General features: G+C 44.2%; 3 protein-coding genes across 16 annotated transcripts; all 3 read right to left on the bottom strand.

Annotated features, from left to right (window-relative positions):
* Positions 1 to 15,425: 15,425 nt before the first annotated feature.
* Positions 15,426 to 29,494, bottom strand: LOC113934171 (N-acetyllactosaminide alpha-1,3-galactosyltransferase-like 1). Its single transcript, XM_027614685.2, is given in 6 exon segments — positions 15,426 to 15,628; positions 15,631 to 16,091; positions 16,737 to 16,874; positions 24,479 to 24,526; positions 28,376 to 28,411; positions 29,421 to 29,494. Coding segments are annotated over 6 exon segments (960 nt in total).
* A 17,841-nt stretch (positions 29,495 to 47,335) lies between these two features.
* On the bottom strand, positions 47,336 to 73,988 carry LOC113934543 (N-acetyllactosaminide alpha-1,3-galactosyltransferase-like). Of its 7 annotated transcripts, XM_027615783.1 has the most exons (9): positions 73,724 to 73,988; positions 69,889 to 69,923; positions 69,732 to 69,801; positions 68,734 to 68,867; positions 67,940 to 68,025; positions 67,122 to 67,154; positions 64,715 to 64,768; positions 60,650 to 60,784; positions 47,336 to 48,694 (listed from the first exon to the last, which is right to left on the bottom strand). In XM_027615783.1, exons 5-9 carry the CDS (start codon positions 68,017 to 68,019, stop codon positions 48,001 to 48,003), a joined length of 996 nt encoding a protein of 331 aa, XP_027471584.1. In that variant the 5' UTR covers positions 68,020 to 68,025; positions 68,734 to 68,867; positions 69,732 to 69,801; positions 69,889 to 69,923; positions 73,724 to 73,988; the 3' UTR covers positions 47,336 to 48,000. The 7 variants fall into 7 exon arrangements, with proteins under 7 accessions (XP_027471584.1, XP_027471583.1, XP_035579538.1 ...); XM_027615782.1 differs by having other exon boundaries at positions 68,734 to 69,801; XM_035723645.1 differs by lacking the exon at positions 73,724 to 73,988 and having other exon boundaries at positions 68,734 to 69,797; positions 69,889 to 69,914.
* Positions 73,989 to 75,303: 1,315 nt separating this feature from the next.
* GGTA1 (glycoprotein alpha-galactosyltransferase 1 (inactive)) lies at positions 75,304 to 129,866 on the bottom strand. 8 transcript variants are annotated; one of them, XM_027615522.2, is made up of 10 exons: positions 129,722 to 129,866; positions 101,767 to 101,887; positions 95,478 to 95,566; positions 91,084 to 91,119; positions 90,805 to 90,867; positions 89,739 to 89,792; positions 89,196 to 89,261; positions 88,526 to 88,624; positions 81,880 to 82,017; positions 75,304 to 78,128 (listed from the first exon to the last, which is right to left on the bottom strand). In XM_027615522.2, exons 3-10 carry the CDS (start codon positions 95,555 to 95,557, stop codon positions 77,435 to 77,437), a joined length of 1,230 nt encoding a protein of 409 aa, XP_027471323.1. In that variant the 5' UTR covers positions 95,558 to 95,566; positions 101,767 to 101,887; positions 129,722 to 129,866; the 3' UTR covers positions 75,304 to 77,434. The 8 variants fall into 8 exon arrangements, with proteins under 8 accessions (XP_027471323.1, XP_027471324.1, XP_027471318.2 ...); XM_027615523.2 differs by lacking the exon at positions 129,722 to 129,866 and adding an exon at positions 128,743 to 128,858; XM_027615517.2 differs by lacking the exon at positions 129,722 to 129,866 and adding an exon at positions 128,621 to 128,638.
* Positions 129,867 to 130,718: the final 852 nt, after the last annotated feature.

Below are 130,718 nucleotides of genomic sequence, written 5' to 3'. Positions count from 1 at the left end.
CTCAGTTGGTTAAGCGTCCTGCGGTTGAGTCCCTCATCGGGCTCCTTGCTCAGCGGGGAGCTTGCTTCTCCTTCTGCCTGCCACTCCCCCTGCTTGTGCTCTCTCTCTCTCTCTGTCTCTCTCTGACAAATAAATAAAATCTTTAAAAAAATAGATAAAAAGTAAATACTCCCTAGACTTCTTTCCTCTAACCCTTCTTGCTTTTATGAAATGCTCAGCAGAAATTCTCCACTGCAGAAGAGCTTCTTGACACTCGGATGTTCAAAGATGGCTCACTCTGTAAATGCCAGTTCTCTTTGGTCTCCAGCCAGCCTGATGCTTGCTGAATGGAGTGGCCATGGTGTTAGTGGTAGAGGCTATGCATGGGCTTCAGCAGCACGGACTTCTCGTCTTCAAGGCTGCCCTGGTCCGTGCCATTGCTGAGGGCTCAGTTTGCTAGCAGCAGCTGCCAGTTCTGGGTTCTGGGCTTAGCGTTACACCTGTAGGCACCTCACCAGCTCTCTGTCGTCAGATAGATAATGTTACAGTGGAGCTCTTCCATTGTGGGGAAAGGGGAATAGCAATTTTAGAGCTTATATAATGATTTTCCTTACGCTAGCCGAGGATTTATCTCTCATCCTGCCATACTTTCTGCTTCCTTTCTCTATCCTCTCAACATAATTTTTGGTTGCATGAATGTTCAGTATTTACACTATACCTATGCCAATATTATGCATAGTCAAATATCGTAATGTATTATGAGCATATTTCTTTTCTTATTTTGTGCTTTTTCTGAGGTTAAAAATTGCTTATTTAAAACTTTTTTTCTTATTTTTCTTTATACCAATTACTGATTTAAATTGCTTTTCAGTATAATTTTATGTGTCCCAGGATAAATGCTAATGGAGACCCACACACCGCATGTCTAAATATTTAGAAGTTATAAATCAAACTACTAAATAAACTCCCTTTTCTTCTCTTGACTTGACATATATACCTTCACAACAAAACTGAAAATTATCTCAAGCTGTGGGTTTTATATGACTGAAAGCCTGTGAATTATTAGACAACTGAATTTTAATTTTTATTGCATATGTCTGAGTTAGTGATGTTTGGATGAATAGTAAAGGCTTGCCAAGCTAATAAGTGATTATGTTCTTTGCTATGAGTTTTGTTTTTCTTAATTTCAGCAAAGTACTACCCTGAAATTTCACATAAAATTTGATTTATTGACAATAATGTCACATTAGACCTTTCTTGAGTCATTGTACACTTTATGTATTTTTCTTTTAAAACATTCAAGATAGGGGCACCTGGGTGGCTCAGTCGTTAAGCGTCGGCTTTTGCTCGGGTCAGGTCCTGGGGTCAGGATCCCTCATCGGGCTCCCTGCTCAGCGGGAAACCTGCTTCTCCCTCTCCCACTCCCCCTGCTTGTGTTCCCTCTCTCTCTCTCTCTCTCTCTCTCTCTCTGTCAAATAAATAAATAAATCTTTAAAAAAATTCAAGATGATCTATTAAAACTAAAAGGTAAGATACTGATGATAGCCAACAAATACAAAAATTTAAAAAGTTTAAAACTGGAATTTTTAGCTATATTTTGAAAATTTAATTAAATCATATCAAATGTTTTGTAAAAGTGAAACTAACTACAGTTCTAGAATTAGTATCCATCTGTCAGTGTAAAATATGAATAGCTTGCTTCACACATATTACTTCTAGACATACACACAGATTTAAGAATAATATGAATTATTTAATACTACAAAATGTTTCTCAGCTGCCATGTGTAACAGTGTTGAACAGTATGCTAATTCGTGACTATCACTGAATTCTCCACGTGGAATCCGAAATGAGGTAAAAAAAATGGATTTTCAATACTCAGACTTTAAAGTGCAAGTATCTATTTCATTCATGCTCTCAGAGAGGAAGGATTTGTCACACTAGTTAATTTGTATTTTCTTTTACCAAAGTGCTTCTACTGTGCACATTCTCTCGGTAGCCAAATCTGTCTGACAGCAGAAGCACAGACCCACACACCTACAGAGCATTCAGGGACAGTCAGCTCTTACTTTGAGGAGAAAAGAGGACAAGAGCAGGAGAAGTGGAGAAGCATCTTCCTGGAGCCTAAATGAAGTTAGCGTCAGAGAATAAAACATCTGATGTTCTAGATTGCACTGTGCCAGCACCGAGTGCTGGGTCTTGGGCGATAATGGTACCCATGGGTTCCTTCATCAGAATGTATTCTCCCTCTCTCTTCCATCTGTAGGGCTTCTACCGTGTGGGGCCCCGATGCCCAGTTCTAAGGCTGGCCTTGGGTCTTAGCATTCGGTATGCCCAGACTTAGGTCATGCTCCCGTTTTCCAGTAGGATTCTTGTTCCCGCCGTTGTTCTGTCATTCCCCGTTCACCAGTCAATGCCATGCAGGAAGGGAATGAGAACTCTATCTCCTTTTCTCATTTTTGTATTTTAAAAATCCTTTTATTTTGAAATGATTTCAGATCTACCAAAAACATGTTGCAAAGATAGTATAGAGTTGCTGTATATTCTCCCCCAAGCTTCTCCTCATGGTAACATCTCTTATGATCAAGCTGCACATGCCAAAACTAAGAAATTAACATGAGGATGATACTGTTAACTAAATCACAGACTTTATTTGGATTTCACCAGTTTTTCCATGGATGTCCTTTTTCTGTTGCAGGATATCAAATTGCATTCAGTCATCATGTTCCCTTAGTCTCCAATCTCTGACAGACAGTTGTTTGGTCTTTCCTTGTCTCTCATGACCTTGACAGTTTCAAAGGGTACTGGTCATGTGTTTTGTAGGCTGTCCTTCCATTGGGTTTGCCTGATGTTTGGATTTGCAGTGATTACATTGGGAATACGGATTTTGGGGAAGAATACCACAGGGATGAGCTGCATCATATCAGGGGTGCACGGTATCAACATGACTTAGGACTGGTGATGTTAACCTTGAGCACTTGGCTAGGGTGGTATCTCAGGTTTCTCTACTTACTGTTTCTCTTTCCGTACACTATTCTTTAGAAGAGAGTCACTAAATCCAGCCCACACTCGAGGGGTGGGGAATGTATTTTAAAATTGCATTCTATCAATCCTTATTTAATATCTTTTTACCCCCCACTTCTCAATGTCCACTCAGTTCCTGAGCCCTTGAAGATTCTGTGATACACATCAATTCGGTTCTTGGCTTTACCCACTATATCTCAAGTACTTTTCTGCATTCCAGCTAGCAAAATTTTGTTTCTATTATCTCCCTTGTCTTCGTATTTATAGTTTTATGGGCTTTAGAAGATCCATTTTTTTGGTAGTTTTAGTGGGATTTCAGAGGAAGTGAAATTGAATTATTATGTTCAATCTGCCATCTTTATCTGGAAGCCTTGGGGGAAACATTTTTTAATCATCAAAATTGACATTTAATCTGTTTGGATTTGCCATTTTTGTTTGTTATAATTCTACCATTAATATAATCCATGGAATCACTGAATGCTTTTTTGGGTATTATTGTTGTATTTCATAAAACATTGTGATCAGTGAAAAAATTCAGTTCACAGCTAGAGAAGTAAGGCTTCTAATGTCGGTTGGTGTGATTGGCCCTCATTATCAAAGGTAAATTAGGGTTACTGCTATAAAGCCAGGCTTATGCTGGGTATGTTATTAAGTCTAACAGAAAACAAGGCAGACTTGGATACCTCAGGAATCTAAGTTTGTGTTAGTCAACCAGGCAAAGAATCGGCTATGCTAGCCAAAGACAACCAAAACTTGAATGGGTAGAGAAGGGGAGTTAAAATTTCCATATTGGTTTCTTGACCAGTTGCATAAATGAGGATTGGAGCCCTCTGAATATCTGATGCCTTTCTTTTCCCCTCCCTTGTCTCTCATCTTTATGTTTCTAGAGTAGTGTTAGGTTTACAGTACAAGGGAAAGGAAGGCAAGACACAGAGAATTCCCCCATATTCCCTGCCCCAGCACAGGCATAGCCTCTTTCATTCACCAGAATGGTACATTTTTATTTTAATAAATAAATTAATTACCAAGGATGACTCTATATTGACATATATCATAACCACCCAAAGTCTGTAGTTTACCTCAGGTGCTGTAGTTTGTATGGGTTTGGATAAATGTATGAGGACATATGTCTATATAATATCATACAGAGTATTTCCACTGCCCTAAAAATCCTCTGCGCTCTGCCTGTTTGTCCGTCTCCAATCCCTTGACAACCACTGACCTTTTTACTGTCTCTGTAGCTTTGCCTTTTCCAGAATGTCCTAGAGTTGGAATCATACAGTGTGTAGTTTTTTTTCCTCTTTTATGTTCCTACAATTTTATATCAAGTGTTTTGATATTGGTTTTGTTTATCATTTAGTGACTAGGTTGCATTTTTTTCCTATGCATTTTTATAGTTTTTGTTACTTTTTCTATTGGTAATGGGACTATATGGCTCAAAAGCCCAAACAATACAGAATATATATTGAGAATACTCCCTCTTGTCTCCGTCTACCTTGTTCTCCTTTACCTTACCCACTGTAAGTAACCACTTTTATTAGTTTTTTGTGTGTCTCTTGGTGTTTATGCAAGTATAAACAACTTCCCCTTCTCCTCCACTTCCTCCTCCTCCTTCTTCTTTTTCCATAACAGATAACTGTTCTGTGTTCTCTTCACTGAATAATTTGTATTAGTTCATAGGGGTTTTCCTTGTTCTTTTTTACAGCTCTGTCGGTGTCCCAATATGTATTCAACCAGTTCCCTTACAGAAAATGACTTCCGTTTGTTTCTTAATATACTGTTGGTTTTGCAAATAGAATAAACTCTTACGAATCTCATTTTGTAGGTGTGTAGATATATTTTTATATAAATTCCCAAAAGTGAGAAAGTTGCAGAATATTGACTTAGCATTACAGTGTACCTGGAGTGGGATCAGCTCTCATCTGTTTTAAGAGTCAGGGACAATGAGGAAAATAGCAACCATCTTTAGTATTTACAACAGAGAAAACTTAATGCAGGGAAGTTACTGCCAGATGATAGAACTAACTGAGAAAGTGAAGCAACCCAGAGATTAGTTAACAGTGGAAAAGCCACTGCATGTAACCTGGAGAGACAAAAGTAAGAAAGCTGTGTCGCTGAGTCCCAGAGCTGGGGCTCATCTGTTGCATCCTTGGACCTCTAAGGACCTGTCTAGTGAGCACTGGGGCCCCTATGGAGTTATAGTCACTGCCAGAGAAGTTCCTGAGATAGAAGGGAGAGGGAGCGAACTCTCCAGCCTTCGTCCTTCCTACCCCCATCCTTCAGTCTTTGAGAAACCAGCTGATAGTGAGCCTGGGCACCACAGTTTGGAGAAGCTGGTGGCCCCCTCATAGGTTGCAGAGCAGCAGAAGGGCAAACATGAATTTGAGGACCAATGGGCTCAACATCTATAGAGCCCACCCCTTTTACAGCCTAGCTTTTAAGCTCACTCTTCTACTCACATTTAATACTTTCCTACTTCTGCCCAACATACAAACAAAGACACTCCTTCTCTGCATACAAAAAGAGAGACTCCAAGTCCCGTTAGTCATTGTATCCTTTTCAAGTTCAGGACCTGCTGGTGATCCTCATTCCTCTCCAGCAGGTCTAGAGGTGACTTGTGGCCTGGTGACCTATGAACAAAATTGTAAATTAAGTTCCACTCACACTCCGTACATAACTATAGTGGGGAAAGAGAAAAAGTATAAATCATTGGTTAATGTGTACGTAACAAAAATACACATTAGTGATACAGTCTTTGTAAAAAAGTCATAGTCCATATTGATCGCTTCCCTATTCTACCACTTACTTCATATTTCCTTTGTTTTTAGCCAACATTGCAGGTGGTTAGGGTTCTTTACTTAGCAGGGGGTCAGGATATGTTCAGAACAATTGAAAAACACGTTGGAATTTCAACAGAGAGAATTTAATGTAGGGAATTGGTTAAGCAGTTTTGGAGAACTGTAAAGGCAGAGAAGAGGATACCGAGCTAACCCAGGGAGAGGAACTCCAGGAACTCCAGGAACTCTACTCTAGGCCTGGGGAGACAAGAGGAAGCTCAAAGGAGGGGCCCTCAGACCTTGGAGTGGGAGCCATGGCCTAACTATTGCTGATGTCTTTGATTAGGCATGATGAGCCTGGTTCTAGAAGTGCCCCCCAAAAGTTGAACCTTATCATTGCTAATCACTTGTCAGGAAAGGAGTGCTTCCGTTCTCCCGTCTTCTGCCTTGCAGAATTCAAAGGAAGTCAATTGGCAACATAGACGTAGAGTTCCCATAGTCCCAGCCCTTGCATCATAAAACAGAGCATGAAAGTAGATTTGGACTGAGAGGCAATGGTTTAATGACAGGGACAGCTCATCATATTGCCTACTGCATGTCCATACACAACTTTCTCCATATATTTCAACTTCCTGTGCAGCAATTCCAAATTCCAGCCATTTCTTTAACAAGATACAACTACCCTTTGTAGAAATAGGCGCTCTCACCTTTTCCCCCAAAAAGGGAAGGTTCCAAATGTCATAACATTCATGTCTGGATGATGTCAATTACTCAAGTTCAGTTGGAGTCCCTCTCAAATATTCTGTAATCTAAAGATGAAATTGTAAGTTAACCACTGCCATTAATTCTTAAAATTACAATAGGAAGGGAGAAGGAAAAAAATTACTTAATATGTGCAAAAATACATAAACACACACATATGTGCACAAACATTAAGCAAAGAAGAAAATAAGGTCTAGATATTAGTCCTTTTTTCTGTCTGGTTATAAGCCTGTGGTTGATGTTTCTAACTTCCTTCTTCCCCTACTCATTTCATCTTCCCTTTGCTCTGAGCCAGCATCTACCCCAGGTGATGTGATCCAACACTTCACTCCCAAAGGCTCTGAATCTTCAGTGGTGCTGTCTTTTCTTGGTTACTGTCATTTTCCACTAACTTTTACAGTGGGCATGTTGGGAAGAAAATGAATATAGGTGACACAAAGGAGAGAGAATTGACGTGCTTGGTGATGACCACATGTGGAATGAGAGAACGGTGTAATATTTGTACCACCCATGTGACAGTTCTGGTCTGAGTTTGAGTGGAGCGTGGACAGATCTGGGCTTACTATAGTATTACCAACTGTCCTAGTTTGACCCGGATGGAGGGATTTCCTGGAACCTGAGACTTCCTGTGCTAAAACTGGAGAAGTCCCTGGCAACACGGGACAAGTTGGTCACCCTGGCCTGGTAGGAACTGGTGGGGCAGATTAATGACAGCAACTTCTTGGCAGGAGGACTGAGTCCAGTCATCATCTGGGATAACAGGTCCTTAGGGAGTGAGCAGTCAAGAAGCCTTAAACTTGCAGTAAGAGAGCCTTTCGTGGTGGAGGGAAATAGTGATTCTTAGTCCTCCGTGGCGGCTGCCATTCAGATCAATCCCTAACCCATGGACCCTATGGGTCCAGTGTGGGCTCTAGGGAGAGAGGAGGTTGGAAGTAAAATCTGTGAAATCTAGCAGAGGGTAACCCAGGGGAGACAGCTTCCTTCTCATCACAGACCACCCCACTGCTCTGGAAACTTGAGGGCTTTAGTGCAGTGGTGACTTCAGTTGAGGGTGGGCTGGGGGGTATTGCAAGGGATGGGGAGTAGGAACTTGATAACATATATTGTCATGTTCTGTACTAGCGCTTATAGAAGAACTGACGTGCTTGGCCAGACAGAATAATATTCACGCAGGTGGGGCATACATCAGTGAAATTTAAGTTATTACTACAAACATGACATCAACAGGCTGGGGAGTGCGGAGGCCAGAGGAAACTTGGCAACACTGGCTTTTCTGGAAGCAGTATCAGTAGGAAAGGATGGGTTGATTATGATTACTTTCCTTATAATATTGTGCCACCTAGTGTTAACTTTAATGTACTTCTTTTGTCCTAGCTCCATGACTAAGAATTAAGAATCTGAGAAGTTTCCGAAGTCATCACTCATTTGTTATTTTTCTCATTCAACAGATACTGATTGAATACGTTCTATATGTAAATCACTTTCCTAGGTATTGAAATTACAGCTGTGAAAAAAAACGTGAATTGATGGAAGCTTACATTCTTGTGGGGATAAAGATAACGCGTAAGTAAAATGTATCCTATACTATATAGTTATAAATGTGAAGGAGAAAAAAATCAACCAAGGAAGGAAGAATTAAATTTAAGGTTTTGTGGGGAAGGGTCTATAATTTTAAATCAGGTGGTCAGCAAAGCCTCTGAGTAAAAAAGACATAGTGAGGGAGAATTTCAGGCAGAGGAAATTGTGCAAAAGCCCCAAGGTGGAAACATGCTTGGTGAGTTCAAGGAACAGTGAGGACAAACCGGCTGAACTAGGGGGAGAGCATTAGGAGATAAGAGCCTTTGGAATCACAGTAAGAACTATCACACTTATTTGGAGGTTGGAAATCCTAACAGAGTTTTGAGCAGGGACATGGTGTTGTGTATCATTGATTTATTTATTTTTTCTTAGAGAGAGAGAGAGTGAGAGAGAGCCCAAGTAGGGAGGAGGAGCAGAGGGAGAGGGAGAAGCAGACTCCCCGCTGAGCAGAGAGCCCGACATGGGGCTTGATCTTAGGACCCCAGGATCATGACCTGAGCCGAAAGCAGACGCTTAACCAGCTGAGCCACCCAGGCGCCCCTTGTGTACCATTTAATAGGTTCACTCTGACTGCTGTGTTGAGAACAGACTGAAAGACAATTGGGTCAAAAGCAGGGAGAGCAGTAAGATACTAATAATCCAGGTGAGAGATTACAACGTGAGCCAGATGAATGACAATGAAGGAGGAGTAAAGTGATAAGAAATTGTTAACGCCTATTTTGCTCTGCCCTACCTCAAGGCTTTGGGACTAAATTATTTGGGAGAGTAAGGAAAAGGAAGGAAGCGGCCACTTGTAGGTTTTTAATTCACCTGGATTTGGTTTCTGTGTATGGTGAGAGAGAATGCAATTTAATTTCTTTCATAGGAATATTCTGTTTTCCCAGCACCATTTACTAAAAGATTACCTTTTTTTTTTTTATAACCATGCATTCCCATTACTGTCGTATATGAAGTGTTCATTTATATGTGAGTCATTGCACATCTTGGTTATGTTCCACCGATTTGTCAATTTCTGTGACAGTGTTAGTGTTTTATTTATTTTTTTACTTCATAATCAGTCAATATTTGTTTTTTTCTAAGATTTTATTTATTTATTATAGAGAGGGAATGAGATAGAGAGAGAGAGCATGAGAGGGGGGAGGGTCAGGGGGAGAAGCAGACTCCCCGCTGAGCAGGGAGCCCGATGCGGTACTCGATCCCGGGACTCCAGGATCATGACCTGAACCGAAGGCAGTCGCTTAACCAACTGAACCACCCAGGCGCCCATCATCAGTCAATATTTGATATTGCAAGAACTGTCACCTCATTTTTTAAAGAGTGTTCTGGATATTCTTGGTTCTTAAAATTTCCATAAAGTTTTAAATCAGCTTGTCTAGGGGCACGCGGGTGGCTCAGTTGGTTAGGCGTTGGACTCTTGATTTCCACTCAGTCATGATCTCAAAGTCGTGGGATCAGCCCTTTGTTAGGCTCTGCATTGAGCGTGAAGCCTGCTTGGGATTCTCTCTCTCCCTCTCTCTCTGGCCCTACCACCCGCCCCACTCATGCATGTGTGTGTTCTCTCTCTCTCTAAAAAAAATTTTTTTTAATTTATCAAATTCAAACAAAAACAAAAACAAAACCCCAAACCAAAAGCAAAAAACTAAACCTGTTGGGAATTTTGATTAGGATTGAATTGAATTGATAAATTGTTTTTGAGTGAATTGACATGTTTAGCCCTATTAAATCTTCCAGTTCACCATTTATTTTAGTTTTTAGTGACTTTCAGTAGATATAGAGGTCTTGCATATCTTTTGATAGGTCTATGTCTAGATACTTGATTTTTTATGCTATTGTAAAAAGAGATCTTTAAACAATATATTTGCTAACAGTTTTTGACTAGTATTTGGAAATGCAGTTGATTTGGGTATATTGATTCTTCATCTAGCAATTTTGCTAAATGCCCTTATTAATTTTAATGGCTTATCACTTTGGGGGGTTCTACGTACATAATATTTCATCTGTAGATAATTATGCCTTTTATTTATTTTTCCTGGCCTTCATGTTTTGGCTGGAATTGCTAGCACAATATAGAACAAAAGTAGTGATACCAGCAAACCTTTAATTGCTCTTTTCAGAGGAAAAAATTCTAATATTCAACATTGAGCAAATGGTAAGTTTACTTTGGTTTTCTGTAGATATTCTTGACTAGATTAAGAAAATTCCAGTCTATTTTTTTGGGAAAGTTTTAAATAAAATCATGAATGGATGTTGAATTTTATAAAATTTTTTTTAATTTACATCTAGAAATACTATGATTTTTTCCCCCTACTTTAATTTTGTAATGTGGTAGATCTCACTGTTTGATTTCCTAATGTTAAACTGACCTTACATTCCTAGGATAAATCCACCTTGATCGTGATTGATTATCTTTTTAATAGATTTCTCAATTTGGGTTCCTAACATTTTCTTTAATATTTTTTATACTTCTGTCCATGAAGGAGATTGGCCTATAATTTTCATTGTCTTTGTCAGTTAAAGGATACCTGAGAGCACAGTCAGGTTTTGGTATCAGAGTTTGCCAGCCTCCGAAAGTGAGTTGATGAATCTCTCTTTTCCTGTCATCCTAGAGTTTGTGTAATTTTGGCATTATTTCATCTTTGAATTTGCTGGAGAACACATCAGAGCTTGGAATTATTTTTAAAATTAATAATTTGTCTTAATTTTGCTAAGATATAGTTCACAGAGAGTTTACCCATTTCTCAAGCATTCACTTCAGTGGTTTTTTGGTATAGTCACAAATATGCGCAACCATCACCATGGTCAACTCTAGAACATTTTCGTCACCACAAAGAGAGATCATGTACCCTTCAGCTGTTACCTTTCCCCCTCTGTAAACCTCCAGCCCTAAGTTACCACTGACCTACTTCCTGTCTTATGAGTTGCCTGTTCTGGGCATCTCGTGTAAATGGAACCAGACGATAGGTAGTCTTTCATAACTGGCTTCTTTCACTTGCCATAATGTTTTCAAGTTCATCCATGTGATAGCGTGTACCGGTCCTTCCTTCCTCTTTATGGCTGAATAATATTCTGCGTGTGTGTGTGTGTGTGTGTGTGTGTGTGTGTGTGTGTGTGTGGAAACCAAATTCAGTCTATTTACCCACGGATGGACATTTGGATTGTTTTCACTTCTTGGCTATTCTGAATAGTGCTGCTATGAGCATTCATGTTCAGGTTTTTGTTTGAACACCTGTTTTCAGTTCTTTTGGATCTATGCCTAGAAGTAGAATTTCTGGGTCATATGGTAATACTAGAGTTAACTTTTTGAGGAATTGCTAAAATGTTTTCCACCACAGCAGCACTATTTTATATTCTCACGGCAATGTACAAGGGTTCTAACTTCTCCACCCTCTGACAATTGTTATTTTCCATCTTTTAAAATTATAGCCCTCCTGGGGCGCCTGGGTGGCTCGGTCACTTAAGCATCTGCTTTCAGCTCAGGTCATGATCTCAGGGACCTGGGACTGAACCCCGCATTGTATCAGGCTCCCTGCTCAGCGGGGAGCCTGCTTTTCCCTGCCCTCTGCCACTCCCCCTGCTTGTGCTCTCTTGCTCTCTCTCTGTCAAATAAATAAATAAAATCTTAAAGAAAAAAATTATAGCCATCCTAGTGGGTGTGAAGTTGTATCTCAGTGTTTTGATATTCATTTCTCCAATGACTAATGATGTTAAGCATCTTTTCATATGCTTGGTGGCCATTTGTATATATAGTTTTAGAAAAATGCCCCTTTCATTTTTAAGGTGGGTTGTTCATCTTTTTTTGTTGAGTTGTAAGAACTCTTTGTATAGTAAGTCTAGATCTCTTTATATAGGTAAGTCTAGATACTAGACTTATCAGATAAATGATCTGCAATTTTTATCCCCATTCTGTGGTTGTCTTTTCACTTTCTTAATCATGTTGTTTGATGCATAAAAGTTTTGGGTGTGCCTGGGTGGCCCAGTCCATTGAGCATCTGCCTTCAGCTCAGGTCATGATCCCGGGGTCCTGGGATCGAGTGGCGAGTTGGGCTACCTGCTCAGCGGGGAGTCTGCTTCTCCCTCTCCCTCTGCCCCTCCCCCCACTTGTGCATGCTCTCTCTCTCTATCAAATAAATAAAAATAAAATAAAAATAAAAGTTTTGTACTTTCAGTTTATTTTTTCTTCTGCTCTTGTTGTTGGTGTCATATCTAAGAAACCATTGCCAAGTCCAAGGTCATGGTTTGTCCCTATGTTTTTTTCTAGGAATTTTGTAGTTTTAGCTCTTATATTTAGATTTTTGATCCATTTTGAGTTAATTTTTTTAATAGTATGAGGTAAGGGTCTATTTTTTATTTTACATATTTTTAAATGTTAATTCCAGGATAATTAACCTACAGTGTTATATTAGTTTCAGGTGTACAATACAGTGATTCAACAATTCTATATACTACTCACTGCTCGTCATAAGTGTACTACTCTTCATCCCCTCCACCTATTTCACCCAGGGCCTAGTTATTTTTGAGGGAAGAATTGTTTCCCCTCTCCGAGTCAGTTTCTTTAAGATATTTTATTTTGCTATTTCTTCCTGTGTCATTTGCAGTTTTATATTTTTCTTTAAAAATTTCCATTTCATCCATATATTCAAATTTATTGGAAATTTTTGTTTCAAAGTATCCTTTTATTATATTTGAAATATCTGTGCTATTGGTAATAATGTCTCTCCTTTTATTTATGATATTGGTTCTCTGTGTTTTCCTTTTTTTCTTGTTAAATTTTGCAAGTAGTTTGTCAATTTTATTACTCTCTTTACATAGAAACCACTACCTCATTTAATTTTTTTTAAAGATTTTATTTATTTATTTGAGAGAGAGAGAGAATGAGAGATAGAAAGCACGAGAGGGAAGAGAGTCAGAAGGAGAAGCAGACTCCCCGCCGAGCAGGAAGCCCGATGCGGGACTCGATCCCGGGACTCCAGGATCATGACCTGAGCCGAAGGCAGTCGCTTAACCAACTGAGCCACCCAGGCGCCCTAAAACAAGACTTTAAACCAACTATTTTAAATGTGCTGAAAAGACTTATAATGAACACCTTTGTACCAATAACCAAGCTTAGGAAATAAAACATTTCACATACAGATGAAATATATTGTATATAACTTTCTGATTGCATTTCCTTTCTATCACAGAGGTAACCACAATCACAAATTTGGTGATTATCCTTGCAATTTATATCTTTATATTTTTGCCTGTATGTATATATTCCTAAGCAGTATGTACTGTTACTTTGCATTCTGTAAAGTAATATATAAATGATAGTACCTGGTATGTGTTTTTCCAGAGATAGTTTTGCTAAACATTATTCCTTTAATAAACATTTTTTCCTGAAGTAATTTGTTTTGAGATAATTTAGAATTGGTTGTTGAAGCTTTTCTTTTCTTTTTAAAGCAATCTCTACACCCAATGTGGGGCTCAAACTCACGAACCTGAGATCAAGAGTCACATGCTCCACCAACTGAGCCAACCAGGTGCCCACTGAAGCATTTTTTATGGTGGCTGCTCCAATCTTTGTCAGATTTATCGCTATGTTGGCATCAGTAATTGCCTTTTCTTGTTTGGGTTGTGACTTTTCTTGTCCTTGGTATGAATGATTTTTTTATTGTATCCTGGAAATTTGGAATATTAAGTGTTGAGACCTTGGATCCTATTTATTTTATTTTATTTTATTTTATTTTATTTTATTTTATTTTATTTTATTTCATTTCATTTCATTTCATTTCATTTCATTTCATTTCATTTTATTTTGTATTTCAGCAGGCGGTCACCCTGTTTATGTTTAGGGCATCGTCCCTGACTTTCTTTTCTGGGCTGTGGTTGCAATGATAATGTATAGGATTCAGAGCCTGTATAGTGCTATTCTGGTCCATCTCACTCACCTGGCACCATCAGGGCTCCTGCTTGCTTGTGCTGATGCTGCCCGCAGGGGTGGAGTGCACTTTCCCAGGCAGGTCCTGCTAGGAGGAGTGTGGGAGATGCCAGGCTATGGGACAGTGAGTGCTTCCCTGAGACTGTTGTCTGGGCTATGCTGTGCCTACCTAATCGCGCTGGTATTGTCTGAGGGAGTGGAAGGCACTTTCCTGGGCTCTCGGTGGTGGGTGGAGGATGCTGAGCATGTGGGATGGAGTGTTTTCCAGGGCCCTCTCTCTAGGTCATCTGGTGCTGACAGGCTTCTTCCTCTATCTCTGCCAGTGCCCCTGAGGGAGAGAAGCATGTACATGGGCCTCCTTCTGCCTCTGGTGGTAGTGGTGGGGGTCTTTTACCACTGGGTAGAGGCCCAAGAGATGGGTCTCCTTCTACTGCTGAGTGGAGGGCCAGGAAACACTGAGCTTCTGGGTGGTTTGCAGGTGCTGCTGGTGTAGGCAGAGCAGGCCAGCCAGGTATGGCATGGAGATGTGTTCCCCGTTAGGTCTCTGATGAGCTGCCTCTTTCCTGGGCCTTTTCCTAGCTAGTTCTAGAGGTTTTGTTTTTTTTTCTTTTTTTTTGTCTTTGCCTTTTGGTGGTTCTGAGCTGTGTGCCTCTCCAGTGCCCAGTCTGGGATATATGGGAGACGAAAGAAATCCCAGGGAATTCCCTGCCATGTTGTTCCTCAAGTCCTAAGGTCCCTAGCCCGTCTGCTTTCCTCGTTCTACCTTTCAGAGTCCTCTTATGGTTGTCTGTAATTATTTCCAGGATTTCCCTCTCCCTCTGCCCCCTCCAAATGAAAAAAGAATGAATCCAACATCTTTGTAACAATAGAGGTAAGACATGTTTTTGGTAGAATGTCTCTAGTTCACCTAAGTTCAATCAGCTAATAGATTAAATACTAATTGAGATTAATTACAAGCAGTATACATCTCCCAACACTAAAAAGGAGTATTTGGTCAGTTAGTTGACTTGGTGAATATTTATTTTTCCCCTTACATATATTCCTTTGACATTGTGTATATGTGTATCTATCATCTATCTATCCATCGTTATTTTCTGAACTAGAGTCTAGGTGTGTTTCTTCATTTTATGCCTCAAAAAGTATTTCTACATTATTTATAATATCTAGATAATAACATCACTGTGCATTAACATTAAATTAACATCCACTTATTCTTAATCCAGTTTAGGTAGATTTAGGTGGTTCAAAATTGCAAGGAGAAAAACAATTTATTTTGGAAGATTGCACATTTTTGTAAGTTTCTAAAACACAAACTTTTAATAAATTTTATATTTGAAGACTTATTGTGATGATTCACTTATTAATTCATGAATCTAATGATACAACCATCAAATACTTTTTGACTGCCATTCTATCTTCACATGTTTAATTTGTGGGGGAGGTCTAAAATTTGGATCCCAATTGTATTCTGGTGATAACAACTTAGTGGGTTTATTGATAAACAAATATTTGTTTAGGTAATGTTCATATGCACTCTTAAATCCACTTCTGGCATCATTTTGTACTCCTTTTTTATATTCTTCAATGAAGGCAAAACTTCATAGGGTGTGCCACCAAAAATTGCACCATGGTAATAGAAATCTCCCTCTCCAAAAGGGATGAAAGCTGCTGAGTTAGGGCTTCTCTCATAAGGGAAATTTTTGGCATGTCCAAAATACCACCATGCATGGAGTTGAGCTACAGACTTGCCCAGGGCTTCTACACCAAAGTTATTCTTGAAGATCTGGTTTACAGTCATACTGAAGAGAAAGTCAACTTCGTACTGGATGTGTTCTAGGATGTATATATTCAAGTTCCTCATGTATATGTAATTCAGGTCTTTCCTCACATGTTGTCTGAGTACAATACATAGTTTAAATGTTCGAAGGGGACCTAACTCTATGGGAGGTAGTTTGGAGAAGTCCTCCATCAAGATGTAAAAGATAACATTGTAGCCACTCATGAAGTGTTTATTAGCAGACTGGATGAACTGTTGCAGGTACTGATCTACAAACCTGTGAAACAGGAAAAACAAAACACTTATTTTGAAAACCCATCAGGAGAATTCATGTCACTTAAGCATGCTAACACATGTGTCATTGTTGGTAAAGAACTACCAGGAGGTAGGAGCAGAGAAGTTGGGTCTAGAGCTTAACTATGTTGGTTAATGAAAGAGGAGGTAGTGAGCTTGGGGGCCTGAGAAGAGCCATAAAGTTGTTTGAGAAGAAAGGAAAAGAGAGCTAAATGGATATTAATAAAAAGATTCCCAAGTCATGTAAAGGACTCAGCCATGGCTGGAGAAAATAACCACTATAAATAATTGTGCAGGTCAGGGCGCCTGGGTGGCTCAGTTGGTTAAGCGACTGCCTTCAGCTCAGGTCATGATCCTGGAGTCTCGGGATCGAGTCCCACATCGGGCTCCCTGCTCAGCAGGGAGTCTGCTTCTCCCTCTGACCCTCTTCCCTCTCGTGCTCTCTATCTCTCATTCTCTCTCTCTCAAATAAGTAAATAAAATCTTTAAAAAATAATAATAATTGTGCAGGTCAGCCAGAAATCATGATTAGGGTTAATTATGAGTAACTCTTTGGATGTAGAGAGTTCATGGGTGCTTATCCATGTTTTTTCCAAAATAAAAAAGGATGAATGTTAGTAGCACCTACTTTCCAGTAGCAAACACAGCCAAGCCTATGGTAATGTTCAGCCTTTTGTAATACTTTTCCAGGACTTGTCTATTGTAAGTTCCTTCCCATATGATTGGCGCAAACCAATCAGTTGTTGTTTTTACATCAGGACGTTTTCTGTTGAACAAACATGAAACAAATTAAGCTATCATGACAACAGAAGTTGTGGTCCAAGTGATAATAGCTAATGATTACAAAGTACTTACAAAGTGCCAGGCACGGTGATTAAGTGCTTTATAGTCTTCATTTAATCCTTGCAATGTCTTACAATGTAAGTACCATTCTTATCTCTATTTTTCATATGAGGAAACGTGAGCACAGATTGGTTGAGTCAATTACTTAGTATTCCATAGCTAACAAATGGCAGAGTCAAGATTGAAGATCAACCAGTTGGCTTTCCCAATCTGTGCTTTAATCAGTACACCAAACTGCCTTTTGAGCCCAGGGATTTTTTTTTCCCTTGAGCTCTGACTGCAGCTTAAACTAGCAGCCCAGTGTCTGAACATTTCTCTGATTATCGCCTAAAGCAGACAGCACCACTGTCTGCGTTTATCTTCCCTGTCTTTCTCTTCCTCCTTTTCGTCCTAGGAGATCTAGAGTACCTTCTTCCCACTCTTCCTACTGCTCTAGGCCTGTCAGTGCAACCTGGAAGAAAATAACGTTAGTCCAAAAAAGATTAATACTAGGTTTGCTTCTAATAGTAACAAAATAACAGCAGAAGCAGCAGCATTAGCACTAATAAACAAACAAACAAAAAACAAAGCAAACAAACAGAAGTAAAAATAAACAGTTCGGCTGGAGGCAGGGCATTAAACTATTAAAGCAAATTAACACCCACATTTTGGAAGGAATTGAATACAAAGTAAGAGGCCATTTTGCTTTGGTGATTACAGGTTTTGTTTACAAATCCAGACCCAGATAAGGTAAGATTTGGCAACCCTTAATAGTACATTAATAATAAAAAAAATTCTTCAAAAGTATCCTTACTCTTGGGCGCCTGGGTGGCTCAGTTGGTTAAGCGACTGCCTTCGGCTCAGGTCATGATCCTGGAGTCCCGGGATCAAGTCCCACATTGGGCTCCCTGCGGGCCAGGGAATCTGCTTCTCCCTCTGACCTTACCCCGTCTTGTGCTCTCTCTCTCTCAAATAAATAAATACAGTCTTTAAAAAGAAAAGTACCCTTACTCTTACTATTTTAGGGATTTTTTTAAACTTCCACATTTATTTATTATACATTTATTTTTAAACCCTTCTTAGAGTTTATAGTTATACACTTCTATTTGACTCACAAGTCTCAAATTCCACCTTAATACTGGCCAGATGTACCCTTATTGCAGTGGTGATGCTTATCAATTAGGCACATCACAGATGCAAATCAGTATCTATTTGAGAAGATGAAAGTGTTTGAAGATTATCCCTCTTTCTTCATTAGATCAGATTAAAGATTTGCTGACAGAACAAAAAGAGTCTCTGAAAGCAGAAGGTGGTTAAAAACTTGTGTTTAGAAATTGTTTGATAAAACAGAAAAGGAAGAGGGAGGAGAGACTTAAGAGTCCTTAGATTTCTCTTACAGGTATGGAACTCCTTACCTGGCAGGTAAATGCTGGCCAGAGGGCATTCTGTGCAAAGGATTTGCTCAGCAATCAGGCGGACAAGATGATGTACCCTCTGGATGGCAACCAGACACCTTGCCCAGTCTCCCTTGTGGCTGACTTAGTGTCTCTGTATAAAGTGGCCCCAGTTACTTGGAGTCCAAGGGAGTTTATGCCCAGGCTCAAAGACATGGACATCTCCTTGCTAAGACTGAGCTATATCCAGCGCTGAGTACCCAACTTGTCAACAACAGGGGACAATCGGAGCCCACAGTATGACACCATTTCCCAGGGGGACCGGCCAGCCAGATGGCTGGTTGATTCTATTAGACTCCATAAAGAAAGGGACAACACTTTTCCTTCAGGGGAATATTTTATGTTATGGGTAGGGATTTGCTTTTCCTGCCTACAAATCTGTCAGCTTTGTTGACTCGCAGAATATCTTATTTTTTTTTCCCAGAATATCTTATTAATTGCCATTGTATCACACATAACATTGCCTCCATCCAAGGTACTTGTTTCATGGTGAAAGTACTGTAGCAGTTAGCCCACTTCCATAAAGTTCTCTGGTCTGACTATGTGCTTCACTGTCCAGAGGCAGCTGACCTGGTAGAAAGTGGAATAGCCAGGGAAAGTCTCAATTTCAGTGTTAGTTCCAAGATTAAGTCCCTGAAAAGGCTGAGGAACTGTTCTATAGTAGTACGCCAGTCATGCTTTGAATCAGTGAGCACTATGAGATACTGTTTCTTCCAAAGCTAACATGCACAGTTCATAAAACAAGGTGGAGGTGGAGATGTTCCTGCTCACAATTGCATCTAATAATTCACTTATGGAATGTTTACTTGCCGTTGTTGTGACCTTGGGTTCAGTGTGTGTAGTGTTCTCAGTTCCCAAGGGAGGAGTCTTTCCTAGTCTAAGAAGTAAGTCATGGTTCCGTGAACCTGATAGCAGGTCACCTGTGGTTCCTTATGCTGCTGAGCTAACAGGCAGAAAATCGAATTACTGCTGTTGAGATCTTGACAGTGGCTGCGTCCATATACAACTACAGCTTCTGGTGGGCAGCCCTTTCCTAGTTCCAGAAATCCCTGGTCTCCAGGAACACCGTCCCTTCCCGTGTCCCTTTAGGCTGAGGGTGGTCACAGCTCCTTGCCGTTGCAGGCCTCTCGATGCCTCCATATCCTTTGCTGGGTCTCTTCACCTTGTTCACATCTCTGCCAACCATCCCTTCACTGAAGTTACTTCATCTCCGTTGAGTTGTTTCTCTCATACCCTGATAGACTCAGTATCCGAGGAGCTTAGAAAATACCTCATGAGGCCTGAGCAGATGGTATTCAGCAGGATACAAAGTGACCTGCTCATGAAGTATATTGCTAACAATGAAAATTTGCAGAAGGAAAGTACACAGGTGAGAATGCTGAAGTGTCATAGTGCTATAGACTATCATAGGTGTGACATAGAAAGAAGCATGACAATGAAGGAGGGAAATCATATGTATGGCCTAAGATGTCCACATTCCTAATAAAGAGAGAATAGGTGCTAAAATGAATTCGAAATTATTTCAATGCTAGAAGGTATTACTAAGAGTTGACGAGATGTGATCATGACGATGATATGGGAGGGTATAATTTGTTCAAAAGGTAGTTCTGGAGAGAGAGGGTGGGGGCTCTTCCTGTAAGTCCAGGCTATTTTGATGTCTATCTAGTTTTAGGAAACTGAACATGAGTCTAAAAAGTGTAAGAAGCAGAAGTGATATCATAGAGATAAATATACTGTGAGCAAATAGAATCATGATAGTACTAGAGAATTTCCGGGTGTATGTTTCCTGCATCTACTCCTGCTCCACAGTTTACAGTCTTCTACCTCCCTTCTTCCTAGCCAGATTGCCATATTAGCAGGCTAATTGGCACCCTTTTCGTCCCCCTGCCATATTCATAGAATTCTATAGATAACATGTGTATAATATGCACATATACATTAAATACACACATATATCCAGGCTTTTAAAATCTTGTTTATTTTGTAATAATGAGATAATGCACACTTTCTGCAGCTTGTCTTTTTACTCAGCACAACCTTGTGGAAATCCTTGCCGGTTATCTGGACTAGTTCTCATTCACCCTTTGTAATGGCTGCATAATATTCCAAGGTGTGGACAGTTTGTTTAGCCATTTCCTTAGGAATAGGTTTTCATTTTATTTCTGGGATTTCTGTCCTTATAAAAAGTGATACAACAAACCTTAATCTCATGTCCTTAGGTATTGTTGCTGTTATTCTTACTGGCTAATCCTAGGAGTAGGATTGCTGTATACCTACGTTCATTTTTAATAGTTGTTACCCGGGGCACCTGGGTGGCACAGTTGGTTAAGCATCTGACTCTTGGTTTCAACTCAGGTCGTGATCTCATGGGTCATGAGATTGAGCCCTGCATGGGGCTGCGTGCTCTGTGAGGAGTCTGCTTGAAGATTCTCTCCCTCTGCCCTTTCCCCCACTTGCTCACACTTGGTCTCAAATAAATACATACATACGTATATACAAAAATAAATAAAAAAATAAATAAAGTTTTTTTAAAAAAATTGGTTCGTTACCTAATTACTTTTTTAAAAGGCTACAATACTTCACCTTCCCACCAGCATTTCCCCTATACTATTAGATTGTAGCTTTAAAAAGATTTCAGTTTGTTGGATATAAATAATAGCTCATTTTTACATTATTTTACATTTCTCTGATTTCTAGTGAATTTGAGTATCTTTTTGTATACTTATTGACTATCTCAATTTGCTCTAATGTAAGCAAATTATATATAAATATAAAATATATATATTTTTTAGAGAGAGAGCATCAGCAGTGGGGGAGGGGCAGAGGGAGAGGAAGGGAGAGGAAGAGAGAGAATCTCAAGCAGGCTCCACGCTCAGCACAGAGCCCAATGTGGGGCTCCATCTCATGAACCTGAGAGATCATGACCTGAGCCAAAATTAAAAGTCAGATGCTTAACTGACTGAAGCCACCCAGATGCCCCAAGTTTCATATTTCTCTATTGAATTGTTAATTTTTTTCTCACCAGTTTATAAAGTTCCTTATATTTCGATAATTGTTATCTGTATTACAAATAATTTTTCCCAGATTTTTTGCCTACTAAATTTTTGGTTTTAAACCAAATAAAAGTTAATTTTTTTAATATAGTAAAATATGTCTTTTTAAATAGCTAGTAGGTTTCCAGCATGAATTAAGATTTCCTTCTTACCGAGACTTTACATGATGTCATACTGATTTTCTAACAAAAATTTTTACTGCTTTATTTTTTACAGTTAAGTCTGTAATCTGTCAGGAACTTATTTTTATGTCATAGGAGTAAAGCCCCATTTTTCCCCATACTTAGACTGCTAGTAGTGTCAGTATAATTTATGAAATAATCTATCCTTTCCTCACTGATTTTTAAAATACCGTTTTTGTTGTATATCAACTTTAATGCAATGTGATCTAATTCTGTATTTACTACTTCTCTGATCCATTCCATGTTGATTTGATAATGATGTTTGGATATTTAAGGCAAAAACCCTCTTAACTTTCTTATTTTTCACACTTTCCTTGGATGTTTGGAGACATTTATTCTTTCATATTTACTTTAAGCTTATGGATTTTTCTGCCTAATAAGAACCAAAAATGAGCTTCTTCCCTGATATCTCAATATTGAAGAGGTCATTTCATTTTAAACTAAAAGCCAGTATGATGCTTCATAATAAAGCACAATGCCTTCTATCACTACTATTATATTGTTATGAAGGTGCTATCATTTGGATTAGACAAAAGGTCTCATGTATTTATTTATTCTACAAATATTGAACCTCTACTATAGCTAGGCTTTTTTTTTTTTCTAGGCACATTCTCATGGGAGAGGCAGATAATAAATGAATAAGCAAGCAAATATAAGGTGTGTCAAATGTTGATGAGAGCAATGGAAAAAAATAAATCTGGATAAAGGAGAGAGGGAATGGGTGTGCTGGTTTATATGGAGTGTTTAGAGAAGGCTTCACTGATAACATTTGAGTGGAGTCCAGAGGGAAGTGAAAAAATGAGTCATCTGGCTGTTTGGAGGATGAATGGTCTATGCAGAAAGAAGAGCAGGTGCAAAGACCTCCAGGTGAGAGCATCCTTGGTGGATCCAAAGAACAACAAGGTGCCAGCATGACTGGAGTGGAGTGAGGGAAACAACAGTTGAAGATGAGGTCAGAGATGGATACTGGGCAGCTACTTTATAATTTTTTTCATATTTTAAACACTTTGAACTCTTTGGAAAGGCCTCTTACAAGAGTGTTACTTCTTTTTTTTTTTTTTAAAGATTTTATTTATTTACTTGAGAGAGAGAATGAGATAGAGAGAGAGAGCATGAGGGGGGAGGGTCAGAGGGAGAGGCGGACTCCCCGCTGAGCAGGGAGCCCGATGCGGGACTCGATCCTGGGACTCCAGGATCATGACCTGAGCCGAAGGCAGTCGCCCAACCAACTGAGCCACCCAGGCGCCCACAAGAGTGTTACTTCTTAATGTTCATAATAACAAGCTAGAAACAGTTCAAGTGCCCATTACTAAGGCAATGGATGAGCAAACTGTGGTATATTTCTATGGTCAACTATTACGCAGCCATCAAAATGAAGGATAGTAACACACAATTTGGATGAATCTTAGCACTCTAATATTAAGGGTCAAACTAAGTCCCTGGAGATCACACACAGCATTATATCCTCTTTATAAAGTTACCAAAACTAAAATTTAAAAATATACTTTTTCCAGAACAGGTAGGGAAGATCTGCGCTTATATTAAAAAGAAAAGAGAAAGCAAGGAGATGATGAAGCAGGATTCAGGATGGAGGTTGTTTCAAGGCAGAGGGTGAAGAGACAGGATGAGAAAAGGCAGAGCTGGATGTTGAAGTTATTGAATGTAGAAATTCTTGTTTCATTAAATATAAGCAAGCAAGAAAACACACAAATAATAAGAGTGGATCTTGCATAACCTAATGATGAGAGTGAGTTATGAAGCAAAGATTATTATCTAATTCTGTGCACTTGAAGTTATTTTAAAAACATAAAAAAATATGAAAAAAGAATTCACAAAACATGAAATACAAATAAAGAACACACATATAAAAGATGTCCAAATTCAATAATAATCACAGAAGTGCAAACTGAATTGAGATATTTTAACTAGCAGTTTTTGCCAATAATAAAATGTTTGATACTACTAGAATAAAATGTAAATTTATAAAACAAATAAAATATCATTCACATTTATCCACTGTGGATTAGAAAAACAAATGGCATAATTATTAAAAGGCAGTTTAGCCACCAGAATAAAAATGTAAAATGTCTACATCTCTTGAACTAATGATGTTACAGTAGGCATTTATCATATGGATTAATTCACACAAGAGGGTACAAAAATATATGTACAAGGATGTTCACCAAAGCATGACTTACAACAACCCTCAAATTGCAAACGATTCAAAACCAACAGGGAATTGGCTATATAAATTATCATATACAGCCATAAAATAGAATACTCGATGGCCATTATAATGAGATTCTCCCCTGAGTGTTAATGCCAAAATCAAGAGAAGTCATTAATGGCATTTTCGGGCTGCTACTAAAAAGATTTTTTTTTCTTTCCACTAATAAAACCAGGAACGTTAAACTAGATAACAGGTTTCTCATTATGGCCCTTAATTGCCTGATTCTTGATAAAGAAACACTAGGTTTATATATAAAGCCTTAAAAATAAAAACTGCAAGGGAGTGCCTGGGTGTCTCAGTCAGTTAAGCGTCTGCCTTTGGCCCAGGTCATAATCCCAGGATCCTGGGATAGAGCCCCGTGTCAGGCTCCCTGCTCAATTGGGAGCCTGCTTCTCCCTCTCCTCCCTGCTCATGCTCTCTCTCGCAATATCTGTCTCTCTCTCAAATAAATAAATAAAATCTTTTTAAAAAGTTAAAAGAAAATAAATAAAAACTCCAATGCCTAGAAGCCTCCCAGGATAGGTATAATTTGATGATGGGGAAACAGAAATCTCCCCCATTTAAATTGAGCTTGTTACTATTATTATTATTATTATTTGTGTGTGTGTGTGCAGAATATTTTTTCTTACTCAGGATTAAACCAGTCTGAGAGCTGAGGTTCTTCTGCTTCATGATCCCTGGTACAAAGAAAAAGTCAAGTTAAGAGTAATCCACTTATTCAGCAAGTAATTATTGTGTCCCTGTAAGATGGCAGGCACTGTTTGGTGCTGGTTTATAACTATGAACATTTAGATCAGCTCCTGCTCTCTAGAAGCCAATAGACTAGCTGGGAAGACAACAGTAAATAGATAATTACAGTATAGAGTGTTAACTACTAATAGGGAAAAACAGATCTCCATGGGAGCATATAAATGAGGCATCCAACCTAAATGTGGGGTTAAGGGAAACTATTTGGAGATGAAATGTGTAAACTGGGTCTGGAAGGATAAAGGCTAGTTCAGGAAAGAGGTGTAGGGTGAAGAGGTCATGACCAAAGGTAGGAAGGCAAGGAACAGTATGGTTTCTGAATGGGGGGTATATATTTTAAATTAACAGAACAGGAAAGATAATGCATATTCAGACAAAAATACAGATTTATTTAATTTACTTATCAAGTATTAGTGGTTTACTATGTGACAGATACTTAATGACATGTTAAAATAAAGGGGTTACAGCAGGGATCTACATATTTGTCTTTGATTTTCATTTAAAGATAGGATCCACCTAAGGTTTTGGTTTACTTTTAAGTTAGTTATTTAATTAACAAGGCTATGAAGGAACTTCTCTTTCATAAACTGAGGATATTTTGTAAAATAAGAATAACTTTAAGTGACTAGTACTTTATAGTCTTAAGTTAAAGAATAACTTCAAGTGACTTCCAATTTTCCCTATTCCTAACACTAGGTATAGCTAAAAACCCAGGACATTATATTTAAAACAAAAGAAGACTCTGAAACGTGAAGAGAAGAAGGCAGGTTGGGTAGGTGCCCTGGGACTCAAGGATCGACATGGCAGTGAGTTCCCTGGGTTTTCTGCCACATATAGCCCAGATTGGGTGCCAGAGAAGCCAGCAACCCAGAGATGCCAATGGGCACAGACAGGGGGGAAAAAAAAGAGCCCTGATAAAAGGCTGCTTTTGATAGCGACAGGGCCAGGAAAAGGGCAACCCAGCAAGGCAGAGAACTTGTAGGCACTACTCACTGTTCTCCAGCCCAATACCACAGAAAAACTGTAGCCTCATATCCATCCCTCCAGCAAAGACCAAGTAGAGAGCCTAGACTTCTGCCCTCACCAGACCATAATGAGGATCTCCTCCTCCCCTCACTGATGTGCAGTTAGAGGAGGTTAATGGGGGTTAAAACTATCACCACTGCTCAGCCATTATGGCAGTCCTCCTGGGGTTGTGTCAGTGGAGACCACATGAGGACCCCAAACTCCCATCCCTGCTCATTAGCAATAAGGAGCCCCTCCCCACTGGGTTTTAAGGGAGGCAGAAAATTTCACCCCTCAACTGACAGTAATGAGGTGGTGCCACCCTATTTCCCAGCTGGAACAGTGTTAGAGGATGCCTATGAAAACATAAGATTTAAATAAGATCCAGAGTCTCATAATACCCCAAATTGTCAAAGTTTCAATTAAAAAAAAAAAATCACTCATCATACCAAGAATCAGAAAGATCTCAACTTCAATGAGAAAGGACAATCTATAGGTGCCATGATGGCACAGATACTAGATTTATCTGACAAGGACTTTAAAGCAGCCATTGTAAAAGTTCTTCCATGAGCAATTACAAACCCTTGAAACACGAAAAAATAGGAAGCCACAGCAAAGAAATAGAAAGTCTTATTAAAGATATGGAAGATATAAAGAAGAACCAAATGGAAATTTTAGAACTTAAAAATATAAAAGTGAAATAAAAACTCAAGAATTAGGCTTAACAGCAGAATGGAGAGGATGGAGGAAAGAATCAGTGAACTTAAAGACAGAATAACAAATCACTTAACCTGAACAACAGAGAGAAAAAAACTGGAAAAGAAAAAGAAAAAGCTTCAGGGACATGTAGGACCAAAACAAAAGATCTAACTTTCATGTGATTGGAATCCCAAAAGGAAAGAAAGAGGATGGGGCTGAAGAAGTATTAAAAATATGGCTGGGGCGCCTGGGTGGCTCAGTTGGTTAAGCGACTGCCTTCGGCTCAGGTCATGATCCTGGAGTCCCGGGATCGAGTCCCACATCGGGCTCCCTGCTCAGCGGGGAGTCTGCTTCTCCCTCTGACCCTCTCCCCTCTCGTGCTCTCTATCTCTCATTCTCTCTCTCAAATAAATAAATAAAATCTTTAAAAAAATACATGGCTGAACATGCCCCCCAAATTTGGCAAAAGATAAACATACAGATTCAAGAAGCTGAGTGACCCCTAAACAGGATAATCCTAAGGAAAAAAGAATCCATGCTAAGGCACATGATAGCCAAATTTCTGAAAGGTAAAGGTGAAAAGAAAGCCAGAGGTGAAAAGAATCTTGAAAACAGACAGAAAAAAATGATTCACCTATAGGGGAAAAATAATTTGAATGAACATGGATTTTTTATTAGACACTATGGATCCAAAAGAAAGTAGAACAATATTTTTCAGGTGCTGTAAGAAAAGAACTGTCATCCAAAATGTCCCCCAGTAGGGGTGCCTGGATGGAGCAGTCATTTCAGCACCTGACTCTTGGTTTAGTCTTGGGTGGTGATCTCAGGGTTGTGAGATTGAGCCCCATATCAGGCTCTGCGCTCAGTGGGGAGTAGTGTGCTTGGGATTCTCTCCCTCTCCCTCTACCACTCCCGCTCGTGCTCTCTCTCAAATAAATAAATCTTTTTTTTTTTTTAAATCCCCCACTAGGCAAATGGTTAAACAAACTTTGGTATATCCCTTCATGGAATAGTACACAGCAACAAAAAAGGAGTGATTGAGATACACAACAAGGTGGCTGGATTTCAAGAGCATTATCCTGAGTGGAAAAAAAAAGCTCATTTCAATAGATCATATACTGTATGATTCCATTTATAAAACATTCTCAAAGTGACAAAATTATAAAGATAAGAATAAATTAGTGGTACTAGGGGTTAGAAAGGGTTGAAGAGAGGAGGTTGGGCGTGAGTATAAATGGTAGCCCAGAGGAGATCTTTGTGGTGATGGACTAGTTTTGTATATTCATTGCCATGGAGGTCTATAAATCTACACAAGTGAGAAAATGTTATGTAATTATATACATACATTGTCCCAGCATCAATTTCCTGTTTTGGTATTGCGTGACAATTATGTAAGATGTAACACTGGGGGAAATTGAGTGAAGGGTACATGTGACTTCTTTACTATCTTTGCAACTTCCTATGAATCTGTAATTATTTCAGAATCAAATATTAAATAATAACTTCGAAAGTGCATCCCATTTTGACATTTCAGAAGTGTTTTTAGCCAAAAATATTTTAATATAGGATTGCTCAAGACTTGTGCTTTTTCAAAATCCAATTTGTCCATGCCTACCTTCATTAAAAATGTATAGTGACAAATGGAGAACTTTAAAAAAAAGTCAATTTTTTTGAGGGTTGATTTCACTAATTTCTCAGGTCCTACATATGGTCATTCATAGAAAATATGGTGGGCTACAGAGGGCTATCAATCTACAGAAAAATATCATCCTAGACAGAGATACTTAAACTATAGCAAATGTGAAAAATTTGTCTGGTGTAAGCAGGTAAGTGTGTTGAGAGAGCAAAATTTGGAGATGTGCACATACAAATGTCCATACAAACTCATATACGTACATACACATGTGCATCAAGTATTTCTGAAGTGATACCCAAGAAATTTGTCAGTGGTTGTCTCTAGAGAATTCAGTCCAGTTTTCTAATCCTTCTGACTGCCATCACCATTAGAACTCACTTGACTCCAACCAGTTCGCCCTCAATACAGTTTAGAATATTTATAGAGCAAGGATTCTTACCAGCAGAGATTTATCTTCTGTAGGTGGTTCTTTATTCTTTATATAAAGGAAAAAAGATATTTTAGTGTTAAATTGGAACAAATGCCTATTGCAGTTGGACTAACAAAAAATCTAGAATTCAAATCCATACATTTGAATTGTTAACCAAACAATTACTAAATACCTGCCATATGCCAGGCATAATGCTACAGTTCTGGAATACGTGGCAGCCAGTTCTGACATGGCGTTCCAGTTCTGGAATCCAGGCCGGCAGTGAACTTATGGTCTCTTATTTCCTTTTTGACTAAGCCCATTATCTTCAAAAAGATTATAATAATACTATTACAAGTGACAATGAGTCCTTTCTATTAAGGCACAACACCCTAAGAGGGCAAATAACATGTAGAACATGATACCAAAGCAACAGGGTTAATTTTAAAAGACATCAGCTCCCACAATAGAGCTGATTTTCCAGGAGCATTCAGTAACATTGCATTGTTTATTTAAAGAGGCCATAAAGAGGAAGGCAGGGAGGCGGGAAGAATTTGAATTTTTCTATGAGAGAATTCTAGCAGGTTAACAGATTCCCAGTACAGTTATGTTTGCTATACCACGTCGTTCCTTTGAGTCTAGTTCCTGTCAGGTGGAACATTGACATCGCTTTAAGCTAAAATGTACCTAAAATAGCCCCCCACATTCTTCATTCTCTATCATCTTGCCTTCTTTCTTCGTAGCACTATTGTAAAAAATACAAAGCTCCTGGCATTATATTACATATTTCTTTGTTTATCATCCATCTTTTCCACCTAGAATATAAAGCTGTGTAAGAACAGTCATTTTGTTTGGGTTATTACTGTTTTCCCAGCACCTAGAACAGGACCTGGCACCAAGAAAGTGCTCAATAAATATTTGTTGAATGTTGAAAAGTGAAAGAATGCATTTATAATTTAATTAGTTCCTCAAAGAGGAGATAATCTCTGAATAAGGTTTTTCAGACAAAACTCAGCATTTTAGATCAAGTCTGCCAGTCATTAAAGATGGTGATTCATCAGTCTTTTATATTTACCGGGAATGATGCTTAATCAACATCAGCAATAAAGCAAATGAAGTTAATAACAGTCTTTTCCATTTAGAATTCATTCTCCCCTAGAAAAAAAAAGGGGGGGGGAGAAAAGGAGTTTTTTTTTTTTTTTTTGGAAAGTAAGAAACAACTTCCTTGCCATTTTCTAATTAATTAATTAATTATGGAATCAATTTATGGAAATTTGGCCACCAAGGTGTCTGATTTCTGATTCTAGAATGCTTGGGCTTGGGAAGAAGGCAGACTTAGGGAAACCACCTATTTTGTTTGAAGTGCCTGCAAAAATCTCAGAATGCCAACTGATACTTTTTAGATCAGGTGCAGAGCGTCTGTGAGATTCCTTTTGTATTCCTTTATCAAAGCCCGCCCTGAATGCCTAAAGGAAATTTGGTAAAACTCTCATCCTTTTTCACTTGTGCTTCTGAGAAAGGAAAATGAGGTCTTTATGAAGATGTTTTTATGCACTGGAATATATTCTTCTCCCAAAGTTGATTTTTATATATTTTTTCCTCACAAAGGTATTAAGACTAATAATTTATTCAAAGACTATAGAACTGGTAACCTAAAAACATATGAGCTCTTTCAAAGGTATATTCTTGTAAACGGTGATTAAAAATCTAAATTAAAGGCATTACACTCTAAAATGAAATATTTGGCTCCAGCCAATGCACTGAGCTTGTGGTGAAAGTGTTAGATAGTATTTTTGTTTACCCATGGGCGCCTGGCTGGCTCAGTCAGTGGAACATGTAACTCTTGATCTTGGGGTCATCAGTTTGAGCCCTGCGTTGGGGGGTAGAGTTTAGGGGGGAAAAAAAGGATTTCTATTGACCAGCATAAATTGGTTTTCAGTAGACATTATCCAAGAACAGGTCCTGCTTTTGGGTTATGTGTTGGAATAAAATGGAGGTCTCTGATACTTACTTTTTGAACACTTATTTAATGAGCAAGATGCTTAGATCTGTACCTTACAACATGGTGGCCATTAGCAACCAGTGACTAGTGAATACTTGAAATGTTTTAGTCCAAACAGTGGAGTTTGAAGACTCGTTATGGAATATTTATCCTAGGTAAAGCTAATTAGCCTTTCTTAGAATGTTTTACAAGGGGTGCCTGGGTGGCTCAGATGGTTGGGCGTCTGCCTTCGGCTCAGGTCATGGTCCCGGGGTCCTGGGATCGAGTCCCACATCGGGCTCCCTGCTCAGTGGAGAGCCTTCTTCTCCCTCTGCTTCTCTCTCTCTCTCTCTCTCTCTCTCTCCCCCTCTGTCTCTCATGAATAAATAAATAAAATCTTTTAAAAAAAAGAATGTTTTACAAGTACTTATTTTTCTGATTATACAAGTAACACATTTTCATGTTATAAAATTTGTCAAGTGCATAAAAGCACAAACAAGAAAATGATAATCATATGTAATCACCCTCTCCTGAGATAATTACTCTTAATTTAAGATAGTATGTACCTTTATTATACCCTTTTAAAATAGTTTTTCTTATTGAAAAAAAAAAGACAGAGTAAAAAAATTCAAACAGAGGAAATGTTATATAATGCTTCTCCCTCAGCACCAGCTCTTTCCATTATCCTATCCCCAGTGACAGCCAATGTCACAGTTTCTTGGGTTTTATTCCCTAACTATTCGGTACCTATAAGGGCATTTATCTATTTTTAAGTATATAGTCTCCTTTTCACACATGGCAGCATACTAAAAACAGTCTTCAGTACTTTGAATATCTCACATATCAGTATATATATATATATTTTTTAAAGCTTTTATTTATTTATTTGACAGAGAGTTAGAGAGAGAGCACAAGTAGGCAGAGAGGCAGGCAGAGAGAGAGAGGGAGAAGCAGGCTCCCCGCCGAGCAGGGAACCCGACGTGGGGCTCGACCCCAGGACCCTGGCATCATGACCTGAGCTGAAGGCAGCCGTTTAACCAACTGAGCCACACAGTATATTTTGAAGATCATTCCGTTAAGAGATTCCGAATGAGATCTAATTCGTTCTTTTGCTAGTGAACCTTAGTTTATTATATTATATGTATCATAATTTATGTAACCAGTTCTCTATTACTAGACATTTTGGTTGTTTATTGTTTTTGCCATTATAAGAAATGCCACAGTGTTTCTACTTCCATTTCTCCTTGAAAGTGCAAACGTGCTCTATGAGCACAGGTTGAACTAGATTGCAGGGTATATTTCTAGAAACAGAATTGTTGCCTCAAAGGTTATACCTATTTCACGTTTAAGTAAATGTTGCCAAATTATTTTCATAGGGGTTGTTCCAGTTTAACAGGTACTATCAATGGGTAAAAGTACCCATTTTCTTACATCCTTATCATTATAAAGAGTGTTGTTAAAATCTGAGTGTCTAAATTGTATCTTAGCATAGCTTTAATTTACATTTGTTTCATTACGGCTGATGTTGAGCATGTTCTTGAATGTTTAAGAGCCGTGGTAGTTCCTTCTCGGGAACTGTCCATAGGTTTTGTTCATTTTCTATTAGGTCTCTATCTTTTTGCATTTTTTAATAAGTTTTTTATTTTGGCATAATTTTAGATTTAAAGATACAGTCATTAAGACCATATGGTTTTAAGATAGACAAACAGACCATTGGGACAGAATCGGGAGTCCAGAAATTGATCTGTACCTCTATGGACAATTGATTTTTGACAAATAAGAGAAGGCAATTCATTAGTGAAAGGATAGTCTTTAAAAAAAAAATGGGTCTCAGGGCACTTGGGTGGCTCCGTTGGTTAAGCATCTGCCTTTGGCTCAGGTCATGATCCCCAGGGTCCTGGGATTGAGCCTCACACCGGGCTCCCTGCTCAGCGGGGAGCCTGCTTCTCCCTCTCCCTCTGCCTCTCCCCCATACTTGTGCTCTCTCTCTCTCTCTCTCTCAAATAAATAAACAAAATCTTAAAAAAAAAAAAAAGGATCTAGGATAATTGGATATCCAAATGCAAAAAACCCCCAAACAAAACAAAACAAACTTTGATCGGTACTTTGCATGCCACATACAAAAATTAACTCAAAATGAAAGACCAACCTAAATGTAACGTCTAAAATAACAAAATGTATAGTAGAAAACATAGGAGAAGAAACAGTTAAGACAATGAAAAGAAAACTGCAGATTGGGAGAAATATAGTTAAAAGTGGGCAAAATATTTGAACATTTTACAAAACAAAACACATACAGAAGGCAAGTAAGTATGTGAAAAAAATCGTATTAGTCTTCAGGCAAACACAAATTAAAACCACAATAATATACCGCCACACTCCTATTAGAATGGCTAAAATTAAGAAAACCGGCCATACCAAGTGTTGGTAAGGATAGGAAAAGTAGAACTCTCATATATGGTTGGTAGGAATGTTAAATGACACAACTACTTTGGAAAAGAGTTTGATAGTTTCTTAATGATTTAAGCACACACTTACCATACAGTCCAGCAATTCCACTCCTAGATATTTACCCAAGAGAAATAGAGGCATATGTTCATAAAGGGAGCTGTTCATGACTGCTCATAGTAGCTTTCCCGGGCGTAGCCAAAAGGTGGAAACAACAAATGTTCGTCGACAAGTGAATGGATAAACAAACTGTGGTGTGTCCTTGCAGTGGAATAGTACTCGGCACTGATATGTGCCACAACATAAATGAACCTTAAAATAATGATACCGTGAAAGAAGCCAGGCAAGAAAGGGCATATACTGTGTGATTCTATTTATATAAAATTCTTAAAGATGCAAAACATTCAAACTACATAGTAAATATTTTTATGTTTTATGTGCCCAGAACACCCTTCATTTACAGGGACTCTTAAATTCAAGAAGCAACAGCATCCTTCTGTCCAGTGTAGAAGCTGAAATAGGCAGAAATTTCTTCTCCCTGCCCTTTGCAGCTAAAATGTGGGCACGTGACCTAAACTACCTGGCATGCTAATCAGATTCTCCTACCCGGGACTTTGAACCTCAAGGGGGTTCAATTTGAAATTATCTGTAATAGAGTCAAGGGCTAATGTTAGGGAAGAAGTTTTCAAGGGTATGGAGATCAGCAGGGAGATAATGGTTGACGGGATGAGGATTGGTATTCAGATTGTACCTGTGGCAGGATCTTATCTGTGTATTTCCTCCCTTTCTTCCTTTCTGTTTCTTTTTCAGCGGTTACTTGCTAAGGACTGTGAACAGCTTCCTATTCTTCTATAGTAAACATTGCTCTCACTCACCACTCTCTGGTCCCCTCTTCCTTTCCAGGGATGGCTCTACTTTCTAGCCCTTTTGCACTTGGCAGGTGCATGTGATACATCCAGGCTGAGGCACTGAAGAGCCCCTGCTTGATTCTCCAGTGTGTCTCTTCCCCTGACCCTGTGACTAGAACTATCACAGATAGTGGGTCCTCCATCATTCTGGGTCCCCAAGTGACGATATGGAGCAGAGTTCCTGACTCCAACCCTCACTGCATATGGAGGGTGAGTGAGAAACTTGTTTTTGGGTTAGGCTGCTGAGATCTGAGGGCTCAATTTTCTTACCCAACATGCCATTTGACACATTCTTTCCCTGTTTAGATGAATCAGAATCAGTATCAATGCTGTGACAAATTCAGGTTTTGGTACCAGAGAGGGGGTTTGTAGGCAACATAAATGCGGGGAAACAGGGGGAATCTAGAGTTGGTTTTCAGGCCTTATTTGGGTCTAAAGTCAATTTTTTAAAAACCGCATTTGTATTCAGAGATAGGTTTCTGGCAGCCTGTGAAATATAGTAGTAACAGTTACATTGTCTCTGGGCTCCCATGAATGAGGGGCTCATCAAAGGCAAAATACATAATGATGACTCCTATAACACTTACTTATGCGCCAGGCACTGTACTACGCACATATACTAACTTATTTAACGAAAGGAAGGACATAAAGAAATTAAGGACCAACAGGCAGGTGAAGTGGCTGTATCTCATGGCACTAGAGAGCTTAAAGAAAAAGCATCAAGCCAAAGTTAAAGTCTACTTTGTGACTCCAGCTCCCACCAGATAGCCTTGCCCTTCACAGTTGCAGTGGGTTCCAGCCCCACTGTTGGCCCTGGCTTTCCATCTTCAGTGCCACCACCTCCTTCCTGTGGCGCTCTGGCTCTCGGGATAGTCACAGCTTCTCAGTTTCCTCACTGTCCCTTCTGGCTCCTTAGCAGTTCTATCACCAGTGTAACCAGTTCTCAAATTAAAATCCCTCATTTGAAATACCCCAATTTTCCTGATTGGACCCCAATTGATAACAGTTCCTAAGACTAGGAGTGCTCTGATATCAATTAATTTTTGCTGTATAACAACCCGCCCAAACCTTCATGGCTGAAAGCAGTGATGCCTTATTTTTGCTCATGAGTCTAGGGTCATTTGCTGCTGATCTGGGCCAGGCTTAGCTGATGTCAGCTGGGGGAGCACTCAACTGGTTAGTTGGCTGGGGGCTTGCTGGTCTGTATTCACATACCTGGCTGTTGGAGAACATCAACTGGGACAATGTAAAATGGGCATGGATACAGAGAGGAGATACCAATATTCACTTTTGCCAACTATCCACCAAAGGCCCTAAGAAATAGTCTCTCAAAGTGGGATTCTGGTTTTGGGTTGCACACCTGTTTGACTACCATATAGAATCCTAACCTACTATCCTAGTGGGATACTAGAAGTCTGTGGCATATAGTGACATCACAATTATCTAAATTATTTTATCACTATTATTGCTTGATAGGTAGTGTACATCAAAAGGAAAGCTTCAGGACACTACACAGGTGCTATACTCACCATTGTGGCCATAGCAAGTACAAAGTCTTTAAGATGGGATTGCTGCTTCTGACTGTTCTGGAGAGCTTACAGAAATAAAATGATAAGTCTAAAAATTGGAAATCTCAGCTCAAGACATGGACACAGACCAAGATGCTTCCTTTGGAGCCTATGTATGTATTCGTGTACGTGTGTGTGTGTGCATATGCGTGCACGTGTACTTGTAGTCATAAGACACACATGGCTGAGGATAAGGCCTCAAATTGAATTGTGTGGTATACATACTTAGAATGTAAGTTTATATATAACGTCCAAAAGTCTCTTGTGTTGGTGGGAATGCAAACCGGTATAGCCATTTTGGAAAACAGTATGGAGGTTCCTCAAAAAGTTAAAAATAGAACTACCCTACAACCCAACAATTGCACTACTAGGTATTTACCCAAAGCATACAAAAATACTGATTCAAAGGGATACAGGCACCCCCATGTTTATAGCAGCATTATTAACAATAGCCAAATTATGGAAAAGGCCCAAATGTCTATCAACTAATGAATGGATAAAGAAGATGTATACAGCAAGATGGCGGAGGAGTAGGAGACCTAGATTTTGTCTGGTCTCAGGAATTCAGCTGAATAGGGATCAAACCATTCTGAACACCTACGAACTCAACAGGAGATCGAACAGGAGAGTAGCAACAACTCTCTGAACAGAGAAGCGACCACTTACTGGAAGGTAGGACGTGCGGAGAAGTGAATCCGAGGCGATATTCGGGAGGATAGACGGCGGGGGAGGGGCCTCCGCCGGCCGCTTCTGGCAAGTGCTAGAGCTGCGGAGCACAAAATCGGACCTTTTAAAAGTTGGCTCGGCAGAGGGACGCCGCTGCAGTGGCTAAGCGGGGGGTGGAATCCTCCCGGGACAGTGTGGTCTCAGGACCCTTGGGGTCACAGAGAGACCGGGGGTGCCTGAGTGCGGCAGAGCTCCCAGGTGTCGGGGCGGGGAAGCCGGCTGCAGATACGGAGCAGAGTCGCGGGCTCTCAGCTCGGGGTTGCCATAAACTGTGATCTGCGGCCCAGTCGGGGCACGGCTCCCCCAGCAAGGACCCAACAAGCAGCAGATCCGGGGAGACTCCCCTTCCTTCCCGGGGAGGAGCGGTGCGGGAACGCACTGCAGGGATCTGCTGGGTTTGGAGACTCCGAGCGGGGTCGGGTGCCAGAGATAGCAACGCTCGATCACAGGCCGGGTGAGCACGGAGTGCGGCCGGAGACCGGGGACACGGGAGTGACTGCTTTTCTCTGGGGGCGCACTGAGGAGTGGGGCCCCGAGTTCTCGGCTCCTCCGGGCGGAGACTGGGAGGCCGCCATTTTCGCCCTGGTCCTCCAAAGCTGTACCGAGAGCTTGCAGGGAACAAAAGCTCCTGAGAGCAAACTGGAGCAGCTTCCTTAGCCCGGACCAACAAGGGCGGGGCAATTCCGCCTCCGGCAAAGACATTTGGAAACCACAGCAACAGGCCCCTCCCCCAGAAGATCAACACAAACAGCCAGCAAGCCAAGACCAAGTTGATCGATCAAGGAGAATAGGAGAACTCCAGCGCTAGGGGAATACTGCACATAGATTCATGGCTTCTTTTTTTTTTTTTTTTTTTTACCATGATTCATTATTTCATCAAAGTTAATTTTTGTTGACTTTTTTTTATTTTTCTTTTTCCCTTTTTCAACCAACATCTTATAAATCCCTTTTTTAAAAAAAAAAAAAAAAAACATTTTTTATTTTTTTTTCATTTTTAGAGTCATATTTTATCCCTTCATAGTAGTTATCCTTGTTTTTGGCATATATATATAAGTTGTTCTCTCTTTAAAATTTTGAGGTACAGTTTCTTCTAACAGATCAAAATATACCCTAAACCACTAGTGTATGGCTTTGTTCTAGTCTCCTGCCTGATCACATTCTCTCCCTTTTTCCTTTTTTTTTTTTTCCTTAAATCTTCTTTCTTTTTTCAAACAACTTATCTTACCAAGTCCTGTTATAAAATCTTTTATAATTTTCATCTTTACAGTCATCTTCCATCCCTTCATTGTATCAACACTTATTTTGTACATATATGTCTTTCTTCCTTTAAAATTTTAGGAGGCACTTTTTTCTAACAGACCAAAATACGCCCAAAATCTAGTGTGTGGCACTGATCTATGCACTAGCCTGATCATATTTGATCATATTCTGCCTTTTTTGAATTGTTTTGTTTTTGTTTTTATCTTTTTTTTCTTTTTTTTTTTTCTTTTTCTCTTTCTTTTTTCTTTCTTTCCCTTTCTTTTCCCCTGGTTTCAGGTCTTTTCTGATTTGTATACAGTATATTTGCTGGGGACGTTGTAAACCTGTTAGCCTTTTGTTCTCTCATTCATCTATTCTCCTCTGGACAAAATGACAAGACGAAAGAAATCACCTCAGCAAAAAGAACAAGAGGTAGTACCGTCAGCCAGGGACCTACTCAATACGGACATTAGTACGATGTCGGACCTAGAGTTCAGAATCATGACTTTAAAGATACTAGCTGGGCTTGAAAAAAGCGTGGAAGTTATTAGAGAAACCCTTTTTGGAGAAATAAAAGAACTAAAATCTAACCAAATCGAAATCAAAAAGGCTATTGATGAGGTGCAATCAAAAATGGGGGCACTAAATGCTAGGATAAATGAGGCAGAAGAGAGAATCAGCGATATAGAAGACCAAATGATGGAAAATAAAGAGGCTGAGAAAAAGAGAGAGAAACAACTACAGGATCACGAGGGCAGAATTCGAGAGATAAGTGATACGATAAGACGAAACAACATTAGAATAATTGGGATCCCAGAAGAAGAAGAGAGAGAGAGAGGGGCAGAAGGTATATTGGAGCAAATTATAGCAGAGAACTTCCCTAATGTGAGGAAGGAAACAGGCATTAAAATCCAGGAGGCACAGAGAACCCCTCTCAAAATCAATAAAAATAGGTCAACACCCCGACTTCTAATAGTAAAACTTACGAGTCTCAGAGACAAAGAGAAAATCCTGAAAGCAGCTCGGGAGAAGAGATATGTAACCTACAATGGTAGAAACATTAGATTGGCAACAGACCTATCCACAGAGACCTGGCAGGCCAGAAAGGACTGGCAAGATATCTTCAGAGCACTAAACGAGAAAAATATGCAGCCAAGAATACTATATCCAGCTAGGCTATCATTGAAAATAGAAGGAGAGATAAAAAGCTTCCAGAACAAACAAAAACTAAAGGAATTTGCAAACACGAAACCAGCCCTCCAAGAAATATTGAGAGGGGTCCTCTAAGCAAAGAGAGAACCTAAAAACAGCAAAGAGCAGAAACGAACACAGAAAACAGTTAACAGTCACCTTACAGGTAATACAATGGCACTAAATTCATACCTTTCAATAGTTACCCTGAATGTAAATGGGCTAAATGCCCCAATCAAAAGACACAGGCTATCAGATTGGATTAAAAAACAAGACCCATCAATATGCTGTCTGCAAGAGACTCATTTTACACCCAAAGACACCCCCAGATTGAAAGTGAGGGGGTGGAAAACCATTTACCATGCTAATGGACACCAAAAGAAAGCTGGGGTGGCAATCCTTATATCAGACAAACTAGATTTTAAAACAAAGACTGTAATAAGAGATGAGGAAGGACACTATATCCTACTTAAAGGGTCTATCCAACAAGAAGATCTAACAATTGTAAATATCTATGCCCCGAACATGGGAGCAGCCAATTATATAAGGCAATTAATAACAAAAGCAAAGAAACACATTGACAACAATACAATAATAGTGGGGGACTTTAACACCCCCCTGACTGAAATGGACAGATCATCTAAGCAAAAGATCAACAAGGAAATAAAGACTTTAAATGACACACTGGACCAAATGGACTTCACAGACATATTCAGAACATTCCATCCCAAAGCAACGGAATACACATTCTTCTCTAGTGCCCATGGAACATTCTCCAGAATTGATCACATCCTAGGTCACAAATCAGGTCTCAATCGGTACCAAAAGATTGGGATCATTCCCTGCATATTTTCAGACCACAATGCTTTGAAACTAGAACTCAATCACAAGAGGAAAGTTGGAAAGAACTCAAATACATGGAGGCTAAAGAGCATCCTACTAAAGAATGAATGGGTCAACCAAGAAATTAAAGAAGAATTTAAAAAATTCATGGAAACCAATGAAAATGAAAACACAACTGTTCAAAATCTTTGGGATACAGCAAAGGCAGTCCTAAGAGGAAAGTATATAGCAATACAAGCCTTTCTCAAGAAACAAGAAAGGTCTCAAATACACAACCTAACCCTACACCTAAAGGAGCTGGAGAAAGAACAGCAAAGAAAGCCTAAACCCAGCAGGAGAAGAGAAATCATAAAGATCAGAGCAGAAATCAATGAACTAGAAACCAAAAGAACAGTAGAACAGATCAACGAAACTAGGAGCTGGTTCTTTGAAAGAATTAACAAGATTGATAAACCCCTGGCCAGACTGATCAAAAAGAAAAGAGAAATGACCCAAATCAACAAAATCATGAATGAAAGAGGAGAGATCACAACCAACACCAAAAAAATACAAACAATTATAAGAACATATTATGAGCAACTCTATGCCAGCAAATTAGATAACCTGGAAGAAATGGGTGCATTCCTAGAGATGTATCAACTACCAAAATTGAACCAGGAAGAAATAGAAAACCTGAACAGACCTATAACCACTAAGGAAATTGAAACAGTCATCAAAAATCTCCCAAGAAACAAAAGCCCAGGGCCAGATGGCTTCCCAGGGGAATTCTATCAGACCTTTCAAGAAGAATTAATACCTATTCTCCTGAAACTGTTCCAAAAAATAGAAATGGAAGGGAAACTTCCAAACTCATTTTATGAGGCCAGCATTACCTTGATCCCAAAACCAGACAAAGACCCCATCAAAAAAGAGAATTACAGACCAATATCCTTGATGAACATGGATGCAAAAATTCTCACCAAAATACTAGCCAATAGGATCCAACAGTACATTAAAAGGATTATTCACCACGACCAAGTGGGATTTATTCCTGGGCTGCAAGGCTGGTTCAACATACGCAAATCAATCAACGTGATACAATACATTAACAAAAGAAAGAACAAGAATCATATGATCCTCTCAATAGATGCAGAAAAAGCATTTGACAAAGTACAACATCCTTTCTTGATCAAAACTCTTCAGAGTATAGGGATAGAGGGTACATACCTCAATATCATAAAAGCCATCTATGAAAAACCTACAGCGAATATCATTCTCAATGGGGAAAGGCTGAGAGCTTTTCCCCTAAGGTCAGGAACGCGGCAGGGATGTCCACTCTCACCACTGCTATTCAACATAGTATTAGAAGTCCTAGCCACAGCAATCAGACAACAAAAAGAAATCAAAGGCATCCAAATCGGCAAAGAGGAAGTCAAACTCTCACTCTTTGCAGATGATATGATACTGTATGTGGAAAACCCAAAAGACTCCACCCCAAAACTGCTAGAACTCATACAGGAATTCAGTAAAGTAGCAGGATATAAAATCAATGCACAGAAATCAGTGGCATTCCTATACACCAACAACAAGACAGAAGAGAGACAAATCAAGGAGTCTATCCCATTTACAATTGCACCCAAAATGATTAAATACCTAGGAATAAATCTAACCAAAGAGGCAAAGGATCTGTACTCAGAAAACTATAAAATACTCCTGAAAGAAATTGAAGAAGACACAAAGAAATGGAAAAACGTTCCATGCTCATGGATTGGGAGAATCAACATTGTGAAGATGTCAATGCTACCTAGAGCAATCTACACATTCAATGCAATCCCCATCAAAATACCATCCACTTTTTTCAAAGAAATGGAACAAATAATCCTAAAATTTGTATGGAACCAGAAGAGACCCAGAATAGCCAGAGGAATACTGAAAAAGAAAAGCAAAGCTGGCGGCATCACAATTCCGGACTTCCAGCTCTATTACAAAGCTGTCATCATCAAGACAGTATGGTACTGGCACAAAAACAGACACATAGATCAATGGAACAGAATTGAGAGCCCAGAAATGGACCCTCAACTCTATGGTCAACTTATTTTTGACAAAGCAGGAAAGAATGTCCAATGGCAAAAAGACAGTCTCTTCAACAAATGGTGTTGGGAAAATTGGACAGCCACATGCAGAAGAATGAAACTGGACCATTTCCTTACACCACACACAAAAATAGACTCCAAATGGTTGAAAGACCTAAACGTGAGACAGGAGTCCATCCAAATCCTAAAGGAGAACACAGGTAGCAACCTTTTCGACCTTAGCCGCAGCAACTTCTTCCTAGAAACATCGCCAAAGGCACGGGAAGCCAGGGCAAAAATGAACTATTGGGATTTCATCAAGATAAAAAGCTTCTGCACAGCAAAAGAAACAGTCCACAAAACCAAAAGACAACCGACAGAATGGGAGAAAATATTTGCAAATGACATATCAGATAAAGGGCTAGTATCCAAAATCTATAAAGAACTTATCAAACTCAACACCCAAAGAACAAATAATCCAATCAAGAAATGGGCAGAAGACATGAACAGACATTTCTCCAAAGAAGACATCCAAATGGCCAACAGGCACATGAAAAAGTGCTCAACATCGCTTGGCATCAGGGAAATCCAAATCAAAACCTCAATGAGATACCACCTCACACCCGTCAGAATGGCTAAAATTAACAAGTCAGGGAACGACAGATGTTGGCGGGGATGTGGAGAAAGGGGAACCCTCCTACACTGTTGGTGGGAATGCAAGCTGATGCAACCCCTCTGGAAAACAGTATGGAGGTTCCTCAAACAGTTGAAATTAGAGCTACCGTTCGATCCAGCAATTGCACTACTGGGTATTTACCACAAAGATACAAATGTAGGGACCCGAAGGGGTACGTGTACCCCAATGTTTATAGCAGCAATGTCCACCATAGCCAAACTGTGGAAAGAGCCAAGATGCCCATCGACAGATGAATGGATAAAGAAGATGTGGTATATATACACAATGGAATATTATGCAGCCATCAAAAGGAATGAGATCTTGCCATTTGCAACGACGTGGATGGAACTGGAGGGTGTTATGCTGAGTGAAATAAGTCAATCAGAGAAAGACATGTATCACATGACCTCACTGATATGAGGAATTCTTAATCTCAGGAAACAAACTGAGTGTTACTGGAGTGGTTGGGGGTGGGAGGGATGGGGTGGCTGGGTGATAGATATTGGGGAGGGTATGTGCTATGGTGAGCGCTGTGAATTGTGCAAAACTGTTGAATCACAGATCTGTACTTCTGAAACAAATAATGCAACATATTTTAAGAAAAAAGAAAAAGAAGAAGATAACAGGAGAGGAAGAAAAGGGGAGTATGTCAGAGGGGGAGACGAACCATGAGAGATGATGGACTCTGAAAAACAAACTGAGGGTTCTAGAGGGGAGGGGGGTAGGGGGATGGGTTAGCCTGGTGATGGGTATTGAGGAGGGCATGTTCTGCATGGAGCACTGGGTGTTATGAACAAACAATGAATCATGGAACACTGCACCAAAAACTAATGATGTAATATATGGTGATTAACATAACAATAAAAAATTAAAAAAAAAAAAGAAGATGTATACAATGGAATATTATTCAGCCATTGAAAAGAATGAAATCTTGCCATGATGTGGATGGAAACAAAACAAGTCAGAGAAGACAAATACCATATGATTTCACTTATATGTGAAATTTAAGAAACAAAACAGATGAACATAGGGGATAAAAAGAGAGAAGAGAGAGCGAGAAAGAGAGGGAGAGGCAAACCAGAAAACAGACTCTTGACAATATGGCACAAAAAGGGTTACTGGAGGGAGGTGGTGGGGGGATGGGCTGAATGGGTGATGGGGATTAAGTAGGGCACTTGTGAGCACTGGGTGTTATATGTAAGTGATGAATCACTAGGTTCTAAACCTAAAACTAATGTTACACTGTACTTTAACTAACTGGAATTTAAATAGAAACTTGAAAAAAAGTCTCATGTTAAAATTAGAGAATTTGGAAAGACTGTCATCCCTATACTTGGAATGAGAACATTTGGGTGGATTCAGATGAATATGAGAACTTGTAATTCTAATCCTTCTGAGCTTCCCTTGTCAGTGGAAACAACTCCTCCTCTTCATCTCTCTGAGAAAACAAGTCTTTTCTTGCTTAAAGACTCCATAAAGATCTCACCCAAGATGATTTATAAGGTGATGCCTATTATCACTGCCTGAAGACCTAATACCTGGAGTCAGAAACATCATGCCTCAGGGAGGAAAATCAAGGTCAGCTCCAGTAGGAGATAGGTACATTAAAAGAATTTCAAGCTCTTGGTAATTTGTATTAGTAGGGAAACACATGTGAGAATGGATTTTAATGATATTAGAGTGAGATGAATATAATATTGGATTGAGCTGAAGTTCTGAAGTTATTGAAACAGGTACATTTACCTGATATTCTGGATTTAATATGTTGTCCTAGTCAGCTGTAAGTGGTTCTAAGAGTTTTCTTGGATGTTAACTAAAATTTGAATTCAGTGGTAGCCTACAATCAATGAGGTTAAGATGTCATAGCTTTTCTGGCATGATGTAGAAGGAATCCAAACGTTTAGGGAGACAGAAATGCTGAAGTGAGTTTATCATGTTCACACCATTTGCCTTCCCCCCAACTATGTTCCAGGGGGTGGGGGTGGGGGGGCACTCAGAGGACTCTCTCTTTTACTAAGTCACTGAGAAATGAATCAGTGCCGGGAGATACTGATATTGAAATGGACTCTCAGATTTCAATGAGAACTATGGGATTTACATTATTGGGGAAACCCTAGCCCTGGTGAGCAGAAACCTGACTTGAATTGTCACAGTAACAAGTTATGGTATCTCATCATGTTCCCATACCTAAGTCAGTTTATAGACCTGGGAGTCTCTTGACTGAAGAGGAGTCTATGTCACTTCAAGGGAAGACCTGTGGTCACTTAGTAGGATGACTGTGTCCTTGGAGGAAAGTTCAGAATGGACACTAGCTCTGAGCTGACAATTTCTAGAGGCTAGAAATAGCATCGTGATCTAGTAAACAGAGGCGTATGGAGAATAGGGGATAAATTAAATTCTACCCCGAGTTTATCTCACAGTGGTCCCATCATATAAAAGAGCCACTCTGTGGTTTCTGAATTCCTGAATTCATGGTTGAAATACATATATTCAGCAACTAGTAGAGTACTTACATCAGTCTTTGACTCATGTATAAGGATGAACGTGGTAAGAAGGGTCAAATTGAAGCCAATGGAAAAGGCTCTTCTAGTAAAGTAGTAAATCAAAAGTTATATAATAATAACAGCTCCCTGTGGCGATTGTAAAGATTAGTGCTACCATTAAAAACTCAAACACTGCAGGTTGTCGATTCCTATTACACCCTTGTTTAATATCTAATGATATCAGATTAAGATGAATGAAATATATTGGATTGAACCGAGGTTCTGAAGTTACTGAAACAGGTACGCTTCCCTGAGATTTGTTAATATCCTTGCTTGTTTGGCCAGTGTAAAAGATGGAGACATTTGCAGTATGCCTGGCAATCATCATAAAGTTTATCAAGTGGTGACTCCAACTACAGCTACTTCTCCTGGTGTTGTATCTTTGCTAGAGCAGTCCCTGGTATTTGGTCTGCAGGTGACAGATGTTTTTCCTTATACCAGTTAGTATGGATTATCCAAAGTAGTTTGCTTTTACCTGGCAGACATCAGCAAACCTCAGAGTTACACAAACTCCTGCGTTGTCGTAATGTAATCCACAGCGCCCTTGACCACCTGGACATCTTACAGACTACTGTTGTTCACACCGTGCTGAGCATTTTGAGCAGAAAGGAGCAAGAATCCCAGATGTCATGCTAATACAAATGTATGCCAGGAGGTGGAAGAAAAATTCAGGGGCCTGACACATCAGTGACATTTCTGCGGAGCATGTAGGGTTATTGGCTCTGGGCAAGTTCCTGCACCTTGCACCATTTACCAGCAAATCAGAGTATGCATAAAGCTCAGTGGGACTTTTTGGATATAGGAGACAACATATATTGTACATGAGTGCCACTCTGACCTGTGTATTGAGAAACCAATTTGAGGGAGACCCAGAGCAAGAGAAGGCTCTGTGTAAGATAGTCTGCAGAGTAAGGATCTGTGCCCCTTAGCCCGTTAAAGCGGCACATATAGATACTAAATAGAGCATTTTGCATAGCCAGGTAGAGAATGAATACTGGACACACAGGATTCTAAATTTACTTGAACTATGACTTCTCCTACACACCATGAACTTAATGCTTTCTGATCCAACAAACTAAAAGCTTGGATATATGCAGCTGTAATCCATGATCAGTGGAAGTCATTTCTATGAGACTGGACTCGCTGATTGAAAAATTGGTGCCAAGAGGGCACCGGGGTGGCTCAGTTGGTTGGGTGACTGCCTTCGGCTCGGGCCATGATCCTGGGGTCCCGGGATCAAGTCCCACATCGGGCTCCCTGCAGAGCAGGGAGGAGGGGTCTCTGTACTGGATAAGGGAACTTATCACAATTATCAAGATGAAAGCAGGCTGCTATTATACAATAGTGGAATGAGAGCTGTATTTACAATTCAAGGTGTTCCCTGGGAGCCTCTTAAACTACTTTATCCAACCGTCCTTGTTAGGGGAAAACCATGGCAATCCAATGAATAAAGACCCACTAAAGACTCAGATCCCACAAAGAAAATGTTTATGCCATCTCACTAGTAAAGGACCCTGTTCAGCTGAGCTTCTAGCAGAGGGTGAGGAACATAAAACTGGTGGTGGAAGAAAGAAGTGATCAATATGAACTTGACCTTAGAACTGGCTACAGAAATGAGGACTATAGCAGGCATGTATATTTATATTATAAACATAAGTGTGTGTGTGTATATATATAATATATATAGCTTTTTATATGCTAACCAATTATTTTCCTTTTTTCCTTCTCTTCCTACTTGTTTTTTTTTTTTTTTTTAAGGAGGAGTGTTAGTTATTCTTTTCTTTACAATTTAGATCAGAGTTCACCAAACGGAAAAGCCACATACAGTCCTGAGGGAGAGGACCTCATATCATCTTGGGTTCCTGTACATGATGAGGGAAATGATGTTGGGTGGTACTTTGTGTTTCACCCTTTTGGGAAGAAAGTGATTATACAAAAGTTGGTTGAATTCTGCAAGGTAGAAACATGAAAGTGTTTTATGGGAGTGAGGCATGGGTGGAAGGAGGAGTATGGATGCTTTGTGGCAAAATGCTTGAACTGTGGTAGCCATTTGTCTGTTTACTGTCAGATTCCTCTCTCATTTTTCCCGCCCTCTGCTCAGTATGGCAGGGACCTATGTCTCCCAGATGCCCTTGCATCTGACTAGTGGATAGCACTGGACCGTGGAAAACAGGAAGACAGGATAGGAGAAGGGGAAAAGTCTGTATGTTTCTCTCTTGTGTCTGTCTGTCTCCATTTTTAGCAGTGACTGGGACTCCTCTCTTTGTTGTCCCCACTCGTGCCTGGCTACTCATGCTAGGTTCCAGCGATTTCTGGACATCCTACAATTTTTCCTTCAGCCTTAGGAGTGCTGTTGCCTTCATTTAAAAAAGAAAAAATTATGGGTTGCTCCACTCTCTCTTTTGTACTCCTCATTTTATTTGTCCAGTTAAATCCCTACTGTTTAAAATACCGAGAATAGTAGTATCTGTTTTCCTAACTGGACCGTGACTAGTGATAAAATCTGTGTGTGTGCATGTATGTGTGCATGTGTGTGGTATAAATCAGTTTGTATAAAATATTAAATAAGCCTGTGAGTGAGTGTGTGTGTGTGTGTGTGTGTATTCATGTGGTAGGTATGTAAATGCTTATGAAAGGATTATTGAAGGGTAGTTTTTCTTTTTTTTTTTAGATTTTATTTATTTATTTGACAGAGAGAGACAAAGTGAGAGAGGGAACACAAGCAGGGGGAGTGGGAGATGGAGAAGCAGGCTTCCCGCCAAGCAGGGAGCCCGATGCGGGGCTCGATCCCAGGACCCTGGGATCATGACCTGAGCCAAAGGCAGACGCCTAATGACTGAGTCACCCAGGCACCCCGAAGGGTAGGTTTTCAAAGGGAGAGTAAAGGGGGGCTTTCAATTTTCTCTGTATCTTATTTTCTTTTCAATTAGTTTTTACAACAAACAACTTTGTAGTTTTAAAACTACAAATTCACAAATTTTTTTGAATGACTCAGTTTCCTAAGTAATTATCTGTCCATCTGGTGGCAACTTTAAACGTCTTTAATGTTTTACATAGAGAGAATATTACTATTCTTGCAGTGACTTCTTATCCACACCTCTAGACAATCCCCTTTCTTAAGCAATATGAGAAATGTGTATCCACATGGATCAATAAAAATATTTCAGGTTTCATTTTCTTGTGAGAGATTCTATTTTGTTCATTGTGATCCAAAAAATAATATTTCCTCAACACTCACACAGGATATGAAATCACTGTATTTCCATCTGATGTCAATACATTCATTCTGCAACTGCTATATCCCATCTTATACAATTCAAAATGAATATGAGGAAAAGTATGAGTATGCTGTGTTGGTGGCCTTGCCATTTTGTTAGTGATTCTTTTTTTTTAGTGGTAAAATTTATCAAGTGCTAATTTCCTAAGGAATAAGACAAAATGATGCTCTTAACTTCAGCAACCTGAAGAAAGTGCTATATAATTACACTGTCACCCTAAGATGTTCATAATCCTTTTTAGCCCAAACGAGTTTGATATTGTAAATAAAAGGAACATCTGTTTTAGTAAAATCCCAGCAATATTCCGGTGATAAGAGTTTAGTGGGTTTATGGAGAAAGAAATACTTGTTTAGGTGACTTTCATCATGCCACACTGCTTCGATGCTGTTTTTCTTGTCATTCATGATTCCTTTTAAGCACTCCCTGGCAATATCGAGAACTTGAATGGGAGTGCCACCAAATACAGCAGCGTGGTAATAAAAATCTCCCATACCAAAAGGTATATATGCTTCTGATAACTCACTTCTTTCATATGGCACCACTATAGGATCTTGCTTGTACCAATAAGCATGTAACTGAGCTACTGACTCCCCCAGAGTCTCCAATCCATATTTCCTTATGAAGATTTGATCCACGTCCATGCAGAAGAGAAAGTCAACTTCATATTGGATATGATCCATAACATGTTCACTAATAGCCTTCATGCGCATCATACTGATATCTTGCCATCTCTTCTCTCGCTTAATTTCAAACACTTTGATCGAACGGAGGGGATGCAGCTGTATCCAAGGCATCCTGGAGAAGTCATCTATCAGGACATAAATTATGACTTTATGGCCAACCATAAAAAACTCATCTGCAGATAATATAAATTTCTTCAAATAGTAGTCAATATATCTGTGAACCAAATAAGAAATGACTAAGTTCATTGCCTTACATTTTGGTGGAACACATACTACTTAAATTATCCTGGCTGTAGTTTGTTCAAACATGCTAGTGAGCAAACCAAATATTAGATATACTTCTTGAGTTGTATTTAGGTGGTGTAAAAGCAAGTGAAATCATCCGCCTTTCCTCTCCATGACGGGGTTCTGTGAATTATAGGAGAGAAGAGGACTTCCCCACGAGGGGGAATGAAACTTGTTGAGATCAGGAAACAACACAGAGCCCAGTGCAAGATGAGAACTGGAGTCTTCAGGGTTATCAGAGAAGAGGGAACTTGCTTTTCAGGTTGTAGGCAAGAAGGTCTTGGGGCATTGCAAGAACAGTGATTGATGTCTGGGGCTTGCTTTATGAGGGGTCAGTTATGCAGAAAAGGTTAGAGGTAGCATGGTCAGCTACCACTATCTGCAAGGTCTCTCTTATTTTGCCTTGTGGCCTTTAGTATAGTGCTAAGATTGTAGGATTAGAAAACAAAACTTTCTCTTTTCTGGTCTCTCAACCCAGTGAAAAGTCTCAGAATAATAAATGGCCTCAGGTAAATTCAAAAAAGGAAGGGTAATCATACATGCCTCAGCTTCAAATAATGTTTATATAATCATTAAAAATAAGTTCTGAATATTGACCTAAGTTTTAAGAAACGTAGCAGATGGAGTCAGAAGAAAACTTTCTAGTTTGGAATATCTAAAATTATGGCAATTTAAATAATTAAAGCAAGATAAATTATGAAAAATATCACTTAAAATATTCTACTGAATTGGAAACTAGCAACTCAAATCCAAAGAAATACAATTTATCCACATTTTTTATGGTTCGTGCTTTTGTATTACATTTCAGAAATCATTGCCTCCTCAAAGTAGTGAAAATATGCTCCTATGTTTTCTTCTAGTTGCTTTATTGTTTTAACTTTCACATTAAGTTGGTTATCCATTTGAATTAATTTTTGTGTATGGCATAATATAGGGCTGTTTTTGTTCTCAGGCTTTGATAGTAATCCTGTTGGCTGGGAATGCCTGGGACTCACCTGAGCCCTGCTACTTGTGGTGAGACCCCCACAGACATTTCCCCTACCAGAGCCAGTGTTGGCTCGACCAGCCCTGGTGGTTCTTATTACACTTGCAAGATGCATCTCAGCAACAACCATCAGAGAACTTTGAAAAAACAAGGTTTATTTCTCACAAGTCCTGGAGGGTACAAGATAAGCGCAGGGTCACAGAGTGAGGTCCTATGTAGGGAGAGAGAAGGGGGGACTTTGAGGGTTCTGCCCTTATCGGGGTGGGGGGCCTAGGGTTTCACAATTTAAAACCCAAGAGCAAGAATGAAAGCACAGGAAGGAAAACGCAGGGTCACTCAAGTGGTCGGTAATGTAGGTTACCCAGGCCTTTCTTTAAAAGGGAAATTTCGCGGGCGCCTGGGTGGCTCAGTCGTTAAGCATCTGCCTTGGGCTCAGGTTATGATCCCAGGGTCCTGGGATCGAGCCCCACATCGGACTCCCTGCTCAGCGGGAAGCCTGCTTCTCCCTCTCCCTCCCCTCCTGCTTGTGTTCCCTATCTCACTGTGTCTCTCTCTGTCAAAATAAATAAATAAAATCTTTAAATAAATAAATAAAAGGGGAATTTCATGGGAGGGGTGGCCTGGCTCTTTACCTAGTTGTTTAGCTAGTGACCACGTCAAGACTGGCAATAGGTTTATTTGAGTTGGATGTCTTTGACATGGAAAAAAAGTTATTGTCAGGCGCTCTCACTATAATGGAGAACTTTTTTCCTCAATTTTTAAAACACTTTCTATTTTGGAATGGTATTAGATTTACAGAACAGGTGCAAACATATTATAGAGAGTTCCCGTATATGCTCTACCCACCTTCCCCTAATGTTAATATCTTAACCGTGGTACATTTGTCAAAACTAAGAAATTATCAGTGGTTAAAGACTATAACTGGTTAAAGACTATAACTAAACCACAGATTTTATTTTGATTTCACCAGTTTTTCCCCTCATGGCCTTTTTAGTTTCCAAGCTCCAATCCAGAATACATACTGCATTTTGTCATGATGTCTCCTTAGGCTCCTCCAGTCTGTTCTCGGTTTCTCTCTAGTTTGGGTTTTTCTGATGTTTTCTTAGGTAAAGTTAATTTTAATACAGTCACATTTATCAACCTTTTCCTTTATGATCAGTATTTTCTGTATCTTGATTAAGAACTCCTTTCTTGTCTTGATTTCACGAAGATACACTATGGTTTTCCCTTTAACTTTTGGTCTTCAAACTACCTGGGAATTATGTTTGTATATGCTTGCCATACATAATATGCCACAGAGGTACAATTGCGGTGTTCTCATGTGGACGTCGACTCTTTCCGGCATCATTTATGGAAGTCTTTTCCTACAGATCCACAATGTCTTGCCATAGCCATAGTCTTTCACATTTGCGTGGGCATTTGTTTTATTATATTGGCTTATTTGTTCATCCCTGTAGCAAATATTCATGTCTAAATGCTCTATATAGATACTTTCAATCTATCCTTCTGTTTTCAGTCCCACCTACACGCCTAATTTCAGAGGCACTCGATGCCATTAATTACTGAGATTTTTAGGGGTTCTTTAACACACACAAGGGAGTTTTTATGATAAAGTTAATGAGGCTTTGGTTTCAGTGCCCCTTCACTTGCACAGGACTCTTCTAAGACTCAGTGTGTTCTACTGAAGGAGGGTGCTGGAGGAGCAGTGGCCCGACTGGGCCGCGGATCACAGTTTATGGCAACCCCGAGCTGAGAGCCCGCGCCTCGGCTCCGTCTCTGCAGCCAGCTTCCCCGCTCCGATACCTGGGAGTTCTGCCGCACTCAGGCTCCCCCGGTCTTTCTGTGACCCCAAGGGTCCTGAGACCCCACTGTCCCGCGAGGGTTCCACCCCCGCTTAGCCACTGGAGCGATGTCCCTCAGCGGAGCCGACTTCTAAAAGTTCCGATTTTGTGCTCCGCGGCTCTAGCACTTGCCAGAAGCGGCCGGCGGAGGCCCCCTCCCCCACCGTATATCTTCCTGAATATCGCCTCAGATTCCCTTCTCCGCACGTCCTACCTTCCAGAAAGTGGTCGCTTTTCTATTCAGAGAGTTGTTGCTACTCTCTTCTTCGGTCTCCTGTTGAGTTCGTAGGTGTTCAGAATGGTTTGATCCCTATTCAGCTGAATTCCTGAGACCAGAGGAAATCCAGGTCTCCTACTCCTCTGCCATCTTGCTCCTACATCATTAGTTTTTGATGTAGTGTTCAACGATTCATTAGTTGCATATAACACCCAGTGCTCATCACAACACATGCCCTCCTTAATACCCATCACTCGGTTATCCCATCCCCCCACCCCCCTCCCTTCTGTAACCCTCAGTTTGTTTCCCGGAGTCCAGAGTCTTTCCTGGTTTGTCTCCCTCTCTGATTTTTCCCAATTCAGTTTTCCCTCCCTTCCCCTATGATCCTCTGCACTATTGCTTATATTCCACATATCAGTGAAACCATATGATAATTGTCTTTCTCTGCTTGAATTATTTCCCTTAGCATAATACCCTCCAATTCCACCCATGTGGATGCAAATGGTAGGTATTCATCCTTTCTGATGGCTGAGTAATATTCCATTGTATGTATATATACCACATCTTCTTTATCCATTCGTCTGTTGAAGGGCATCTCGGCTCCTTCCACAGTTTGGCTATTGTGGACATTGCTGCTATGAACATTGGGGTGCACATGCCCCTTCTTTTCACTACATCTGTATCTTTGGGGTAAATACCTAGTAGTGCAATTGCTGGGTCATATGGTAGCTCTATTTTTAACTTCCTGAAGAATCTCTATACTGTTTTCCAAAGTGGCTGCTCCAGCTTGCATTCCCACCAACAGTGTAAGAGGGTTCCCTTTTCTCCACATCCTTGCCAACATTTGTTTTTTCCTGTCTTGTTAATTTTTTACCATTCTAACTGGTGTAAGGTGGTATCTCATTGTGGTTTTGATTTGTATTTCCCTGATGACTAGTGATATCGAACATTTTTTCATGTGTCTGTTAGCCATTTGTATGTCTTCTTTGGAGAAGTATCTGTTCATGTCTTCTGCCCATTTCTTGACCAGATTATTTGCTTTTTGGGTGTTGAGTTTGAGAAGTTCTTTATAAAAATTTATAATTTTAATGGGTAATATGTACATTGTTCAACTTAATACTTTCTTGTACTTTTTGGGGTATGATTTTTTAAAATTTTTTATTGTTATGTTAATCACCATACATTACATCATTAGCTTTTGATGTAGTGTTCCATGATTCGTTGTTTGTGCATAACACCCAGTGCTCCACACAGAATGTGCCCTCTTTAATACCCATCACCAGGCTAACCCATCCCCTCACCCCCCTCCCCTCTAGAACCCTCAGTTTGTTTTTCAGAGTCCATCGTCTCTCATGGTTTGTCTCCCCCTCCAACTTACTCCCCTTCATTCTTCCCCTCCTGCTATCTTCTTCTTCTTTTTTTTTTCTTAACATATATTGCATTATTTGTTTCAGAGGTACAGATCTGTGATTCAACAGTCTTGCACAATTCACAGCGCTCACCACAGCACATACCCTCCCCAATGTCTATCACCCAGCCACCCCATCCCTCCCACCCCCCACCACTCCAGCAACCCTCAGTTTGTTTCCTGAGATTAAGAATTCCTCATATCAGTGAGGTCATATGATACATGTCTTTCTCTGATTGACTTATTTCGCTCAGCATAACACCCTCCAGTTCCATCCACGTCGTTGCAAATGGCAAGATCTCATTCCTTTTCATGGCTGCATGATATTCCATTGTGTATATATACCACATCTTCTTTATCCATTCATCTGCTGATGGACATCTTGACTCTTTCCACAGTTTGGCTGTTGTGGACATTGCTGCTATAAACATTGGGGTGCACGTACCCCTTCGGATCCCTACATTTGTATCTTTGTGGTAAATACCCAGTAGTGCAATTGCTGGATCGTATTGTAGTTCTATTTTCAATTGTTTGAGGAACCTCCATACTGTTTTCCGGAGTGGCTGCACCAGCTTGCATTCCCACCAACAGTGGAGGAGGGTTCCCCTTTCTCCACATCCCCGCCGACATCTGTCGTTTCCTGCCTTGTTAATTTTAGCCATTCTGACGGGTGTGAGGTGGTATCTCATTGAGGTTTTGATTTGGATTTCCCTGATGCTGAGCGATGTTGAGCACTTTTTCATGTGTCTGTTGGTCATTTGGATGTCTTCGTTGGAAAAATGTCTGTTCATGTCTTCTGCCCATTTCTTCATTGGATTATTTGTTCTTTGGGTGTTGAGTTTGATAAGTTCTTTATAGATTTTGGATACTAGCCCTTTATCTGATATGTCATTTGCAAATATTTTCTCCCATTCTGTCGGTTGTCTTTTGGTTTTGTGGACTGTTTCTTTTGCTGTGCAAAAGCTTTTTATCTGATGAAATCCCAATAGTTCATTTTTGCCCTTGCTTCCCTTGCCTCTGGCGATGTTTCTAGGAAGAAGTTGCTGCGGCTGAGGTCGAAGAGGTTGCTGCCTGTGTTCTCCTTTAGGATTTTGATGGACTCCTGTCTCACGTTTAGGTCTTTCAACCATTTGGAGTCTATTTTTGTGTGTGGTGTAAGGAAATGGTCCAGTTTCATTCTTCTGCATGTGGCTGTCCGATTTTCCCAACACCATTTGTTGAAGAGACTGTCTTTTTGCCACTGGACATTCTTTCCTGTTTTGTCAAAGATGAGTTGACCATAGAGTTGAGGGTCCATTTCTGGGCGATCTATTCTGTTCCATTGATCTATGTGTCTGTTTTTGTGCCAGTACCATACTGTCTTGATGATGACAGGTTTGTAATAGAGCTGGAAGTCCAGAATTGTGATGCCACCGGCTTTGCTTTTCTTTTTCAACATTCCTCTGGCTATTCGGGGTCTCTTCTGGTTCCATACAAATTTTAGGATTATTTGTTCCATTTCTTTGAAAAAAGTGGACGGTATTTTGATGGGGATTGCATTGAATGTGTAGATTGCTCTAGGTAGCATTCACATCTTCACAATGTTTGTTCTTCCAATCCATGAGCATGGAACGTTTTTCCATTTCTTTGTGTCTTCTTCAATTTCTTTCATGAGTATTTTAGAGTTTTCTGAGTACAGATCCTTTGCCTCCTTGGTTAAATTTATTCCTAGGTATCTTATGGTTTTGGATGCAATTGTAAATGGGATCGACTCCTTGATTTGTCTCTCTTCTGTCTTGTTGCTGGTGTATAGGAATGCCACTGATTTCTGTGCATTGATTTTATATCCTGCTACTTTACTGAATTCCTGTATGAGTTCTAGCAGTTTTGGGGTGGAGTCTTTTGGGTTTTCCACATACAGTATCATATCATCTGCAAAGAGTGAGAGTTTGACTTCCTCTTGGCTGATTTGGATGCCTTTCATTTCTTTTTGTTGTCTGATTGCTGTGGCTAGGACTTCTAACACTATATTGAACAGCAGTGGTGATAGTGGACATCCCTGCCGCGTTCCTGACCTTAGGGGAAAAGCTCTCAGCTTTTCCCCATTGAGAATGATATTCGCTGTAGGTTTTTCATAGATGGCTTTTATGATATTGAGGTATGTACCCTCTATCCCTATACTCTGAAGAGTTTTGATCAAGAAAGGATGCTGTACTTTGTCAAATGCTTTTTCTGCATCTACTGAGAGGATCATATGATTCTTGTTCTTTCTTTTGTTAATGTATTGTATCACGTTGATTGATTTGCGGATGTTGAACCAACCTTGCAGCCCAGGGATAAATCCCACTTGGTCGTGGTGAATAATCCTTTTAATGTACTGTTGGATCCTATTGGCTAGTATTTTGGTGAGAATTTTTGCATCCATGTTCATCAAGGATATTGGTGTGTAATTCTCCTTTTTGATGGGGTCTTTGTCTGGTTTTGGGATCAAAGTAATGCTGGCCTCATAAAATGAGTTTGGAAGTTTTCCTTCCATTTCTATTTTTTGGAACAGTTTCAGGAGAATAGGTATTAATTCTTCTTTAAATGTTTGGTAGAATTCCCCTGGGAAGCCATCTGACCCCGGGCTTTTGTTTCTTGGGAGATTTTTGATGCCTGCTTCAATTTCCTTAGTGGTTATAGGTCTGTTCAGGTTTTCTATTTCTTCCTGGTTCAATTTTGGTAGTTGATACATTTCTAGGAATGCATCCATTTCTTCCAGGTTATCTAATTTGCTGGCAGAGAGTTGTTCATAATATGTTCTTATAATTGTTTGTATTTCTTTGGTGTTGGTTGTGATCTCTCCTCTTTCATTCATGATTTTGTTGATTTGGGTCATTTCTCTTTTCTTTTTGATGAGTCTGGCCAGGGTTTTATCAATCTTGTTAATTCTTTCAAAGAACGAGCTCCTAGTTTCGTTGATCTGTTCTACTGTTCTTTTGGTTTCTATTTCATTGATTTCTGCTCTGATCTTTATAATTTGTCTTCTCCTGCTGGGTTTAGGCTTGATTTGCTGTTTTTTCTCTAGCTCCTTTAGGTGTAGGGTTAGGTTGTGTCTTTGAGACCTTTCTTGTTTCTTCAGAAAGGCTTGTATTGCTATATACTTTCCTCTTAGGACTGCCTTTGCTGTATCCCAAAGATTTTGAAGAGTTGTGTTTTCATTTTCATTGGTTTCCATGAATTTTTTTAATTCTTCTTTAATTTCCTGGTTGACCCATTCATTCTTTAGTAGGATGCTCTTTAGCCTCCATGTATTTGAGTTCTTTCCGACTTTCCTCTTGTGATTGAGTTCTAGTTTCAAAGCATTGTGGTCTGAAAATATGCAGGGAATAATCCCAATCTTTTGGTACTGGTTGAGACCTGATTTGTGACCTAGGATGTGATCAATTCTGGAGAATGTTCCATGGGCACTAGAGAAGAATGTGTATTCCGTTGCTTTGGGATGGAATGTTTTGAATATGTCTGTGAAGCCCATTTGGTCCAGTGTTTCATTTAAGGTCTTTATTTCCTTGTTGATCTTTTGCTTTGATGATCCGTCCATTTCAGTCAGGGGGGGTGTTAAAGTCCCCCACTATTATTGTATTGTTGTCAATGTGTTTCTTTGATTTTGTTATTAATTTCCTTATAAAATTGGCTGCTCCCATGTTCGGGGCATAGATATTTACAATTGTTAGATCTTGTTGGATAGACCCTTTAAGTAGGATATAGTGTCCTTCTTCATCTCTTATTACAGTCTTTGTTTTAAAACCTAGTTTGTCTGATATAAGGATTGCCACCCCAGCTTTCTTTTGGTGTCCATTAGCATGGTAAATGGTTTTCCACCCCCTCACTTTCAATGTGGAGGTGTCTTTGGGTTTAAAATGAGTCTCTTGCAGACAGCATATTGATGGGTCTTGTTTTTTAATTCAATCTGATAGCCTGTGTCTTTTGATTGGGGCATTTAGCCCATTTACATTCAGGGTAACTATTGAAAGATATGAATTTAGTGCCATTGTATTGCCTGTAAGGTGACTGTGACTGTATATTGTCTGTGTTCCTTTCTGATCTATGCTGCTTTTAGGCTCTCTCTTTGCTTAGAGGACCCCTTTCAATATTTCTTGGAGGGCTGGTTTCGTGTTTGCAAATTCCTTTAGTTTTTGTTTGTCCTGGAAGCTTTTTATCTCTCCTTCTATTTTCAATGACAGCCTAGCTGGATATAGTATTCTTGGCTGCATATTTTTCTCGTTTAGTGCTCTGAAGATACCATGCCAGTCCTTTCTGGCCTGCCAGGTCTCTGTGGATAGGTCTGTTGCCAATCTAATGTTCCTACCATTGTAGGTTACATATCTCTTCTCCCGAGCTGCTTTCAGGGTTTTCTCTTTGTCTCTGAGACTAGTAAGTTTTACTATTAGATGTCGGGGTGTTGATCTATTTTTATTGATTTTGAGAGGGGTTCTCTGTGCCTCCTGGATTTTGATGCCTGTTTCCTTCCCCATATTAGGGAAGTTCTCTGCTATAATTTGCTCCAATATACCTTCTGCCCCTCTCTTTCTTCTTCTTCTGGGATCCCAATTATTCTAATGTTGTTTCGTCTTATCGTATCGCTTATCTCTCGAATTCTGCCCTCGTGATCCTGTAGTTGTTTCTCTCTCTCTTTCTCAGCCTCTTTATTTTCCATCATTTGGTCTTCTATATCGCTGATTCTCTCTTCTGCCTCATTTATCCTAGCAGTTAGTGCCCCCATTTTTTATTGCACCTCATTAATAGCTTTTTTGATTTCGACTTGGTTAGATTTTAGTTCTTTTATTTCTCCAGAAAGGGTTTCTCTAATAATTCCACACTTTTTTCAAGCCCAGCTAGTATCTTTAAAGTCATGATTCTGAACTCTAGGTCCAACATCGTACTAATATCCGTATTGAGTAGGTCCCTGGCTGATGGTACTACCTCTTGTTCTTTTTGCTGAGGTGATTTTTTTCATCCTGTCATTTTGTCCAGAGGAGAATAGATGAATGAGAGAATAAAATGCTAACAGGTTAACAATGTCCCCAGCAAATATACTCTATACAAATCAGAAAAGACCTGAAACCAGGGGAAAAGAAAGGGAAAGAAAAAAAAAGAAAAAGAAAAAGATAAAAACAAACAAAAACAGAACAAAACAAAAAAAAAAACAGAATATGATCAAATATGATCAGGCTAGTGCATAGATCAGTGCCACACACTGGATTTTGGGCGTATTTTGGTCTGTTAGAAGAAAGTGCCTCCTAAAATTTTAAAGGAAGAAAGACTTACATATGTACAAAATAAGGGTTGATAGAATGAAGGGATGGAAAATGACTGTAAAGATGCAAATTATAAAAGATTTTATAAAAGGAATTGATAAGATAAGAAGTTGTTTGAAAAAAGAAAGAAGATTTTAAAAAAAGGGGGGAGAGAATGTGATCAGGCAGGAGACTAGAACAAAGCCATACACCAGTGATTTAGGGTTTATTTTGATCTGTTAGAAGAAACTGTATCTCAAAATTTTAAAGAGAGAACAACTTATATATATATGCCAAAAATAAGGGTAACTACTATGAAGGGATAAAATATGACTCTAAAAAAGAAAAATAAAAAAAAATTTTTTTTAAAAAGGGATTGATAAGATGTTGTTTGAAAAAGGGAAAAAGAAAAATTCAAAAAAAAAACAGTTTAAAAAATTAACTTTGAAAAACTAATGAATCATGGTAAAAAAGCCATGAATTCTATGTGCAGTATTCCCCTAGCGCTGGAGTTCTCCCGTTCTCCTTGATCGGTAAACTTGGTCTTGGCTGGCTGTTCGTGCTGATCTTCTGGGGGAGGGGCCTGTTGCCGTGGTTCCCAAATGTCTTTGCCGGAAGCGGAATTGCCCCGCCCTAGTCAGTCCGGGCTAAGCAAGCTGCTCGGGTTTGCTCTCAGGAGCTTTTGTTCCCTGCAAGCTCTCGGTACAGCTTTGGAGGACCAGGGTGAAAATGGTGGCCTCCCAATCTCCGCCCGGAGGAGCTGAGAACTCGGGGTCCCGCTCCTCAGTGCGCCCCCAGAGAAAAGCAGTCACTCCCGTGTCCCCGGTCTCCGGCCGCACTCCGTGCTCACCCGGCCTGTGACCGAGCGTTTCTATCTCTGGCACCCGACCCCGTGTGGAGTCTCCAAACCCAGCAGATCCCTGCGGTGTGCTCCCGCGCCGCTCCTCCCGGGGGAGGAAGGGGAGTCTCCCCGGCTCTGCCGCTTGTTGGGTCCCTGCTGGAGGAGCAGTGGCCCGAGTGGGCCGCGGATCACAGTTTATGGCAACCCTGAGCTGAGAGCCCGCGCCTCGGCTCCGTCTCTGCAGCCGGCTTCCCCGCTCTGATACCTGGGAGCTCTGCCGCACTCAGGCACCCCCGGTCTTTCTTGACCCCGAGGGTCCTGAGACCACACTGTCCTGCGAGGGCTCCACCCCCGCTTAGCCACTGGAGCGACGTCCCTCAGCGGAGCCAGCTTCTAAAAGTTCCGATTTTGTGCTCCGCGGCTCTAGCACTTGCCAGAAGCGGCCGATGGAGGCCCCCTCCCCCACCGTCTATCCTCCCGAATATCGCCTCGGATTCACTTCTCCGCACGTCCTACCTTCCAGTAAGTGGTCGCTTCTCTGTTCAGAGAGTTGTTGCTACTCTCTTCTTCAATCTCCTGTTGAGTTCGTAGGTGTTGCGAATGGTTTGATCCCTATTCTGCTGAATTCCTGAGACCAGACGAAATCCAGATCTCCTACTCCTCCGCCCTCTTGCTCCGCCCCCTGGGGTATGATTTTGATATGAGGGCAGCACTTGCTTCGTAAGATGAATTGGAAAGTGTTCCTTTCTCTTTGATTTTTTGAAGATTATGTAGAACTGATGTTAATTCTTTAAATATTTGGTAGAATTTTCCAGTGAAAACATCTGGGCCTGGAGACTTTGGGAGTGTTTAAAATTATTAATTCTGTTTCCTCAACAGATATAGGGCTATTGAAATGGTCAATTTCACATTGGGTGGGTTGTGATAGTGTTTTCAAGGTCCATTTCACCTAAGTTTTCAAACGTATGTGTGTAGAGTTAGTATTCTCTAATTATCCTTTTGATGTCTGCCAGGTCTGAGGTGATATACCCTGTTTCTTTCCTAATATTTGTAATTTTTGTCAATTTTTTTTTTCTTTGCCAGACTTCCTGGATGATTGTGAATTTTATTGATTTTTTTTTTCAAGGAAAAAGCTTTTTGATTTTTTGATTTTTCTCTATGGCTTCTCTGTTTTCAGTTTCATGGATTTCTGTTCTCATCTTTACTATTTCCCTACTTCTGTTTACTTTGGCATTATTTTGTCCCACTTTTCCTAGATTCCTGAGGTGGGATTATTGATAATCTACCATTTTCTACAATAAAAAGCTTGAATGTAAAGGACATTTGGCATTACCTACCTTCCTACAGCAAATACAGTCAATCCCACAGTAATTTTATGTTTTTCATAATACTCTTCCAATACTTCTTCATTGAAAGTGCCATCCCATACAACCGGAGCTGACCAGCTGGTGGTAGACAGGTTCATGTATTCACTGTAAGAAAGACATAAGACTTATGAACAAGATATCTTTTAATAAAACTGTAGTAGTTAAAAAAAAAAAACTGCCGTAGATGTTACTAATGTATAAAGCCTGTGTCTGGTTGCAGCATTTCCTTACTCCTAATTCGAAGCTTTGATGGTTATGATAGACTGGAGAAACAGCTTCTCAGAAATGGCCAGATCATTACAAAAGTACCTTACAAATTAGTTATACTGTGATTCCAAGGTCTTTGAGGACACAGTTAAAATGTCACCCAAAGTCTAAAATAGCAATATCTCCTGTATTTGGACAAAATCTCCTGGCCTTAGGCTTTTTGACACTAATTATTTTCAGAGACCATATTTTGAAAAATGACCTTTCCAGTTTCATATTCTAAAATGCTGCCAGGCTAATGTTACTGCATACTGTCAGAAACAACTTTGTCAAAACTCTGGAAGGTAGCCAAAGTTTGGCTACCTTCCAGAGTTTTAGAGCAATCAAGCAAAAGGTAAATCAAGAAAAGGATGACAACACAATAGGAGAAGGAAAGCTTTGTGGTATTTTAACTTAGCCTTACACCAACTCCCTGCCAGTATGGCAGTGGTATTGAAAACAGCAAATCATGTTCTCAGTGTGAGTACCTGCTTCTGGAGGAGAAGAGTGGATCTAATTCCGAAGGAATTGTGTTTGTTCATTTTGACCTGAGAGTTCCTCAAAGGACTGGACTGCTAGTGCTTTCCTTTGTTTTGCTTAACTCAGAACTCTCTCAAAATGGAAAAGTGGGTAAGTGGAGGGCAGTCCTTGAAAACATTTTAAAAAGGAACAAGCCCCTGCCAACTGAGGCAAGAAATTACAGTTGGATAAACACTAGATGTGCTGAAAGCCTGGGGAAGAAAAGTTTGGAAGAGAGTTCTTTGGAAAAGTAAAGGCCCTGATAAGATCCTATGTATAACAAGGAATTAGGAAATCCATGCACATGTTCAGGGCAGGTTACGTGCTCCAAAAAGATTTTTGAAGATCCTAAGCTTTCACCTCTGGATGATATTTAGACTCAGTGCAAGCAGGAAGTGAAGGCTAAGGCAGAGTTGTAAATAGCTGGGCTGTGTTGAAGGAGAGTCCAAACACAGAACCAATCTTCAAAGACTGTAAAAGCGTTCTTTTCTTTCTTCTTCTTCTTTCCTTTTCTCTTTTCTTCTTCTTCCCCCTTCTCCTCTGCCTCCATCTCTTCATTTCTCCTTCTCCAATAACCCCCCCAACCACCACCATCAGCATCACTCTAGCTCTAGTCATTTAAAGGTATCTCTGTCAAACCACTAGCTGACCACAAGCTAAAGGAAAGAGACCTCGCAGACCAAACAAGACAAAGAATATGGTCTTTAAAAAATAGTTTGGAAAAGTCACTAAACAGACAAACAACTCTAGGAGGTAAGAGAATCTGACTTCCAAAGTGATCACACTATAATATACAAAATTCCTAATTTTCAACTAAAAATGATGAGGCATGCAAAGAAACAAGAATGTATGGTCCACTCATAGGGAAACTGTCCCTAGGGTAGCCCAGACATTAGGCTTACTAAAACAAGACTTTTTTTTTAAAGACTTTATTTATTTATTTGAGAGAGAGAGAGTGAGAGATAGAGAGCACGAGAGGGAAGAGGGTCAGAGGGAGAAGCAGACTCCCCGCTGAGCAGGGAGCCCGACGCGGGACTCGATCCCGGGACTCCAGGATCATGACCTGAGCCGAAGGCAGTCGCTTAACCAACTGAGCCACCCAGGCGCCCTAAAACAAGACTTTAAACCAACTATTTTAAATGTGCTGAAAAAGCCAAAGAAAACTATGGACAAAGAACTAAAGGAAACTGGGAGAACAATAGCTTAACAAATAGAGAATGTGAATAAAAAGATAGAAATTATAAAAAGGAACCAAATAGAAATTCTGGAGCTGAGAAGTATAATAGCTGAAAAAAACAAACAAACAAACAAACAAAAACTTGCCCTAAAAAACTTGCCCAACAGCAGATTTGAGCAGGCAGAAGAAAGAATCAGATACACATAGAACATTTTACCAACAACAGAATACATATTCTTCTCAAATACACATGGGACATTTTCCAGAATGATCATATGTTAAGCCATAAAGCAAATCTCAATAAACTTAAGATGGCTGGAAACATGCAAACTATCTTGTTCATTGACAATGGAATGAAATCAATAACAAAATTTGAAAACTTCACAAATATGTGGAAATTGAACAACACACTCTTAAACAACCAAGGGGTCAAGAAAAAAATCACAAAGGGAATTTAAAAATACATTGAGATGAATAAAAACGAAAATAAAACATACCAAAACTTATGGGATGCAGTGAAAAGCAATAGTCAGAAGGAAATGTATAGCTGTAAACATCTATATTACAAAAGAAGAAAGATATCATATAATAACCTAACCTTCCACCTTAAGGAACTAGAAAAAAATAGCAAACTAAACCCAAAGCAAGCAAAGGAACAAAGAATAAAGACTGGAGCAGAGACAACTGACATAGAGGAAGAGGAAAAAAATGCTAACATTAATGAAGCCAAAAGTTGGTTCTTTGAAAATATCAACAAAATTGACAAATCTTTTTTTTTTTTTAAAGATTTTATTTATTTATTTCAGAGAGAGAGAACGCACGAGCAGGGGGAATGGCAGGCAGAGGGAGAGGCAGGTAGAGGGAGAAGCAGGCAAGGAGCAAGGAAGCCTCGAAGCAAAAAAAAAAAAAAAGACAAAAGAAAAAGAAAAAGAAATGCAGTGGGAGTTGAATTTTATCCGTAGCTTATTTGGGTATAAATATGATTATATGGTTTTCTCCTTTGTTCAATTGTTGGGATGAATCATCACCCTGAGTTACAAGGATATGCCTTACTTGTTAGTGGGATCCTGTGCCAGTTATTAAGCTAGCATCTTTCCATAACTAAACCCACCCCACTATACTCGGCTTTATTGTGCTGAGCTGGGACTCTGCGAGCCACAGCGGGCACCCCGTGAGGCTCTGCTAATAGAGGGCACGCTGGAGGAAAATTACAAGCCTGGAGGAAAAAGGAACTTGCTCTTTCCTGTTTCCAGTGGGCTCCCTTGCCTGCCTCCTGTTCCCTCAAATGCCACACCACCATATTAGCAGTTCCTTCCCAGACCAGCAGTTGAATCCAGATTTCAGCTTTTCCAACACTTGCAAACCCAGCCTCATGGTACCCTTCCCTAGAGGGCTGGTTCTCTGTCCCAAGAGGCCTTTCAAGAGCTCGGAGATACTAGCACAGTGGAGTGCATGAGTTTAAGCTCAAGTTACCTAGTTAACAACTTTATGCTAGTTAACAATGCTTTGTATTAAATTCTCTCTTAAAATAATCTGCGTGCTTTCTGTGTCCTGATTCGATCTGATAAAAGTTAGGCTATCATGGAAGGATGAGTCACAGACCATTATCCAATCATGATCTTAACTGGACATCTCTTTGCAAAGTTTTAATTAGGACAAGTCCTGAAACCCTGCAGCACCAGGGAGAAAGACTGGTGGGTGTAGTAAGGAGAGAGAGGCAGAGAGGCCAGAGGAAAGCCACCATATTAAAGTGAGAAGTGCACAGATGGCCCATCTATCTGATTTGGGCTATGGTTCCCTCATTGGTGAAATGAGGAGAATCAACCAAAAGATCTCAGATATACCCTTCACACTTTGACCTGCTATAATTTTAGGGCCTTTGGGTTTCTGTCATCCCACACTCTTATTTATGGAGGATGTAGGCCCTAATGTCCATTCCCAATGCGTCTTGGCCACTGCTTATTTTTTAAAATGTAATCAAAGATCCACCTGCCATCCAACAGTTGGAATGCCGTTTGTGGTATTGTTGCCATCTGTTAACTTCTGAACAATCTATGGATCAATCTCACATGTGTTTGATTTGGAATTCTTACCTGGGAGAAAACCAGTCTGATAGCTCTAATTCTTTTGATTGAGTATCCACAAACCTATCAGGAGGAATAATGCAAAGAATCACACAGTATCTATTTGAGTTTGAGGCAACTGAGTGTCTAGCAAATCATGGGCTATGTTATAATATGATGTAAAGTGCAAGATAAGCGTGAAGCAGTATATGAAAAGCAATGATGAACTTTGATGGGAGTGGCATGGAAAATCATGATTTCTTACCTCGACTTACCAGTCTCTGGGCTGCCCAGAAACCTTTATGTGTTTCCACAATGTTCATTCTCCTTCTTCTCATTGATAGAGAAATAGCTGTCATCACATGAAAGCTCCCTCAATCTTCTGCCACCTTGCCTCCAAATTTATCTTGAGCACTGATTTCCCCCCTTTTATTGCAACGGAAATATAACCCTACTTTCTGGCCTTAAATATCCTATCTGCTCAGGACCCTTGGTTTGAAGGTTTCACCTAGGCTTTCTATTTGATCAGTTGACATGCGTGCAGGCATTTTCCTGTGGCTTCAGATTTGTATGTGCAGCTAGACTTCTCCTGGGAATTTAAGACCCAGACATCCAATTGTGTTCTGAAGTCTTCCACTTGAAGTTTGCACCGATGCCACAAGATCAAGATGTTTAATGTGAAAATCATCCTGTCTTCCCCAGAGTAGGTCCCCTTCATATTCCCTTCATATGTTGCCTTATCACTTGGATTGGCAAGGCAGAAGTATGAGCCTCCATATTCCCATCCCCCGTAATTAACACTGTGATCCCCTCTGCCTGTCCTTGCCCTGGCCTTTTTCAACCCATTCTCCATATGTCCACTGTGCTTCCACTGTCATGCTTCTGAAGCTCCAGTGTTCCCATGTCATTATTCTGTTTAACAGGGTTCGGTGGCTTCCCATTGTCCTGAGGATCACATCTACATTCCTTATATGGTCATGACATTCTGCGTGATCTGACCCTTCACACTGTTCCAGCCATGTCTCCTACCCAGCCCCACAGTGACAATTTTCCAGACTCACTTGCCTCTTTAAATTTCCTTAAACACGCCACGACTTCAACCAGTTAATTCCCACATAGCCTTTAGGTTTCCTGTTAAATATCCCTACTTAAGGGAAGTATACTCTAACCTGATGGATGAGGTTAGATTCCCTTCATTAATAGCTAATACTTATGGAATAATTTCCTAAGTATTATCTAATTTAATCCACCTCTATGATATAGGTATTGTTGTCATTATTATTATCCTCATTTTACTAGATAAGGAAATTGAGGCACAAAGAGTTTTTATTATCTTGTCCATAGTCACACAGCAGGTGGGAAGACAAATAGTTGGGCCTGAGTCCTTACTTCCTCCCTGCTACACACTCTAATGGCACCCTAGCTAGCCTATCTTTGGAGAGTTGATCCCGGGCTGAGTTCAGGAGGGGATTGGGCAGCTGTGGAGCTGAGTTGTATGTCATGAGTGAGCACTGCAGTGTCCAGGGTGTGACTGAGACCATGGCCTTCTACACAGGCACCTGCCTCCTTGACAGCAAAGCCTTTGGATGCTGAGAATTAGTGTGTTAAGGCCGTATGTGTAAGCCTGATGCTAAGGAGAGCTAATATTAATGATAGAGCGATTGTTAGATTGTGTTGCATTGTGTACATTTTACCAGAAAACATATTAAATCATTCTTTCTCCCAGCCTCTGCTGCAGCAGACTTCCCTTGCATGTTCCCACCTTTGTCTAGGGATTTTCTTTTTGTTTTCAGGTGGTTGAGAGTTACTGCCCCCTGTTAGCCATGGCTCTATAGAGGGGAAACATACCCTGCCCATGAAAACCATCTTACTGTATTATTTTCATGCACAGAGCAGCTCACCCACATATGGAGTCACGGTCCTGGTGAGAGTGTTGTGCACCATGGAACCACCAGAGACATAAGGCTCTTCGACACAACAAGCATCAGAAAGTTTCTTTTACTTCTCTATGTGGGTTCCCATGACTGCAGGGAGAAATCGAAGAACATATTATGATTTGGGGTCTTGCACAATTTTTAAGGAAGTTTTTCTCTCTGCGTACGGTCTGATAGTATGATTTTGTAGGTGGCCTGTGGTTAATAACAATCTCCTGAATCTTTTAACCAAAACTTGACTCCTGTGTGATTTCCCAGAGCTTTAAAAGACCCAAGATTCCTGGAAGCTGGGTTCTGGCTCCCATCACACGTTTCCCCTAACCATTTCTCACTCCTAGTACTCCTAGTCCTCTGACCTTACATGAGCATCTCCAACGTATGTTTGTAAAATTACTTTGGTTTACCCTGCCTGCAGGAGCCAAGGACTTGCAGGTACCCCACTGCCCTCCAACAGGTTTTGTCCTCAAAGAAGAGGTCATAGCATATTTGTAAATAAGGCTTACCAGCACCGGTGTACCTTCTGTAGTTTCTTTGTGCTTAGGATAAACAAAAATAATTATATTACTTTTAAACTTATACAAAGGGTTTCCACATTTAATTTTTTAAAGATTTTATTTATTTATTTGAGAGAGAGAGAGCACAGAGGGATAGCAGCTCGAACAGACTAAGACACATACTATGTGCAAACATTATTGGTGGTAGAGAGATACAGTAATGAACGTGATAAAAAAAATTACTGCAGTTAAGGACTTCATATGCTATATCTTAAAAAAAGGAAACCTAATTATTTGAGCTATGAATGAAAGAAGAGCTAACTTAATATCATTGAAACAATGGAATTTGCTAATTGCCAATGAATTCTTTCTACTTATGTAACTATGGGGAGGGCAGATATCATACATAGTACTGGAAGTCACCAATATTAGGGATGTTTCTTAAAGAAGCCACCTATTTATAATATATGGTGATTAACATAACAATAAAAAAATAAAAAATAAATAAATAAAAATGGCAGTTTCTCTAACATTTGCTAACTGCCATAATTAGATGGTCACTATCTTGGTAGCTTACATTGCTTCTCCTCACACATATGAGCCTACAAAAATTATGTTTAGCTTTGATCACATTAGAAACAAAGAACTTTTATGCTGACGGTTATGTTTATGCTGATAGATCTGAATGCCATTTGGATATTTCTGGGTATATTGGATTGATACATTTGGATGCTTATTTATTCAGGGGGTTAGCCTATCACCTTTCTGACAAACTAGATCCTTACCAAACCCCAGAATAAAATATTCATTAATTTTTTAAAAATTACCTGAAATGATACTGTCTGTGCAAAGCCCAGAGAAACAATAAAAATAGTAACAATTGAATTATTTTTCTTCCATATTTCATCCTTTCCTGAGAGGAAAAAGAAACAGATAAAAGTAGATTAAATATAGCACAATGTACACAATGTATACAGAATAAGCTGTGTTGAATTGTGATTCCCCATGACATAAACCAGCTGATTTAACAGATATCGACTAGGATTTGAGGCACATCTTGTCCTTGGATGTCTCTTTATATGAAAATAGAGTTGAGTCGAACACTTTTTGTGGGAGCTAGCTAGGACATTAGCTGGTCTAAGCCAGCCTTGATGCAAGAGATTTTACAACCTTCGTTTGTCTTTTCTAGAGTGCACAGGGCTTTTCCTACAGAAAATCAAAATACAAATGCCACTTCCCGGCCTAACTTACAGGGTGGGGTTCCAAAGAAAAGAGATAATTGTGAAAATAGTTATTTGGACTTTAAAGAGGGGTATAGTTGTAAAGGAACTTATTTTTAATGAATTAATATTATGAAGACGATCATTCCAAATAGGTGATAGGACCAATAACAGCATAAAATAGATGCTCTTCCTCAAAAGTATTTGAATATAAAATTGATTCCAAGTATGGGCTAGAGGCTGAACTATAATTTTTAGATTATTTGTACTTTGACCTTGGAATTTTGCCATGAAGTTTATAAAGCTCCTTTATGATACTCAGTCTATGCACTTATGAAATTGTGTGCAGAAAAGGAATTGAATGTGGCTCAGTTTGGTTGAAATTAAGGACAAACTCTTACCTTTTGTTTTCCTAAGATCACATAGGACTTTTATGTAGTTTCTTCCTTAGAGGCTTAATATTTACAGTATGGTTGTTTGGGAAGACATGTGGAAAATCTCAAGTGGGCTGTTTTCAAGCAGGACATTCTGAGACCTTTGAAAAATCATGAATCAGATAACCTGGTATTGGTTCTACGGCACTGCCCAGTTTACCTGTTTATTATTTCAGTCTTCTGGGAGTGATGATGTCATCAGATTCTCTTTTGATGATGAAAGAATTAGATACTTGTAATCATAACAATTCATATGCCAGTAGCTTCTCTTTGTCAATACCAAGGGACTAGATTTTGTCCCATTTAGGGAAAAAAAACATAGGATCATTGCAGTTCTTTTCCTTACTTGGGATTTTTTTTATAATACATTTTTAATTGAAGTACAATTTACATGAAGTAAAACACATGCAATTTAAGTGTACAGCTCATTGGGTTTTTTACACATGTACATGTCTATGTAAATACCACTTCAGTTAAGATACAGGATGTCTCCATGACCCCAGTAACTTTTTTCTTGTGCCCCTTTGTGTCACTACTCTCTCCCATCCAGGAAACCGGTGTTCTGATTTCTATTACCATAGCGGAGTTATTCCTGCTGTAGAACTTCATGTAAGTAGAATTGCATGGCATGTATTCTTTGCATTTTTTTTTCCACTCAGGGTTTTGCAACTCACCTATGTTGTGTGTATATGACACATACCAAAAGTTAATTCAAAATGCATTATAGATGTAAGCATAAAAGCTAAAGCCACAAGCTTTTAGAGAAAAACATAGGAGGATATCTTTCTAACCTGGGGATAGATAAAGGTCCCTTAGAAGGTGACAGAAAACAACAACTAAAAAAATGATAAATTATACTTTATTATAATTAGAAAACTTTTGCTCATTGAAAGACGCCATTAAGAAATTAATAATTAAGCCATTACTACTCACCAGTGGTTTACAGTGACCTAAATAATACATACCATATGTGATCCATACAGGAAATAAAATCTATTATTAATATTAGAAGTTTTCTGTTGATCTCCATTCTTCCTAGAAGAAAAAATGGGGATGGTGAAGAAGGATAGTTAAATTAATACAGAATTAGAATGTTTTGAGTCATAGGAAAGTAGATCATACCAGACTAATGCTCCCATAGATGACAGTCATAAGTCCTGGAAGGGAAAATAAAATAAAAATTAAATAAAACTATTTGAAGGCAAAAGAGATGGAACAAAACCAGTTGATCCTTGAAAGGAGGGAAGTGTATCAGGTAAAATTTACATTTATACAACTTTTCATCTGAGGTTACCTCCCAATTCACACAGAGTTGGGTGGCTAGAACTCACAGAGAAAGACTTGAGCGGTCAGAGGATGAAATTCGTACATGTAAAGAAGGCTAAAAAATAATGTAGAAAACAGAAAGAGGAAAACACAGAATGGGGTACCCCAAAATCTGCATAGAAACTCTGACTTAAACCCTGGAGGACAACTAAACTGTCCATGCTTAGGAAAAACTGCAGTTTCCCTAGGAAATAACAACATCTGAAATTGAGCAATTTCCGCCAATGCTCCCTGCAGGATAAATGGAGTTTGGAATTTGAGTCCAGCCCAGTTAACTATCTGTCCAAACAAAAATCAACACTCTTTAGAGGAAAATAACAGAATCCAGAGTCTCTACAGGTCATCTATAATGTCAGGTAGACATTTTGGAAAATTCCTAGACATGCAAAGAAACAGGAATATGTGACCCATACTGAAGAAAACAAGACCCCAATATAAATCAGATGTTGAAAGTGGTAACCAAGGACTTTAAAGGAACTATTATAAAAATGTTTGAGGATTTAATGGAAAGCTTGGTCAAAACAAATGAACAGAGGAAAGCTGTTTAAAAATGGACATTCTAGAAGGGGAGTAAATCGGAGGGAGAGATGAACCATTAGAGACGATGGACTCTGAGAAACAAACTGGGTTCTAGAGGGGAAGGGGGTGGGGGGATGGGTTAGCCTGGTGATGGGTATTAAGGAGGGCACGTTCTGCGTGGAGCACTGGGTGTTATGCACAAACAATGACTCATGGAACACTACATCAAAAACTGATGATGTAATGTATGGTGATTAACATAACAATAAAAAATTTTAAAAATGGACATTCTAGAACTTTGAAAGTACTGTATTTGAAATGAGGATGTTAGTGGATGGGCTTACAAATGGATTGTATACTCTAGAAGAAAAGTTCAGTGAAATGAAGGATAAAATCAATATTAATCATCTTATGTGAAAAAGAGAGGAAATGAAAATCCATTTACATTTAAACTGCAATCAGAAGCCACCTTAGCCACCCACATTCAGAAGTTTTCACACTCTGTCATTATGACAGTCTCTCCAAGTGGGGGGCATTCCAGAGGAGGGGAAAGAGTGGGAAGCCTGGGGGTACATTGTCCTCTGGTTGGACAAATAAGATGGTAAGGCATGAACAGGCATAATAATATTGAAATAATAATATTGAAAGCCCATCTACTCTCAGGAAGTGTTTGAGATGGCTTACTATTAAGAAGGTGTGGTTACAGTAAACAGGGAAACAGCACAAGAATTTTTTTTTTAAAAAAAGGGAACAGAGAGGCACCTGGGTGGCTCAGTCGTTAAGCATCTGCCTTCGGCTCAGGTCATGATCCCAGGGTCCTGGGATCGAGCCCCGCATCAGGCTCCCTGCTCCGTGGGAAGCCTGCTTCTCCCTCTCCCACTCCCCCCGCTTGTGTTCCCTCTCTCGCTGTGTCTCTGTCAAATAAATAAATAAAATCTTAAAAAAAAACAAAAGAAAAGAAAAGAAACCCTGAGTCTAGAAATAGTTGGGGCTGAGCCATATTGACAGACCCCTAGGGAAAGTTCACAATTTTTAGCTGTTGAAGCCCTTAGAACTTCCCTGGCTCTTGCTCATGGCCTGGCTATAGTGATGTGCTGGAAAATTTTTACACAACAAACTCCTAAAAAAGAAAACTGGAAAAGGAAAGGGAAAAGAGCCCTGATTTCCAGGGTTTGCTGATTCCCATGGTGTCAGTACTCCCAGTGTGGCCCATATCAAGCTACCACAGTGAAGTCCCTGCACAGGGAGTTGGGAAACAAGCAGGCATAAACCAGCTTCAGTATACTACTGTCTGGTTATCAACTCTCTCTTGTATTCAGTGGAACTTTCCCTCCCAAAAAATAGCCTCCTAAAAATCTCCCTTTCAGATTTAGACAGCTTAAGGGGGATGCCTGTTCCTTACAATCAAAATATTTTTTTAAAGATTTTATTTATTTATTTGAGAGAGAGCATGCGCATTAGCAGGAGGGGGTGGGGGCAGAGGCAGAAGGACAAGCAGACTCCCTGCTGAGCACAGAGCCTGATACAGGGCTTGACCCCAGGACCCCAAGATAATGACCTGAGCCTAAATCAGAAACCCAACCAACTGAGCCACCCTGGCACCCCAGCAATGAAAATATTTGTAACTAAAATACCTAGCTAGCATAACCACGTTTTATTCTGAACAGTTACAGTCACCTCACTAAAAGTATGTTCTAACTTTGGCTGATTTTTCACAGCCACATTCTTTAGATATTTATAGCTATTTGCATTTATTCATATCTATTTCTATAAATGTGTGGTCTTTACCAGATCCAGAGAGGAATGTTTTTAATCACTGCAGTTGCTTTGGAGAAGTATAATCTTTGGAAATCCCTGCCCTCTAGTGTCCAGTATAGGGAACTGCTTCTGTTTTAGCTGTGAATGTTCCAGGAGTAAGAGGTGAGTTTAAGGCTCTTGACACCCATCAGGGACTCTCCCTAGGGGATAGGCCACTGGGTATTATACATGTTGACTCCCCAGTGTTTCTTCCTTAATGAAGTCCAAAGGAACTTTACACCACGGTTTCTCAACCTCATCACTATTGACATTTTGAGCCAGATCGTTATTGCGGGGGCTGTCCTGTGCATTGTAGGACATTTAGCTGCATCCCCGGCCTCTACCCACTAGATGTGAGTAGCATTCCCCGCCCCCCAGCTGTGACAGCCAACAATATCTTCAGACATTGCCAAATGTCCCTGGGGTCAGGGCGGGGGCGGGGGGTGTGGTGCAAAGTCATCCTGGTTGAGAACCACTGCTCCACACTGATGAAGCCAATTGGTCCCTGCATCACTGACCTTAAGCAGCACTGAACCCAGTAGATTGTGGCACCAGGTTAGAGCCCGAAGCCCCGGCTGCAATTCCTGAGTCCTCATGCTATGTACTACACACAGGAGGAAATATTCCAAGTGCCAGATATGAAAGTATCCACTCTGTGGTAGGACATAGAGTCCACAATCGAAATTTAATGAAAAACAATTACTTCTTATTAAGTATGGTGGGAGTGGATGTGATCATTCATTCATGCATTCATTCAGTAGGTATGAGCTAAGCAGTGCCTCTGAGTTGTAGTGGGGGGCTGGGACTGATGCAAAGGCAGACTGTGGACCTGCCTTTCAGGAACAATTCTAGAAGGGTTCAATGGGGATATTTTTCAGTTATAAGAGAAAGCCCATTTCCAACTGACTTAATAATGTGACTCATACATTTGAAAAGCCCACAGGCAGTGCAGGCTTCAGTGACTCAGGCTTGTCATCAAGAACAGTATTTCCTTCAGCATCCTTGTTCCATCCTAAGGCTGACCTTCCCGTGGTCAAGCTCCTAATACTACATGCTTCCTCATTTCCTGAAAGGAGCGGAGATTCACTTTGAGCGGACTAGTTTAGGTCACCTGCCCATCCCCAAATCAATCATTGCCACCAAGGAGATGGAAAGTGTTGATTTGCTTAGTCTGGATCCCTGGGTCCAACCATGGCACCAGTTTCCATGGAAATCACGTAGACTCCATCAAGGAGCCCCGGCATTGCTGTGAGGGGAGAAAGAGAGGTACAAATGGCAGGCAAATGTGGAGTCCTCAAGCAGCCAAAGTACTCACATGGTCTTTTCTGCTTTCCACATGGGCTCTGCCAGCTGATTTCAGCCAGTGCCAAGGCCCCAGCACCATTTGTGTGGGTCTCTGGGAAGGTCTCCCGGCAGCCCTCTGTGCTTTACATCTGCTGCTCCTCGCTCTGAAACCTCCTTCCAGCTCCACTCCTCAGTTACCCGCTTCTCTTCTTCTAAAGCTCAGAGTCAGCCCCTCCGAGGCAGCTTCGTCCTTCCTTCCTCCATGCTTCCCTGGACCCCGTATCGCTCACGTTTCATTTGCCTGCCTCTCCAACATGGCGCAATGATGGCTTTAGACCTGCATTCTGAGAGGTTTTGGTCTACTAAGTTTTCTCTCTTTAGTGCCTAATAGAGGAATTGAGAGCTTTTGGTATTGATTCCTTGGGTGTTCTCAAATTTCTCAAAAACAAGATGACTAAAATGTGTGTGTGTGCATGTATGCACGCTTGCACAGATGTGAAAGAGAGAGTGAGGGAAGCAGACAGGAGCTGTGAAAAGAGCAAAGGATTTAGAATCAGAAAGTCCTGGATGCGAGTTCTAGTCATCACCCTTATAGATCTGAGGCTTTGACCAATGGATCCTCACTTAACCCTGCTTTCCCTCGCCTTAAAAAGTATGCACTGGTATGTTATGTATTCATGCTTTCTATGACCTTTTACGTGTTAGTATGCTATTGTGCCTCTGTTACTCATTTATATAAGGCACATTTAACAAACAGTGCATTTAATAAATACTTATAAGTATTGCCATAACCATGATTCCCTTATTGGTAAATCACATGGTGACTTTGGCTGGGAGATATCAAAGACGCATCATTCCAAGAAGGACAAGAGAAGTTAAGGCCCTTCAGGGCTTAAAGAAACGTGTCCCCTTCCAGCTGCATGTGACCCCCAGATCAGATGTGGAGTGGAAGGTGGAGGCGTGGCTTGTCTCTTTCACCTGCCCCCGCCCCCCCGCCCAATCGTGCTGCCTTGACACAACAGCTAGTGTGTGCCCACAGGGCTTGTATCAGCCCTGCATCCACAAAGTAAAGATAAGAATGATCACAGTCTTTTATTTTTTTTTTTACATGATCCATTTTAACTAATTTAATGCATTTAGGGCAGGTTTAGTACACAAAAAGTGGGAATTAAAATATTAATTCTTATGGCAAAAATGCCCCTTTACAAGATCCTTCTGTAAAGTTGCATTTTCCTTGATATGAAACATGGCCCTTTCAGATGTATGGTGTCAACACATCTATCCTTGTAGGCTTCTCTGGTTTGAGCTTCAGCTCGGTCATTTTCTAGCCAGGTGGCTAACCTTTCTGAACATCACTTTGCTCATCTATAAAATGAAAATAATTCTGAGGGAACGATGCCCCAGTGCACCGCACTCCATCAGTCTCGTCACCTTTCATCTATTTATTACAAATCTACCCGCCCTGACTTTGCTGGAAGTCCAGCCTTTTCCCAGGGCCCCCTGGGCCACATATATTCCCCAGACGTCAGAACTAATAAGCCCCAGATGTAGTTATGACACTGTTTTTTTCCCTCTGCCCTCGCGCCCCACCCTAGGCTTCAGGGGCAAGCCTTTTCTTTCTGGTTCCTTCATGGGCAGTTAATTACTTCAATGCACCACTTTGGAAAAGCTCTCCATAAGCATTTGTTGTTTTGAAAGTTTGGGACTTTCAACCATCTTCTCTCTTCATAATAGTGAACACATTTTTAGAAGGACCTCAGGACTTTTTGGAGTCTAAGAATGTAAAATTGTGTAGTGGATGATTCTGAACATCTTTGGGAGGAAGTGCACAATCCATGACCAGACCAGAATCTACTGAGAAAATAATTTATTCAGTTGTGAATCAGGAATTTTATTATTGTTTTTTTTTTTAATGTTTAAGAATAACTACTCATGAGATCTTGAGTTTGTTCATTTGGGATTTAAATTTAAACGAATAAAAAGAAATGAAGATTCCCTCAAAAGTAAACATCAACCCTTTCCCCTAATCTTTTAAGATAGATCATTTCTTTGGTGTAGGACTTAAATGCTCAACTGTCTCTACTCCAGAATGGATCCCAGAAAACTTGAATCCTGGAGAGGCAGCATCCTAACTGACATGTGGTCTCCGTTTTCTTTCACGAAGTCCACTTCTTCAGGACTTTTGTTGGTTTGGTTTGGTTTTGCTAGGTTGGGAGATTTTTTTGGCAAGGACTAAAGAGTAGGAGACACAGTGAAATGGTAGGAAAAAATGTGGGTTTCATTTGGATCACATAAGCCCATTGTGCCCACTGTGCAGCCAGGGCAGTGGCTCTTCAAATCCATCACTTAAAAATGGAAACAAAATGACCCAAACTGGAATACAAGCAAAGTATAAATATACCTGCCTATGTAGATGTTGCCTCCCAACTTCCTTGACACTGAATCGCTTAACTTTAAAGAATATGTAGGATTTCCGAGCTTCTCTTAGAGAAGGGAACTGTATGTTAAGATGTTCAGTCATGAGGACTGGATCTCCCATCGCCATCCCTTCTGCTTGTGATATAAAAGCAATTATCCATTTTATTCACCATATCTGGTTGTTACACTGCTTTAGTGCAGATGGGGCAGGGGAAAACGAGAGGGTTTTTCCAATCCGGTCCACTCCTGGATTATCAGCCCTCCACTTTGGGGCATGATGGGCTGGGGGCCCCTGAGGGTTAGAGCAGGCAGCAGCAGGACACGTTGACGACTGATTGTCATGAAGCCCAGGTTTGGAAAGTGGAACTCCTAGCCAGCCTCTTCAGTCCACCATGGGCCTTTGTCTTCTCTGACACCATCCACTTCCTCCGGCCACAAAACTGAAGACACACAAGCGGCAGAGTCCGGCAGACTAAAAGTGACTTGGGCAAAACAAGAAGCATCTTCCATGCCAGCCCCCACCGCCCTGGTTGTTGTGGGTCTGAGGAGGCCGGAGATCGCCCACATGGCCTCCCACTCAGCACCTGGATCCGTGCTGTGTTTAAGCACCAGCCCCGTACCCTCAGCCCCTCAGGGGTGGCTCCTCTTTTCCCACTCTCTGCCACTTCATGGCAAACTCACTTTCAGTCTTTTGTTTTCACTCCATGCTGAGCCCCCACTGGCTCATTCACATTCCCTGGGACTCCAAACCTTCACCACCATGATGTCCATTGGGGATCTCCACCAATCTTCTGTACAGAAGCCAAATGCCATTTTCCTGATGGGAAAAGAACATGGACAGCCAATGGCCTGAAGCAGTCTGCTACTGAAACCATCCGAGGATTGCCAAGGGGGACTGTGTCCTTACTCAAGAGTTCCGCTGCCAAGCAACTCAGCAAGGACAATGAAGTCAAGGGGATGACCCCCCACAACTGGATCTTGTTGCCAAACACTCCCTTAGCACTCCTTTCTCCAGTACATTATCCGGCACGTGCAGAGTGTTTCTGGCTTTTTCTTTGTGCCAACTTTTTTTATTTTTTATTTTTGGTTCAGTTGATAGTATTTTCCCCAAACCCAAAAAAATAAGAAATCACTGGGAATTTACATCTGATCACCATAGGTTCATTCTCCCATACTGCAAGTTTCGAAGTTATAAGGAAGAAGAGCAAATATTTGCTGTATTGGTGTTTTGTTAGTATTGTTTAAAAGTTAAGTGTTACTCTTCTGAGAAAGTTGCCAGAATCATACTCTCTCAAATTCAGAAACCTACTGGCACAGTTTAAAGTCAGATATTATTTCTAACCAAATTATACTCTTTTGTCTGCCAAGATATCTTGACAGTCTTAATATCTGAAGGCAGGCCTATGTGATAATCCCAGCAGTATTCTGGGGATAAGATTTTAGTGGGTTTGTTGAGAAGGAAATACTTGTTTAGGTGACTTTCATCATGCCACTCAGCTTCTATGTCATTTTTCTTATCCTGAAGGATTCCCTTGAAGCACTCCTGGGTGATGTTTAGGACCTGAGTGGGTGTTCCTCCAAAAATGGCTGCATGGTAATAAAAATCCCCCTGGCCAAATGGAATGTAGGCTGCAGACTCCTTCCGCCTCTCATAGGTAAACTCATTGGGATCTGCCTTGTACCACCAGGCCTGCAGCTGAGCCACTGACTGGCCCAGGGTCTCCACTCCAAAGCTATCTTGGAAGACCTGGTCCACGTCCATGCAGAAGAGGAAGTCCACTTCATGCCGGATGTGGGCCACAATGTGCTCCCCAATGGTCTTCATACGCATCATGCTGACGTCCTGCCACCTCTTCTCAGGCTCGATCTCAAACACTTTGAAGGAACGCAGAGGACCCAGCTCTATCAAGGGCATCCTGGAGACATCGTCCACCATGATATAAAATATGACTCTGTGGCCAACCATGAAGTACCTATTGGCAGATATTAAGAACTCCTCCAAGTAATGCTCGATGTATCTGAAACAAAGAAGAACAGGACAAATGTAACAGCTGGGATTTGTGCGGAAGACTACGTGCTCTTCTAATCATCTTGTCTGTGTTTGACAGCATAGGGGAGGAACGATTTTCCCCATCCCAGACATGTGTTTTCCACATCTGATAGGGGAACATTCCTGGCTGCTTTCCACCATTCATTCGCTCCACTTTGGGGAGGAGGAGTGACTTACCTGCTGATGTTGGAAGAGCGACAGGGCATTTGCAGCCCTGCCCCCACCACTCTCGCTCTTGGAAATGGCCACCAGCCAGTTGAAGACAGCCTGTGCTGTCTTGGGGCCTTGAAGTGAGCCTAGTGGAACAGGTCCTACTCTGCGTCTGGAAGCCTGGATACCTAATCTTTCTAATTCCGTGGTTCAATATCAGGAAGCCTAGGGTCTGCAGACAGAAGCCGCATTCTCCAGTACCCTCTTTAACTGCAATGAACATGACATTCACATCATCTACTTTGCTTAGCCCTTTGTCTTATTTATCTGTTGGTTCAGACTCTGGGCAGGCAAAGTGGGTGCTAGATATTTTTCCTTCAGTTTCACTGAGATAATTGACATATAACATCGTGTAAGTTTAAGGTGTACAAAGAGTTGATTTGATACACTTATATATTACAAAATGATTACCACTATAGCATTAGCTAATACCCCCATCATGTCACATAACTACTGTTTCTTTTTTGTGATGAGAACATTTGAGATCTATTCTCTTAACCACTTTCAAGTGTATAATAAGAGTATTATTAACTATAATCACCAGGATATACATTAGATCCCCAGAACTTACTCATCTTATAACTGGAAGTCTGTACCCGCTGACCAACATCAGGGGGCACTAATATTCAGATATACCCAGTGTTGCTGCTGTCCTACCAGATGCAAGGGTGACATGACCCTTGGGTCCTTTGGGGACGTATTAAGCCTAACCGCCACTATTCTCATATCCTCTTCTGGGACCCAGGGAATGGGTTGTAGGGCATAGATATCCTTCTATATTACATATTCACCCTGTGAGCCTCCCATTGATTAGCCCAAACACCAATTCATTGTTCAGATGTACCCACTGCACCCCCTCCCTCCCAACAGCTTTCCCCCGCTACCAATTTCCAGCATCAGGGTGATACAAGCCGTGCAATCCATGAACCTACACTGACATATCATTATCACTCCACAGTTTACGTTAAGATTCACTCTTGGAGTTGTACATTCTATGGATTTGGACAGATGTGTAGCAATATGTATCTGTCACTATGTATGGTATTATACAGAGTATTTTCACTGCCCTAAAAATCCTGTGTTCTGCCTGTTCATTCATACCTCTCCCCGAACCCCACCCCATCCCTGCTTTTCACTGTCTCCATAGCTTTGCCTTTTCTAGAATGTCACCTAGTTGGAATCATATAGTATGCAGTCTTTTTAGATTGGTTTCTTTCACTAAGTTAACATGCATTTAAGGTTCGTCCACGTCTGCATGGCTTGATAGCGCATTTCTTTTTAGCACTGATAATATTCTAGACGTTATAGTTTATTTATCCACTCACCTACTGAAGGACATCTTGGTTGCTTCCAAGTTTTGGCAGTTATCAGTAAAGCTGGTATAAACATGTGTGTGCAGTTTTTTGTATAGACATAAGTTTTCAACTCCTCTGGCTAATAAATACCAAGGAGTGCAGTTGCTGAATTGCATGGTAAGATTATGTTTAGCTTTGTAAGAATCTGCCAAACGGTCTTCCAAAATGGCTGTACCATTTTGCATTCCTACCAGTAATGAAGGAGAGTGCTCATTGCTCCACATCCTCACCGGCATTTGGTATTGGTACTGACAGTGTGTTTTGGATTTGGGCCATGCTAATGGGTGGGTGGTGATAGTTCAGCTATGTATGTCTTCATTCCAAACACATCATGTTGGTGTCTTCTGTAACCCAAGCTGTACGCTCTTGCAAAGCCATGGAGATCAGAGAGAAGGAAGAAGTAGGAGTCAGATGGCTTAACACAACTCATGCAGACCCCAGACTCATGCTTCGCTCAGTGAACGTGGATTGAATTGAATTTGCTAATCATAGCCGCAGCCAGTCAAGATGTTTTGCGAGTCATAGTAACCAGTACTTCGTTGTGCTTTTTTGTTGACTGCTTGGATTTCCTTTCTTTTACTACCAAAATAAAGTGTGCTTTTAATGCTGGCCACTAGAAGGCCAAGAGTTTACAGTACTGATTATTTAAATGGAAAGAAGATATCTGAGCAATATAAACAGGGAGTTCAACATGGCTCTGTGGCTGGTTGCCAGGAAATTCTTGGGCACTCTGGAACTTTTAAGAAAAATCTATTGTGCTCGGAAGCTTGGGAGACAATCCTAGGGCGAGGGAGGGAGCCGAGGGAGGTTTAACATTGTTTGGGGATTAAAACACTGTTGTTGGCTTCCTGCATTGTTATTTTGAAAACAAACCAAACATCACACCTCCTAAGTCCAAATCCACTCGTACAAGGATTTATTGCTGCTGAGTGCACAAACAGTCCTCTCGAGCATCAGAACGGAGGGCATAGGGCTTTCCCCAGGATAGATGATTTATAGTTTGGTTCTGCAGATTTGCAGCTGGACGGTGAAGCCATTGTGGAGCCATAGGCGGTATTCTGTTCTTGGGAACACCAACATCGAATCAATCCGTAACGTTCATGCCATGGGATTAAGTGAGCTGAGTATTGGCTCCTGGCTCAGAACAGTACAGATTCTCCTGGGGAAAATGGCAAAACTCCAGAGTCACCCTTGTCTATTAGAGATGCCATCTAGGTGACTAACCAGGTCACCATACCTGATTAGTTTGGTAACAGCGATGGCTTCTGGGCTCTGGGCTGGAGGTCTTAGGAGAACTGTCAGATCTTCACAGAGCTCTCCTTTAGGCCCTACGGTGGACAGAGCTGAAGCTCAAATCAACCTGGGCCTTCAACACTCTTCATACAGGCCAATGGATCAACTTTCCATGTGGTTTTCAGGAAAGGAACAGAAGGAAAAGCCCATGGTGGGGGTAGGGACTAGGAAAATTGAACTTTTGCTTTTGTTTTGGGAAAAAAACCCAAAAACTTTCCAAAAGAGCAAAATGGGTTACATTTTAAAACTAATATTATGGCTATTAATTTCAAGTAAGAATGATTGTAGTTTTGGGAGAGGTGTTCTAAACAAGGACATGAAAGCCGAAACAGGAAACTACCCAACTTCTAGAAGGGGACGTTCTGGCTAGCTGAATCTCTGGAGGCCAAGAAGGACCTGAGGAGCCCATGGAAGACATGGAGAACTGCCATGCTTGGATCAGTCTGGACTGCAAATCCTTCTGTCCTTGGTCCTGGGTCTGAGAGTGTAGGAGGACAAATGATGCACATTTGGGCCAACAGCTACCATTTTTGGAATTTCCAGAGAAAGCCATGGAGGTCAGGAAGGAGGTCATTGTGGGTGTGCTATAGACCCTAGGCTCCGTGGGTGGAGCAGACACTTTTACCTGCAACCTGAGACCCTCACTTTGAGGTGGGAAGGAGTCGACTCACCTACTATTGTTTTGTTCTCAGCCCTTCGGGGTCCTCAGCAGAACGGAGATGGAAACTGTCCTGTTATAACATTCTCCTATCTAAGAATTCAGACAAGGCAGGAACAGCTCCATGAGCCCAGGGGGCCCCTCACAAACATCTGACAATGAAACAAGAAAAAGCCGAGGTCGATCTTATTAGGGACACTTACCTTCCAACAGCAAAAACCGTCAAACCCACAGTAATTTTCTGTTTGGCATAGTAATTTTCTAGGATGGTCCTGTTGTAAGTGCCTTCCCACACGACCGGCGCCTTCCATCCGGTCACTGTCAGAACCTCTGGACGTTTCCTGGTGACAAAACATAGGGCCCCATGAGTCAGGACAGCTTTCCTAAGGTGGGGTGGAGACTGTCCAAGGGAACACTGGGGTCAGCTGTGATCTGCTGAGACTGCCCTGGAATCCTGACTTGGCCCCAGGCACTCAGCGGGCTGGCGTGACTGCAGGGGCAGCGTCTTCTGCGTGAGGGACAGGAGGCTCTGGCCAGGGAGCTGTGAGGGCTGCCTTCGGGGCCCTGATGGGGATCTCATCTGTACATGTCCATATCCTCTGACCCTGTTTGCGGCTTTCCTAGTTCCCTTCTTCCTTCCAGATCTCATTCCCTCTGTCCCCAGCCCGTTCCTAAACTGCCAGTGGCATCTGTGGGTTCGATCCCCGTGGGTGCCATCTGAGCCGCAGGAGGCCCTAATCCTTGACTTGGGAGGATGAGAGTGACCTTGGAACCAAAAGACAGAAAGCTATTTTAATTTGCCTTTTGCCAGAAAGGGATTTCTGGGTAAAAACTTGGTTATAGGCCAAAAAGGGGCCCAGACTTAAGAGGGTTCTGGTATTACTCATTTTACAAACAGAGACAGAGTCACCTAGAAAAGCCGGGACTCAGTAGAGGCCAAGGCTGGAACTTGGGGTTCTGGCACAGACCCTCTCCTCAGACCACGCTGTCTCTTTGCTAGGAGCACAAAGGGCAAAGGGGAGGCCTGTTTTCTGCACTCAGAATGTCAAAAGGGACTTGGCAAAGCCAACACAGACACAGGAAGCAACATAAGAGCGACGGCAAACTGACCAACTGCAGAGGGTAGGTGTGGAAAGGCTGCGGAGCAGCTGGGGCCCAGCAGGAGGGGGTGACACAGACTCAGCTCTGACCCCCATTTGCTCAGGAAGTGGCTGTATTTCCCGTGCGGGGAAGCAGACACCGAAACACAGTCATCAGATTCAAACCCTGGCACCAACGGGCCTGTCCCCACGAGGCATCTGTTTGTACTGCACTCACTGGGGTGGGGGGGGGGGAGACCAAGAGGGCAAAGTCCAGGTGGTCCCCGTTGGGTCCCTGCCGACCGTGTGCATGTGGCCCTGGTGAGGCTGTGGGGAGATGTCAGCAGATAGATAGAGCCAGTGAGAACTGCCCCTAGTCCTACACATCAGTGGAGGGTGGGTTTTCACAAAACTGCCCACGTCCCATCAGCTAAGCTGGGTTTTCCAGCGTGAGGTTGGACAGGGCTGGGTCAACCACCACCTCATCCCAGCCCCAGGCCCAGCCTCACCCCAGCCCCAGCTCCAGGCCCAGCCCTGGTCTCAGCTCCAGGCCCAGCCCTGGTCTCAGCCCCAGCCTCACCCCAGCCCCAGCCTCACCCCAGCCCCAGCCTCACCCCAGCCCCAGCCCCAGCCTCACCCCAGCCCCAGCCTCACCCCAGCCCCAGCCTCACCCCAGCCCCAGCCCCAGCCCCAGCCTCACCCCAGCCCCAGCCTCACCCCAGCCCCAGCCTCACCCCAGCCCCAGCCTCACCCCAGCCCCAGCCCCAGCCTCACCCCAGCCCCAGATGGAAAAGCGCCTCAGCAGACCCTCATCCCCCTGTCCATCAGTCACCAAGCTCTTCACTCTAATTCTTGAGATGACAGTCCCTCCCGCTCCAGCCTGAGCCCTGCCTTCTGGCCTCCCTCTTTCCGTGGCACAGCTGAGTCTCCCCCAGAGATGAGGCGGGGGAGGCACTCTGAGGCTGCCCTCCTGCCCCCCTCAATCATGAAAGCACCAACCTGTGCCAGGCACCTTCACTACATTTTCTCCTTTAGTCCTGGCAACAGCCCTTCCACATACAATGGCCCTTGTACAGGTAAGCAAGCCAAGGCTCGGACAGACTTGCTGACTTGTCCAGGCCCCCCAGCTGGCTGCTGCTGCTGGTCACTGACATACGAGGAGCACTTCCGCTGAGACCAGGCACCGTGCTAAGGCATCAACCTTTGGAGGTGCTATTTTGATTCCCATTTTATCAATGAGCAGCACAGAGAGATTAAATAACTTGCCCAAGGTCACACAGCTAGTAAGCGGCAAAGCTGGTGTTTGAACCCAGACGGTCTAACTCCGGAGTCCATGCTCCGAGCCACCACCCGGTATTGCTTCTTATACGGACATTTACTGGCTCTGCCGAGCAAGCTGGGGTCACAACCCACATTCGTCATAATTTCCACCCACCTTAGCTACCCTGGCGTTTTTATCAGTGCAGAATGAGAAATAATGAGCTTTTGTTTTGTTATGTTTTTAGAAGTTTATGTGATGTTTTTAGTCATATAAAACCCCCCGCTTTGTTGAATGACAGGATTTCAAACCACAAGACACCACACACACACAGACACACGGCTTACACATCTATAACCAATGTTTCTGAACTTAAACTCTGCCCTGTGTCACCGCCTCACTCTTTGCTGTCCTTAGTTTTAGCCCACCAGGGATCTTTTAGTAGTTCTGACCCAGCCCGCTACCTAAATCTTGCAACTGTTTATGAGCCGGACGTGTAAGCAAGTAATACTATTAAAAAAAAAACAAAAAAAGCAAAACAGGGGTGCCTGTATGGCTCAGTCAGTTAAGCATCCAACTTTTGATTTCTGCTAAGGTCATGATCTCAGTGAGATCAAGCCCTGCTTGAGATTCTCTCTCTCTGACCCTCCCCCCAACTCGCTCTCACACTCTCAATAAATAAATAAATAAATAAATAAATAAATAAATAAATAAAATCTTAAAAAAGGAAGGTGGGGGGAAGCGCGTAGCAAGTGTACTTATTTAATACTTAGGGTGCACAGGGACCAAGTACTTGACTTTCACTCATTTAATCCTCACATCCACCTCATAAAGTGGGTGCTACCCTCACCCCCATTTTACAAATAAAGGAAGGAGGGGTAAGAGAAAAGTAGAAGTGATCTGCATCTTTAGCCATCTGATTTATAGGAAGGGCCAGACCAGGGCACGCAGTTCCTCACCGCACATTTCCTAAGCCACGCCAGACCCACTGCTGAGCACGGAGACCAGAGAAATGAGACTCTGTCCTACCCCTTGAGAATCTCACACTCCCAACAGGTGGTCAGCCTGCTGCTATACAACAGCACCCCCACTCAGTCCACATCTCCTAGAAAGACTGAGTCGGAAAAAGCAGTGTCCAGTTTGGTCGCTTGGCTGGGAAGTTCCCTCCAAGCAGGAAGGAAAAAAGCAGCAACATTAAAAAGTAATGTTTCCCTAAAATGTTCTATTTCCCAGCTGTTAATTATTAAATTGCACTGGCAATTCCAACATGTCGAGGACCCTGCCTAAGAAGCCGGAAGAGAGCTTGAAAACGCAGGCGGTGGGGGGGCAGGGGAGGAGGGAGGGTGAGCACCACATCAGTTCCCAGATGAACCTGGGCGTCAGGGAGCCTTAGTCGGCAAAACCCACCAACACCACTCCTCCCCAAAAGAAGTGACACAGGGCAGGCCACCCATGTGTCAGAGCTAGTCTTTACTACCGTCAATTGCCAGAGGTATCCAAGATCATAAGGACGGGGCTCTAGAAAGAGGGAAAAGGGCCAGGACAGACTCAGAGCCGCCCCAATGCCTTTCTTCCGAGCACAGCACCCGCTGTGTCACTGTATCTGGCTCCACGATAGGCTTCCCGCAAAATAGACACACACCTACCTAGGCTGGGGGTAGCTTTTTAATTTTACATACTTATTAATCGGTACCTTGTGGTCCCCAGGTGTTGGGTAGAGGAAGTGTTCAAAGTGAGTATTTTAAATATGAATATGATAAAACGTGAATCATGAAGCAGGTCAGAAAAGCTGCTGAGGTGCACACAATGTGCTATTTACTGAACTCCCTCTGAGCGTCAGCACACCAGGGCACGCGTGATCCAGTGAAGAGCGGATGGCGACAGGAACAAGAGTGAGGGCTACGGAAAGAATTCTGGAGGCAGGATTGACAGAGCGCATCCATCAGTGAGACTGTGGGGTGGGTGGGGGGAAAGGATGAACCGGAGAGATAGCCCAGACTCTGGCTTGAGGTGGCGAGTGAGAACAAGGGCAGGGTAGAATGCGGAAATCCAGCTGGGTCATGGAAGATGTGTGTGCAGAGCTATCCAGCAGGCAGTCCGACCCAAGTCGGGGCTCAGGGAACCGTCGGGCTGAAGATGGGAAGGTGGGAGTCATCCCCACACCATGGTGTCTGAGGCCATGGAAATGGATGAGAGCCTCCAGAAACTCTAACATACGGCTGGGAAGTAGGAGAGGCGCTTATGAAGGGGACTGAGAAGGGAGAATGGAGAAGTAGGAGGGAAATCCAGAGGATGTTTTGTCACAGAAGCTAAGAGATCCTGATGTGGAAATGTGTGCACAAGATGCTGTAATATGTTGTAGGTCATTTCCAGGAAGGGATACATTCATTTGTTCATGCAGTCGTTCATCTAATCATTCATTTATGCAGGAAATAGACTTTGGTGCCCTGGGAAGGCTTAAATTTGGTGCCTCTTCAAACTGATATTCTTGACATATCTGCTCGCCATCTGTTTGGAGGAGAAGCTGAATCATGCATGGGGGAGAGCAGAGTCACAGCTGGTGGCCACAATATGTCTCTCCCTTTGTCTCTAGTAACTCAGCCTTCACCCTGCTTCCCAAGTCCCAAGCTTCACCCTATCCCAAGCGAGGACAAATGCCCTTAGGAGGGGACTTGGTGACTATCTCTGGCTCACCTAGCCCACCTAGCCTAGCGGAGGTCCTCCCCTCCCCAACACACACACCTAATGGGCTTAACAAAGCGCCAATGCTTCCATATTTTTGCATTTCCAGTAAGGGTTTAGCATCTCACGAATGGCTACCCTGTTGCCCAGCTCACTGACACACGCATGGGCCAATATTCCCATCCTTCCACACGAGTGTGATCCCCTACCCCCAAACAAAAAAAGAGCTTGCCAGAACATATTGAGTCTTTCCAGAGCTCATACCCCTCCCACTGGAATAGCTTCTCCTGATGCTCCGCCTCTACGGCTCTTCCTGACCCCTCTCAGACTTCCCTCCCTTCACCAGCCTTCTAAATGTGGATATGATAGGATGTGGCTCTAGTCCTCTGCCTGGGCGGCCCCCTCCAGGCCTACGGGTCCCACTGCACCCACATGGGTACCACACATCTTCCACTGAGTTCACGGGCACTTCCATAGACTGAATGTCTGTCCCCCCGAAATTCATACATTGAAACCCAATCCTGAGTGTGATGATATCTGGAGGTGGGGCCTTTGGGGGCAAGTGCTTAGTTCATGAGGGTGGAGCCCTCATGAATGGGATCAGTGCCCTTTTGAAAGAGCTCCCAGAGAGCCCCCTCTCCCCTTCCGCCCGCCGTGTGGGGACAGATAAGATGGCTGTCTATGACCCAGGAGGTGGGCTCTCACCAATCACCAAAGCTGCTGGTGTTTTGATCTTGGACTTGCCGGCCTCCAGAACTGTGAGAAATAAGTATCTGTTGTTTATAGCAGCCTGAACAGACCAAGACAGGCACTCTGTGAATCTCAGTCCCGATGCCCACTGGGTACCTGAATCCACAAACATCCCTAGTAGAGCTCATCACCTACCCCCACTCCTAGACCTGGCTGTCTTCCTCCTATCCTGGTCAACGACACCACCACCCACCAGTCTCTCCGGCCTCACGGTCATCGTGGACAGCTCCTGCCTCATTGCTCCCCCCAGCCACGTTGTCTTAAGTCAGATTGACCACACCGTCTTCCCAATTTTGGCAAATACTCCCTGCACATCTTCTGCCCCTAGAAGACTATGAACTTCTTGAATATAACCATATTGTTCGATTTCTCCTATCTCCTGTGCCTAACACGACGTCTAGCACAGTATTTTTGACCACGGCTCACAGTGAGAAACGCATTTTACATCACAACCGAATACATACACGTACATACAGAAACAATAATCCAACCACACAATACTTAACCTTACTTCTCCTTCATGTGATGCCCTCTGACTTTCTATTTGATTTCAATTTTTTTTTAAAGCTCATTTTGACCCATTAAGCTAGTTTCTGAACATATTAATGGACAGTGACTGGTAGTCTGAAAAATACCAGCTGGCTCATCATAGGTATTTGATAAACATTTGTTGTACGATCGCTTAATGAATGTATGCATGGCCTCATGAGATCTTTCATCATCACTGCCAATTTTCAGATGAGTTAGCTGAATCTCAGAATTTTCTTGCTCTGACTCTAGATGCTGCCGCTTTCCACAATACCCCGGGGGCCAGTGAGACCCCTTCCAGCCCCAGTATTTTGTGATACAGCCACTGTCAGAATCACTGTGTTGTTGCTCAAGCATCTGAGTTGAAACATCCAGACTCTCAGTTTCTCATCTAATCTGTGGTGAAAAGTCTGATGGTTGCTAAGACTCCGTATCCCCAATCAGGAATGTTCTCAATGACACTGTTCCCTCCACAGCCCCCGCCACCCCCGATGGGAGCTAATGGATTTACTGAACCCCGGGGAAGGGGGTGGGGGACGCTTCTTTTCTTACTGTGGGTTAAACCAGTCTGATAGCGGAAGCTCTTCGTTGTTTTCCTCTCCTTGTTCATTTTCATCGTCTATGTCTTCCTCTTCTTGGTAAATGCGGGTCCTACATACAAAGGGAAAGCAAGCTGAGTGAGGCAGGGAGGCCAATCTATGGCACGGGGTCAGCTGGTGACCGTGAACACAGATTCCCAGATGGAGAACGTGTGCAGTGAGGGGTGTCTGGAGAAAGCTTCACGATAACGATACGTTTATTCATAAGCACATAATTTTGGTGAAAAGGCTCAGTGCTCACCTTTCTCGTTTTCCTTCCAGGTCAGCACAGTTAGCAAGTTAGTGACCCAGAACCCTCAGGTTATTTCAGGGGGCCAGGGAACTTGCCGGACTAAGACTAATGAACAGCTAACTGAATTAGCTGCAATCATCTTTCCCACAGCCTAAACTTCAGCCGAAGCCCCACTCACCCCCAAGTTAAATGGAAAAACTAAACCAAACAAAACCCCCAATACATTGAAACTTAAATATCCTAGTCCCAACCATGAAATAGATTCCTTGTATGACTTCAATAGGGCCAGAAAGGCGAGTGACGGAGGTCGTGACCGTGAAACCACTTTATTCGGACTGTCTATAAGCATTGGGTGGATGAACAAACACAGAGGGTCATCCCATCAACTTACCCGTTGTTAAACCAGCTTGGAAACCACCAGCCCTTCTGAATTCTGCTGTCACCAACTTCTGGGTTTCTAAGAAATGAAAAAGATGACATTTTTAGAAAATGAGGCAGTCCCAAACTGGGGGGCCGGGGGTGGGGGAAGGGAGGGTTTCCAAACTCTTTTTATGGCAGAAAATCACTTAAATTTCTTAAAAAAAAAAAAAAAAAATGCCAGTTCATAAAACAGACAGAAGTGAAGCTACCCTATACCGGATGATGTACGGGGATGCTGAATCACTCTACTGTACACCTGAAACTCATATAACGTTGCATATTAACTAACTGGAATTAAAGTAAAAACTTAAAAAAAAAAAAAAAGAAGAAGAAGTGAAGCTGCTCTAGCCAGATGGGGGAAGATGTACCTATCCCTGCCCGGACCTCTCCTCCCTCGGGCAGCCCCTGGCACTCAGCTCATTCAGGGGGCCCTGGCAGGGACAGAGGAAAGAAGAGAGGGTGACAAGGTGGGGAGCACTGATACGTAAGCCTGAGTCAGGGATATGCCACTTACTGGTAGTATGACCGTGATGGGAACTTTTCCCTCTCTGAATCTTGGTTTTCTCCTCTGAAAAGTCAGATATATAATAATGATGGTGACAATCATAATGATAATAAATCTACCATGAAGGTGGCTTTGAAAAGTAAATGAATTAGCATGCATCAGAAAGTTTTATAGAAGTTGAAAATTACGGGAACAAGGTGTAAATCTTAATTAAAAAAAACAAAACAAAAAAGCATATCTTTCCACAAATGATCTCTTTTGCTAAACTAGAATTCAGGTTGCTACAAAGGTCAGCAGGGACAGCCTCAGGAAATCTGAGGGTCTCTGAACCAGAAGCTCAGGAAACTGTCATCAGAAGCCACCCTCGCCACCCACGTGGGGAAATTTCCATCCTCTCTCATTGTGAGTCTCTCCAAGGCGGGGGCTTTCTGGAGGGAGAAGAGCAGGAAGCCAGGGGCTGCAGTGTTCTGTGGTTGGACAAACAAGGTGGTGAGGCATGAACAGGCATAATAATAGGAAGAAACCTATTTTAAAGCCCATCTACTTTCAGGAGGTATTTCAGATGGTTGATAACTTAGGTGTGGTTACTATACACAGGGAGACCACATAAGACTTAAATAAACAAAAGGGAACAAAGAAAAATATTTCTTTAGTCACCCAGGGAGGTGTTTTCATATGATCTTGGTCATTCCAGCTACTCATGAGAATAAAGGTTTTTACCTTTATGTTCATTTCATAGCTGAGAAGTTGGCCACATGGGTTTGGGCAAAGTGCCAAGATCCCACAGAATGTAAGCATAAAAGCCAGGATTTAACACCAGGGAAGGAGTAATATCAGAAATGAAAGCTGAGGAAAGTACAAGCAGTTAGGCGCAAGACCTTACCCTGAGCCTCCTGGCAACCAAGCCAAAGATAGAAAAATGAAGGCTTACATAGTTCTCACCGCCTTTGGTAATAATAACAATAAAGATTAGTTCATCAGGAGACCCTGACTTTTTTTCCTGATCCTCTGTCTCACAGGAACTTCTTGCAGGGGGCTTTATATAACATACACTGGACAGCATAATGGAGAATACCTGTCCTGATTCTTTTCATCAGCAAGGCAGAATGTCCTCGAAAGGATACCACTTAAAGAAACCCTTGATGAGAAGCAAGGGCAAAATATAAGTCACGGTTGGATAAAGACCAGTCTAGGGAAAGGGAAGCAGGTAGTCGAGATCCCTGGGAAACCACCCTTCCCCCGCCGCCCTTGACGGGGCCTCCACCACCCACTGCCATGCTAAAAATAGACTGTAGGGGGTGCCAGACTGGACACGGGAGACATCCCCTAGATCTCTAAAATTCAAAGCACTTACTTTGAGTGATATATCCACAAGAGCGAGCCTTCTGGGCTGAAAGCAAATGAGAAATAAAAACATATCATGTTACTTTTAATTCTGAGAAAGCCATTTTGCAACCATTATCAGCGAAGCCCTGGGCTGAGCTGAAAGCCTGGGTTTTGACTACTCCTAGGTTTCTACTTTCCTTTTGAGATATAGCCCATGGTATCAAGGGACTGGGAATTTTCACATGTAGTCACGTCAGGGTTATTCAGAACAAGAGGTGGGAAAGAGATCACTGGAGAATCTCAAACCTTAATTAAAAAAAAAAAAAATTAACAACAGCTCTCCATTGTCTAGGGGTGGTTTCACTGAGGGTGGGGCCCCACAGATGGGTTCCCTTCTACCGCCTACTCAGGGACATCCCAGCTACCCTGCACCCAGGAGTTACCTTCCCATAGAAAACAAAGTGATGGCCGCAGAACCTTCTATAGAGCAGTCTCAGAGGACATTGCTTAAGCTCATGAAGGTGGTGAGATGGTCTGGAGGCATCTACAAGGCTGGGCCAGTGAATATATGACTCCTCCATTGAGCCGTCTCTACTCGTTCCGTTGATACTTGCTGAGCATGATTACATGTCAAGGGCCAGGGACACAGTATTAGCAAAGACAGACACAGGTCCTATGTCTGTGTATCTTTGTGGTTCACTCAGTCTAGCAGGGAAGGCAGACCCTATTCCCATAATCACCCAGTGACATGACCTCGAACTCCAAGAAGGGCTATTAAAAAAAAAAAAAAAAAGCAGGCGCCTGGGTGGCTCAGTCGGTTAGGCGACTGCCTTCGGCCCAGGTCATGATCCTGGAGTCCCGGGATCGAGTCCCGCATCGGGCTCCCTGCTCGGCGGGGAGTCTGCTTCTCCCTCTGACCCTCCTCCCTCTCGTGCTCTCTATCTCTCATTCTCTCTCTCTCAAATAAATAAATAAAATCTTAAAAAAAAAAAAAGCATAAGTAACTATAAGCACTTAACAGGAAGACCCAGAAGGCTTCCCAGCGACATGACCTCAAACTCCAAGAAGGGCTATTAAAAAAAAAAAAAAAAGCAGAAGTAACTATAAGCACTTAACAGGAAGACCCGGAAGGCTTCCCGGAGGAGAGGGGAATGTTTTAGCTGAGATCTGAAACCGAGGAGGTGGAGGGGAGGAAGCACACTGACTTGAGAGGCATTCTGGGGGGTAAAGTGACAGGACTTGTCATACGGCGTTACTCCTCTGTTCTGTGCAAGGACGCTGTGCCTCCGTGCTAAGCCTTGCTTGGCCCCTTTTCCTCTCTGTGAATAAAGGGAGTACAGCCTGGTAGGAAGAGTTCTAGACTTGAGCTCAGGCACCTCCCCTGCCTCAACCCCTGCCTGGCCCCAGCTCCCTCATCCCTGAAAAACACAAATGACTCACGTTTGTTTCAGACTCTGCCGATGCCCCTTAGCCTCTTATCCACCCCCCGCCCCAGCCTTCTCCCCCTGTTGGGGGTGCGCATCTCTTTGTAGGAATAAAATACATGCTCTCTCACGGCCTATGGTTTCTCCTCTGAGCCCAGAACTCATGGACCACACTCTAAAATTTCTTGTTCCTCTACTGATTCTGACAATATTCATAATAGCAAATACTTGGCCAGGCACTGCTCTGAGCAATTGACATATATTAGCTCACCGAACCCTCACAACAACCCGTGAAGTAGGTTCTACTCTTCCTCACTCTACAGAGGTGGAAACTGAGGCATGGAAGCATTAGGTGATTTGCCCAAGGTCATACTACTAGTGAGGAGCAGAGCCAGTATTTGAACCTGGGGAATCTGATTCCAGATCCTACAAGAGGTGGAAGGGGGAAGGGAATGAGGAGGAGGGCACCCCTCCCTCAGATGGCCACCTGGCACTCAGGGCACCAGTTTCTAAATTCAGCTTTGCCACCTTGTCACCTCTCTTTACTAACCTCTCCTTCTTCCCCTCCTCACCCTCCTCCCTCAGAATCCTTCCACGTCTCAACAGTCCAGGGATACCCACGCTGCAGGGTGTGACATTTCACACATATTCATCCTTCAAGGCATAGCTCAAAGGTCATCTCTTCTGTGCCTTTCTTGATACAATCCTAGCACAGTGCCTGGCACATAGTAGGTGATCAATAAACAGCTGCAAATCAATGCAAAAACTAGATCCCTCTCCAAGCCAAACATAATCTTAGCCTCCTTAACTCTGCCAGTTCCTTTTCTCTACCCTGATATTCTTTCTCTGCTTCTAGCATTGGTTATTTATATGCATGTCTTCCTGCCTCATCTAGATCATAACCCCTTGAGGGTAGGAGTTCTACTTGGCTCACGTTGTATTCCTAATCATTTGATGTGTTCCATTTAGTTATTTTAAAATCCTTTTTAAGCTCAGGCCTGCCCACCTGTCTCAGGTGAGTGCCCTCAGCTCACCTCAAGCCATCACGTGGCCAATTCACGAGGTGGCAAAGGATCTGCTGCCTTTACGCCTCTTGCAGACATTCAGTAGATTCCTCACATTGAAGAATGATGTGCCCGGAGTCTTGGGGCCATCGAGGAGCAGCCAGAACCTGCTCCAGTTACTGTTCAGAGAGTGCCCAGCACTGTAAAATAACCCTTTTTATGGAAGGTCGATGTCAAAATGCACACTTGGGCTTTTGGCTCCCATATTTTAATTTTGCGAACCGCCCCAAATTATGGGAAGTACAACTCTGGCTCAGATTCAAAGCAGCAAGCTTAAACAATCAAGCATTCAGAGCTTGCGGGTTATCTGCACAAGCATCTCAACTCAGGGCAGGGACCTGAAGGAGTACTGGTTCTTCTGTTGGGTGTCTTCCAACTGCTAAAGCTCTTCCTTCTATTTGTCAAAACCCCTGCCCTATTCTGCCCTCTGGAGCAGATGATGATGATGATGACGACGATGATGATGATGATGATGGCAGTTAGCAGTTAGCGAGTGCTTATTAAGTCCCAGGCATTGCCCTAAATGTTTTATATACAGTAACTTATTTAATCCTCCCCACAACGTATCTATGAAACAGGTACTATTATCACCCATTTTTAATGAGAGGGAAACTGAGGAACACAGTCACTGCGAGAGGGAAATTGAGGAACACAGTCACTGAGTAACTTGCCCAAAGTCACAGAGGCGGTAAGTGGTGGCAGAGGACCAGTTCCAGACAGCCTAGCTCCAGATTCCAGACTTTCCTCTACCCTTGAGTACCCAAGGGATGCCAGGCTCCCTGCACTCAACTCTGAATCCTCTCATCTTAGGACTAAGTACCCCCAGTTTCCTCAATTCGAAAGCCATGGGTGTAGACCCCTTGAATTTGATCACACTCTAGCTTGTCTTGATTTTGTGAAAATGAGTTGTTCAGAATGAAACAGAATAATGGTCCAGAAGCCGTGAGATCTATGCTGTACTCTGGGGAATAATAGCTCCCATATTCTGGGGAGTCCTCCTCCTACTGATGTACTTAAAGGCACAGGTCCTTGTTTAGTAGCCAAGATGGTCCTGCTGGCTCATCAAATCTTAGAATTTAAGAATTGAAAGAATTCAAATGATAATCCAGGCTGTCATCTTTAACTTGGAGGCTACGAAAGCACTCCACCATGAAAATAGTAGTGGTGTCAAGACAGCTCTTCCTGCCCAGAGCTGTATCGTGGACTTTTTGGATCAAGGCTGAGCTGTCCCAGTGCCTCTTAGGTCAAAGGCATCCTGAATTTTTGTAGCTGTTTGCAGAGACTTCTTTCTGTCAGGAGTCTCTCCAGCTGGAACCTCTGAGACACTGTCTTTTCCCAAAGCACAGAAACACATATATTTGCGGTGGATCCACGGATGAATCTGAAAACCCAGGAATGTTTAATTTATTTTGCTTTCCAGAGTTAAAAAGCAAAACAAAACAAAACACCGCCAAGCATTGTAGCCAGGCACAAATGAATCACCAGCCACTCGGAGTGGATTTTACAGCAAAAGTCAACAACTTTGAGTTGCTCCTTTAAACCCTGAAAGTATTTTAGAATTGCAAAATTCAGAGTGGAATTCTCATGGAATTCCTGTCTGAAATCTCTTAAGGTAATTCCCAGAGCTCATCATACAAATCATCTAAAGTCACATTTTGGGTTTAATACGGCCTTGCTGTTTCTGGATATAGCCTACCCAGAACGGCAAGGTTATAAAAATCAGGACATTAGGAACGTAGCAGGAAGGAAGATAATTTAGCCAGAAGGTACTTGGAAATCTAATGATTTTAAATATAGTCCAGGGCTCAGAGACACAGGAAGGGTGGAATCTCCTCTTCATTGTTCTAGTTAATCTCAATTTCAACTTCAACCTGGTGACTTGGCCAATAACTAGGAGATTCAAGTCAAAGGTGGACACCGCGCTCCCCAATTACCTGTGGATATATTCCCAAAACACAACAATTACAGTGGAGACAACCAGCATTGACAGAATCACTTTTCCTTTGACATTCATTATTTTCTCCTGGGGAAACAAAAAAGGAGAAAGGAAAAAACAGATTAAATAAATTCAACGTGAGATATGGTTTCTAAGCAAGGCTTCCACCCTCCAAGGGGAAACATTTATAAATATTTAACTAGAGCTAAGGAGTGTGTTCTACCTTGAATTGAGCAGGCTTGCAATAGCAAATTAGGCTAACTTAATGAATTGACCTGGCTCCCCGGTGGGGAAGGATGCTAAGGCCACTTTGGCGCTCAGAGGGGAAATGTATTCACCGACCACAGGGTCCCCCGTGGACTTGGGTGGGTGAGGGCATAGCTATAAATGATTCCCATGGGCTTCAGCTGCCTTCCAACTCAGACTGTGGGTTCGGAACCATCCCTTCCCCAGCTCTGCTGCCTTTGATATATGACCACACGTCCCATCCTCAAAGGGGAAGATGACCCTGGTCCCTTAAAGTCTAGGCTCACCCGCTTCTCAGCCTCACCTAGCCTTTCCCCACCACGCCCATAGGCAATCAATCAATCAAGTAGTCGGCACACAGTAGGTACATAAATATGTCTTGATGGCTGCATGAGTTGTGGTTTGAAGAGGGACAGGGTGCTGGATAGGGAATAACAGGTTAGGAAGTACTTTAATTTGAGTGGTCAGGGAAGGCCTCTCGCTGGGGAGGTGAGAAGAGCTTCCCAAGGGATGAAGACAGGATGCAAAAGGATGAGAAGAAGTACAAGAAAAGTCCTACATTTGGGAGCGAACAGATCTAGATTGGGCCTGTGGCCGCCTCTCATAACGATGAGAAGTCTTCACTCCCAGAGAAGTGTGGATCCGGGGGCCAGCGTGGACGCACACGGAGCTGGGGAGCCCTGACCTTGGGGCAGGTCCTTGGGTCCTCATGCACAGCTCCGAAAACCTCTGAGAACCAAAAGTCTTTTTATAATTCCATTGGCCTCAGGGCCCTGAGAGGAGGCTCTCTACAATCTTTACCCCACTTAGTGAGACTGTTTAAATGTGTCTTTGCATCCACACCGAAGTATTTTATTAAGTGACGCTGCTGCACTGGGGTGTTGCCTGACACGTGATATATTATCCACACCCCAAAATTCTGAATTCCAACATATCTGGCCCTAGGGTTTCACAAAAGGGATTGTGGATCTCTAATTGAATTGGTTTCCTCATCTCTAAAATGCGGATGAAAATGGTGATGACAAGAGACAGTATCCACAAAATGCTTCTCCTTGTGCCTGGCACTGCATAAATGCTCCCCCAAAATGCTAGTTCATAAAATGCGCCATGGGGAGGCTCCAATGAGACAGCACCACGCCCGCCCGCCCGGTACTTAGCAAGCGCTCGAAACAAATGTGAAGAAAAAGAGTAAGACTGTGTTGTTAAACAACGAAGTGCAAATAAATGCAAATTAGGGACTCTAAAGGTTTCTCCATCTGTTCCCTGCCAAAGCCTGATGGAGAGCTCCTTGGAAGTGGGGTTTCTCTGATCGAGCCCAAGCCCGGGGCCCTGCTACCAACACCCTGTGTGTATGGAGGAGGTGACAACATGGCCACGAGCATCCAGACCTCCACCCGCTCCACCTGCTGAGGATCCCACACAAACTGTTTTCCAGGGACACCCAAACTCTCAGGGTGGAGAAGGATCACTGGCACACCTGGCAGAAGCCCAAATCAGACACACCTCCCCATTGCCTCTCCAAATATGTGTATACTTTTTTAATTCCAGAAGCTAGCATCAGAGGCAACTCTGGAAGCCCGTTGCTTTCTAGACTTACAGATGCCTTGAACCTGATAATGGCCAGTCGTCACTCTTGCTGGAGACTTGCAACCAGAGGCCGCACCAGGGAGCCAATACTGGGTCTTTAGTGAGGCACTAGAAATGGATGTATCCGTGCTTCCTGGAATCTGGGATCCAAGTCCCTGGGGGAAGGAAGGCTTGGCAGGGTGGCCAACTGATCTTTTAAGACATGTTAATTTTTCTCTCTGCACCAAAATGAGACATTTGGCAGTCGATGTGGTCTATGGGTCCTTCTTTTAGGTTTCTGTCTCAGAATTTTCAAAACTGGGTAATTCTGAAAATTGGTGGTTGGCTCTCTTCCCCACCAAGAAGGAAATGTGGGATTGCTTTTGAATTCCTTCCTTTAAGGGGTAGAGCACAGAACTGGGGCCTGCTGAAAATTGCTGCCCTATCTCACAGGGGGGAGCGTGACTCTGGGTCCCCTGGGCGCCACCCTTCGAAAGATTCAGCCAGGCCCGGTTCCACCAAATCCCCCCCACCATCTCCCAGGCCCTCTTGTCACACTTGTGATTTTTCCCCTGAAACTGTCCAACCCCGTGTGCGGGCTACCCCTGGGCTCCTCGTAGAGCACGGCCCTCACAATGGTTCCCATGTTAAGTGTCAGATGGATTTCTCCATGTGGCCCATAAATTAATTCTTCCCTACCCACCCCCATCCTGTCCAACACAGAACACACACACACACACCCTTCGGAGAATCTCTGGAGTTCCACCCCCCTGGGGCTAAGTCAAGGTATTCCTTCCAAACTGAATTCCCCTCTGGAAGGAATTCTGGTGGACCGTGTTTTCTCCATCTTGTGTCAGGGGAAAAGGTGAACGTCTCAGCTGAGTAACAGAGCACTCAGAAGCTCTGGAAAAGTCATTATATCAGGAGGAATCAGGCAGAGGGAAACCAGACCTTCCCCCAGGCTAAAGAACCTCCTCTCTGCCTCTGATTCCTCCCCCAAGCCCGGGGAACCCAGCCGCATCCCCCCGGAGAGGCTGACCCCTGCTAGCCTTCATTGCTTCTGGACTATTGCATTCAATCCAGAGACTCTAAAAGGCTACAGGTCAGGTAATGCCCAGTGTCGCAAACGAAAACAATGCAGGTGAGGGGGCAGGGGAGGGCACAGGAACCAACTGGGTGTTCATGACCTTGGGCAAAACCCTCTTTAGTCCTCCACATCCTCCATGGTAATGTTTAGACCCAGCATTCCGGGTGGAAACTAGGCCAGCACGAAGACTCTGGAGTCAGTGCTCCTGGACACATGCCTTGAGCAAGTACTCAGAGCCTCTATTCACACGTACAGAATGGAGCTAAACATCCTCCTCCAGGGTTCTTGAGGAAGGACTGAGGAGATGGTGTCTATGAAGCACATTGTGCCTGGTGGTCAGCAAATACTCCACAGATGGCAGCCATCATGATGATGATGCTGCTGTTTCACAGGCAAGTTTCTGAAATTCGTGGCTCTGAAGTAGAGCTGTGACTTTATCTGAGAGAGGAGTCTGGGTCCTCTTGGGCTGCACCACACAGAAGAGTCAGGGTGAACCCACCCCACACCCCAATCGGCGACCGTATGACAGCTCCCCACCCCCCACTGCCCCCAGCTCAGGACCCAGCTACTCAGCACGTTTGCCCCCACTGCCCGGTGCTCAAGGTGGGCAGGCAAGGAAGGGAGGTTCCTGTGTGTTGCGACACAGGTGGGCCCCAGTTGCCACACAAAGCCAGATTTGTAAACCAGGGTCATGAGTTTCTCTGGCCTCAGTCTCCCCGTCTGTGAAGCAAGTTCTGTGGACCTAACTTTCCACGACCGTCTTTCCTGATAGACCCAGGACTTGGAAGAGAAATCAAGCAGAGGGACAGAAGCCTCATTTTACCAGGGCAGCTCACTTAGACACATGGGGAGCTCCTGCTGCCATGGCCCGCGGGGATTCTTTGACGTGACGACAGAATGGCGGGAGCACCAACCAGCCTACATTGAGTGGTGGGAGCACCAACCAGCATGCATTGAGTGCAGAGGCAGACTTACCCAGAAGCTAATGAAACTAGTCCCCCTTGCAAGCCAGCGCCTGATCATTAGGGTGGGGAGTGGGTCAGGAATGCCCGTGTTTCCTGAGGCAAGGAGTGCTGCCCGTCTGGGGGTGGGGGGGCGGGGAATCATTCCAGCCTTGAGGGCTGGCCTGGGGCTGCAGGTGGGGCCCAGGGACTGACCCCACTCCCTGCACGCCCACCTGGGTCCCAGTAACAACCTGCCCCAGTTGGACCTGGTTGAGCACCCAGGAGCCTCCCACTTGGGTCCCAAGGGAAAGGACTTGATCCAGATGCTGCTCTGCACCCTGCTCAGGGGTCATGGTGATCCAAGCTTCAGAGCCACCTCGTAACCCACCCCTAACCGTTCCAGGGTCAAAGAGCTGGGTCCTCTGAGGAAGAAACAGCCAAGAGATTTACAGATGTGGCACCACCAATAGTAAGCTGTGAAGCTGGAAGAAACATTTCTAAACACTCATTAACAAAAAGCAGTGTTGGTTAACCGTGCCAGAGGCCAAATGGATTCATTCTTTGTCTCTGTCGAAAATGATACTGCAGGGCACCTGGATGGCTGTTGTTAGGCGTCTGCCTTCGGCTCAGGTCATGATCCCAGGGTCCTGGGATCGAGCCCCGCATCGGGCTCCCTGCTCCGCGGGAAGCCTGCTTCTCCCTCTCCCACTCCCCCTGCTTGTGTTTCCTCTCTCGCTGTGTCTCTCTCTGTCAAATAAATAAATAAAATCTTTTAAAAAAAATGATACTACAAAATCGTTGTCAGATAAAGAGGAAATCCAAGACCATGCAGAGTATGACAGATGCATTAGGCAGCTAAGTCAGACTAACCGTCTTTATATGATTTTCACATCGTTTTATTATGATGTTGTTTCCTGGATTTTGTCCTATTTGAAATATTTGTCAGTGTTATTTGCTATGTTCTCTCTTCTCATATTCTAATCTTCACTTCCATGCTAATATAGTGTTCACAACTCTGCGTTCTTTTTCTTGAAGAGGGCTCTGAAAATGGAATAAGCTCCAGGCCCTTCAACACTTGGATGCTCCCCAACTGAACTAGGCCAGGCCCTGGGCCAAATGCTTTACCAGTAGTCTCTTAGCTGCGTCTCACAATGACCCTGTGAAGTCACTCTAGCATCATCCCCCTTTTAAAGATAGGAAAATGGAGGCTCAGAAAGGTTAAGTAACTTGCCCATTGTCACATAGCATAAAGTGGTGGAGACAGGCTTCAGGTCCAGGGAGTTGGGCTCCAGTGTCCACCCTCTTAACCACTCTTTCCTCAATAAGCCTGAAGGCTTATCCATGGACTAACCACCTGGGGCTCTCTGACACATCCGCTCATTTTGTCTCTCTTGATTATCACATGATAATCACTTGGGTCACAACTGACCCGGAGCCAGCCACCCACAGGCTGGACTCACTGAGGGCGCTGGCTTCTCCTTGGACCAGCTGGTGAGCACTGACTCCATTTCCAGGCGCCTCCCCCGTGTGCCCAGTGGGGCCTTCCTCACCCGCTCCACCTCGTTCACCCCTCAGCGTGGCCAGAGTAGTGGCTTCTAGCTGAGGAAACAGCCTGAACACAGACTGAGGTCACCGCGCTCACCCAGAGGGGGAATGTGAAAAGCAGACCCCCTGCCTCCCAGGCCCAGCTCTTGGAAGATGATGGTGCCCAGGGGGGTGAGGAGGGGAGAACCACTTGATCCAAAAACCCCGCTGCAATGGTGGGTGCTCCAGGGAAACACTCCCCATTGGAAGAAATATGAGACAATCTGGGGGGGTTAAAAAAAAAAAAAAGCACAGGGAAGGCTGTTTCCAGTGATGTTTTCCATTATGAGGCTCAGACGAAAGGAAGAGTCAGGTCTCAGACTAAACACAGGACTCACTGTCGCTCCAGCCCTCACAAACGGAACAACCTGTTCTCCAAAGTCCCTCTTGTGGTGCCTTCTCCTGAATTCCCTTGAGGAACTCTAAAGCCTGGATCCAGCCAGCTTTTCCTTGCCGCCCAGCCCAGGAGTCTCCTGAGAGAAACACGGTAAATGGAGTGTCTGCACTGCCGTGGGAGGGCTCCGGGTCCATGCACGACACCAGCCCCCGGCCCTCCGGCCTCCACTAGAGAGAAAAGCCCAGGCCGCAGCCACGCCGGCCGCAGCCCCCGTGAGGTCCTGCCAGGGGCAGCAAAAGAAAGCAGAAGTTACAGTGAAGTCCCTGAGCCAGCATCCCACCGGCTCCTGCTTCTAGAGCTGGGAGAGAAGGACTTCGTCTTTTTCCGGGACTACTGGGGGCACCGGCAAGAGGCTAAGGGGAGAGCGGGTTTCCTCCCCCAGGTGGGTCCATGCTGAAGCCTGCTCACAACTCCCCCAGTGACCCCACAAGGCAGAAGTCAGTCATTTCAACATTTCACATACCTCATCGTCTGCTTCTCTCCCCGCAGAGTAAAAGGCAAAACAACAAAGTTCTATTAAGCTCCGCTCTGCAGAAGGAGGCAGGGCTGGGAGGAAGGGAAGGTGCTGTGCTGCCTTCCAACTCCTGTCAAAAGAATAAACAGCTGTTTCAGGAAGAGGGGGGTAGACAGATCCCACAGCAGCCAAGGGCTTTGTTCCTTGCTGGCCCCGGGAAATGGGCTGTTTATCAGGCCTTGACTCAGAGCTACATGCCAAGGCAGAGATGTTTCTCTTTGGGCCCACGAGTGGCCAGGCCTCCCTCACGCAGCGGAATACAGGCCCAAACTAGGCCTGGTGCTGGAGGAGAGAAGACCACCACCCTTGAGAGGGACCCATAGTCCACCCATGTCACCCACTCCTTGGCAAAAATGGGAACTGTTCTGAGACCAAACGTCCCCCAGTGACTACTATAAGGAACAGCCCAGTGGAGAGGTAAAAAACAAAACAAAACAAAACAAAAAAACGCAGGGGTGGGTGGGCAAAGGGGAGAGTCCTCAAGACTTCTGTCGAAATGCTACCTAGATGGCCCTCAAAGTTAAGCCTTTCCTCCACATCTTTTGAACTTCGGAAGTTATTTTGTTTGAACGCTATTTTTATAGAATGTTATGAGATCTCCCGCATCGAAAACCGAGCTATAAGAACTTTAAAAGGTCACCGAGGCCCAACCCTGCTCTTTGGCTGAATAATGCTTAACCCTTCCCACACCCACCTCCTGCTCCTAAAATAGAATTTTCCAGCTGGAAAGGACCTTAGAGCAGTGGATTTTCAAACGTTGAAACAACTAAAACTTCTATTTAAAAAAAAAAAACCCACAGGAAGTCATTCTCAGAACCCCACTATACAAAAGAGAGCACACAGAGTGCTTTGGCTGAGGCAGGGAAATGAAGCTCAAAGCCCACCCCCCCACCCCGGAACCCCGCCTCACCCTGGTGCCAGCCCTCCCGAGGGCCCCACATGCCTCATGGGAGGACATTCTGGAAACCCCAGACTTGGGAGAGGGGACCAAAGTCCAGGAGCCCCGTCAGGGGATGCCTAATCCAGCCTCTTACTGCTGTTCTGAACAAAATTTCGCACCCCCTCCTCTGGGGGCATGAGCTGGTTGGCTACAGTGTTTTGGGTCTGGAAGTCCCGACAACATGCTTAAATCTAGGAAAGCTGAACAAAGGTGTGACTTGCAACCCAGTCATCGTGCTCTAGATCTGGACGCAAAAGAAAACGCCCGTAAGCTCACCAAGAGACACAGACCAGAACGTTCATAGCACAGCCAAAACTGTAAACAACCCCAAAGCCCATCCTCAGAGCAGCGGAGTCCTGTGCTGGAGTGTGCGATTCCACACACAACAACGAGACTGAGCCAGCTATCAACAGGATGACTCTCGCACACGTAATGCTGAGAGAAAGAAGCCCTGGGTGAGTCCGTTTATTTAAAGTTCCCAAACAGGCAAAACCAATCTGTGGTGCTAGAAGTTAGGATGCGGGTGACTGAGACTCGGAAGGGGCCCAGAGGAGCTCCCGTGGGGCTGGTCCCGTTGCTTCTTAGGCTGGGTAACGGTCACCCAGGTGTGTCCACTTTGTGAAAATTTGTCTCGAATGTGCCTTTTCCATGCGAGTTTTAAGAACAAGAGTGAACAGAAAACTTTCTTCTGAAAGCTGCCTCCTCTTGGGCATTGTCTTCCCCTGCCCCTGGCTTGAGGGCCAGAGGACCATAGGCAGGCCCTACTTTTTCCTTCTTTTGGGTTCCCTGCCCCAATACCAAGCACCACTCTCAAAACAAAGGAGTACACACTCTGGCCTCGGGCCGTGTAGCTGTGCTGATCGAAGAAGGCCAAAGGCCACCCAGGGAAGAGCTTGGACCGGGCCTGGCCAGGCTGCCTCACCTCATCATTCGTGGTCACCAGGGCCCGTCCAGTCCTGGCCGCCCATGGATCTCTGAGCTAGCAACCAGCGTGCAGTACCTGTCCACTGGCCATACCTCGAGGCAGAGGACTGCAGGGCCTCAGAGTTATGGCCAAGGTGGCTGCAGCCCAGGTGTGGGAAGGCCTGGCCTTGCATCCAAGACCACTTCTGGCTGGGAAAAATGAAGGTCAAGATCCCACCCTGATTACCTCTGCAGAGGTGTGAGGATTAAGTGTCTGTGACGAAGAACCCTACAGACCAAATGTTTGCAGGCTGTCAGTGTTTGTTTCATCCGAAACTTGTTTAGGGCAGTCACAAAAGACATTCTTGCTTGTAAGTGACAGAGCAAATTGGGTTACATGAACTACATTCTCCTTCAACTTTGCTTAAGTGTCACCTCGTTGGGGAGAAATTCCCGGATTTAGAATGACTTTCTTTTTGTAGGCTCCTTATCTTTTTTTTTTTTTAAGATTTTATTTATTTATTTGACAGGGAGAGCGAGCACAAGCAGGGGGAGCTGCAGAGGGATAAGGAGAAGAGAAGCAGACTCCCCGCTGAGCAGGGAGCCTGATGTGGACTTGATCCCAGGACCCTGGAATCGTGACCCGAGCTGAAGGCAGACGCGACTGAGCCACCCAGGCGCCTCCTTATTTATCTCTTAAATATCTTCCTTCTACCAGAATGTCAACTCTATGAGCAAATACTTTCACATGTCTTGTACCAAAGTAAAACATCAGCTGACGTTCCACGCATCTTTGAAGGCTACAACGCATGCCTAGCGCAGTACTTGGCACCTGCGTGTTTGATAAACGTTAACTATTCAAAAATGATGGTAATGATAAGAGCCATACTAACAGTGAGCTGTGGAATGAAGGGAGTGAGGCAGAGATAGTGTAGTCCATGCTGCTCCAGGTGTGGACCCTGCAGTGTCCAGTGTGGGCCCAGGGTGAGTGTCTGCACGAGGAGTCCGGTGATGCGGACGCTCGCTGACATTTGCAAGCTCTGCTCTGGGCTGGTGCCCAGGTTTCTGGGTGAAGTAGCACAGTGGAATAGTATCGCTGCTACTGAAGAATGCAGTGTAAGGGCTGGGAGTGGGGGGAGTTGGTGAGTTCCGTCCTAGATGCGTTGAGTTCGGAGAACCTGCTGGAGCCAGCTCAGCAGTGGCGTCCTAGAGGGAGCGAGGCCCGGAGGAGTCCAGTTTGGGAGTTGCCAGCATGCAGGCAAGAGCGGGCAGGTCTGCTGGGTGCTAAGGCAGAGAAGCATAGAGGGCAAAGTCCCTAACAGGCACCGCCCTGAAACGAGGGGGGCACCACTAAGGCAGCGGGGGGTGAGGAGCCAGGAACTAAAGGAATCACGACAGCCGGAGAAGACTTTGTGCAGCCAAGACACCTGTGTGAGGGCGGAGAGCAGAGTCTGGTGAGGCCCTCTGGATCCCTCTGGATTCCCAGCTGGGGGGCCACGCTCTCATCTGGCCCCCTCGGGGCCCCCTGGCCACTGCAAGAGAGGAGAAGGCCACACACCTGTGCCTGGGCAAGGTTGCTGCCGTCTTGAGAATCGCAAGGAGTGCCAGGCGTGGAGGTGCGGCAGCAAACAGAGGTTCTGGTCCTGGCTCTGCGTCCCACACTGCAGGCAACTCCCTGCATGTGCGGGGTTGTTTCTCACCCTCCCCCGCCTTCTTCCCACAACCCTCCACCACCTGGCAGATGAAAAGCCTGGGCTAGTGTCTCCTGCTCTGCACTGCATCCCAGCTCTGGGGGGCTGCGGCGCCCCTCCAGCCCAGCCACAGACTCTGGCTGCAGACCCCTGCAGAGGAGCGGTTGGGGTTTTCAGAGCCCTAGGCCATGATAAGGCTCCCAAGACCAGACACAGAAGGGAAGGCCCCAGCTTCTGGCTGGAGGAAGGGCATTCTGGGTGGGGTGGGGTGGGGCCACAGAGCCAACAGGTGTGCCTAATCCAAGGCTTTATCTGGCTGAGATCAGAACCGCTGAGGCAAGTTCCAAGCAGCCTTCTCCTCCCTCAGCCACGGTGGGAGGCCCTGGAACCAGCAAGGGAGCCTTACGTGGGGAGAGAAGACTGGCCTCTGCCTGGGTCCTGTTCTCCCACCCAGAGGCAGAGCCCGTCTCTCAAGGGGCCGGCTCCCACTCCAAGCCTCATTGCCCCTGTGTGTTCCCCTGGCTGGCTAACGTCTGCCAGGTGACATGAGAGCAATAAACAAGTCACTCTCATCCGCAGGAGTTCAAGTCCCTCTGTCAACGCTCCCAGTGTCTCGCTAGCCCAGCCCTACCTCCCAGAGGTTTTCACCCATTTACAGCATCCACGCCAGACAGCTTCTGCTTGAAGGCTTCTAGTGATGGGGAACTCTGTTTCTAGACTTTTCTCTCTTTTTTTAAGATTCTATTTACTTATTTGAGAGAGAGAGAGAGAGAGAGCACGCGTGCAGAAGCAGGGGGGAGGGGCAGAGGGAGAAGCAGGCTCCCCGCTGAGCAGGGAACCCCACACTGGGCTCAATCCCAAGACCCCGAGATCATGACCTGAGCTGAAGGCAGACGCTTAACCGACGGAGTCACCCAGGTGTCCCATCTCTAGACTTTTCTGATGGTTTAAGGCACATCTTTTCAGTATGGAACTGATTTCTGATCTCTGCTTCCTAGAACGTTATTAATATCGATGAAGGCTACCATTCATTTACATACACCATTTCATTTGATCCTTACTCTGATCAGAGACGATGTTCTCCATTTCCCAGGCAGGAAACCGAGGCTCAGAGGTTAAGTATCATGGACAAGATCACTCGAGCTCCAATAAGCTCTCCGTGTCCACGGACAAGATCACTCGACCTCCAATAAGCTCTCCGTGTCCACAGAGCTGTGCCTTCCCCATTGAACCTGACAGCTCCTCGGAGATAGGGCCCCAGACTCTTTCCTCTGCAAGCAAAACACCATAGTCCCTGACATACTTCAGCAAAGCCATGCCCACCAGTGTTTATTCCAGCAATACACATATGGAGGGCATTTCCTCAGTACCGGGGCCTGTGCTGGGACAGGGCCACACACAGCCTGAATCAGACCCCCTGCCTGCACTTTTCAAGCCCACATCCAGTGAGAGGGACGCGTGCACCTACAAACGCCAAATGCTGTTTACTGACGTCAGTTCCTGCTCCTGCCGTCAGGCTACCCGGGCTGGCCTTGGCACAGAGCCGGGCCGTCTGTGCACGTGCCCACTGGCAGAAAGAAGTCAGCACTCCTCTCTCCCTTGGGGTCTGTCTCCTGTTCCTTCGTTTTTTACCATCCTCCTGACTCTGTTACTTGTGTTTTGCCTTTCTACAGTCTTTGCCTTTGCCCGGTGTCATCAGTAAGAAAGGCCCTATAAAATCAGGGTGACCCTACAAACTGCTTTCCCTAGGTCAATTCTGGTTTACGTGTGTTGTGGGGCAGTTAACAGTTTATGTTCTAGAGTCCTCTTTCACTTTCAAAGGTGTGCCAGTCTGGAGAGTAAATCATAGGGTCACTCTATGTAGAAACGGTTCCATAAAATAAAGGGAGTTCGATGAAGGCCTCTTCAAGATCCCTTCCAGCTAGAATCCAGGGCTTGTGTTTACCACCTGCGGGTCCCTTAGGATCTCCCTCTCCGGCGTCCAGAGTCTCTCCTACAACTGCTCAGAGGTAGTGCAAGCCCAGCCCCTCCAGATGCGTTTCTGCTCCACCGCTGCCCTCCACCTGTCCCCCTTAGGACCTTGGCTGGGCGTATCTCTGCTCTCCCTGCTTCCTCTGTGCAGGCTAGGAGGTATTCAAAGGCTAAGAATTTACTGGAAAAAGGGCACCTGAGTGGCTCAGTCAGTTAAGCATCTGCCTTTGGCTCAGGTCATGATCTCAGGGTCCTGGGATGGAGCCCCACATCCAGTTCCCTGCTCAATGGGGAGCCTGCTTCTCCCTCTCCCTCTGCCTCTCCTCTGCTGGTTCTCTCTCTCTCATGCTCACTCTCCCTCTCTCTCTCAAATAAATAAATAAAATCTTCTAAAAGAATTTTTTACTGGGAAATCCTGAGGTTGTCTTGTTTCCCCCCCCCACTAGGTTTTCCTACATCTCTCGTAATAAATTGACTCTTGTAATAACTTGACAACAAATTGACTTCCAAGAACTAATCTCTAAAGATGAGGTTCCGGGAATCCTAGCCGTAAGTTAAAATAAAACAAAACAAAACACCTCTTAATTGAGATTCACACTGGAGATGGCTTTAATTCTTCTCCTGTTCTTGGAACGAGACAGGCCTGGATTCAAACCCCGGTCCCACCTACTTTCTTGCTGTTCCGACCCTGGATAACTAAGTCACTCCACACCTGTGAGCCTCAGTTTACTCATCCATAAAGCAGGGATGATAATTTCTTATTCCTTGAGCTGTTGAAAGGATGAACAATAACGTCTGTAAAGCTCCCAGTCCCTTGCAGGTACTCAGGAAAAAGGGCCTGGCATGATTAGCACGGGTGTCTGAGAGTCAAGCACTGTTCCGCCACATCTCAGTGGCAGGACAGCATGGCACAGAGCTTACAGCCTGGCTTGGAGTCAGACAGGTCTGGCATGGACTAAATGCGTGACCTTGGGCAAATCACGTGAGCTTTCTGAGACTTGGTTTCTCTCCGCTGTAAAATGAGAGTAACAACGCCTTTCTCTTCGACCCTGGTGAATGAGAGGGTGCACATAAAGTGCTTGGCACAGGGCCTGATGCTGGAACAAGTGCCCAATGGCAGCTACTTAATTCCTAATAATGATTATTCCAGAACTCTCCACCTCACAGGCTCCAGCATCACCTGCTCTGTGTTCCCAGTAAGTCCGCCATGTTCCTGTGTCCTAAAAACAAACAGCCCGTCCTTTGGATGGGGCATTTTCAAATCCTCCCACCTGCTGGAGCCTCCCTAGCCCGTGAGTCAGGGTGAGTTCTGCTCTTTCTACAGGCAGAGGAATCTGGGGACTTGCCCAACGTGACTCAACTTGGACTGGAAGCTGGGTTTGGGTGGAGCCAAGAGTTTCTCCAACCTGCTTCTAGTCCATAGGAAGTCTGAAAGTCACCGATTCAGTCAAAGTTGAAAGGAATGACGTATTCCCTGGCTTGTTCATTCATTAAGTAAGCATTGATTAAGTGTCAATATTGGCACCTGTCATGTGCCAGGCACTGCTCAGCCCACTAAGTCTATAAAGATTAGCCAACATGACCTCGCTCTCATGGAGCTCTGGTGAGAAGTTGAGCCCAGAATCCAACTATCACGCCACCAAATGCATTCCGTGATTGAGGTGAATGTCCTGAGACAGAAAAAGACAAAGGAGCCCCGCCAACGTTCAGTCACTCCCTTACTCTGAGCTCCACGGATTTCCGGAGGAATCGGACAACAGTCTCACGTGCCACTTGCCCGTGTGGCTGCAGGAACATCCTTACTACCCAAGGTCACTCTACCCTCAAGCATGCCCCCCATCTTCTGAGCTGCTGCATTTTATAGACGAGAACACTGAGGCCCCGAGGAAGGCAAATGACTGATCCAGGGCCACCTGGCAATGACATGAGGAGACCAGGACTGCTACCCAGGTGTCTGGCATCTCTCCAGGATGAGATGCCTCTAAACCACAGCACAGGAAATCGAAGGGCTCAGGGAGGGGCTGGAGGCTGCGGTCAACAGTCTTCTTCCCAAGTTTCCTTGTTTGTGGCCAAGAAAACTCCAGAAGCCTCTGCCACAGATGGCCACATCACTGTTCCTCCCCTCCCCTCACCCCACTGCTCTTGAACGATTTGGGGATGCCAACGGTGGGCTTTCTGACATGGGCACAGAAATGTCACTGGGAAATGGTGAGCACGGATGGGCTGACGCTAAGGGAGGCATCCAATTCAGAAAAAAAAATCCTCACTCAAGTATAAACATAAAACAGCTCAGAAATGGAGCAAAAACACCTGAATACGAGCTCCACTGAGGACACATCACATGAGTCTGTTACGAAGACATGGCGTGAAAGCCGCAATTCGACCCCTTTGCCTTGGCCTTCGTCTTGGTCATGAGCTTAGGGCCTCGAGCTCTGAGGAGGTATGTCACCTGCCCTCCTCACGGCTCCGTTCTTCACTGAGCTTCTGCTGTTGTCCCCCAGAGATGGCGGCAGCGGTGTGTGCCTCTCTTCGTCTGCTCAGCACTGGGGCTGAGAGGTGGCTTTGGGGTGTCTGCTCTGGGTGTGGTTCCCTAGCACTCACAATGCAAAGTCCATAGGGGGCTCCATCGGCACCACCCAGGCTGCTTAGCTCAGCGAGGCACAGAAGGGAATATCCCACTGAGGTCTCACTAATGCTGTTCCACCAAGTATTTCCAGCTCTCTACCTTCATTGTAGGATTTCATTTCCTGGTCCCCTTGTGGTTGGGGACTAGTTACTTAGTCTGACCAATATGATAAGAGTGGGCTATTCAATTGCTAGGGCAAGACCCTCAAGGGCTCTCTTTCCTTGTGCCATGGAGTACATTCAAGAAGGCGTTCCAGCAGCCTGGTTCCTTGAGTGAGGGACACGGCCACCAGCTGACCCAGGATGCCCATATTAATTAGAGAAGGAAATAAACCTTTATGGGTTCGGCCCCAAGCCTCAAGGGGCTGTCTGTTGCTTCAGTATAACCTACTCCATCCTGACTGATACGCTGCCCATCTCACACAGAGTAGGAGATTCTCGAGGTGTAAGTCTACCCTCTTCCCTCTCAAAGCCTCACCATCCTCATCACTAAGAGCCCTGCATGAACACACGCAAGTAAGACAGAGGCAAGAACATTTCTCTAATGTTCTGGAGAAATTTTCTCCTCAAGTCCCAAAGATGGCTGACCATTCACCTACATTTGAAAAGAATGAGAAGGAAGTTGAGTGAATTGTTGTCTACAGACTCCCTTTCCTATGAAGGAAGAAGCTAGATCAGTTGATACGAGCAACTGATACTACAACCTGAGAGCCCCCCTCCCACCAGGTTAGCAGCAGATGCCAGGGACGCCAGGGACACTGGGAGGGGGAGACACTGACCAGGGCCAAGGACATAGGGTGCCCAGCAGCACTGGAAGCCTCCTGGGGTTGGAAGTGAGCCGGCCATATGGTCCCATTCACCAATCGTCACAGGAGTCGAGGAGATGGAGCTCACAGCATCCTATACAGTAGATTCTACTGTTACCCCACTTTACAGAGAAGGAAATTGAGGCCCAGAGAGATGATATCATTTGCCCAGCTCCAAGAGCTCAGGGTCAGAGCCAGAACTATCTGAGCCTGGCCGGCCCAAAAGCTTAGCCACTACCTGGTACTCTTTCAGCCAGAAGCCATGTCACTCCCTTGGAGCTCTCCTTGGCCCTTTATCAGGCTTTTCTTCTGCACCTTCACTTCTCCTTTTAATTACTATTTCATATGTACATCGTCTCCCAAGCCAGATCCTGAGCTCCTGAAGAGCAGGAATAAGTACTTTATAGAATAACTAATAACAGTACCAGCAGCAGCAAATGCTATTCTTTATTGAACACACAACATGCCAGGTTGTGTTCTAAGCGCTTTACACTCATTATTCAATTCTCACTCAACTCTGCAACAGGTACTGGAATCATCCCCATTCTGCAGATGCGGAAGCCTCCCAGTTTGGCCAAGCTGAAATTCAACCCCTGGTATTAATATTTTCATAACTATAGTCCAATTTGAGTCCTTTCCTCTATGATCTCATTATTGTATTTTTTAGACTTTGAAACATTCTCAGAAGGGGGTCTATGGGCTTCCCCAGATGCCATAGGAGTCCATGGAGGAGGCAGGCGCCCAGATTCCAGAAGCAGGATTCTGTCCCCCATCTACCCCACAGAACCCAGAGCTCCTGGCTAGTACAGGGTAAGCAGAGTAAGCGACCCTATACCATCTCCATGCAAGGGTGGGGAGTGAGTCACAGCTACTTTAGCCCATATGCACATCATAAATACATAAATATCATAAATACTTTGATTTCAGCAGTGCGAGCCCATGTATAACAACTCCTCATAAAAAACAAGTCACTTGTTTCCACAGTAAAAAAAAAATAAATAAATAAATAAATAAATAAATAAATAAATAAAATTAGCGTCCAGTGTGCTCATTAGAAAAGCATCAGTTGTGGATCACAAATTGGAACACCAGGAGGGTCTGTAGCAGCTGCCTCTGGATATAACGCTGGCTGACCCCCAGCCCCAGCTGGCCATCCCCCACTAGACTTGCTTTCTTAGCATCTGTGTACTGGCTCAGTCTAAATAGAACTAACATGAAATCCCATCCTACCTACGCTGAAGTTTTATAAAGTAAATCTTAGGCATCCAAACCTGCACACTGAACCACCAACCAGGCAGAGCTCTCTAGATTTCCGAAAATCTGGGCTATTATTGGACTCGGGGATAAGGCAGTTGGGGCCAGTGCTCCCTGTCCAGACCAGACAGCTGTCCTCCTTGGCAGGTGGCCAGTGCCGAGTGCCGAGCCTCAGGACAGCCAGTGCCAGTCCTGGCGCTGCTCCGATGGGCTATGTGACCTTCCATAAGCTGCTGGCGATCTGATTTTTTTTTTATCCTCCAGATATAGGGTGTGTACCAGCTTCGATGCCAGTCAATCAAGAATCACAAAGCACCCAGTGGGCGTCTGGGGCTGCAGGGGATGCAGAAATTATACAGGCTCCCTAGGGAGCTGACATTCTAGTCAGGGAGCCAGGCCTGGAAGCAGTTAACTATTACGTACAGTGGAAAGAAGTCAGTGCAAGTGGGGATGTTCTGTTCTGGGGCCACAGAGGAAGGAGGAAGGATGAAGTGTCCTGCACAGGGTTGTGTGCCAGGCTTCACAGAGGAAGGGGCTCCCTTTGAACTGGGCCTCGAAGGGTGAGCACGTGGGGAAGAGCGTCCACGGGTTGAAGGACAAGCATGTGCAAATGCAGGGGGCTAGAATGGGAGCACCCAGCCGAGCCCAGTGTGGACTGAGGAGCAAGGGGTCCAGCCCTGGTCTCTCCCCACACCTACTGCTTTGGAATCCAGAAGAATCCCTGGAAACTGTATTTTTAACAAGCTCCCTAGGTGATTCCAACATGCAAGGAGTTAAGTGCTACGTGTTGAGGAAAAAAAATGAATGAGTGAGTACAAAAATGAACTTGACCTCGGGCAAGTCCCTTCCTCGCTCAAGATGTCTTCTCTTCTTTAAAATAAAGGCACTGGGTCACCCTGATCGTTTTCAAACTGTGTTCTAGAGAACCCCAGAATCTCCCGAAGACCCTCAGGAACCACAGAGGGGAGACGGGGAGGCTGAGAGAGCAGGACTCTGAGCCCCCGATCCACCCTTCCTTTGATCATCTCCCCTTTTACCTGTCTGCTATCATATGCTGTGCTTCCATGTGCTGTTTTGTTTGTAGTAAAGTTTCCTTGGCTACAAAGAACTTTTAAAACCACTGAATTGGATGATCATCCAAGAATCCCCAAGGAGAAATTTTTAAATTCCTTAAAGGCAGCAACCTACCTCTGTGGAGTATTCCTCAAACAAGTATGGACACAGCATGAGGCTGCTCACCAGGGTTATTCATTTTACCATCGTAATTCAAAATCGTTTGCTGCAGAGCAGAAAGCAATGTGTGGAGGGGGAAACGTGGATAGCGATGCAGTGGAATATTACACGACCTTTAAGAAAAACATTGTTTCTGAAGAATAGTTAGTAAGATGGGAAATTAAATAAGAAAGTCAGATACCAAACTGCACATAGACTACTATCTCAACTCTGGATCTAATGTAGCAAAATGACTGGGCAAGTATGGCGGGTCCTCAAAAAATTAAACATCGAATTCTCATATGATCCAGCAATCCTACTTCTGGGTATATACCCCAAATAACTGTAAACAGGGACTTGAAGAGGTATTTGGGTTTTGGGGGGTTATTTTTAAAGATTTTATTTATTTATTTGAGAAAGAGTGAGCACAAGCTGGGGGCGAGCCAGAAGGAGGAGAAGCAGACCCCCCCGCTGAGCAGGGAGCAGACATGGGACTCGATCCCATGACCCTGATCATGACCTGAGCCGAAGGCAGAGGGTTAACAGACTGAGCCACCCAGGCGCCCTCCTGAAGAGGTACCTGTGTGCCAATGTCTAAGCAGCATTATTCACAATAGCCAGAAAGGTAGAAACAGCTCAGATGTCCATTGACGAATGGATGGATAGACAGAGTGTGGTATAAACATACAATGGAATATTACTCAGCCTTAGAAAGGAAGGACACCCGCTTCAATAGGGATAAACCTTGAAAACATTATGCCCAGTTAGATAAGCCAGACACCAAAGGACAAATACTGGAGGATGCTACGTAGATGAGGTGCCTAGAGTGGTCAAATTCATGAAGACAGAAAGTAGAGTGATGGTTGCCAGGGGCTGGGGCGCGGAGGGAATGGGCAGTTATTGCTTAACGGGTACAGAGTCTCCATTTGGGAGGATGGAAACGTTCCAGAGATGGACAGTAGTGATGGTGGCACATTTACATGATGTAAATGTATTTAATGCTACTGAATGGTTCACCCAAAAAGTGTTATAATGGTAAATTTTGTTATGTATATTTCATCAAGAATAAAAAAAAAAAAATACCGACCAGAACTAGATTCACATGTAATGGTGGTGAATCGTGTGACGAGACTGTGGCAGAGCCATCCCTTTATTCTTTCCACTTCGCCGCATTTGCAAATGTTCTACAATGAGAATAAATTACTTTCAAAACTGGACAAAAAGCTATTTAATTAAATAAATCTGGTGGTTCTCTGACACTTTCCAAAAATGCATTGTTGCCTTTTATGTAAATGGAAGCAATACTTTATGTACTTAATAAAAAAAGCCAAGTTCAAGGATGCCAACTCGAGTATACAGCAAGCCACTCAAAATAAATGACAGGCGGAGCGCTTCCCCTTTTTAAGACTATTTGTTCTCACCTATATTTAAATAAATTTCAAATAAAAACAGAACCAAAATATAATTCCTCTAATAAGCTTCCCAAGAAGCTGTCTGGCTTGGGAAAGCTCGAATGCAAACTAAAGAGAGAAAGAACGCTACAGAAAGGTGGGGGACAGCCCGTGTTTTCTTCAGGACATTAATGCACCAGTCAGGAAAGTGACTTTGCCGGTGTATTTCTATTCCTTCTGCTTCTGGAAAACGTCCTTGGGCAGAAAGAATTACAAATCTACAAGAGTCCTGCCGTTTTGTGTTCACTGCAAATCCATTTCCTCCAACACCCCTCACTCCAAATAATTGTCGACCAAATATTTAAAGGATATTGGTTGGAAGGGCCGCGGATGTGTCTCCCTGCCAAGGTGCCCTCTATCCTAAGCCAACTGCATCCACCTTTCCTGACTCCTGGGTCCTCTGCGTAGGATGAGGCGGCCAGGGCTACCCAGAGTGGCTCCTCACTGGCCATGTGACCTCAGGCAGTGTCCTTACCCAACCAATGGGAAGATAGGCCCCACCTCGCAGGGCTGTTGTGGGGGCTAAATGTAAAGTGTAAAGTGTCCCTGAGATGCTGGGCACATAGTAGGTGCTCACAAGCTTCTACCTTTATATCTGAAAGTTCACCGTTCAAGATTCATGTGTGTCTTGGTAGTGGACTGGAGCGTGGTAGTACCAAAGGTAGTTAATGCTGAGTGGTGGGTTTCAGGATTACAGTACAGCAGTGGGGTGAAGACAGGATCCTTCAGACCCAGAGTTCAGGGGCAGCCCTGGAAGGCAGGGGAGGGGACCCCAGCAGCCCCATAGCCCCCAGCTCTAGCTCCTACACTGGCCAGCACAAAGCTCTGTCGTAGGAGTCCATGTGAAATCCTCAGAGCCGGAAGGTGGGCTCCATTTCACAGATGAAGAAACAGAGGCTCAAAGAGTCTATCTGTCTCATTCAAGGTCACACAGTTAGGGAATTGCCAGATATAGGGTTTTCTAAAACTCCCTTGGCATGAAGGGGTGGGGGTGAGGGTTCTGATAATTCTAGCCCTGCCACTGACTCCTTTGTTCAGTTAGTTGTTTACCTCTTGCCACTTTCTTTTAAAAAAGTTTTCAAGAAAAGGCAGAGAGGGGACAGGAAGACTCTTTGAGGCACTAAATTAGGTAAGTTGCTAATCTCTGGGCTCTGGCGTCCTCATCCTGTAAAACGAGGCACTTCCTGCCTCAAGACCTTTGCACATGCTCTTCCCTCTGCTCGGGACACCTTTCCCCGCCCCCTCACACCCATGCACCCTCCTCCTTTCCTTTAGGCTTCAATGACAATGTCACTCCCCAAGGGAAGTCTCCCCGTTATATTCTTACTCTCCCTGGTAGCCCCCTATGCCTCTCCTTTGGGGACACTGACCACTATATTTGGACACATAGGCACGCACGCCTCACCACGAGATGGAAGACTGCTCGTTAATTAGCTGGCAGAGAGGCGGCATTCAATGGTCTTTGTTGTACGTTGATTTAAAAAAAAAATACGAGTTCTTCTCAGGGGTCTGATCTTCAGAAAGTACCCTCCCGTCCGCACCCCCACCACCCTGACCTCAGGTTCTCATCTACACAACAAGGGGAAATGGACAGGGCACGTATCAGATTTCTGCCAGCTCCCACATGCTATGATTTTATCCCCTCAATAAACCAACCAACCAACCCAACCGAACCCAACAACCACTGTGAGTCCGGCACACTGGACAAGTTCGGAGAACAGGTTCTTACATTCTCGGGCCTCAGTTTCCCTATCTCCAGAACGAAGCATTCAGGTGCAACCTTCTGGGCTCTTCCCACCATCAACAATGGTAATTCCGGTAAGAAGGCTCCCTCCTCCCCCTGCCTTTCCTTGGGAGCTATACCCTCGGACCAGGCACACACACAGGAAATGGGACATCCAGTTTGTTGCTCTCAAGCATGGCTGGACTCATGGGGAAACAAAGAGTTTCTGAACTTCCTATTAAAGCCAAGACTCCATGCCCAAGACCTTTCTCTAACAGTGTGGGCAGAGGACCCTGTTGGTGTCCGGCTGGGCCTCCCTTGCCACCCCCACCCTGGTGCATTAGCAGGGCCTGCACAGCCCAGAATGAGCAGATTAACAGTCTCAGAGACGTTCCTGCGACTGTTCCTCGGATGCCTCACTGAATCCCGGGACAGAGCAGAAGGCGGAAGGCAGGACCCCTGAGCTCAGGGAAGCCCCTACTCCTCTCTGGGCCTGCGTTTCCCCATCTGTTGAGTAGGGGGACTGGATTTGGGGCTGTGCCGGCTCCCTGCTCACTGTTTTCAATTCCAGAAGGCAGTGCGGTGCCATGATGGAGGGTGCCATCTCCTTGCCCCTGTCTGAGGCCCCAAATCTCTCCTTTACCATGTGGCCCCGGGAAATGTCTTAACCTTTCCGTGCCTCAGGTTCCTCATTTGCAAAACTGGGGTTTCTGGCTGATGAAAAGTCAGGCCTCCTGTAGCGCTCCTGGGCAGCATCTGAAGTGAGTAAATGCCCGGTGAGCGTGAGCGGTTGTTTTATTATCCCTCTGGTTTCTGGATCGCTTCCCTTTCTCACCTTGCCCAGACAGCCCTACCGGCTCTGCCAGCCACATCCCGCCCCGTCCCTCAGAGAAAGCGAATCCAAATCTCAGATGCAGCCAAGCACGGCAGGAAAAGAGAACAGTAGGGCAAACAGCAGAAAATCCTAGGATGCTTCCCTAAAGCAGATGGATTCGGGGGCCGGCAGCTGCCCCAGAGAAGGCCGGTGGGCACCCCCATATTCAGCAGCCAGGGGAGGGTCCCTGGCCCCCTTCTGCTTGCCCTGGAGAGGCCGACTGTTTGGAAAGATCGATGAGATGCAGCAGAAGATGCCAGGTGGGGGGTTAGCTCTGTTCCTGTCTCTGTCCTGAACATCACAGGTAAAGAAGATGCTGGACTCAGCCATCACAGCCCCCGAGGGGCAGAGAGCAGGGGACTCTGTCTGATAGACGTGCTGGCCTCTCCCCTGCAGGGACGTGGGAGGCGTGGGCAGCGCTGCCTCCCTCCGGTCCTCATAGGGCGGGTCTGGAACCCCACCCGGCCTCAGTTTCCTCACCGGCACAGGTAGGATACTCAAATCCCTGCCTCTGCCGGCTGCTGTGGGAATGCAAGGAGCCTTGGCCGACGTCCCCCTGGGCAGAGGCTCTCAGAGCGAGGCCCGCGGAAGGATGCTGTTTTCTCCCGCAGGAGGAGGCAGAGAAATTGAGAATATATTCATTTTACTGTGTTTTAACAAAATATCACCTGCGGAGGATTAGGAACAGAGGAACAAAGAAGGAGGGACTCTTCTTCTTCCACACTGTTCTAAGCCCTAAAGCATGGTGCAAGAGACAGAGGGTCATATTCTGCCTCCTGCAGCCACCCCGATGTGGCTCCAGTGGGCTCTGTGTTCAAGGTGGAGTTTAGGCTCCCGTCTTGCTGGAACGGCTCACCCAGGCAGAGCCACCATCCTGAGCCGAGAGCATTTCACCCAGTGGCAAATGCCACAGGCCTCGAAGTCTCGGCTGCCACTGAACAGGCAGGGCCTGGCTCTCTCAGCACAGTCCAGAAGGCTGGGCAGGAACCGGTCATGCTGCTCAAGAAAAGTCATTGGCACGCAGGGTTAAAAAAGCTGTCCACAGAGGAAAAGAATAAACCTGACAGTCCTCAAAGCCTGTGCACTAGCTCCTACCCTTGATGGTGCTCACTGGAGATTCTCTGGCTGCATTGTGTGGAAGGGGTGTCTTTCTCAGCGAGTGAGACTTTTTAACAGCTGCGGGGAACCTTAGGGGTTTCTGCTCAAATCCTTTTCTTTTGCAGATGAAGGAAGAGGCTCAAGGAAAGATGCCCTTCATAGCAGAGGCAGGATTCAAACCCTCGAAGGCTCCTTGACTCACTTCCATTCATTCGATGGGTCCACTGTTACTGAGGGCCTACGACACGGATGCGCTGTTCTAAGCACTGGGGACGTGACAGTGAACGAAACAGTTAAGTACTCTGTTCTCAAAGAGCTCACATTCCAGTTGGTCAGCAAATCAAATTAATAATTATAATTAACAAATAATTAAGGACGTGATTTCAGGTGGTGGAAAGGGTCATAAAGCAAATAAAAGATGTGAACATGGAGTGCCTGGGTGGCCCAGACGGGTAAGCGTCCGACTCTTGATTTCGGCTCAGGTCCTGATCTCAGGGTCCTCAGATCAAGCCCCAAATGGGGCTCCGTGCTCAGCAGGGAGTTTGCTTGAGATTCTCTCTCTCTCTCTCCTTCTCCCTCTGCCCCTCCCCCCCGCTCACACTCGTTCTCTCTCTCTCAAATAAATAAATAAATAAATCTTCTAAAAACAAGATATTGGGGCGCCCGGGTGGCTCAGCCGTTAAGCGTCTGCCTTTGGCTCGGGTCATGAGCCCAGGGTCCTGGGATCGAGCCCCGCATCGGGTTCCCTCCTCGGTGGGAAGCCTGCTTCTCCCTCTCCCACTCCCCCTGCTTGTGTTCCCTCTCTTGCTGTGTCTCTCTCTGTCAAAGAAATAAATAAAATCTTTTTTAAAAAATTAAAAAAAAAAAGATGTTAACATGTTTGAGACTGACGGTGGGGGCAGGGAGGGCTGTATGGGATCCTGTTTGCACTGGCCTTTCTCCAGGGTCTCCGGGGACCTCCCAAGCCAGGAGCATGCTGAAGTTGGCTCATGATGGCTTGCAAGGGCCAACTGTTAAGTTTTCAGGAATTTGGCAAGTGAGCTGTTAAACACAGCCATCATTAAAAATTAAATTGTATAACCTTACAATTAAATGAATTGTATTAAGAACAAAGGTAATCATCAAAACTCAACACTTCCTAATTGTTTTATTACATGGTATACCCTTGAGGTTATTTTGAACCAACTGTATGGAGACAGAGAGAGGCAAGTGCTAACAGTATGCTCCCAATTCCTCAACTGGTGGCTTGAAACTGGTCACGGTGTAAATATTTATACTGTGGAAACTGGCAAATACCCCGTATCAGGGCTTTCTCAATTCTTGAGGAGCTAGTCATGAAACATTTACCAGCATGCCTCCATGTCTAGATCTAACCCGAGCATTCTGTGTTTGTGGGAGTCTGTGTTCTTCCGGCCAGAGGGTGTGGTGGTACAGCCCCAACACTCCTGGGGATGCCCCCCCCCCCCGGCCCCGCGCCTCTAGTCACGTGGCCTGAACTTTCTCTTCCTTTTTAAGGCTTCCCCAGTGAGGAAGCCAGACTAGCATCTCTAAACGGATCTGTCTGTTCCTGCAAAACAACTGGTCTCTTCAACAGCACTTATCAAGGGTCTGTCAGATGGTGGTTCCTTCATTAGTCTGTTTATTTAGTTTTGGTCAATTAAGTCCTATGGTAAGTATCTTGAGGAGGCAAAAATTTAAAGGAACCCCTGCAGAGAATCTGTTTGTAGAAATGTTTGTGGTCCACTTCCGACCTCTAGATTTTCATATGTTAGGTTTCCTTCCTTTGAGAACTGTTCTGGTAACAGCTGAGTGAAGTTACTATTACTTCTACTGATAATAATGACAGCTTTGAGATTTCCCATTTAACAGCACCACGCCTCTGGGCACATTTGTCTCTAAACTCCGCTCCAGTCCACTTTACACCCGAGAATGTTGAGGCCCAGAGGTTCAATAAGGTGATCAAGGCCAGGCTGCCCCTCCCTCCGAGAGTTCCCCAGAAGCCTTCTCCCTCCCGCAGCTCCAGCCCTGCCTGTGACTCTCCTTAGGCCTGGTAAGATCCTGAGGCACTAAGGGTGCCCCAACTCTGGTGGCTTTGGTGGGCTCTGTGGTTTCTCAGCCTCATGTCAGGAATCCCCTCCGGCCACCAGAGCAGAAGGGGCCAGACGCGCTCCTGTCCGCCCTTGTGCCCCTGGACTGCAGGAGCGTCACCTACGCCTGGCCAGTTAGTGGTTGTACATCCTAAAGAAGTGCATGAAGGTTCGGATGCCCATGGAATGTTATAGCAGGTCTAGCAAGGGCTAGAATCAGCTCCTGGGCAAGACCCTAACTGTGTTGTCTATGGCCCGACCTTTACTCCTTCTGGCTAGCTTGGTTTTCCAGCCTCCCCAGGGATACTGTGAGCAGTAAAAGAAATCCTTCCAGTGCCTGCCTCTTCTGTCTCTGTGAGTTAGAATCTCCACCTGTGGTTTTACAACCATGATCTCGGACCAGTACACGTTCTCGGGTGCTACTCAGTGTATTAACCCCAAGCATTTACTGAGCACTTGCACACACCCAGGAATGAATGCCAAAGCACTCAATTAAATCTGCCCCTAGGAATATTAATTTGCCCTTCCTCTGCACAGCTCTGGCTAACATAGGAAAACAGAATTTGCTATACAAAATACCACTCTACAGATAGATACTTTTGAGAAGTATCTTTGCCTTCCCCACAGAAGCCGGGCAAGTTCCTCTCGGGGGACAGCTGAAGGGCCACTTGAGGACTCCCGCATGGTTCCCTGAGGGAGGAGACAGGAGGGCAGCTACTGTTCTGCCCACAGACGCTACCAACCCCAACGTCATCCCTCTGGGCGGCTGGCCCATTGTCCCAGGCTTGCTGCCCTCTCTGGGCTCCCCTGGCCACCAAGGCCGTCTGGGTTCTGGAACAGCCAGCAGGATATCAGGATGATTGGTTCTTACAGCCTCTTCTCTCTGCCTGAAAACACTTCCCTCTTCACCCTCCAACTCCCGCGGGGCTCAGTTTACAGGTCACTTCCTCAAGGAAGTCCTCCCTGACCACCTCCCCTGACAGGTTCAGGCCCCCGTGACACCCACCCTGCTCTTCTCCTTCAGGGCTCTTGCTGTGCAGTCGGTTTTTTAACGACTGTCTCCCCAGCCAAATCCCAGCCTCCCCGTGGACAGGGATTTTGTCTCTATTCACTGCTACCTCCCAGGTAGCTAGCACAGCACATAGTAGCTGCCCAACAGATTCTGGATCCGTCGATAAATGAGTGAATGAATTTATGGTGGCTCAGTGGCTGTTGAACAAATAGCTAATTACAAAGCACGAGTCTCTGGAACAGGTGCATCTCCTAGAACCGCAGTCCCTGGTGGCCAAACTGGCGAGTAGGGGCCAAAAACTTTCATTGAGAACTCATCACAAGACCTGGCCTCTTCCAGAGGTTACCTTTCACTCTCTCTGGTTGGTTTCTGTCTGAGCAGCACCAGGTAGCAGCCGTGTCCTGGGCTGGACATGGATCTGTGCCCAGGACCCCTGAACCTTCAGAGGCATCTTCCCTCCCCCTGCCTGTAGCCCGCCAGGGTCTCCAAGCCACACTATGTTTGGAGTCGGGACTGGGCTTTCATGCCTCCCTTCTGCCATTAGTTCTTGAGAGACTTTGACCAAAACATTAAAACCCCCATCCTTCAGTTTCCCCCCGCTCCTATAAAATGGGGGCCTAATTCCTAGTCTGCTGCCCTCACAGGGCTTTTGTGATGCTCAAGCAAGACAGAAATATGATTTCACTCTTTGAACTGTCGACTGGTGCACAGAACTCTAATAATAATAATAATACTATCATTTTTCTGTTTTCCCTGGGGTTTTGCTGTCAACCCATAGCCAGCTGATCTCTTCCAGGCTCATTTCACCCAGCCTCTCAGCACCATTCAAACCTCCTGACAACATCCTCCCTCCCGGCAACTTCGATCTGCCCGGCACTTCCCAGACCATGCTCTCCCTGGGCTCTCCCCCACCCTCTCAGATCACTCACTCTCCAAGCTGGGACCTGGCCCCCAAGGTAGGACCTGGCCCAGGTGGTGGCCCCACTCTCTCTCCTGCCATTCGCATCTGCCCAGCACACATGGCTTGACACAGGAAGCGCCATCACCCGGCTCCCTTGTGAACGCTGGAGCAGGCTTTCCCCTGGTGCACAAAAAACGTGAGCACACAGCTCCACCCTCCACCTGCCATCACCACCTCTCCCTTATGAAACTCTCTTTGGTGATAAAAATGAGCAGAGTGGCAGCCTGAGCGCGAGTCCTGGCAACGCCCCCAGCCAGGTCGGCCTGCCTGCAGCTGAGGTCTGCAGCCTCCACACTGGGTTTGGACAAGCTGAGCTGAGCAGAGCAGCTCTCTGGCTGGAGCTTCAAATAACATATTTTTACTTCCTCTTTTTCGAATGGAAAGGACTTTGAGAATTCTTGGTTAAATATACAAAATGACGACCCCTTTGCCTTCAGTACACGGACCCAATCTACATCACTCCGGCTTCCCCAACCAACCCAGCCGGCCTCCCTCTCCCAGGAGCGAAGATAAAGCTCCTGGGAGCAGACCCTTCAGCCCAGCCCCAGAGGTGAGGGGCTTTGCTCCAGGCCTGAAAGCCAGTAAGGATGCGAACTCGGGAAGTGGGCCTCCAGAGGCCACACTTTGCCACCGGCGTGGGTCGGGAAAATGCACCGTGCCCTCTGGCTCCTGCAGCTCACCAAGGAAGAAAGAAATAACAGGTGACAGAACGTCAGTCACTGCACGTTGCCCCGGGGTGGCTGGGGGGAGCACCTGACTCTGGAAGGCAGGATGAAGAGCCTGGCTTCACAGAGAGGATGATGATTAAGCTGGGTCATGAAGCATGAGCAGGAGTCTGCAGGGGGATTTGGGAAGGAAGTGCAGAGGGCATTCCAAGCCGAGGGGACAGCATGAGAAAAAGCCCAGAGCCATAAAGCCAAGACAGGGTTGCAGGAATTGCATGGCAGTTGTTCCCTGAGGCTGGAGCAGAAATTCTAAGGGGGCTGGGGATGGGGAAGAGGAGACTAAAGAGTGGCTCAGACAGCAGCTCAACTAAGCAGGACCCCAGACACGGAAAGACAGGACGACAAAGACGTAGGGGTCCTACACTCAGTTCCGGGCGAGACTCCCAGACAGAGGGACCGTGTGTGCGACAGCGGCTTGAAAGCGTGCTGCCATGCCTAAGGAGAGGGCAACCGTCCCCAAAGAGTGGACCGCGCAACGGGGATTCGTTCGGAGAGAGGAAAAAAAAAAAAATCAATGAAGACTTGTATCAGGGAGTTATTAACAAATACATGTGGTCAACTGGATTACTGGTCCCAAGCATCATTCCCTGCCAAAAAGCAGAGTTAAGAGACATACCCCCGAGATACTGCAGGTTCAATTCCCGACTACCGCAATCAAGCAAATACCGCAATCAAGCAAATACCGCAACCAAGCAAATCGAATGAATTTTTCGGTTTTTTCATGCCTATAAAAGTTAATGTTTCCGCCACACTGTAGTCTATTAAGTGCACTACGTCTAAAAAAACAGCGTACATGTCTTAATGAGAAAATTCTTTATTGCTAAAAAAAAAAAAAAAAAAGAAATGCTAGCCAGTATCTGAGCTTTCAGCACGTTGGAATTTTTTTGCTGGTGGAGGAGGGTCTTGCCTTGATGTTGACGGCTACTGATCAGGGTAACTGGTTGCTGCAGGTTGGGGTGGCTCTGGCAATTTCTTAAAACAAGCCAACAGTGAAGTTTGCTGCATTAACTGACTCTTCCTTTCATGAATGATTTCTCTATAGCATGAGATGCTGTTTGATAGCATTTTACCCACAGTAGAACTTCTTTTAAAATTGGAGCCAGGCCTCTCAAATCCTGCCACTGATTTATCAACAAAGTTGATGTAATATTCTAAATCCTTTGTTGTCATTTGAACAATCCGCACAGCATCGTCACCAGGAGTGGATTCCAGCATAAGCCCTTCCTCATCCATTAAAGTTCTCTCATGAGATTGCAGCAATTCAAATATAGTAATAATGAAAGAGTTTGTTGAAATAATGAAAATATTGCAAGAATTACCAAAATGTGCCACAGAGACAAACTGAGCAAATGCTGTCAAAAAAAATGGTACGGACGGGACCCCTGGGTGATTCAGTCGGTTAAGCATCCGACTCTTGATATCGGCTCAGGTCATGATCTCAGGGTCCTGAGATCGAGCCCCACCTTGGGCTCCAAGCTGGGCATGGAGCCTGATTGCGATTTTCTCTCCTTCTCCCTCTGTCTCTCCCACCCCTGCTCACGTGCTCTCTCTCTCTCAAAAAAAAAAAAAAAAAAAAGGCACAGAGAGACTTTTTGGACCCAGGGTTGCCACAAACTTTCAATTTGTAAAAAACACAGTATCTGCAAAGCACGCTAAAATCAAATGTGCCTGTTGCGGCGCCTGGGTGGCTCAGTCTGTTAAACATCTGACTCTTTTTTTTTTTAAGATTTTTTATTTATTATTTATTTGATAGAGAGAATGAGATAGAGAGAGAGCATGAGAGGGGAGAGGGTCAGAGGGAGAAGCAGAGCCCAATGTGGGACTCGATCCCGGGACTCCAGGATCATGACCTGAGCCGAAGGCAGACGCTTAACCAACTGAGCCACCCAGGCGCCCAACATCTGACTCTTGATTTCCGCTCAGGTCATGATCTCAAGGTCCTGGGATTGAGCCCCACATCGGGCTCCGTGCTCAGCGGGGAGTTTGCTAGGATTTTCCCTCTCCCTCTCCCTCTGCCTCTCCTCCCATCACACACGCTGTCTCTCTCTCTCTCTCTCTCTCTCTAAAATAAATAAATAAATCTTAAAAAAAAAGGGTCGGTTAAGCATCTGACCTCAACTTGGGTCATGATCTCAGGGTCCTGGCATGGAGCCCTGCGTCGGGCTCCTTGCTCAGGGGGGAGTCTGCTTGTCCCTCTGTCCCTCCCCCTATTCGTGCCTGTCCTATTGGCTTTGGGCCTGGGCATATCACTGGCTTTGACCAACAGAATGTGGGTAGAAGTGACAGTGTGCCCACTCAGAGTGCAGGCTTTATGAGGCATCACATCATTCCTTTCTTCCTCCAGCTCTAACCATGAAAATAACACCCACCAGACAGAGACAGCTCCTTCAGCCTGCGTCCTGCGGTGAGAAGACACATGGAGCAGATCTGGCTGGCAGGCACCTGGAGCACAGCCACAAGACCATGTAGCCACCTGCCCCGCAGCCACCATGTAAGGCGAACCATAAACTTTTGTGGTCATAAGCTAAGATTGGGGGGGGGGGGTTGTTTGTTATGCAGCATAGTTTCAGCAAAAGCTAACTGATACACACTACCTCTATGAGACGAGAAGGGAGCAGATGGTGAAGAACCTTCCACGTCATGAAGGTTGTGCACATGGAGGGTCAACAAAGAATTCCGTAGTTGATAAGCTTTCTCACCTTCATTCACTCACTTCCAGTCTCAGGAGTGGAGACATCCATCCTTCTTTCAAACCAACCTCCCGGTTCCCTCCTACTCCTCTAGCACCTTGCCCTGTCGGCCTTCCTTCCCTCTCCTGGACTGGGTCCTTCCCCTGAGCCTCCATCTCCCTTGTCCTTTGCATCTTAAAATCCTTTCCTTCACCCTGTCTTCGTACAACCGTAGCTCAATCTCCCTCTGGCCTTTTCAAAGAAATTTCTTGCAAGAGCTGCCGGCACGCACCACCTCTGCTTCTTTATCTCTCATGCCTCAGCAATCTAGCTTGCCTGCCCTCCATTCCATTAAAGCTACTCCCAGCACATTTCAGTCATCTCCTAAACGCCCAGTGCCTTCCCCTGTCCTCATCTTCTCTGACTGCTCCACACCATTTATAGCATGGACCCAACTACATTATCCCTGCCCTTGACCCGAACGTTCCTCCTTATATATTCTCTCAGTGCTGCCCTCATTCATCCAGTGACCCATGCCAGAAAGCCAATATGAGATCATGAGTTGTGTTCCAGTCTTGTCAAGTCTGGAGTGTCGTTGAGACATCCAAGAAGAGATGCCCAATGGGCAGTTAAACCTGTGAATCGGGGACCCAAAACAGACACGTGAACTGGAGATAAAGATGACTGTCCTGGAGGCAGCATTTAAAGCCATAAACATGGACGAACTTGCCCAGTTTACAGAGTACAAGTACCAGGTCTTAAATCTCAGGCGATACACGGAGAGCTCGCCTGAGCCCAGAAATTCCTACTCCTAAGGTCACAATTCCAACTACTGGCCTCCAAACTACCATCCCGTTCCATAGGTATCTATGGTAGCTATCTCCTCCAACAACCCTTAAAATTCCATTGTGAAAACAGAAGGTACGAGATACCATCACCCAGCCACTAAAATAGCTAAAATCAAAACGGCTTGACAACATCAGACATTGTCAAGGGGGCAGAATAATCCCAAGCCCCAGACACTGCCGTGGGAAGGTAAAACAGTAAATACCCCCTGTGACCCAGCTCCTTCGCTCCCACATGAAAACAAACATCCACAAAAGAATTCTACAAGAAATAAACTCAAACTGGAAATAACCCCAAATGTTCATCAACAAGAGAATAAATAAGCAAACCGTGGTATATCCATCCAATGGAACGAATACTACTCAGCTATAAAAAGGGACAAATACTCATATAAGCAGCAATACAGGTGAACTTGAAAACCACTATGTCACGTGAAATAAAGCTGAGATATACAGTACGAGTCCATTTATGTGAAGCCCAAGAGCAGGCAAAATTAATCAATGGTAATAAAATCAGAAAAATGATTGCCTGCAAGGACAGAAGAAAAATTCGTTGGATGTGGGAACTTTCTGGATGATGCAAATATTTACATTTCATTTTGGGTGGCAGTTACATAGCTGTAAACAACTGTCAAGACATGTTTGAACTGAACACTTAAGATCTGTGGATGCTCGTGTATGTAGATTATGCTTTAATTTAAAAATTAGGAAAATAAAATAATTTTAAGTATCTATTTAAAAAACCCACTAAACTAAAAAAGAAAGCTACAGCGCAGAAAGCACACCCATTTCAAATACGATTACATTTATAGTATGAACGCCCAGTCTCCCACTTAATGCTGCGCCCCTTTCAGCCATTCTCCCCTCACCCTTGCTCCCATCTTAATGACATCTGTCCATTAGCCATTTTTTACCCATCATGAGAGAGAACGTGATGTAAAGAGCACAAGCCTTAAGAGTCAGAAAGAGCTGCATTCCAATCCCAGCTGCGAGTTAAAAGCTGAGTGCGGAGCGGGGGGGGGGGGGGGGGGGGGGGGGGGGGGGGGGGCGGGGGGGGGATGAGCTGCTTGCCCGGGGGTTAGCTGCTTGCCCGGGGGTGAGCTGCTTGCCCTCGCTTAACTGAACTCCCCACCCTAACCGGCTGGGCTAAGATGGGGGCAGTGTGCTGACTAGCTCCTGCTGAACGTATTTCTTTTTATCTTAGCCTGTGAAACCAACTCCCATGTACAAAGATCCCCCGAGAAAATCTCAGACAATATGATTCTTGGCTTCTTCTCCCTGAAGGAGGAGAAGGTGGACCTGAAGCCTTGGGGTTAGGGTCCCAGGCGCGCTGGTGCTGAAACCTAAAGGAATGGCTGCTCAGAGCCACCAGGGCCAGGGAAAGGGGGTCCCAGCCCTGGACTCATGACACCGGTTTCCTGGCAAAGGTTTAGGCCACCAGAGGATCTTACACTAATCACTTCGCATACCTCTTGACTCAGTTTCTCCACTGAAAACGACCAAATCAGACTGGATCTGAGGAATGTGATATTAAAAACAGCCCCTGGGGTTTCCCTGTAGGAGAGAGAAAGGCTTCTAGAAGTAAACTTATTCTGTCTGAAAGAAGGAAGGGAGGGGTCAGAGCCCTGCCCTGGAGACTCTCCTCCCCCACTATGGTGGCTCCACAGCCAGGGTCACAAGACTCCCAGGGACACAGTCTGAAGTCTCTTGGACCAGGTAAACCCTAGGGATTTTTTCAGCTCTGCTTTCTTCAGAGTATCTGCCACTTGTAACAATAACTGAGATCTGCACCTGTCCGCCATCTGGTAGAGTAGGTAAGGTAAACCCAGCAATAACTTGGAACAAGATAGAAAGTGTTTGATTAGTGTAGCCAAAGAGGCACAGAAGGGCAACAGAATAACCATATCCCCAGCCGGCAACTCTCACACAGGCCCATCCACCCTGGCATTTTCTTACTCAGAGCAGCGTCCCCATTTCACAGTTGCAGAAACTGAGGCTTTCCCTGCGCCAAGTGTCTCCCGGCTAAGAAGCAGCGAGGCCTGGGCTCCCCGGGGCATCTCCTGCCTCCTGAGACATACCTAGTTCCAGGTAAATGGAGGAGACAACGAGGCCTGTGCCGGAGTCAGCATGCAAACGATAAGCAAAGCCACAAGAGCAGCCGCCAGGGTCTCTGTTCCTTCCTGGGCGGGGTGGGGGGGGGCGGCGTTAACACCCTCCTCGCCTTCCTCCTTCCCGCCTCCCAGCGGGAAGATTGGGAAATCTCAATTCGTCTTGCTTTCTTTCTCTCCTCGAGAGCTGACAATTTTTTCCACTTTACTGTTTTTTGGATGCCTTTCAAGAGTTTGTGCAATCATTCTGTTTAGCTGTTTTTCTGCCATTTTCAAAGGCGGGGTGGTGTCCCTTTCGAGCAGGAATGGGGTGGTTTGTAAAGTCAAAGGGACCCTGTCTCCTCCCTTCACCCTAGTGCAGCAGGCCCTTTTGCTGCCAAAGTTACAAATGTTTGAAACTTTCCGCACGCCGGGCGTTTGGCTCGGTGCTCGCTCTCCGACCACTCCCCCCCCCCCCCCGTGCTCCTGCTTTCAGGGGCTCACGCGCCCCTCTCTTTACCTTCCCAGGCTCCCTCTTCCCAGGGGATCCTCTTCCCGTCCTGACCTGGGAGAGAGCGATCTTCTGTCTCGCCCCACAGGAGGGGACAGACCCCCTCATTCCTTTCAAGATTCCTTGGGGACGGGGGTCCTACCCCGTGTCCCCTCCCCGGGTCTCCTCTCTCCCGCCCGCATCCCGCGGACCGCGTGGGGAGAACCCCGCCCGCAGCCCCTCCGGCGAGTCTGGAGGCTGGGCAGAGGCAGCGACAGGGACAGGATGGGGACAGGGACTGGGGCAGAGTGATAGCGACAAGAACAAAAGCGAGGACACAGGCAGGGCAGAAACAGGGCAGGGCCGGAGCGGTAGCCCGCTCCTCGTCCCCGCCGCCCCCACGCCACGCCACGCCCGCAGCCCCCGGGCCGGGCCCAGCTCCGGCCTCCCGGGGCTCGGGCGGCGCCCCGCGGGACCCACCTGATCCGCAGAGCCCGGGTGCACGGGGTACGGCGGGGCTGGACCGCGCCTCGGCCCCCGGCCCGGCGGCGCCCTCGGCCGCCCGCACAGTCGCCGCGCCGCCTCTGCCAGAGCCCCGCGGGGCGAGCCGGGGCGGGGGTGTGCAGCCTGCGCTCGGGCCGCCGGGCCGCCGGGTGCTGCTCCCGGGCGGCGGGCGGCGGGCGGCGGGCGGCGGGCAGGGGCGCGCGGGAGCCGGCGAGCGCTCTCAGCGGCGGCGCTCCCCGCTCGGCGCGGCCCGCGGCTGTGTGTGCAGAGCCGGGCCCGCCCCGGACACTGGCGGCGGGGAGGCCGGCCGCGCGAGTGCGTGAGCGCGGGTGCGTGCGAGTGTCTGCTGGCGGGGAGGCGGAGGGGGTGTCGGTTTCATTTTCACTCAGGCAGAAAAAAGCCTGCAACCAGCAAAAAAAAGAAAAGAAAATCCCTGGTGAGGGTGGCTGGGCCTCTTTGCGGTCTCGGGCTGCACGTGGTGGGGGTGGGGGTGGGGGACCGGGAGCTTCGGGGGTGGGGTGCGGTGGGGTGCGGTGGGGTGGGGTCTGTCACCCCGTACGGCAGGGAGGGGCCTCGGTGCCCGGGCGCTCCGCCAAACACTGGGGCAGCCGAGAGCCTGGGAGGTCTGATCCACCATTTGTTTCCTGGGGAAGGAAGAGCGCAGATGGAGACAGCCACAGGCGGGCGGGCTGGAGCCTTCGCGGCTCTTGCCGGAGCCCCCCAAAGTCCTGGGCTCCGGAAGTGGGGGCTGCTCCCTGGGCACCTGGCGCGGGTACTGCCCGCGCACCTTCACAGACTCCAGCCCAAGTTTCTCAAACGCGCGACACACCCCCTGGGGTTCTCCACTGGAATTATTTAAAAGGGAACCCCCCAAAAATATATTTGAGGGTTTGTGCTTCTGCGCCCCGCCCGGTATGACGGCGGTTCACTTCTGGTGAGTTGAGGTAGGCACATCCGGCTGCCCTCGCTCAGC

The sequence above is a fragment of the Zalophus californianus genome, chromosome 13 (genome assembly GCF_009762305.2).
Source record: "Zalophus californianus isolate mZalCal1 chromosome 13, mZalCal1.pri.v2, whole genome shotgun sequence".
NCBI classification, from domain to species: domain Eukaryota; kingdom Metazoa; phylum Chordata; class Mammalia; order Carnivora; family Otariidae; genus Zalophus; species Zalophus californianus.
The sequence above is the reverse complement of the archived record's forward strand: the minus strand, read 5'-3'. Positions and strand labels throughout refer to the sequence as shown.

Coding starts and splice junctions, on each gene's coding strand:
- LOC113934543 (XM_027615780.1), bottom strand. Junction 67,155..67,939: donor CACAGACAGTATCATTTCAG/GTAATTTTTAAA, acceptor GTTTATCCTAAG/CACAAAGAAACTACAGAAGG. Junction 64,769..67,121: donor CAGAAGGTACACCGGTGCTG/GTAAGCCTTATT, acceptor TCCTCCTGATAG/GTTTGTGGATACTCAATCAA.
- GGTA1 (XM_027615522.2), bottom strand. CDS start 95,557: ATGAATGTCAAAGGAAAAGTGATTCTGTCAATGCTGGTTGTCTCCACT. Junction 90,868..91,083: donor TTGTGGATATATCACTCAAA/GTAAGTGCTTTG, acceptor CTTCTCATCAAG/GGTTTCTTTAAGTGGTATCC. Junction 82,018..88,525: donor TCAGACTGGTTTAACCCACA/GTAAGAAAAGAA, acceptor TTTTGTCACCAG/GAAACGTCCAGAGGTTCTGA.